At 40.3% G+C, this 142,787-nt stretch overlaps 9 protein-coding genes across 18 annotated transcripts in view; all 9 read left to right on the forward strand.

The window, feature by feature from the left end:
- Nucleotides 1-6,124, forward strand: part of peak1 (pseudopodium-enriched atypical kinase 1) — a 124,964-nt gene extending 118,840 nt beyond the window's left edge. Inside the window, 1 exon segment of the mRNA XM_039807986.1 lies at nucleotides 3,846-6,124. Within this exon segment, the coding sequence (XP_039663920.1) occupies nucleotides 3,846-5,243 (1,398 nt within the window). The 3' untranslated portion in view covers nucleotides 5,244-6,124.
- A 5,118-nt stretch (nucleotides 6,125-11,242) lies between these two features.
- On the forward strand, nucleotides 11,243-35,251 carry syt12 (synaptotagmin XII). The gene is made up of 8 exons (XM_039807987.1): nucleotides 11,243-11,716; nucleotides 22,407-22,467; nucleotides 23,228-23,421; nucleotides 24,970-25,374; nucleotides 30,004-30,219; nucleotides 31,055-31,175; nucleotides 31,640-31,773; nucleotides 33,153-35,251. Exons 2-8 carry the CDS (start codon nucleotides 22,422-22,424, stop codon nucleotides 33,324-33,326), a joined length of 1,290 nt encoding a protein of 429 aa, XP_039663921.1. The 5' UTR covers nucleotides 11,243-11,716; nucleotides 22,407-22,421; the 3' UTR covers nucleotides 33,327-35,251.
- An 881-nt stretch (nucleotides 35,252-36,132) lies between these two features.
- On the forward strand, nucleotides 36,133-53,254 carry cat (catalase). Its single transcript, XM_039807658.1, has 13 exons — nucleotides 36,133-36,303; nucleotides 37,587-37,758; nucleotides 38,827-38,937; nucleotides 40,085-40,215; nucleotides 40,507-40,611; nucleotides 40,839-40,964; nucleotides 41,087-41,278; nucleotides 41,797-41,949; nucleotides 43,033-43,171; nucleotides 43,970-44,100; nucleotides 49,405-49,512; nucleotides 50,768-50,851; nucleotides 51,833-53,254. The coding sequence occupies exons 1-13, from the start codon at nucleotides 36,238-36,240 to the stop codon at nucleotides 51,890-51,892; spliced, it is 1,578 nt and encodes a 525-aa protein (XP_039663592.1). The 5' UTR covers nucleotides 36,133-36,237; the 3' UTR covers nucleotides 51,893-53,254.
- Nucleotides 53,255-53,835: 581 nt separating this feature from the next.
- Nucleotides 53,836-64,180, forward strand: LOC120563485 (dispanin subfamily A member 2b-like). Of its 3 annotated transcripts, none has more exons than XM_039807663.1 (3): nucleotides 53,836-54,396; nucleotides 54,975-55,058; nucleotides 63,827-64,180. In XM_039807663.1, exons 1-3 carry the CDS (start codon nucleotides 54,184-54,186, stop codon nucleotides 63,926-63,928), a joined length of 399 nt encoding a protein of 132 aa, XP_039663597.1. In that variant the 5' UTR covers nucleotides 53,836-54,183; the 3' UTR covers nucleotides 63,929-64,180. The 3 variants fall into 3 exon arrangements, with proteins under 3 accessions (XP_039663597.1, XP_039663596.1, XP_039663595.1); XM_039807662.1 differs by lacking the exon at nucleotides 63,827-64,180 and adding an exon at nucleotides 63,150-63,230 and having other exon boundaries at nucleotides 53,841-54,396; nucleotides 54,975-55,155; XM_039807661.1 differs by lacking the exon at nucleotides 63,827-64,180 and having other exon boundaries at nucleotides 53,843-54,396; nucleotides 54,975-55,478.
- Nucleotides 55,612-66,128, forward strand: LOC120563483 (dispanin subfamily A member 2b-like). Of its 2 annotated transcripts, XM_039807660.1 has the most exons (3): nucleotides 55,612-56,358; nucleotides 65,171-65,275; nucleotides 65,871-66,115. In XM_039807660.1, the coding sequence occupies exons 1-3, from the start codon at nucleotides 56,251-56,253 to the stop codon at nucleotides 66,075-66,077; spliced, it is 420 nt and encodes a 139-aa protein (XP_039663594.1). In that variant the 5' UTR covers nucleotides 55,612-56,250; the 3' UTR covers nucleotides 66,078-66,115. The 2 variants fall into 2 exon arrangements, with proteins under 2 accessions (XP_039663594.1, XP_039663593.1); XM_039807659.1 differs by lacking the exon at nucleotides 55,612-56,358 and having other exon boundaries at nucleotides 64,951-65,275; nucleotides 65,871-66,128.
- Nucleotides 66,129-67,187: 1,059 nt separating this feature from the next.
- LOC120563486 (pulmonary surfactant-associated protein D-like) lies at nucleotides 67,188-93,906 on the forward strand. 2 transcript variants are annotated; one of them, XM_039807665.1, is made up of 5 exons: nucleotides 67,188-68,346; nucleotides 68,913-69,060; nucleotides 90,783-90,869; nucleotides 92,873-92,929; nucleotides 93,255-93,906. In XM_039807665.1, the coding sequence occupies exons 2-5, from the start codon at nucleotides 68,913-68,915 to the stop codon at nucleotides 93,635-93,637; spliced, it is 675 nt and encodes a 224-aa protein (XP_039663599.1). In that variant the 5' UTR covers nucleotides 67,188-68,346; the 3' UTR covers nucleotides 93,638-93,906. The 2 variants fall into 2 exon arrangements, with proteins under 2 accessions (XP_039663599.1, XP_039663600.1); XM_039807666.1 differs by lacking the exons at nucleotides 67,188-68,346; nucleotides 68,913-69,060 and adding exons at nucleotides 88,172-88,293; nucleotides 88,948-89,059.
- Nucleotides 93,907-106,935: 13,029 nt separating this feature from the next.
- Nucleotides 106,936-113,079, forward strand: LOC120563489 (mannose-binding protein C-like). Of its 3 annotated transcripts, none has more exons than XM_039807671.1 (5): nucleotides 106,936-107,065; nucleotides 107,634-107,842; nucleotides 109,990-110,058; nucleotides 112,046-112,102; nucleotides 112,428-113,079. In XM_039807671.1, exons 2-5 carry the CDS (start codon nucleotides 107,680-107,682, stop codon nucleotides 112,808-112,810), a joined length of 672 nt encoding a protein of 223 aa, XP_039663605.1. In that variant the 5' UTR covers nucleotides 106,936-107,065; nucleotides 107,634-107,679; the 3' UTR covers nucleotides 112,811-113,079. The 3 variants fall into 3 exon arrangements, with proteins under 3 accessions (XP_039663605.1, XP_039663606.1, XP_039663604.1); XM_039807672.1 differs by having other exon boundaries at nucleotides 107,722-107,842; XM_039807670.1 differs by lacking the exon at nucleotides 106,936-107,065 and having other exon boundaries at nucleotides 107,594-107,842.
- Nucleotides 113,080-114,627: 1,548 nt separating this feature from the next.
- Nucleotides 114,628-130,268, forward strand: LOC120563487 (mannose-binding protein C-like). 3 transcript variants are annotated; one of them, XM_039807667.1, is made up of 5 exons: nucleotides 126,495-126,637; nucleotides 127,051-127,266; nucleotides 127,547-127,660; nucleotides 129,010-129,075; nucleotides 129,474-130,268. In XM_039807667.1, exons 2-5 carry the CDS (start codon nucleotides 127,101-127,103, stop codon nucleotides 129,854-129,856), a joined length of 729 nt encoding a protein of 242 aa, XP_039663601.1. In that variant the 5' UTR covers nucleotides 126,495-126,637; nucleotides 127,051-127,100; the 3' UTR covers nucleotides 129,857-130,268. The 3 variants fall into 3 exon arrangements, with proteins under 3 accessions (XP_039663603.1, XP_039663601.1, XP_039663602.1); XM_039807668.1 differs by having other exon boundaries at nucleotides 127,100-127,266; XM_039807669.1 differs by lacking the exons at nucleotides 126,495-126,637; nucleotides 127,051-127,266; nucleotides 127,547-127,660 and adding an exon at nucleotides 114,628-114,753.
- A 3,864-nt stretch (nucleotides 130,269-134,132) lies between these two features.
- Nucleotides 134,133-142,787, forward strand: part of fbxo31 (F-box protein 31) — an 11,575-nt gene continuing 2,920 nt past the window's right edge. The window contains exons 1-8 of one of the 2 annotated variants that reach the window (XM_039808776.1): nucleotides 134,133-134,654; nucleotides 137,043-137,114; nucleotides 137,586-137,672; nucleotides 138,065-138,141; nucleotides 139,332-139,499; nucleotides 139,665-139,739; nucleotides 139,964-140,073; nucleotides 142,391-142,544. In XM_039808776.1, the coding sequence (XP_039664710.1) occupies nucleotides 134,234-134,654; nucleotides 137,043-137,114; nucleotides 137,586-137,672; nucleotides 138,065-138,141; nucleotides 139,332-139,499; nucleotides 139,665-139,739; nucleotides 139,964-140,073; nucleotides 142,391-142,544 (1,164 nt within the window). In that variant the 5' untranslated portion in view covers nucleotides 134,133-134,233. The remainder of the gene's footprint in view (nucleotides 134,655-137,042; nucleotides 137,115-137,585; nucleotides 137,673-138,064; nucleotides 138,142-139,331; nucleotides 139,500-139,664; nucleotides 139,740-139,963; nucleotides 140,074-142,390; nucleotides 142,545-142,787) is intronic. The other variant, XM_039808777.1, reaches the window with a different exon arrangement.

Genomic DNA, 142,787 nt, shown 5'->3' on the forward strand with positions numbered 1-142,787 from the left:
TGTAGTTGATCCTCCTGCAAATGAGTTGTTACACGCTGTGATATTTTTAATGCGGTGCTAATTATTCATATTCCACCTTTAGCATGTCTGTGTGAATTTGTGACTCTCAGAGGAATTCAGCGAGTGAGTCGGTGCACTTTGAAGCCTTGAAGTATCTCTGAAATGGCAGCATTAAAGAAACAAGAGGAAACACTAAATTAAACTGATTGCCTGTTAACTCGGAACTTTGTTACGGAAATACGGCCTGCAAAATTTGGCATCAAAATACTACCCAAAAATGCCCTCAAAGAATGATCCGTAGGCAGCTGCAGTCCCAGCCAACATGTTTAAACAAATATCCAGTGAACATTCCTAAAGAGTTACACAGTGTGGTTGAAAGGAAGAGTTCTTCATCCCTCATTACAATCTAATAAACTGTACATAAATGATGCCAAAGAGACCACCAAGGTGCAAGTCACCTTAAATAGAAGTAATAAAGTTAAATGATTGAGGTGGCAGCAATAAAAGTACACACACAGTTTTATTGCAGCCTTATTACTTAAAGACAGGTTTTACTTACTGTTGTACACGTGAAGAGTTTTGTCTGATATAATACAGAACAGTTGAATGTGGTTCATTACATAAACGTGATCATTTAGTGTCCGTTTTATGTCATTTTTCATACATGTTCCATGTCTTGATTTTTATCAAGAGTGGCTGCAGCTCCATTGAAAGAGTGGGTCAGTCAGTAATCATAGGGTTAGTGGTTTGATCCCCCTCTTCTGTCCACATGTCGAAGTGTCCTTGAGCAAATATTATTGTGTATAAAACTAAATATTGCTCCAAATGTGGGGGTATGTAGGGGAAAAATGTAAGTCAGTTGAACAAAAGCTTTTAAATAAGTTTAGACAAAATTTATTGGACATTGTAAAAAAGAAAAATATTCTTGATACTTATACTATACTTCCTGAAAAAGTGCTGTTTAGTATGAAAGAGCATTTAGTGATTTATTTAGAATTTTTATTACCAACGAATAAACAATTATTCTACACAAAACTTAACCTCAGGCACCTGATGAAGGACTAGGACCAAGGACCTTGTTGCATTTTTTTTTGCATGTAGTGCTGGCGGGGTGCAGGAATTCTCCACTTTCTTTTGCGTGATTAGTTGTGCATTAAACAAGACTCAATTTGAAAAAGAAACAAATAAAAATGCAATGCACCCTCAAGGAATACTGATCAAATTAGACAAAGTATGCTATCCTTAACAATACATGAGATCAGAAATCATAACAAGATTTACTTGTTAATATAACACCCACTGTCATAATATTAATTTTGGTTTGTCTCGTCACAGATTCTTTCTCTTAATCTTAACAACTAATATTTTAGTTATTGAAATGTTTTGTTGGTGGTGACGGCAAATCTGTACATACTGTAGGTTAATGTGTCTGAGATAATTATGAATAAACACCATTATTAGTTTGAAGAAAAAGGGAAACCATTGTTCAACCAAACATGTCTCAGTGATATGTTGTGACTTCATCCCTTTGCTGGTATTTTAGTGAATGTTGTGATGTCTGTAGAGATCCTATCCTTGACTTGGCTTTTCTTCTCTGCGCTCTGATCAAAGTGTAGAAAGCTGCAGAGGCTGTCACTGTGGTTTAGGAGACAGAGACGAGCTCTAGCTGCAGTCGGTGACAGCCTGAAGTCTGCTCGCTGCTTCTCTTTGCTCTAAATATCATTAACGCAAATGATCTAGAGAAACAGAGTGGGACGGAGAGTTTTGAAAGAGAAAACATCTTTGATCTTGGAGTTCTGATGTTGCAGAAGACTGCTTTGTTAAAAAAAAAAGTCTCCCATGGCGGTCAAGAGGCAAATTCTGTTTATTTTATTTAATCAAAATTAGGGCTGCAACGATTCTTCGAATAACTCGAATAATTCGATTACAAAAAATCCTCGAAGCAAAATTCTTTGCCTCGAAGCTTCGTTAAATCAATGTAATTAAGGTTGTACGGCTCACTGTGTTTCCGACCGGAGGATTATTACTAGCGCACAAGAGGTTTGCGCTTCTGCGGACACAAGACTGACGGCCCATATTACAAATGAAGGAAGACGAAAATAGCGAGGGTCTAAAAGGGAGAGACAGGCAAGAGAAAACGACAGAAAGTTTGGGATCATTTTAAGCTGCAAACATGCTGCTACATCACCTCTGTAACAAACCTCCAGTGTACTCATCCATTCCACGGAGCGAACCCGACACAAGGTAGCTAACGTCTGCTGCTCTCGTCCACCGCGCTGTTTACACAACTAGCCTGCAGCATGCTATTTTACTAATAGCGATGTTTTACACAACTAGCCTACAACATGCTACTCTGCTAATAGCGATGTTTTACCAAGCTAAAACGAAAGCTGTCGGTTTGTAGTGTAACTTTTTATTAGTTTGCTTCTAATCTTTGGAAATGTAGCTGCTGCCGGAGACAAACCGGCTCCTCCCCCCAGCATGGCTACTTAATATGCACGTGAATGACGTCATCATGCATTCTTTATTCTTTCTCCTCACCATAGATATAGCTATGCTCCTCACTGTGTATTAGGCTTCTGAAAATGTGTCCCCCAGAACAGTGTAGTTGAGTAGCCCTGCTGTAAACCCTCTGGTCAGTGAACAGCTCTTTTGCATATCCAGTGCAAAGAGCCAGAGGCAAGAAGGGGAATTGGGTGAAAAATATTAACATTTGGGCCACCAAAAATGTACTATTGTAATGTATTTCTTTTTAAAGGTCTTGGAATTTGACAATACAATTTTTTGCTTTTTCTAAAAAAGGAAACCAGTCTTTTGTGTATATATACAAGCGACAGGTTTCCTTTTTTTAAGTAAACAGCAATAATAAATATTTACTATTGCTGTTTACTAAGTATTTCTTACTAAGTATTTCTTATCCGATTACTTGATTAATCGATGGAATAATCGGTAGAATATTCGATTACTAAAATAATCGATAGCTGCAGCCCTAATCAAAATGAATAGCAGGCTCTTAATATCAGTTTTTACAATTGCTCAGGTACATTTAAATGGACAAATGTAGAAACATCAGCTTTCATCATTTAAAAGTTAAGGATAAGGCTAGCGTTATTGCATATTTTGTCTTTTGGTCCATGAGAAAAACAAAAACAACAATGTCTTAAGGGGGCAGCTAGCTCTCTTTTTTATCATTCTTTACACAACCATTTCTGTCAGTTTTCATGGAAACAACCGAGTGCAACACTATGAATGTCTTCCAGGAGAGGCATTCAAAATGTGCCTCCCCCTCCCTCCTTCATCTTAAGAACAAGTATAAAATATATAGTTTAAGAAGAAAAAGTTTTTAGTTTGAATAACTTTCTGAAGAAGCTGGGCAGTGTTGTTTTTAGCAAACGTTGCTCAGAGAGGGGACTATTTCTTTGCTGCAGATTAATGCACATTTGGTGACGATTCTCCGACAGCAGGACGTGTACGTATATGAGACTGACTCAAATTAAAGCACCGTTCCCATGGAAAATGACACCCAGTGCAACAGAGTGGCTCATTAGTGCATTTTTTGTAATAGTTATTGGACAACAATGGAGCTCTATGGCACAGAGGAATAAGATACTGTATATCATTTGAATACACTGACAATATTTGTTAGTAGAGTCTATTCGTTGTCTTTTTATGGGATTTGTGTATAACAAAAAACATAAAGAATTTCCTTTATAGCAAAATCTTTATCATGAGAGGTTTGAGCTCTCAAACCTCTCATGATAAAGCTATTTGCGAATTAACAATTTGCCAAATTATCGATTCTTACAGTGATGAAAACATTCTCTTTCTTATCTTTACTTCTCCAGATCTGTCGGAGCAAAGTGAAGGAGACCCAGCAGCAATTTTTCCACAGCCTTGCAGTGAGACAGAGCCTGGCTGTGCACTTCAACATCCAGCAAGACTGTGGACACTTCCTGGCTGATGTCCCCGCCCGCCTGCTGCCCTGGGAAGAGGAAGAAGCTGAGGAGGAGGAGGAAGATGATGGTGAGGAGGAGGAAGATGCAAACAGGCTGAAGGAGAAAGAAAAAGCGATTAAGACTGAAGCCAAGGTGACGGACTCCAAAGCTCCAAACAGTAAATTAGATGAAACCCCGACAGCAGGTCACATGAACACCGTTGGCCGCCTGAGGAGCCGAGTGGTGGTCATCACACGCGAGGTGCCCTTCCAGACGGTGGCTGACTTTGTCCGAGAAGGCGTGGCACGGCATACTCACAACCCGGAGCTGTACGAGCGGCAGGTCTGTCTCCTGCTGCTGCAGCTGTGCTCCGGCCTGGAGCACATGAAACCTTATCACGTGACCCACTGTGACCTGCGACTGGAAAACCTGCTGCTGGTCCACTGCCAACCTGGCAACCCCTGGAACCTGGACGTTCTTGAGCCCAACAACAACAGCAGCAGCAGCAGTGGCGGCTGTTCTGGTGCAACCTCTGCCGGTGCTGCCACTGCTGCCGCCAATGCCACCTGCCCCGCCCGCCTCATCATCAGTAACTTCTCTCAAGCCAAACAGAAAAGCGCTCTCATTGCCTCCGACCCCGGTACGTTACGCGACCAGTCGCGCCTCGCACCCGAGATTGTCACGGCGACTCAGTACCGCAAGTGTGACGAGTTCCAGACTGGGATTCTCATCTATGAGATGCTGCACCGGCCCAACCCCTTCGAGGAGGCGCCGGAGCTGAAGGAGCGGGAGTACACCTGGGCCGACCTGCCGCCGCTGCCGGTCAGATCGCTCTATTCGCAGGGTCTGCAGCAGCTGGCCAGGTTACTGCTCACCGTCAACCCCTCTGAAAGGATCCGCATGTCCGAGGCCCGCGCCTGCCTGCAGTGCCTGCTCTGGGGCCCTCGGGAGGACTTGTTTCAGGCACTGGGCTGCAGCAGCACGGGTCCCATGTCTGGGGCCACTTCCAGCCAGCGCGAGGCCACCCTCCAGAACTGGCTGGATCTGAAGCGGACTCTAATGATGATCAAGTTTGCAGAGCGCTCGCTGGACGCGGCTTGCGGCGTGAGCCTGGAGGACTGGCTGTGCTGCCAGTATCTGGCGTTTGCCACCACGGACACCCTGAGCCGGGTGGTGCACATCCTGCAGCAGCCGCAGCCACACCTTCAGGCCCAGAACCAGGGCCAGAACCAGGGCCAGCCAGCGCCGGGCCAAACTCAAACGCATCAAACACACACCCTCCGCCTGACTCAGTCACAGCCACTGTGAGTTTCTTCCAGCCAGCTGTTACTATGGCAACAGATCCAAATTCGCCCGTGTGGTCCCTCTGCTGACGCTAATGAGTGATGCAAGCTAATAGTCAGCTTTTGTTGTTGCAGCAGCCACAGGGCTCACCTAAAACTGAACAGCTGGTTGTGCAATGTCTGTGTTTTCTTCACGGACAAGTCACTCCATAGAGTGAGAGGCTGTGTTCCCATCAAACAGGCTAGGCTTCATGATCAGCGTTATTCTTAGCACTCATTAACCACAGCGGGATGGTTAAGAGTCCAGCAAATGAAGTGGCTATCCACCATTCTTCTCTGAACCAGTCCAAGGCAAACTGAAACATTGCAGTGACGTTCCAGACATCTCATCATTCACTTTAGCTGGTCACATCTCGTGTGAATTAAAACACTCCACCAGTTCCAGATTGAAGATATTTACCAGTTGTGTGTGAGGGATTTCTCGATTTCTATGGGGGTTTTTTTTATTTTATTTTTATCCAAATTCTGCAAGACTACAGACTTGTCATGGCTGCATGTAAGATATTGTTTGCATGGCAGCTGTCTCCAGGATTTATTTGAGGCACTGTCAAATGGAAAACATTTGAGATTTTACAATATTCTATAGAAAAGATTCATCAGAAATTTAAAGATGCACCAGAGTTAGTTTCCTTCAAAGTACTCCGTTTCTGTAGAGAAAACTTGAGAAAGCATCAGAAATGGAGATTTAACTCACAGTGTTGTATTTCAGTTGTTTTAACAGTTCATTCTGGAAAAGACGCAGATTTGAAATCTGTAAAGATGAAGGTAGGAAATTTGGAATGAAGGGAATATAAAAAAAAAAAATGTAAGAGAAAATTCTAAACAGATTTTCCTAACCATGAAGAGGACAAAGCCTGTTGGCTGTCTTCAAAAGCAAATCTAATCAGAGTGCAATCTTTTGTTTGAATCTAAACTGATGCAAAAGTGAAATATGTTTGACCACTGAAGCCAAAGATCTGCAACAAATTGTCCACTTAGACAGTTTGGAGATGTTTTTACGAGAGATGTTTATTTCACTTTATTACAGAATGCAGTCAGACATGATTACAGTATCTCGTTTTGTTGTCAGTCCCAAAGTTCGCACAGCTCAGAGACTCAGTGAATTGTCACTCTTTATGGTTTAAACATTCAAAAGTTACCCCCTTAAATGCTGTTGTTTCATACCATGCTCTACACTTTTGAACGAGGTAGGTGATGAACACTGAGCTAATTTGGGCTTTGCAGTTTTCAGAGAATATGTGCAATTAATATCTTTGTTTATTATTTCCTTTGGAGGTAACAGCGTATGAACATTTGTATGCAGTCTTTTACTAATCGTCTCTTCCATTAGTTTTGTGGCACATAAACTGATTGTTTTCAGTTAAAATCCTGCAAATTTAAAAAAAAAACCAGTTCAGTGTAAAGAACTTCTTACAGTGGATGGGAGACAGGGATGTTTCCGGGACTGCAAAAAGCTCTCCTTTGTCCATTTTATTGTTTTTGTCAAGTTGTTTTCGAACGGTTCTGCGTTATGGGTGACATTTGCACATTCGGTCTGAACGTTGGCGCTCCTCGATGGAGACGGAGGACGTGATGATGCAGGAGAGACTGAGAAAAGTTCCCCCGTGAATTTTAGGAACTGGATTTGATTTGTTTTGCAGTGTGCGGAATGTAAAGGCTTTCCTGGATTGAAACGGACATTTTGGACCTGGTCTCATCCACTTAGTTTCACACATAAACTCTTTGGGTAACAAGCAACCACAGCTTTGAAGAGGAACTCAGCCAATGAGTTGAGACTTGCTTCCATTCCCCCGCCTTGTTACCCTTCCGCTTCGTCGTTATCCGGCCAATGGGACGGCAGATCCTGCTCACTGCTTGTCACACAACAGAGTCATTCTGCTTTAATGAAATTAGCGCTGTGTTATTGATCAGCACCTTTCAGCATGGAGTCACTGTAAGTAATACAATGAAAACGCTAAGAAACTGTTAACATTTTTAGTTGTGTACACATGGGTTTATTTGTGGTTATGTTGATCCAACACCCTGAAGCATCTTTATAGAAACTCCAAATTGAACAGTACTTCTGTGCAGAATGTTCCCTTGATATGCATCCGGGTGGACGATGCTTTCAAACTGACACTGCAAAAAGGCTCTGCATCCACCGGTTTACTTTATTTCCTCTGGTTAACTGCAGCAGTTCAGCTTGTCACTGGTGGGAAAATGTACTTTTGGGATCGGGATCCTGTGATCCTTTTTACTGCAGTATGTACAGTACGTGACGTAATGGTCCAGGGAGAGAAAATGAGACAAAGCAGGTTAGTAAGTGAGTTTGTTGCTGCATTAAAGAGTTTTGTGTACTAAGGAATGTGTGTGGACAGCACTGGTGGCTGTCCTTGTATCTAGAGATTTAAGCCTTTATATATAGTATAAATATATATATATAACCTTTATCTATTTTAATCCACACACTATTTTGTCAAGTACGGAGCACCTCTATTTCTGTCTAAATATCATTCATTCATTTTTAAAGCTTTGCTTGACTTTCTTCAGCCTTGCTCGTTTTTGGGGAGGGGGAGAATAAGGTGAGTAGTTATCACTGTCCTAAACAAAGGATACATGAAAAAGAAACTTGTTCTTCAAGCCACATGGTAAGGAGCATTAATATGCAGAACAATGTACAGTATTTTACCCCTCTTGGAAAGGTATCTGCTTAGGAGATGAACCACTTTGAAAAGAGGCTGAAGGATGTCTTTTGAACGCACCATTAAAACATTCATCAACTGTACGGCCTGTAGCGAAAATTGTTTTTCTCTCTTTGCATTGTTAATTGCCACTGAACAGAAAAATACCGAATAGCTCTCTAAGGCTTTCTATTAATATGTGTACAGTTTATCTCCTGGCCTGCCACCATTTATTGTTGATCAAGTTAACCAACAGTAACAGAACAATAAATATATGTTTTTATATACACTTTGTACCATTGTGTTATTGCTGTGGTGGTACGCTTGATTTTACCCTCCAGTAGAGAATAATGACTTTATAGGAACTGGACAGGTTGTAAAAGGAAGGAGTTTCAACTAGTGGTTCTGTACTTGAGTAGATAAAAACTGAATTTATGGTGATGGTTTTTATTTTAGTCATTTTTAAAAGTCTTTTTCACTCCCACTCAAGTATTTTATTAAAATTATTACGAGGTTTGTGTAGTGAAACACTTTTATTTTAAGTCAATTTGGACCTGGACTGATGCTACAGATTTCATCAGTAAAATAAGAACCATCCTGAAGCCCTGGGCTGATAATGAGCCTTTAAATGATTTACAGTTGCCATACTAAAACTGGAAACATTCGTCTTCTCAAAGGTTTGCAACATCAACCAATGCCCTGTGATTATTTTTTTTTAATTCAAGAGAAACCTGCAATGAATTGGATTGTTTTTCTTTGAATTTTCAGAACTTGCATGTCTTGTGTTCCTTTGCTGGCATATCTCAAAGTAGCTAAAGATTAAGAGCCCAGAGAGTGATTTAGTTTTTCAGAATATTAGATTCAGGATTTAAAGATACTTTATAATTTAGTTATATTGCCCAACAGCTACCCTTAAGCACCACATTTCTTACCAGCTCACTATTTGCCAGTGAAATTAGGGGACTGTTATTGAGCATCTATAAGATACAAGAAATGTCAATAACATTTCTTGTATATTTTTTTAATACAAACTCAAGTGGCTAGAAGTTACTGTTTAAGCCACCTGATGACACAGAATTTTGCAACCCATGTATGAGTCACTCAGACTCAGTAAAGGGTGTTATGTATTGGAACGTAAGATATTTCTGTGCCAACACCACTACAGTAGCTCCACCACCAGATGGAGACATTCAAAAGGCAAAGAAAAAAGCAGAATGCGCTGAGCCTCTTATAAACTATTCCACTGTTTACTTTCACTTTAATTTATGCCACATTTGACTCAGTGTGGATGACACCTGTGAAAACATGCTTGAAATTCATGCATGAATTTGGCAGGACAAAAAAGCGATAATGTTGACGAGCTTTTACAGCGCCTCAGAAGGACAAAGCTGAATCAAAAAGATGGGAAGATGCTGTCGAGACTGAGATTATACTCTTATTTTATAAAGTGTGTCTTACTCATTTTCATCATTGGAAAAAGGGGAAAGGAAGAGGATCACAGATGTGTGCTTTACAGAAAATGTGGATTATTAGGATGCTTTATTTCTGTCTTTTCAGATTTAGTGTTTATTTCACGTAGGCACGTCTGGCAAATTACTGCAAGTAGAGTTCCGGTTCACAGGTGAGAGAGGTTTGTTTGATCAGACAGCACTGCTGTTGGCAAACAAAGTTGATATTAAATCTCCTTATTCCTGTTCGTCATGCTCCGTTTGTTTTTCTGTCTTCATCCGCCATCCAATGTCACAGCTGCAGCTGAGAGCATGGCCAGAGCACAGTATATCTGCTATAACTGCATCCTGTGCTACATTTGATCTAAGTGTTTACATCATTTACCTGACCCTTGCAGACCCTGACCCTGCAGAAGTAGGAAAAATAATAAGGAATAAAATGTGTTGTTCACTGCTCCTCACGATGTTTACTATAACCATATACGGTGTTGGTGTTGTGCATCTCTTCCTGGACCCCCTGGAAATGCCTTAATTTGAAATCCACTTCCTTAAGCTGTGGTGAGTATTTCCTTTTGTTGTTGTTGTTGTTGTTGTTGTTGTTGTTGTTGTCCTCATATTCATCAGTCTGGATCCAGAGTGATGCTCCAGTTGGTTTATTTCCTGTATCGTGATGCCATTTACTTAATAATCTAGTTGAAAAAGGTCAAAGCAGGCCAAACTGGAGGCCAGGGTCCCTGCACGAGGCTGTAGGAGATTCTCAGCAGGTAACAGTGAAATAACTATTACCATCTGTTACGTATCAGTAACTTAGTGATATTGTCCTTGGGTAGGAAAGTAAAGTATACATCAAAATATAATTGTTTCAATTTTGATTTCAATGTCTGTGTTTTTAAATGTGTGTTAAAGATGCAATAAATGCTTGTCATACTGTAGATGGAATAATAACAACAGGTCGAGGATGATAGGAAAGTGGAGTGGAGTCATTCCTTGTGACTTGTACAACTGCTTACCAGTCGCAAGAACTTCATCATATCATATTTTATCAACTAATCAAACATTTAACATGCAAAACTGTCTTTTTCCAAGCAGCGTAATAAGATGGCAGACAAATAAAAATAGAAATATGTCCTTGAAGTGTAAAACGAAAACGAGTCTCATAAATTACTCAAGTAAGATGAAGAGATTTCCTAATTGGATTATAAAGACAAATGTAACTAATGGCTTTATGAAAAGCTAATAAATAATGTATAGTGCTTCAAATATCTGTAATAATTAACACTTTTGTTTGGTGTTTATCCTCCTACAACTAACTTGCTTTGACTACTGAGCAATAAAGCAATAATACATTATTCATTAACATATATAAATGTTAACAAACCCTTATTAGAAAGCAGCACCTCCAATTTTGAAAACTAAAACTTGAATTTACTAGCTTTGCACTGCATGACAGCAGGGCGAGGAGTAGTAGTTTGATTTACTGGGAATTGATGATGAGCTGATGAATAAAGATGAGTGTTTTGCTATCGGGGGTGTCATCACTGCACCCTGCCCACCTCCACACTGAATCATCCCTGACAGCTGAAATGATGAAGGAGAAGAAGAGAGAAGGAGGTCTTTTCTTGGGACCCCAGGAAGGTATTGTGGGAGTCAGTTTGAGGAGGCATGATGAGAAAGAGTATTGGGGGCGCGCTGAATTACACTTACACACCTCCCATCCCAGCCTCTCCCTAGTGCAACCGTTGCATAACACCTCTGTGTGTGTGTGTGTGTGTGTGTGTGTGTGTGTGTGTGTGTGTGTGTGTGTGTGTGTGTGTGTGTGTGTGTGTGTGTGTGTGTGTGTGTGTGTGTGTGTGAGAGAGAGTGTGTGGAGGAGGAGGAGGCGGTGGTCTTGTTATTGAGTGGCCCGGCGGTGTAAGTTGCGCTGCAGGGGTGGGACTTTCTCTCTGCAGTCGGTCGGTCAGGGGTTAGATGCTGCTCATACAGAAAATGCCTCTGGCAGCAGCTTTTTATACTCTAGCGGACAGCAGCACAAACAGACGGACACCTCCGAGTGGAAGATAGACCCTCCTCCTCTTCTTCATCACCCTTTGGCTCATCTTCCTCCTCCGGTTGGCCGCGTCTGAAAGCTTCTGGATGCGCTGAGACGGGAGGAGTGTGAACGCCGTTTCCCTCCCCTACACCACCACCGGGATACATAGACCGGACCGGCACCGGTGTCATTGGATGGAGAGAGGCGCCTGAAGAAGGGAGAGCGGTGGAGTTGCTCTACCCCCCTCCTCCTCCTCCTCCTCCTCCTCCTTCTTCCCTACTGCACCAAAAGAAAACTCCGGGTAAGAAATGCGTGCTAACTCAGGCCATTTGGCCCTATCAATCACCTGCCATTTGCCGCTGCGCTCCTGCACTCCTCATGGCAAAATTTGGGACTTGCATGCGTCTTTTTTTCCCCTCTCTTCCCTGCTTCTTTGTTGACAGTAAATGGATTAACGTTCATTAAAAAAGCGTGTGAGGCATTAGCTGCGCGTGTGAATGCATCTCAGCAGACGGGATGGCAGGCATTACTGGCTCGGCGTTTCCGCGACTCCAAAGCATTTCTCTCAGTCCAAGCCAATTTTGATTTGCATCGCAAGTCCACCTGAACTAGGAGCAGGTTGTTGGCTGTGGGAGTGAACAGCGGCCACAGGGGTTAAAGGGATGATAACAAATGCCTCCCCCACCCCTCCGAGCAGCAGGAGCTGTCCATTCAGCACCACTCTGCTGAACTGTAACTGTAGCCTTTCAAAACTTCGTGCAGGTTTGATGAGCAGTTTGAGATCCGTGAAAAGTCAGGTTCCGCCAGTCTTTTGTTTGCAGAATATACTTTAGTCCGCTTTCAGAGCTGCTGTTAATATTAATGCATTGAATACTTTGGAAACCCATTGTAAGACTGGGTATGCGTTTGAGGGTCTATACCAGGGGCGTCAAACTCATTTTCACTAAGGGCCACACTGGAAAATAAGAATTACATCAAGGGCCAGACATGTACATTTATTGACATGCTTTTATTTAATCGAACAAGATCAAACATCTGTATTATTGCATGTCTCATATAGTCTTCTCACTTACAGCTTGGTCGACATAAATTCCCCAAAAATTTAACTTAGCCATCAAAGAAAAAAGCGCCACAAAAATATCGGGAAAAAAACGTCAAAAAATGCGACAAAAACGTCTGAAAAAGTGGCAAAAATGCTGAAAAAAGTGAAAAAAACTTAAGATAAAGCAACAAAAACTAGTTGGGCCAAAATGTATTATGAACCTAAATTAATATGCGGGCCGGATCAAAATGTGCGACGGGCCAGATTTGGCCCGCGGGCCTTGAGTTTGACACATGTGGTCTATACGGATAGAGAGCGTAGCATGCTGCACAGTGTGATTTGGGGCTCAATAAATAAAATTGACTTGACTGTATGCTTCAATTTCAATTCCTGAGTTACCTAATTTTTCTGAATATGAATACATTTAGCCAAAAACCTTTAGTGTTAGATATGAGCCTAACACAGGCAGCTGTGTGAGAACTTTGCCCCAATGAACTGCAGTCCAAAATGAACAAAGTTAAGTCTATGTGTTCAGAGAATAACGGAGATTGAGAATCTACTGTAAAAGCATTCAGTCATTAGACATCTTTCTTTCAGTGCTTAGAGAGTCCTGATTGTAAGTACTCTCAAATCAAACCGTGTTTGCTTGTGTGTCACTTGATGTTGTATTCAGGGGTTCACAACGTAGGGGATCACAGCAACCAAAACAATATATTTCAAAGTTTTGCTCTTTAAGAGCATTTTTTGCATTATTATTATTATTAGGAAGTCCACAGTATGACAGGAAATGAGGGTAGAGAAAGATGCAACTAAGACCCCTGTCCTTGTCAAACTGTTTGGGGTTCATTGTTGGTGCTTTGACGCTCTAGACCACCAGGACGTCCCGTATTATGAAATATTGGATAGTTTTATCATTTCAGGCCTCTAAAAACTATTCAAATGAAACTATTTAAAAAGATCACATCACTATTTGGTTAAATTGCTCGTGACATAATGCCACCTGTGCAACAAGGGTTTGTGAGTGGACTTTTTGTTATAAAGTGTCCCAAGCCATAACAGGTTTGGAATCTGTGTCTCAATGAGAGAATAAAGATGCTACATGGGTTTTGAATGTTGCTTTTGACCCATGTTAATCCTATAAAATGGTGCTGATAATGGCACCTGGAAATAACAATGTATACTGGTTGGTGTCATGTCTTTCAGGCTTTCAGAGGTTTTAGATTGTGTGGATTGTCTGTGACTTTTGGAGCTAGTCCTATTAGTTAGTCCTATTTACTGGAAATAAAGTTGGCTGGTTGTTCCTCCAACAATTTCTTGGCTTTGTAGACGTCCAGTTTCCTCTAAAGCCGCCTGTACTGATTATTTTTTTACCTCTTAGCTTCCTTTCTGTGTTCCATCTCAAAAATGAAATGTGTACTGATTACAAGGAAAGCTTTCTTAAATAAATTCACAGTATATAGATGTGTGGGAGTAGACTCTCTCTGCCTATCAAAGCTGTGATTTTATGATGATGAAGCACATTCAAAGTCCAAAAGAGGAACATCCCCCCCACCACCCCCTTCCCTTCTCCAGCTCTTACAGTGTGTATGCTTTCTAATGATGCTGGAGGTCTGTGTGAAGTGGCTTGGCAGTAGAGCTACAATACCGTGTGTGTGTGTGTGTGTGTGTGTGTGCGTGCGTGCGTGCGTGTGTGGGACTCTCGCTGGGCTGAAATACGACCTACTCAGAATTCAATTCCTCCACCAGCACTCGCAATCATCTCAGCCATTCGTTTAACACCAACTCTCTTTTTTGCTCTCTGTCATGGGCTTTCCCTGCTTCTATACCACACACACACACACACACACACACACACACACACACACACACAGCCCTAACACCAACTTCCCCTTCCTGTGTCACTGCTGAACCCCTCAGAAGAAAAGTGTTATTACATTAAGGAAACTGAGAGCACTTAGATGAACCCTGGAGTAATGTGGCTCTGTGAGTCTACTCTGCCATTATCAAAAGACTGAGTGGTGCTTACACCTAATATATCACCCCTAATATTTCCAGAATAGATCATGTAATAGATTGCCTCACTTTTTGGTGAATGCATGTGGTCAAATGGAGCTACAGCTCACTTCTCCTGGAGATACCTGGAAACGCGGCAGAGAGAATCTTAAAATAAAGTATCGCAAGATTGATTCCATTTATGAGATTGAGACTGCTAGAAGTTCAGAATCAGGCAATAAGCAGTGCTGTCTATACCAGTCACACATCTGTATTGTAAATATGTACAGTAGCTAGATCTGGTTAGCTTAGCTTAAGACTGGAAGCAGAGGGAAACAACTAGCCTGGCTCTAAAGAAAAAGACCACTAATTAACAATTAACAATAAAAAAAAAATGTAACTTACTAAATTATAAGTGTAAAAATGACAATTTGCAGTTTTACAGGGGGGTTATGTACAAGACAATGGCTGAAAGTAGTTCCAGCCAAAGTACGTCACCCAGATCGTCGTCTGATTGGTTGAAGGACTATCCAATTGAGTCATTTGAACTATGCCCGTCGATCACGCCTCAAGTGCAGTAGAAAATACAGAGCAGACTCCCCAGACTAATGTTCAATCTTAAAAGATTGAGCTTGGTCTGGTGATAGCCAGACTAAGGACGAAGTATAAGAGTGCCAAATTTCAGATAAGAAGGCAAGTTGAGGTGGTGGATGGGTCAAACAAGCAAAGGACTTACTGGGGATTTTGTCCCGTTTGGGAAAAAAAACATAAAAAATACAGATTTTAACCTAAACCCCGATCTTTTTCTAAACATAACCAAGTAGTTTTTGTCGCTAAACATAACCAAAGTGCGACCGTTTCACAACGTTACTGTAGATATATGGGTCGTATTTCCTGCCACCGCTAGGGGCGTTAATTTATGAAATGCTCTTATGGGTCGTTTTTAGAGGCTAGGAATAAACGACCAATATCTTCATATGGTTTAACTTATTCTAATTTTCCAAAACATGTTTTAGGTTTTTACCTGCTCATCTCATATTGATAAAAATACACTAAAATGAAAGTTGAACTGAAAAAGAAAATGCATTTTTTTTCTTAAGAAATCAGTTTATTTATTCTTGGTGTTAGTTTTGACTTCTAATTAGACAAAATTCATCCAAAAAAAGAAGACATAAAAAATGCACTGACAGCACACATTCAGTGATACATTAGTGTTGGATTTTTACCAAGTGACATTGTCTGTTCCAGTAATTTGATTGGTGCAATATCTGTGTGGACAGGCATAAAAAATTGTTTGTAATATCACTTCAGTTCCGACGGCCACGTCACAGCAGTTTACAAGCTGGGGCGCTAACATTGTAGCTGATATAAATCCCTTCTGTCCCATCTGTGATTTGAGCATTTCAAAGTAACATCTAACCTAGGATGCAAAGTGGAAGCATAAAAACTGTCTTACTGTCCAAATACCTTTGGATCTGACTGCAGTTACTTAATAGCGGATCAATAAAACTGTGGCTTGGCTTCAAATCACTGTTCTTCCCTACTTTGGAGAATTTAAGCTTCCACCCACCCTCACATTACCGAGAGGGAATGAACCTTTTTCCAAAACATTAAGTCAGGTCTGACAGATGTTTTAATGGCACTAAGTGCTTTCCCTGTCCTGTGTTAGCCTGATTGTCAGGTACTTAATCTAATAAGTAGTAAGTATAATGGTAGCATGGTCTTGACACCAGGGCTCCAGACTTCAAGATTGCAAAAGTGATGACAAATCAGTGGCATGGGAAATGTCCATCCAGGTGTGGAAATAAATGGGAAACACTCAGCAACTTCTTTAATTACCCTGCTGACTGTGGTTGTATTGGGATGCATCCACATATGTGAAACCATGATCAACCTAATTCTGAAAAATAGCATGTGCTCTGTCATTATTTGTCAGGATAAAATAAGTTAAAAAAAAACCCAAACATTATTTTTACATAATTATTCAGCAGTTAATTCAACCAAGCAAGCATTCTCTCTCCATTTGTCTGGTTTGATTATGTTTGCCCAGTTGTATCCCCTCTGTACGTTAGCCTTTTCAGCATTCTGATGTTTAATGTGGTTCCGAGTGAAGTCAGCAGGCTTTTTTTCTCATAAGCTCATCACAAACTGCACAGAGAGCTGTTCTCTGTCTCTGGCAAAGAAAAAGAGAAAATATTTAAACGACAGATTTTTGGAGACAAATCAAATTCCAGTGACAGTTGTTTAAGTAGCTCTTGACTGAATAATCACAGTAGACAGAGCGCAAACAATTCTCCGCTTGCTGGTACACTCAAAGGCGCCATTTCCATTGAATCCATTTTGAGTTAAACTGATTTGCAAGCATCTGTTGCAAACTAGAGTCAGGTATCGCTGTTAAGTTTTATAATGGCTTAAAGATTGATTGAAACTAATTATAAAATTAAAATGACTAATCGAGAACGAATCATTGGTTTTGGAGACATCCTGCAGATCAAGTACGGGTTAAAACATAACCTCCTTAGCTCAAGTTAACACTTTATTGTTAGCTACGTTAGTGCTGTGGTTTGAGTGATGGCAGTGTCAAAAACTTTCTACAGACATTCATGATCCCCAGTGGATGAATCCTACTGACTTTGGTTATCCCCATGACTTTTCCTCTAGGCCACCGTAAGGTTGACATTTTTGGTTTTGTGTGTAATGTCTCGACCACTGTTGGATGGATTGCTGTCACATTTGATATATGCATTCATTTCTGTTGACTGTGTCTTGTTTTAACATCCATTGGAGACTTCAGCATTAATGTTGTGGTTTAGGTACTTTTAACACACTCAGCTTACCTAGCACGGCAACTGGATTCTCGCGATATCAGATACCAGATCACGTGAGAATCGCAGGATCGCATACACGAAAATCCATCCATTCAGGCTTGAGGCAACGCATTTGTGTCTTAATTACAAGCTAACCGAACCAATCAGCGTCCAGTGAGGAGCTACTAGCAGCTACGGGCGTGGTTTAGGTGTGTGTGACAGCCGCGACTGTTCGCTCAAATCAACAACGGCGGACGTAATAGATGGACGGTTAACCCAAACTATCTGGCATGTCAGGTTAACACTTAGCAGCCTTTAGAAGTGAAGTAGCCTTGCCAAAACAAAGTTTGAGTTCAGGGTTTGTTGTTTTAACTCCGAGTGATTGAGCTGACTGGCTGCAGCGTGCAGGTTCTTCCTGTCTCAGCTGGCACCGCCGCTGACATTTGAAAGCCGGCGCCAGCCGGTGCATTGATCCTTTTTTTTAAACCATGCACCAATTGAGCAGTCCAAACCAGAAAGTCAGAGTGTAGGTGGCATGGAAACAGATAAATGAGGAGGTAGGACGTTTCAGTGCGGCAGTGAGGGAGTTAATTTGATTGTGTGAGATTAAAAGTAAAGTTGATTGATCACTTGTTGGGAGAGCGAGCTGACAGGCCTGTGATCCCTTTTGCCTCCTCCTTCTTCTCCTCCCAGCTGCTCTCTGTTTCTCATTTCTTTTTCAACACAGACACTTATCTTTTCTTTATTTTCCCATACCACTCATTTCTATTATCTCATCCTTGTCTCAGGTTTCACCTTATCTAACCACTCCTTTCTTCTTTATTTGTTCTCCTTTTTTATTTCTCTCTGTGTGTGCGGGTGTGTGTTTGGACATAAATCAGTGTGTCTTTTCTTATTGATTAGACCTATTTTAACATGCAGCTCCAATAGAGGGGATTGCTTGTTTTCTTTCTTCCTGGCTGTTTGCAGCAGACAGTGGCAGCTATGGCATATTTACACCCAGTGTGTAGAATCTGCTGCTGTCTGAGCAGGCGTGTTGGGTTTGCTGTTTGTGTCTGAGCTGCTTTAGGTTCAGTTGGAGACACAGAGGAGGCTGACTGGTAGTGCCTGTTTCCTCCCTAGTCACAGTGATTTGTGTTGGCGACCCTTGCACCAGAACACAAAGAAACCAAAGAAACGTTTTACACTGAGAACCATGAGTCTAAAATACACACTCAGTCTTAGAACTATGACTATGATTATGATATGATTACTGGACAAAAGGAAAACAAGTGAAAGATATGCAAGCATGAGGAAGTACTGCTACTGAAGTTAAAGAACCACTAAGAAATCACCAAATCCAACACTGCGTCACCGGTAGACTTTACAAAAAGATGGTCTAACTAATGATAATTAAGAGAGGATGGTTATTGCTGCAACTGTATCATGCGCAGTATTGAATGAAATTAAGCCATTTGACAAAATATTAAATCAAGGTCCACTTACGACTTTTTCTTGAGTTTTTGGAGCTTTCATTCTGAACCTTCCTGAACGGATGGAGCTTGCTCAGTTGTCGTAGATGACAAACAAATAAAGTTTCAGCTTAAATGGCAAATGGCTGCATTTTTAAAGCGATTTTATCAAAGTGGTTAACAATTTGCCTCTCATTCACCCAATCACACAATCACACACTGATGGCAGTGAGTTACAGCACAAGACACTGCATGGCCTTAATCATCGGGAGCAATTTGAGGTTCAGTGTCCTCCCCAAGGACACTTCGACATGTGGACAGTCTTCTTCACTGCCTTTTATTGGTGCATTGCTGCGTATCTTGGCACATTACCTCCACCTTAGTCTCGCTTTGCCAGACCTTCCTCCACAGTGCTGTCTGCTGGAGTCATATTATATAGTCATTGTCACATAGCATTGATGGGATGGGAGAAAAACGTGCTCTGGTTTATTGGCATTTCTTTAAACCAATCACAATCGGCATGCGCGGCGCTTAAAATAGCCTCGTGAAGGAACTTGTTTTGGTGGAACATGTGTACATTCAAAAGTTGTTTTAGCTGTGCAACAAAAAACTCAGTTTGGACAGATAGTGTAGCTAGCTGTCTGGGAGCAGTTAACCATAGTCCCCATAAATCCACCGGAGTTTAAAATTCCAACACAAAGAAAGTGAAAGCAAACGGACATCGTCGAAAATACAAGCATCTGGCGGAATTTCCTGCGTCACCGGAGCAATCACAGAAGTGGAACGTCGTGGATATAGACTACCTCCACCTGTAGATCAGAATGTGTATATCCGACTGTTTCTAAGTAGATTATAACATTCAAATTATTGTTGTGATTATACTGTATTTTGGACCCCAGGAAGAGCACTTGATGTCAATGCAATAAATAATGGGGATCCAAATAAACAATAAAAAATTAAAAGTCCCATTAGTTGTTAGAATGACAAGGCAATAAAGTCAGTTCGGAGGAGCAGTATAACTTACTTCTTGTAGCGTGTGTGTTAGCGCCATCCTGTGGTGTTAAGAGGACGAGGCATTGAAGCACAAAAACAGTGTTGGAAATTCACATTTCCTTTTTGTTTTAATGTAGCGCATTCATTTAGAACAGTAAACAGTCACATTCACTGGAACTCCTTTAGTAGGTGGCCAATCAGAATCGAGTATTCACCCAGACCATGGTATAACAAGCAGCAAAGGTCACATACTACATTACGTTCTTCTCTGTTCGAAGGCAGTGTGCCGGGGATCTACCTTAAGGCTGGAAACTAGCAATATCTGCTTTTGATAACCAAATTGTGAGCTACTGTTTTAGCCAATAATTGCACTTGTTTGACTAGTCAAATGACATCCAATTCCTCAAATCCACTGGCACAAATTAACAGACTTTGTTTTCAAATGTATTTCTATTTGAGGAAAGTTGTTAGTATTCTGCCACTTTAAAGCCACTGAGGAACCAGGGCATCCACGCTACGTCACAGATTATTCACTTAATCTGAACATTATATTGCTCTCTCCCTCTTCTTCCTTCTCATATGTTACCTTTACCTTGTACAAAGCTGATTTTAATGTTATTTTTGTTTGGGGGGGGGGTCGCACTTCCCTCTCTGCAAGAGATTCTCAATGCTTTGCAAATGGCATATCAGCAGCTGTCAGTGGGCCCTGCACTGCGTCAGCCACTTTAATTGGCCTGCATGGCTGTGGTCTGCATAGAGCTCATCAGAATTGAGTAGACACCCCCAGCCTTTTTCTATATCATTAGCGTAATGCTCCCATTTCTCCCGAGCAACTGACATATGGGGAGATTCCAACAAGCGGGGGAGCAGGAGGGGAGGTTGGGTGGAGGAATGAGTCACACGGCAGCGCCCATCGCTTCTTTTATTTTTGTTTTGCGGAGGAAGAGAGAGGGGGAGAAGGAAAATACTGTTCTCTTTTCTCTCTTGAAAAACAGAACCTGCTGCTATTTTTTTTTAAAGAAAGAACCATGAAACCTGAGCCCCCAAATCAACAGTTTCATCTTTCACAGTCCTTGTAGTTTCAGTCAAATTAATGTATATGCTCACGCAGGGACAATGCTAATGTCTGAAAAACAATGCGTGTCTGGAGCTCAACATACTGTATAATTATTTAAGATATTTACAGATGGGCGCCCGGATAGCTCAGTTGGTCGAGCGGATGCCCATATATAGAGGTTTACTCCTCGAAGCAGTGGGCCCGGGTTCGACTTCGACCTGCGGCCCTTTGCTGCATGTCATTCCCCCTCTCTCTCCCCTTTCATGTCTTCTGCTGTCCTATCAAAGTAAAGGCTGAAAATGCCCCAAAAAAAAAAGATATTTATAAATGTATTGTATTGCTGTGTAAAATATGCCCTCAATCTTTCCCAAGTCTTTCAATATGAACTAGAGTAAACACGGCCAGACGTGAGTGTGTTCTCATTGGAAAAAACGGCAGCATTAGTAATTTGTCAAAGACTTAAAACGACCTAGGTTTAGGTTTTTATTGACATGCAAAGTCTTGAACAATGACTGTGGTGGTGTGGTCTCGTCTCTAACCAACAGTCACATTAGGACGAACAGAAACGGGGGGTGTGGCGTTAGAAAAAAGTGAGCTTTCCAGAACCCTGTAGCCCGCTCCTCATTTCTGATTGAGGCTTGCAGCTCAAGGCTACATTAGCCACTACTAGCCTAACACAACTGAATCTCTGACCAAACTGTCAGCAGTCGAGTTGCATTGTGGGTAGTCTTGCATTGCCAGACCTTCCTCCACAGCGCTGCGGAGGTGGAACGTGAAAGGTCATGGATTTAGGCTACATTGTGGATAATGTAGGCGCCATGTTTTAACAAGCTAAGTATCCGTGGAATTAAAATGACAATATCTCTGCTTCTGCTTTTAAACTGTGAATTGAACTACAGTGTGAGTTTTAAACCAGGGCCACAATCTTTCCTTAACCTTAACCAAGTAGTTGTAATTGACTAAACCTAACCAAACCTTAACCAGAAAACACTTATTTGTGTAATTATGTGATATCAACCTGTTCGAGCCAAAAGTCTGCAGTTTTTCATTTGAACCGATCGCCTCGGCAGGTGATGGGTTTTCCCCTTTACTTGAAGGAGTGTTTTTCAGCTTGTGGAGTCTTTAGTTGGTACGAAAACCAAGTCCTGTGAAGAGGACCCAGAGCAAAAATGTACCAAGAGCCCTGACATATCTTGTTGTGCATACATGTTATTGTGCAGCTACCCCTTCCTGTTCATGTATCCGAAGCAGCAGTAGATGTCAGGAGTCGTTAGGTCCCCACAGTACATTTTGCCCTGTGGCCCAAAAGCAGCTTAATTCAGCCATGTTCACTCTGATTCATGTTGAAGGTAAAATATTGAGATTGAGAGGTTATAAGGATGACTATATTTTCAAAATGTTGTTACTTGCAAAGGTTGAAAACTTAATTTAATTTGGCAAAACGGTATCAGTATATTTCAGAGGAAAAATAACCCAATTGTATTCTGGATGATGAACCAAAATGCCATTTTGAATTAATTCTGTGATTTTTCTTTGTGTAGTTTGTTCTAAGATGAAATCTGGCAACAGTTGTCAGACTTAACTCTGTTATGGCCTCTAACATCAAAAGCCACTTGAACAGATTTTATGTTTGGATGTTGTTTTTTCAGGCTGGCTGCAGCACCATGTCCTCCGCTCAAAGTGGGGATATATCAGGCTACCATCTGAGTGGTGAGTGGACAGTTCCTGCATATTCCTTTACTATGTTTTTTCTGCATGATAATGAAGAATGCTTTAATGGATTAATGCTTGTGATTTTATCCAGACTGTTGTTAATGTATGTGAGTGTGTGTATCAGACTATGAGAGAGCTGTTTGTATTTTTATTTTTGTATGGTCTATTATATGACAGCTTTTGTCACCTTTTTACACAAGATTTAAACTCCTCCGGCCTCGTCTCCAGTTGAAGGCCTTCAATGTTACAGCACATTTTGACCTGCCCTATAAGTGGCTTATCTCTTGTGTTAAAAAGAGCTGTCAAAATCCCCCCACGGAAGCAATTCATCTTGAGAAAGCCAGCTTGGCACGGTCTCACAATCCCTCTCTGAATGCAACCTGAGATGCTCTGACGTTTAATTTAGCGTGGCAATTTAATTTGTCTGTCATATTGTCCCAAACTATTATCTGATTTACATAAAACTTTATGCATCCCAAATGCTCCTAAAGTCATCTCAATTTCCAGTGCTACTGTAAATAACAAGGCCCGAAACAGTGGCTGACTGTGCTGAATGATTGTGAGCTTGTCCGACTCATACTGGTCTTAAAATAAAAAACCTTTCTCTCTGTTTCTCCTAAACTGTGCACTTCCACCAGTGATCAAACTCCCCCATCAAATATAAAATACGGACAGTTATGAGGCCAAATATTATGATACCATTGCAGAAATGGAAGTAAAGATAGCTTGAAGCACTTGATTTGTGTGTCTGTTTCAGTGGTGCGTAACCCGCCCGGCTGGGAGGTGGGGATCTACCTGGCGGGCTTCTTCGTGCTGCTGGCCGTGGCCGGGCTTAACATCTGGAAGTTGTGGAAATCTGGAACCTTCCCCGCACCGTCTCCGTTCCCCAACTTTGACTATCGATATCTGCAAGAAAAATATGGAACCTCCTTCTCAGAAGTCAGACAAAAGGTACATTTTCAGTGTTGTGCAAAAAATTGCATTTTTAAAAGACAGGGAGGTGAGAAGTTTTGTGAGGTTGCAGTTAGGCGTCTTTCACACTGCCTGCGTGGCGTGAGCGTGGCGTGAGCGAGGCGGCGAGGCGTGAGCGTGACGTTTCTGTTGCGTGTCAGTTGCGTGACGGCTGCGTGGCGTTCTCTATGTCTTTTCACACCAGAAAGGTGTCTGACGCGGCGCTGCTGCTGCTAGCCTTGTCTGTACACATAGCATGTTCTTCAACCCTATATACTGATTTGATTACAGCAAAGACAACGTCGGCAGTATTGACGGCAAAACAGGCTACAGAATATTTCGTTCTGTATTGACAGGTGCAATATTTGAAAATCAATAATTTTTTTTTTTTTATTACATAATTATTATATCTGCATTTATGTCAAAACCTAGAGACTTTCAAACATCAAGATAGACAGCTTTTAGTGTGACTTTCAGTGTCTTGGGCCTCAATGGCACATGATTGGCTATCTCTATCTTAGAAGATCATTTTGGTTTATTACAATTTCGGTCTTATTTTTGTAAATGTGACCATTATATCTATCGGTTATGATAACATGCACTAACCAAAGTCATTTCTGAGATCTGGGAAGACGGCAACATTACCAAAACAAAGATTAACAGGGCAGGAAACACTGAGAAAGGATTTCATCGATCACCTTTGTTTTCTCCTCCAAATAACTAACCTGATCACCTGACATGTTTCTTGCCCATTCCGACCTCTTGTTAGCCACGCCACTGTGTTTTTCAGAACAATTTTATTGACAGCAATAATGGTAAAAACTAGAGAGAGTTGATATGAGTTAAGTAAAAGCAACTTATGTAAAAATGATGTGAAAGGCGTTGCTCGTAGTGATGAACCTACAGGGAGTTATCACCTGAATCTGCAGCTCCGCTCACAGAGCTTTATAGTGAGGTTTTTAGTTGTTGGATGTCCATGTCCAATCGCAACATTACTGTTCTAGTATAGATATTCTGTATGAATACTATATGCTAGAGTAGATTTAAAAAAAGAAACCTTAAAGACTACAAGACACTAGTGAATACATCCATGTGAACTATTTTTGGTTGTATGTTCTGACAGAAGTAACAACATCAAGTTCTTCCTGTAGTTCCAAACAGTTCACTAGGGCTGGGTATCGAATTCAATACTTGATCAATACTGATGTAATTGCCTGCTTAGTTTCGAGTATAGAAGTCATTCAATACCCAAAATTTCAAAGATAAATATGCTGGTGATTGGCTGTCTAACATTACACGTTGTAAAGGCATGCAGGAAGCTGAAAAAAAAAGAAAAGAAGATTTATGTAGTAAATTTTTTTAAATTTTTTTTTTGTTAAAATGGATTTCATAAAATTGGTATCGTCCAGGAACCGGTATCAAAGTCACGGTATGACTCGGTATGGATACAGGTATCGAAACTTTTTGAACGATACCCAGCTCACTGTGAGTTTTCTATCTCAGTACCTTTAAAATGTTCTTCGTCCCTTACTTAATTACTCCCTGAAGCGAGTCGCTGCCAACAACCACCGGCGGACCTCCGCCACTTCCAGCCGCAAACCCAGCCTGGCCCTCTGCGACACCGCGGACGCTTTCAGGGACCTGGGCCACCTGGAGCTGATGAGCCGGGAGCTGGACCCGACCGGCATGGCCCAGCTCCACCGGTCCATCTCCACCGACTCGCTCAGCTCCATCTCCTCCATCGCCAACAACTTCGGCCACGACTTCACTGTCGGCCAGCTGGAGGTGACGCTCGAGTTTGAGCAGTCCAGGCATCCAGGTCAAGGGGCGGGCGTGCTCCACATCGCTCTGCACCAGGGCAAAGACCTGCTGGAGAGGGAGGAGGGAGACTTCCCCAGCTGCTTCATCAGAGTCTCCCTGGGGCCAGATGAGCTTAATGTGGGAGTCACAAGGGTAAGGAAGCCATTGTCTTTTTGTGCTTATATGAATATGTTTGTCTTGAAATGATTAAAAGGAAAAACCACTGAAGTGATATGAAGTGGTTCTCCTCAGTATGTGGAGCTACGTGGAATTGAGTGTGAAAGCTTGACATTGAAAATAGTAGTTGTGTCTCTCTGAATATTAAAATCAAAAAGGAGTTGGAGGTTAGTTATGCTGAGCAGGGAATGAATTAACAGGGTACCCTGTAGAGTTTTTGAATACTAGTAGCGCTATTGAGCAGTGTGTTCAAGAGTGGGTTCCCGAGGACATGTGTATGTGCATGCAGCTGACGCAGTACGCATTCCTGCCAATGGTGTTACACTATTCCACTATCCACAGGTGGTGGTTACGCACCAAGAAACACAGCAATGCGCCAGGAAAAAGGCAGTAAAGAGGAATACTGCTAGCAAGTTAACATTGCAGTAAAAAAAGAAAATCAGGTTTCAAATAATCAGCTTTGCGAATGATTAGTTACTGATTGAGTGATTCAAGCACTAATGATTAGTTACAGGTAAACAGACTGGCAGCTACTGTTAAATGAATGAGTAACGTATGTTAGCTAATGATTAGTTACTCATTCATTTATCAGTAGCTACCATTCTGATTACCAGTAACTAATCATTAGTGCTTGAATCACTCAATCAGTAACTAATCATTAGCTAACCATTCTCATTTCATAGACAGTATGATTCATTTACCATTTAGCATGGCTAAAAATGGCCATTGCAAGGCCACATTGATTGTTTTGTCCCATCAACAGTCCAAAACTCTAAGGTTGATGATGAAAACAAAATTATAGAGCAAATACTTACACTACAGAGTGTGTTTGTAAGTGTGAATACATGTGCAACAAATGGCTATTATGTCAATATTAACCAAAGACAGTGCTAGTTTTTTGTGTTTCAAACATTCTTTAACAATTAAAGAATTATTTAATTTCATCGTTAGAGACTTTCAGCATAACTGCCACCAGACTACTAATGGGGCTGAGATTCAGGACTGAGGGTGGGGGGGGGGGGAAGCTTCTCAGATGGTTAATTAGCTGTTAAGCCGTTACGATAAACTCAGGCAAAGGACTGAGGATAAAAGTGGCTCCTGACGTTGAGGGAAAGCAGTGAGGCTGTCGCGTCTGAAGCAGTCGCGCTCAGGGGGCAGCTTTGGCTCGCTTGAACTGTGTTGAAGATTCTAGCCTTGGCTGAATTTTACAGAGACAGTGATACATCCCACAGGATGAGAGGCGCTTGATCCTGCTGCTTGACAAGCCAATTCCTTTCTGTCTGACGGAAGAGCCCTTTTCATTTACTTGAGTGGCGAGCCCCCTGGGAGCTGGACGTAGTCAGGAAAGCCGATTTCACATCCTTTGCCTTCATCAGGAGTAGATGTGATTGACTTTCAGTTCCCTCACTGTGAAATGTAACCTGTAACTTTTGTTTACCTGCAATTGAGGTTATAATGGTGATGATATGTATTTTACGATGACATTTATAACAATCCTTACAATGAGACGTGATTCATTTTCAGTTCACTCAGTTTAAAATATTAATGATGATGATGATGCAAGTCACAATATAATGTAGGTGAGTGGCGATTAGATAAAAAGGTTGTTTGATATGACAATATATAGGGCTGCCACGAGACAGTATAAACCATATTATCCTGTTACTGGGTGTAAAAGGCCTTCGGGGACAGCAAATCAATGAGCAAGACAATGTGATGAAGTACAGAAGAAGAAGAGAAAAAAGAGAACATTATCAAAATAAAAATACTCATGGTAACTCTATTAATTTTTAGTTTTAGTTTTTTTATTCTGTGCTTTTACTGCATTTGTTCTTTTAATTACAGCCATTGATTTTCTCTCTTTACAATCATAAGTATTTTTTTTTCATTGTATTATAAATCTGTTCGTTTTGTGTCTTTTGTGACGCATTTTGTAACTTAAAATCTTATGAATAAAGTTATTAGTATTACTTACCATTACGTACTACCACCATATTTTGAGTTACTGAGTCAACATTTTTAAGTTAGTATACGTAACTACCTAATAATTGTAACTATCATTATCTGAAAAAAATAGGATATATTAAGTTGAATTATGTTTTAGTTTAGTCTTAATGTCTCATCATTTTGATTTGCTCGTATTCTTGTCATGCATATTTTTTTATTTTATTTTCCTGGCCGAAATGTGTTTTTCTTTTTCTTTTCTTTTTTGGAATTCTCAACTAAAACAACGAAAGCAAAGCTTGAATCTAACATGAAGTGACAGGAAGAGAACAAGGCGACATTCCTCCATCTGCTACACCTGCTACTCGCCTTCTGCTCTTAGCGAGACGCTGCCAGTGAGTCGACGGCATCTTGCCTCGTGTCAATGTGGTCTTGTACAGTTTGTGCAGGCTGACAGAGACGGCACACAGACTCACCAGGGCTCCTCTTAGCTACTTGAGCATGTTGTTTTGTTGTATTAATGCGTTCAGGCTGGGTGTAATAATAATGCAAGCAGCGCCTTTAGTGGTTCCCTCTTTAATGTCGAGGAGTGGTGAAGACCATAGAAATGCTGACAACAGCTTCTCTCGCCCTAATGGTCAAGCCAGCCTCTCTCTCTCTCTCTCTCTCTCTCTCTCTCTCTCTCTCTCTGCTTTTTCTTCCTCTTTTTGTTCTTGTCACTGTTTTTCTGTCACTCCCTCTTTCATCCCATTTTCCCCCTAATCTCCTTTTTTCCCCATTAATTTGCCGTCTCTGCTCTTTGCTTTTGTTTTGCCTGTAATAATGTGCATGCCACTCTTCTTCCTTTTTTCTGTCTACTGTAGCTCACACACACATGCCTCCCGCTGAGCTTTTATTGCCTCATTTTCACCGCACACATCGCCATTGTTATCCCCCTAAGCCATAAGCCTAACAGTGCAGACAGACATATTGTGTGGCTGGAGTGCAGGTCTGTGTGCAGGGCTGGCAGAGAGATACTCCTTGCTTTGGATGCTTTCTATCTTTATGTACATATTTGCACAGCAGCAGTCGCAGCCACAGGATGGGCCTTTTCTGTATTCTGTAGGCGTTGGATGTATGATTATAATGCTGTTCATCTGTTTGAAATTAGGTAGAATCTAAGGTCGGCCTCACAGGCTGATCTGCAGACCCAGTGCTTTGAATTCCCAATTCTTTTGTACAGTGAGTTGTTGTTTATTTATATTGTGTAGCAGTAATATTCCTCATTGTATTTCACACACATTTTAAACAACAGCCACTGGTGTGAAAAGGAGCTATTATTAAATCCCCTCTCCTCTGCACATGTATTAGTTGCCTGGTAACTTCCGTCCGCTTTGTAAAGCTTTGTTTCAGCACGTACTTTAGCATCTGATGGCCTGAAATCAGCATTAGCCACACAGCCAATGCTGGTCACTGTGGCTGTGGCAGCTGAGTCTCTCACTTCAATCTGAAGCAGTTATGGTGCGCTCTACTGGCCAGGCTAAGCTGCCTTCAGTCTTTTTTTAAAGCTGTTTTGGCTGCCAAAAAAATTTATTGAATAGTGACAAGCAATAATATCACTTGGTTATGAGTCTGGATGACAAAAACCCACAAAAAATGTTGTTTTCATGCTGTGCAAATGGGTTTGCAAGTGTAAAGGAAAGTACCGGCTATGACTTTATGCTCTTAATGTACTTCATGTTCTCAACAATGCAGACACCATTACCAGTTTATCAGGGAACTTGGAAAAGCAATAATGTTACTTTTTCTCTGCAGTGTCTTCTCCATTATGTCAGACATTCTTCTGATGAACCTACACTGTTGTTCCTGGTTTTGAGCTCAGTTCAGTTTTATGGCTTCTATTTTGACTGTCGCTGCCTCATTTACTCATATAACTTTATTGTATTTGCACACAGTAAGCACCGGTACAACAAAATGCAGTTTGGCATCTAACCAGAAACTGCAAACCGTAGCAAAGTGCATATTGATACATAGAAAAATAAATAAGGGCTGTACGCAGAACAAGCTAATGTGGAGTATGGCCGTAACTTAAATGTAAAGTGAATAGATTGTGATGCTGATAATATTGAAAAAATTGCATTTAAGAAACAGCAGTGTCTTTTCAGAAACAATGTCCCCGTTACTATGGATAGTCCACAGCACAGCCTGCCAGGAGCCAGGGGTACTATTTCTTTCTTTTTACCACCCAAAAAGTTTACCTCCTTTGTTGGCAGTGGGAGTAGAAATTTCAGTCTGTTGTATTTTTTTTAGTTTTGGTGAATTGACCCTTAAACAAAAGTTCTAATAAATAGAAAGTGTTTGGCTGTTCATCCTTTACAGCCTGACTCTGAAGTCGAGCGAGTCAGGTAGAAGATAAAGAGACTAAGAGATGTTACAGCCTACACTACATCTTTTCTTGCAAAGTTAGAATTTTGCCAACAGCGACTTTTGTGAAGGTGTTTTTATTGGCTACCTGTAAGTCGGAATCAACTTAATTAAACTATCTGAGTTTAATTAAGTTGATCATTCTCTTGTCCGGTGATGCCTTTCAAACACAAAGTTAAATTATCTGGCAAGTGACTGTTTCAATTTAAAAAAAAATATATAAATTCCTACATGTCAACCATCTTCTGCCTCTCACAGGTCCAGACGAATGCATTCACCGTGATTTTTGATGAGCACTTCTCCATCCCCATGGACTCGTCCTTGTTGGAGGAGTACAGCCTGCGTTGTGCCGCTTTTGGTATCGATGCTGACGAGAGAAACATCAGCGCGGGAGTGGCAGATCTCAAGCTGTCAGACCTGGACCTGACCATCAGACCATTCAACGCCTGGCTCTACCTTCAAGATGTCAATAAGGTGAGTTACAATACACTAATGTGGCATAGGATAGAATTTGACATGATGCAATGCAACACAGAAAAATAATGCTATAATAAAATGTACAGTTTTAGGTAGATTTTGGGCACATTTCCAGTATGACAGGTACTACCTTCTGTAAACTGATGTATCCAAATACTCTATTCACTGTAATGTTTAAGAAAGCATGGTGGTGTCTGAGAACCCCTGCTGGACGTTTAGCAAAACTACATGTCATTTTCTATAAATAAGAATCAAAGCTGAGTTTAGTTGAGTGGATTCCTTCCTAAATGTAATGCATAACAGATTATTATAATCCGATAAAAAAAACACTAAATGGGGATTCAACTGTCACAACCATTCTGATGGTTTGTTCTACTTTCCCAGTTAACTCTAAATGGTGAAAATATTCCAACCATGAGAAAAAGTGACCACAAACTACAGTAGCATGAATGATCATTCTATGAAGACTCCATTCTCATCAACCTCATTGACAAAATGACTCCTGTAGTCTTACTCACATTATTTATATCAGCAACAGTATCCATGGCTGTGAAGCCTAGAGTGTGCCAATGAAATATTAATTTAATTATTGTTTATGATCAGTTAATACATTTAGCTATTTTTAAAATCTGTTACAACTTGATGCATTACATTCGCGGTTAGATTATGCACAATAAAATAAGCAATACATAATATAAAGATCATAAAAAATTAGGCAATTTTAATTAAATTTACATTTCCGTTACATTCACTAATACGTGTGCTTTCTGTCACATCTTCACCCAGACTGGCACATGTAATGTTATATTTAATGTCTGCCATGACTCCACAGGCTGTGGATGCAGTTGGGGAGATCCTGTTGTCTCTCAGCTATTTGCCGACAGCAGAGCGCCTCACAGTGGTTGTGGCCAAGTGCAAGAACCTTTTGTGGACCAACAGCAAGAACACTGCAGGTCAGGGACATTTGTTTGTTTTCTGACTCTTTGTATAATTACCTATACATCTGTGTGTCTCTGTACGCCTTTGAATTTATCCAAACTTTTCAAAATCACTCCTATCCCTTGACTGAACACAATACTTGCTGAGTCAGTAATAACAGACTCTTAATGTCAGCTCCCAGAGGATACATTTATTCATATACAGACAGATGGGACTTAAATGACTTGTTCATCACATGAAATGACCAGATAAGTACCACGCCAACATTGTACCAATAAAGGTCACCCACTGAAACACTGTCATTATCATCCACAGAGCTAATAGTGTGTACAGGCCTGTGCTTCTAATTGATTGCTCTTTAATGAGGAGTTTATTACATGCTCTACAAGCTGTGTGCGTGGGTGTTTATGTATGTATAGCTTGGGTTCTAGAAGCTTTAAATGGGGTCGTAATCTCATTCGGTCATTGTCGTTATCAGATCCGTTTGTCAAAGTTTATCTCCTGCAAGATGGCAGGAAGATCAGCAAGAAGAAGACTTCCACCAAAAGGGACGACACAAACCCCATCTTCAATGAAGCTATGATCTTCTCTGTGCCGTCCATCGTCCTGCAGGTGAGACTTTAGACTGTGGCACCACACTAGGCCTGAATGAAGAAATGATAAGATAAAACTTATTAATCCACATGTGGAATTTAGGTCAAGGGAAAAGATGAGAAAGATACAAACACTAATAGAATAATAAACCAGCATTGCCAATAGTAGCAACACAACAGTATTTAAATAATTACAGCAACAATATGAACGTTGTGTAGTTCAACATGCACATACAGCTAACAGCTAATTTACATGTTCAGTGGACTGTATGGAATTCACAATAATTTTTTCATAATGATTACTGACAATGTGTTTGCAATGAACAGGGTCTTAAAATAGTTAAGCATTTCTCCTTCATGACTCTCTCTTCATGATTCTTCTGCTTGATGATGATCCTGGTTAAGTAATGGTTTAAATAAGTTAATATTAATATAATATAATAATACAATAACACAAAATGAGTATGGATACAGAAGGATCAACAATACTGAGAGTCTATATCCACATTAATGGCTCTGTGAGGCTGTACTGAGATACAGTGGTGCCTTGAGCAAAATGCTAATGTCAGCATGCTAACATGCTCACAATGAAAATGCTAACATGCTGATATTGAGCAGGCAAACTACTTGTTTTTGATGTTCACCATCTAGGTTTAGTGTGTTACTATGCTAATATTTGCTAATTAGCACTAAATACAAAGTAGTCTATAACCGAGGTCATAGCTTTGCAGGTATTGGGTAATAAACCAAAGTATTGGACATGTCTGACTTATCCTTAGGCTGGGGGACATGAGTGTACCAAATGTCATTGCAATTTATCCAATAGTTATTAAAACATTTCACTCAAAACCACAAATGTAGACCTCAAGGTGACTCTAAAGCAATAGTCAGGGAATCACTAATGACTTTAGGATTCCTCCTCTGGGGTCCATGAATAACTGTACAAAATGTCATGGCAATCCATCCAGTAGTTGTTTATATATTTCAGCCTTCAGGACCAAAGTGGTGGACCGACTGACAGACCATTCCCAATAGCCACATGTTTAACCATAAATACTAATATAAAAATAACTATGACAACATCATTAAAATCTTCCTGCAGTATAAATGTGCCTATGAAATGGATCTGCCTATAAAAATTTTAAAGCCCAAAGATGCAACTGTTACACTTCTGGTTATTTACAAAATGAGCCAAACAGTAATACAATTAAATGCGAGTAAAAAGTGATGAGGTTAAAATGCCAAAAAAAAACAATAAAACACATAGCAAATATTGTTATTACACATGTCAGTTTAACTGATTTTTAAATAATTAATATTTGGATTAACCACGCTGTAAAGAAGATGCCGAGTCATGCTTGCTCAGCAGGTTGTGTAATCATGTTATGCCGTCTGCAGGAACTCTCCCTGAGGGTGACAGTGGCAGAAGCCACTGATGACGGCCGGGGCGAGAACCTGGGCCACGTGATCATTGGCCCAGAGGCCAGCGGGATGGGGATCACCCACTGGAACCAGATGCTGGCCACTCTGAGGAAGCCTGTGTCCATGTGGCACCCTCTGCGCAGGATCTAGCCCTCTTTGCTCTCACACACACGACCTGTTTCAAGTAAAACACTCGATTCTTCACGTTCCTTTCACCTCTCCCAGTATTTGGTGCCATGTTCAAATCTGTTTTGAGTAAGATAAGAGTTTTTGGCCCACAGATGGATATTGCGTGGGGTATGTGTCACTCTGCTGGTGAATAACAAATTGAAGTAAACACCTTATCTTCATGTACGGGGGAGGAATCTGAAATGCCAGTGTTTGACTCCGAACAGGGTGTTTTTATTGATCCCTGGATCAAATATATGCTTAAATCCTTTCTCTAGTATTTGGCTTCATTCTGGCTCGGGTGCATTATAGGTGAGGGTGGCATTTAGAAAGGAGCAGTGCATATCCCAAACTTCACACTAAAAGTAATTGATGAGTTTTCAAATGGTGTGCATTCTATATCTTTACCTTGTGCTGTTGGCTCGAGAATCTGGCTGAATCACAATTCTCCACCACAGTAACAGCAGAGGAGACATGAATATGTGGATACTTTTTCCCTTCTCAAAAGTCTTGTTCAGAAATTTCATTTTGGACTTTGATGTGAATTTTAATTAACAAAAGCAACCGAGCCTAGGTAGGCGGAGCCCCCTCTCTGCATGGCGCCTACTCTGGTTGTAGCCTGTTATAGCTGTCTCGAGAATGACCGACTGGATGGCTGGGTAAAATTGCCTCTTTTTCAGGAAAATACTAATTTGTCTTTTCAAACCAGTCATTGATTGCGCCTTCTTCATTGATTTTGTAGCGGTTTTAGAGCTGAATTGAGTTAACTCTAATGGATTTGCTTGTGTAATTTGTTAACAGTGAGATTGACAAATAATAGAGGTTTTAGTACGTTCAGTATTTATTATGCTTTTGAAGAAAATCCAGGTACTCTTATCCAGGTGAAATAATTGTAATTTGTAGCAGTTGTTACAGGGTGGCCAAATCAGATGTAATCAGCATATTAATGTCAAGTTTTATTGTTCTATTTTTACCATGATTAATGCAATACAAGTTGCATAAGCATATTCAACAGAGTAAATGTTGTTTTCTTCTAACTTCACACTCATGTTTTTCATAGTATTACAACTTAAATAGACATCAGACTCCAAATTAATTTACACAACACTATATTTAACACCAATACCGTTGCTGATCAATTAATTATAATTAAAACACCTCTGGGAATTTAACTTGTGATGTAAAGTATACTAACCCCTTTAAATGGGTTTAAAGTTCATTTTGCTTAGAGGAATCACCTTGATATTCTGAATTAATCTGTAGTTGTTTTTCACCAGGCACTTGTCGCACTCATTTTAGCTTTTCTCATTACTGCAGGATACCTGCAAACTTCTCGTTAGCAGTGAGGGCGTTCCTGGTTGAAACCAATAGGAGCCACTTTTACAGCTTGAATGGTTATATTGCTAAAAAGTTTTACAGTTAAAATGAAGATTATGTGTCATGGGTCTTGTAAAAGTCAGAATGTCAAGGTGGCTTTTTATCTGTCTGAGATATTCTCTACAACATTGTGCAATAGTCCTGTTTTGTTGTAACTTTTGAATGTGAATTATCAAGTGAAATAACTGCTATCTCTAAAAGCATCATCAGCCTTATGCATTGTTGTGATTTTTATTTATTCAAGCAGAACCTAGTCTACATTTTTGTTCAAGTTCTGATTGCATTCCTCGCCTCACGTTGAAAATCAATCCAAAAAGAACACACCTGTGGTCATATAATAGACAATATTTCCTACTGTGCCAAATAATAAAGCAATATTTTCATTTACAATCAGCATTTGCATTCAATTTAACAAAGCTGTAGCCTACATTCAACAATGCATGAAGTTATTTAGCACTTGATGTGAATGTGCCTCAAGAATACAGTGTAATGTGTGAATGCTGTTTGAAATAAAAACAATTCAACAGTAACAGTCTGACCATGTGTTTATCTTGTTGGAATAACCTTGAATTGCTGGAATCAGAGAGAGGGAAAAATGTCTCACTCTGCCCTTATTTCTGGATACCATGGCAGCAAGGATGGTAACTTTCAACTGTATGTCTTATGAAAACAGACATTACAGTGAGCTATGGTGTACTCCAGAAGTAAAACATAAAATAGAGTGTGGGAATGGCAGATATGTGTTGTTCAGGGAGGTAGGAACTCCAGAGACCCCATTTGGTTTGTGCTAATTTAATTGAATATTTGTTTGGGGACATGTAGCCCTAAAGTATAGGAATATTCAGATCTTTTACTTAAACATAGTACTTCAGTGTAACAATACTTTGTTACAATTAAAAGTACTTATGCAGAATTGCCCGCATCACTTTAATGTTGGCCCAACCTATAATACCATCATTTATTAGTTGATTTTTATTTTGTGTTAATAATCTAAATCTGCAAAGTAACTACACGCTATCAAATAAATGTAATGGAGAAGAAAGTACAATATTTCCTTTCGAAATGTAGCAGAGTAAAAGTAGCATAAAATAATGATATTCAAAGTACAATTACCTTAACATTATACAAAGGTACAGTACTTGAGTACATGTACTTAGTTACATTCCACCATTAAGGTGGGTCCTGCTTTATTAACTGATCTTGAAGGGAGTGCCTTTCAAGACTTTTGCACATTGAAACTCTGTTGTGAAAACTGCACCAAAGGATAACATACTGTATTATTAAAAGACAATAGACACCCTCTGGTTTGGTGCTTTCTCCTCTTGTTTCAAAAGTGGGTCAGTTTCCTGCTTTCAGCCAATCAGAAAGGAGGGGCGTAAGATGGGGAGGAGCCACATTGAGCAAAGTCCAGGAAGAATTTTTCAGACATCGGGATAAATAGATCACGTTTTGGTCCACAACATCTAGCTACCGAACAGTGTGTGGTCTAAACGTCGAGTGGCGCTGACCTGTCGAGATGGCAGACGATAGAGATAAAGCTACCGATCAAATGAAGACGTGGAAGCAGAACAGGAGCTTTCAGGTCTGTATAACGAAAACGTTACCCAGCACTTGATCGAGTGTTTTTGCTGCAGCCTGACTTGGGATAAAATGGGTGAGAGGTCGTTTAGGGTTAATCAGCTAACGTTAACAGCTAAAACCTAAAGCTAGCTAGCTTTTCATTCAACTCCAAAGCCTGACTTTGCAGACATTTCCAAGGTGTAAAGTATGTTAACTGTTTGTTTTTGGGTTATTTTATAATCGTTGTTATTGTAAATCGTTCACTAGAAAACCTTCCACCAGTCGTTTGCCAACGTTATGCTAAACTAACGTTAGCCCCATGTCTAAAAGAATTCAAATAACGTTAACCGTTTCTCAGACCTTTTCAGTCACAGAATAAACACGCAAACAGCTGTAATGTCCTTAGAAGTAACTGGGTCATTGTGCAGAGGCATGTTTGCGGTTGAACTTCACCCCTGTGGGTTAAATAACCAGAGCATATCCGAGTAGCTTAATAACTAACGTTACTTTAACCTTAAATAACCCTTATTGTAGTCCACCTTCCTCCAGCCCCTTCATGTTAAGCTAGTTTGTATTTTGTATTTGTCTCAGTATTTTTATAATTTATGCTAGTGTGCAGCTGTGCAAGTTTCCAGGGCAGTCTGAATGTTGTGATAATACTCAGGCTAAGCAGAGTGCTTTTTTTTTTAAATTTTTTAATTTTTTTTTATATAATTTACAACCGTGTAAATATAACTAGATCCATTTCTGGTGCATCACTGCAAGCATCCGTGGCATGTCAGTTGCAGAAATGTGCATGCCATTGCTTCCAAGTTAACAAGTTTTCTGCCAGCTGACTCATCTGTTATGGAAACTAATTGTCCCAACACGATAGGAAGTAATTCTAAACATTATAGATGGAAAAAAATATTTTAAATGAAGCTGAAATTGTGCATATTAGCTAGTTCTAACTTTCTAAATTGCTTCTTTTGTATTTTGAATTGAATATCTTTGGGTTTTGTTTCCAACAAAACATTATATTTGAAGATATCTTCTAATGATGGCTGCCTGACCTTCTAACTGTCAACAATCAATAAAAAATGAAATTATTTATTAACAATAAAATAATTGTCAGTAGCAGTCTTTCTAAACCTATAGTATAATTTGTTTGCAACAGGATTTCAAATTTACATTGTAATAAACGCCCTTTGTAATTGGCAACATGCGTGTCTTGTGTATGAGTAAATTTCCCAGTGTGGGATCAGTAAAGTCTGTCTTATCTTAAGTTAATGTGTTTTTTGTTTTTTTGCATTCTGTGTGCAACAGAGGCCAGACACACTGACCACAGGGGCTGGCCATCCAGTTGGAGACAAAATGAACCTGCAGACAGCAGGACCGAGGGGCCCCCTGCTTGTCCAAGATGTGGTCTTCACAGATGAGATGGCCCACTTTGACCGGGAACGAATCCCAGAGAGAGTGGTGCATGCCAAAGGGGCAGGTGAGTCTTGGATCAGTCTCGTCTGTGTCCCCTGTGTGTGGGCTATATCAGGCTGGCATTACACATTTAGGGCGAAGTTTGTATCCTAATTGTTTCTTATTTCAAAAAGAATGTTGTAGCTTGTTTTACCTTTTAACCGTCAACCCACTAAACCTGTATGGAAATTAACACCCCTGCTGAAGTGTTAAATTGGTTAACAATCATACGACACAAGACACCGTCTTTTTTTTTTTTTTTTTTTTTTTTTTTTTTTTTTTTTTTCTCTCTCTCTCTCTCTCTGTCTCTCTCTCTCTCTCTCTCTCTCTGGCTCTCTCTCTCTCTGGCTCTCTCACTGCACACACACACAAACGGTCTGCTTCTGGTGGTTGATGAACGCGTCCATGAGGCTAATGTCTGATTACTCCACATTGTCATTATATTTTGTGATTACATTCTGAATCTGCCCCGTTCTCTGTCAGGTAAATACAGTAGTACAATGTCTACCTCTGATGTAGACGTAGCCTACACTGTAAGTCAGTTGTAGGCTTACAGTAGAGTTGCATGTTAAGTGGTTTGGGGTCCTTATGTAAGTAATTTTGGGGTACAATTTGGTTTTGAAGAATTCTACAAGCAGCAATACCACAGGCCAAGCAATCGGCCGTTCCAAACAGGCACATTTTCAATGGGCTCTGTATTAGTTATCCATAAATTCAATGACACAAATTAAAGACCAGGACTTGTCAGACTGAACAAAGTTTTTGAGAAACACCACTTTTGCAAATCTAGCTTCATTATCCTGCCAAAGTCAACAGAACTAACTGATAAAAAAAGTAGGCAAAAGGTAAATGAGGGGCATTTTTGTTTGTTTATTAGCTCCGGACAAATGCTAATCTTTGCAAGCTTTTCAGATCATGGCCAAAGACTTTGGGCAGATATTGAGCAAATTGCGTTCTCCGGAGTGAACTGCTTTTCTTTCCAGTGCATGGTGACCTAACACACAGCTAGTCTCTGAGCAGTCGACTACAAATATGTTTCAGCTGATATTAATATGTGAACCAACAATGACATTATTTTCCCTCCATGATGCAGGAGCGTTTGGCTACTTTGAGGTGACTCATGACATTACTCGCTACTGCAAGGCTAAGGTGTTTGAGCATGTTGGCAAGACTACACCTATCGCTGTGCGCTTCTCCACTGTGGGTAAGAATAACTGTTTTACGTTTGAGTCATACCTTATGATTGTTTACAGATTTTCCCCTGCTATTTTTATTTTTTATTTTTTAAGGACAGGTACAAAAAAATCCATTTTGTATGTCCTCATACATTGTCATGCTGCAACAACAAAAGAACAACAAACAAAGAATAAGCCCATAGAAACACAAATTAACAGATGATTTACACAAGTCCCTAAATGTAATAACGAGACAATACATTTTTATTTTATAGTGTTTTTTGTTTATTACATTTGTATTATTAATTTGACTATTTGTTTCAAACCTATATCATATTTTTTCCTTTTAAAATAAGTGGGTTGGAAAATGCTTTCTGTTATTCTTTGTATCAGTTCTAAATTTTATATACACTACCGGTCAAAAGTTTGGGGTCACTTAGAACCCCAAACTCATTAACTGTCAAGTATAGGCTACAATTTTAGTGGTTGTTTGTTTAAAACTGGCACCACACTGGTTATCTCTCTTCAACAGGTGGGTTGTGCCCCGAGTATTTTAGTTTGGCACACTCATTGGCTCCAATGTTTAATAAGATTACAGTAGTATGAGTGGCATCAGAAGGTGCATGGTGCCACTCACACTTACAGCTACACGTGCAAGGGTGTTTTGGAAAATTGCACTCATTTTATCACCACCCCCCTCTCCTCTAACTCAGAGTTTGCTTTAGCTGATCTGACGAATGAGCCCTCAAAATTTATTTCAGAGTTGTGACTAACAATTATTTTCATTATTGATTGATCTGATTATTGTCTGGAATAATTGTCTGATCTATAAAACATCAGAAAACAGTGGTCCTTTTGAATGTTGATGTCTTCAAATGTCTTGTTTTATCTCACCAACAGTCAGTTATAGTTACATATTCTGTTTAATGTACAATAGCACAAGGAAAAGCAGCAGATCCTTACATTTGAGAAGCTGTTTCCACAAAATGCACTTCTTCTTTAAAATAATTATAAAAAAATATTTTTCTGTGGATAGACTAATCAACTAATGGTTTAAGCCCTGCTTTACTTTGACACTGTTAGAGCCATTGCTCTTTTTCAGTATGTGGACTTGTGACATATTATTTTACAAATTTATAAACAAATGTCATCTCTTATTTGCTTTTTTCATTTCAGCTGGCGAATCAGGATCAGCAGACACAGTGCGAGACCCCAGAGGCTTTGCAGTCAAGTTTTACTCTGAGGAGGGCAACTGGGACCTGACGGGCAACAACACCCCTATTTTCTTCATCAGGGACGCCCTGCTGGTGAGTGGGTGTAGGGTGGTGTATTAGCCAGAATTTGCTTTGCATTTGTTTTTATGAGTGGAGGGCCACAATGTTATTGAATAACAGTCTGAAGTTTTCTCACAAACAAATAAATATTGGAAGATATTTTAAAAGGAGATCCATTTGTCTTGGAACATATATTTAATGTATTCCAAAAACAAACACACCTGTAAATCCTACTGCAGCACAAAGATGATCAGATACCAATTTCTTAGTTGCACAACATTTATCAAGTGTAAAACATTGACTTGCCCCCTTTACCCTATGCAGTTCCCGTCCTTCATCCACTCCCAGAAGCGCAATCCCCAAACCCACATGAAAGACCCCGACATGGTGTGGGACTTCTGGAGCCTGAGGCCTGAGAGTCTGCATCAGGTAGCTGCCGCCGAGCCTGATGCTGTTGTTGAAGGCAGATTCTAGTCGAGTGTACAGAGGAAGATTTCAAACAGGAAGATTACTTGGTTGATAGCTTATTGTACCCATTGTTTGTCTCATTGTATTTATACCTGTAGTAACTGGTTGATAGTTTAAGTAGTTGGCACAGAAAAACTTTGCAGGACGCGTCATTCTCTTGTGTCTTCTGTCCCGTATGCCCTGTGCAGGTGTCTTTCTTGTTCAGCGATCGAGGTTTGCCCGATGGCTTCCGTCACATGAACGGCTACGGCTCGCACACCTTCAAACTGGTCAATGCTGATGGTGAGCGTTTCTACTGCAAGTTCCACTACAAGGTCTGTTTAAGCCCAGATTTAACTCCATTTATCTTTTATAGAGCCACCTCCTAGGATTTTGGCATTGCTTAGTTACGGTATGTCATACATCGTGTGTTTTTTAATTTTTTTTTTTTTTAAAGACTGATCAAGGAATAAAGAATCTGTCAGTAGAGGAGGCAGAGTGCCTGGCTGCCACCAACCCAGATTATGCCATCGGAGACCTGTTCAACGCCATTGCCAATGGCAACTACCCGTCCTGGACCTTCTATATCCAGGTCATGACCTATGAGAATGCTGAGAAGTCCCAGTTCAATCCCTTCGACCTTACCAAGGTACAGCCGCAGAACAAACTGGGTCATAAGGTTGACTAAGTTTGAGAAGCCCTACAAATTAATTCCAACTTGGAGAAATGTTTAATCCCTATTGCAGCAACCTAGTAAAGAAAACTATTTAAAAAAAATTAAAGCCGTGACCACATACAGGCATTCAGTGTAGTATGGTTGAGCTCCGTAGTTTATGAATTTATAGAATAGCTGTTTATTGATTAATTGCACATCCTGTAGCAGATGCAAAATGTGCATTAGGAGTATGTGATCCTGGCAGCCTTGTTTTGTATGATTATGATTTTAACTGTTCAGTTAATGAAAGCAGTAAGTATTTACACACCCATTTTAGTGGCCAAAATCAGATGTCTAGATTTGAATGGAAAAATAGAAATTATAGAAATATGAAATGAGGTGACGTTACCAAAAACCTTGCGTACATGTCAAATACTACCCTGGGTGTGTTGTTGTGCCCATCCAGCAGTTGTGTACAGTATTTTTCAGCTAATGGAGTTTTCTCCTTTCAGGTTTGGTCACATAAAGAATACCCTTTGATCCCTGTGGGCAAAATGGTACTCAACAGGAACCCAGTCAACTACTTTGCAGAGGTGGAGCAGCTGGCCTTTGACCCCAGCAACATGCCACCAGGCATCGAGCCAAGCCCCGACAAGATGCTGCAGGTAACGCACAAACACGTTTTCTTTTGACGTGGTTTTCAGTCAGACTGAATTGGAGGGAAAAAAAGTAAATAAATTATTAAATTGTAAATGAAAAGGAACATCGCCAGTGAATGCAGGAAATTTAAGTTTTTGACGCGCAAAATTTCCCAGGGGAGCATCACCAGACGTTTCCCCAATTACTTTGTTTGTACTTTATATTTATTTATTTATTTATTTATTTATTTGGTGATACCCACATTTTTATATTTTTACTCCCTCACAGCAGAACTGAAGCTGGACTAAATGCTTGTGAATAAACTAGTGCTACACGTTATTAACGGTGTTAACGCAAACCCATTTTAACGGCGTAAATCTTTTTCACGCAACATTGATGTTCTTTTTGGCCTAGCAAACTTTGTAGTTTTTACATGCTATTGCAACAACTAGTAACGTTAGAAAAACTACAACACCACACCGGATCTAGCTAGACTGGAAACAAAACAACAGGCACGCCACACACAATTATTTGGGCTTGCGAGCCGGCCAAAGAGTAGTAGGCTAACGTTACGTTTTGAGTGGATGGCGAGCGCGAGACGCCGAGATGGATGCCAATAAGATTCTGAATGGAAAGTTTACTTTTAAAAAGTTGCCAGATGGTTCCATTGACGAGACCAAAGTGATCTGTGTGTTTTGTCATTGTGAACTGAGCTATCATCGCAGCACCTCCAATCTGAAATGCCACTTGATGGCCAAGCTGTGGCCAAGCACACAGCTGATGCGAATTCTCCGCCCTCTCATCAAAGCCAGGCGACAAAAGCACAAAGCAAGCCGATCCACTTTTCCATGTTGATAAGAGCATTGAAATGAGAAAAAAATAATGGGACAAAAAGAAATCAAGGGACATTTAGAATAGATAAAAATGTGCGATTAATTGCGAGTTAACTATGACAATGTGATTTAATCGCGATTTTAAATATTTGAATCGTTTGACAGCACTAGAATAAACTGCTCAAAACATTCTTAGTATCAACTCTTTCTTTGGCAGTAGAGAGGCCTACAGTGTAACAATGCTCTGTCTCATGTATCTGCCATGTCTCTGTCTAGGGTCGTCTGTTCTCCTACCCAGACACACACAGACACCGGCTGGGAGCCAACTACCTGCAGATCCCCGTCAACTGCCCTTATAAGGCCCGTGTGAGCAACTACCAGCGTGATGGTCCGATGTGCATGTATGACAACCAAGGTTAGTCCTAGTCCAGTCTGTGTGTCTGTTTTTGTGCCTGTGTTTCTTTGTGCATACGATAACAAGGACAGAGACTCTTAACTGTGCAGAGTTGGGTCACCACGGTGCATACAAAGCACACCTCCACCACCAAATGCAATACCAGGGGTTGCCCAACAGATGTCTCCATTTGGACTGTATCACATGCTTTGACACAATACCATATTCAGCACAATTGCTTCATAGTGGTTCAGTAATTCAGAAAGCCTCCCCTATTACTGATACGCAGGTGTGAAATTTTTTTCTCTCTAAGCCATAAACTTAAAAAAAAAAATTTAAACCAACACTGTTTGTAAAATTCAATCACATGTTTTACCATAATTTATACAGTTGTGTTTTATTTATTTGCAGCTCTGTTCTGGTTTCCACATTTTGAGTCTTGTATCCTGTCCATTTTTACCATTTTTCTTGCAGTTGTGCTTCTTGTAGTCTCTAGATATGTGCATTTTTCCGTTAAGAAAAATTCTTCAATGGCTATTAGCCATTGGTCCTTTCCAAATGACTATACAGAGACTAACCACTCTACACTATAACGAACAGCTGAAAAACTGTGATAACTTACATAATATACATTCACAGCATGCCATAGCGTTTTAGCATCATGTTGTCTATTTGCTGATCAGATTAACTCCCTATACTCACTGTAAGTGACGCTTTTCTTTTTTTATTCCAGTTAGTTCAGTTTTGCAGAATTCAACCCTCAACAGCATTTTTTTCTTCCTACCTGACTCACCAGTGTTTGGTCTGTCCGGCCTCTAGGGGGAGCTCCAAACTACTATCCCAACAGCTTCAGTGCCCCAGAGACACAGCCTCAGTTTGTGGAGTCCAAGTTCAATGTGTCTCCAGATGTGGCACGCTACAACAGTGCAGATGACGATAATGTCACACAGGTAAAGATAACCTCACACTTTTGTATGCCCGTTTTTGTATGCCCACAAAACACTTAAGTGTTTTTGATTTCTGTAATACAAATATTCATTCACACACTTCACAACTGTACTCTGTTGTGCCAGATTATTAAGGTCACCAAAAGGGCCAGTACGTATTATTCCTTCTTGTTTACTTCCTTGCTGACCTACTTGAACAGCCTTCCTATAAATTAAAACACTAAATCACTAAATTGTTAACAACAGCCTTGTCCATTTTCAAACAATATACAGTGTGTGTGTGTATACTGTTGTGTTTTTGTTTGGAATTTTTCCCGTCTTTTAGTGTGTTGTATAGTTCTTTGTTTGTGTAATAGATATATAAAGTATAAAAAACACATTTCACTCCAAATGGAGCTCTCTCAGACAGACTTTTTTCATAAGTGCTGCCCGTAGGTGCTGCCTGAGCAAGCACAGCCCGCCCAGTGGCTTGTTTGAATTTGGTTGACCCCTCACAACAGAGTGGGCCAGCTAACAAATCCGAGCATACTGGGCTTTTTGGTAAGGCGGGCCAAGAGTGTTTCAGATGAAGGCACTACAGCAAAAGGCAGTATGAGAAACCAAATGTTTTTTTGAATATCAAAACTTGTAAACCTAGGAGATCCCGAGAGTACAAATATGACTCTGAAAAGGAGTATAATAGGGGCTCTTTTAAATATGAGAGTGATTTTCCTGATCACCATTTAAAACCTTTGGAAAACTATGAAGGCCCATCACTTTGATTTAATCAAAAACCATCAAACTAATTAAATCCTTCAATTGTTCTCTAGTTAAGAGAAGCAGATTGTGCTTATTTTATATTATTAATGTTTAAAAACACATTTTCAACAGAAATGAGTGCTTTATCCCCAAGCCTGTTATGTAATTTTCAACGAATGATCAAAAGCCAACATAAAATAAAACAAAACTATTTTTTATTTTTATATTTTTAAAAGGTTTTACGAACTGGAAAATCACCAAGAAGTTAGCATAATGATCCAGTCGTATCCAACATTGTCTGGACTGTTTAGCTTGCTATAAATGTTTTATTGTGAGAAGGGTTGGCGTAAAAAGTCATTTTTTTCATATGAAAGCAGGTATGTCTCTGTTTTCAGTTCGATCACATGACTACTTGTATGTGAGAGGTGTTCCTCATAGTGCCAAACCTACATAATTATCACCAAAGTCTGCTTGTTTTGGTTTTTTGGGCCACACCTTTACTGTTTTGGTTCCCTCTAATTGCAAACATCAGGGCAGCTCTGTTAAAACCCACTATGCTTCCTGCCCAATAAAGCAGACTGAAAAAGTTATAGGAAGCTGGTGAACATAGTAGAGCATTTAGCTGCTAAAAAGCCAGATATAGTATTCTCAACAGGCAGAAACCAAAACAGGACTGAAAGGAGAGTGAATCAGAATCATAATTTCAAATAAATGCCAGTGTTGCTCCGTTTTTGCTTGATGTATAAATAAGCAACTGTTTAACAGGTTTGCCATAACGGCTATATATGGTGATACTATGCTAATGCTGTGTTGTTTAAACTTTACAGGTTGTTTTGCTGCCCGAAGTGGCCATTAACCTTTGTAATACTGCTTTGAGATAATGACGCCCAAAATAAACAGGGCAGGCGATTGCTATAGGCGACCTAGGCGATTGCCTAGGGCGTCAAATGTGTTCGGGGCGCCGTGTCGCCCTTAGGTCTACTTCCCATTAATAATAGAATTAGAACGACTATAGGTTGGACTTAGACACACGGAGCTCTGAAGCAGATCTGTGCGTCGCTTAGTGTCCACTCTCACTGTAAAAACAGAGACGAGCCCCGGCACAGACCACGGAGCTGCTGCAGCGCGCCTTCTGTGGTCTGTGCAGCTTCAGGTTTATAATGGACGCGCTCTGCTGTGGTCATGCTGCGGCAGATGTGTTGCTATTTCTGCGTAGTTTTGTGTTTCCACATCTGATGTTGAGCAGCGTACAGTAGGGCTTTGACTTTTGCTCAAAAATCATATTCGAAGTTCGATTGTTTATTAATATTAATATTCAAATATTTATTAATAATATTTTGACCATTATATGCCTTCAGTTTTAAAAAATAATTAAAAGTCAGACCCTGGATTAAACACAAACGGTATGCTTTCGACAGGAAGTTCGGAGCTTTCACCGTAGCCTACGTAAGTGGTCTGATGTTTATACTCGTGTGCTGGTGTGTGCGTCGAGCCAGTGTGTGTGGGCAGTGTTGCCAATTTAGCGACTTTTTTTTTTCTTCACAAAAGCGACTAGCGACAAATCTGGCGACTTTCTGTAGAAAAGACAGCGACTTTCCGTAAAATAAAAAAGAGTCGCCAGTATTGTCCAGCGAGCACGCCATGTATTTCTCTCCTGTGGCTGCCGAAACAGTCACCTCTCTCTTCTGTTGTGTGACTGAGGAGCAGCCCCCTCTGTGCTCTCTCCTCATGTGCAGCAGCACTGAGCAGGCAGGTAGGAAGGGGAGAAGGGACAGGGTGCGGCGCCGGTGTAGGTAGGAGAGACAGCGGAACGTGACGGGAGAAAGACGCCGCTGAGCTGGCCTGGCCCTGGGCCAGCCTGCCTTCTTTGAGAATTAGGGGGGAATGCACCGCTACCGAGCCACGGCCGAGAGCGTGCGTTGCCGCGACGTGTAGTTACATTTTGAAATTCGTGAAAAAGCCTCGGAATCTGAACTGAAAACAACGTTTACAAGCAAACGCATTTACAAAAAATAATGCCCATAACAGGTTCGAATATTAAGGGCTAGCTAATATTCGTTCGAATATCATTATTTTTTTTAATATTCGAATGATATTCGAATAACGAAGTTCGGAGTCAAAACCCTAGTGTGCAGCCACTTCCCTAAACTGTCTCATTCAGAGACCAGCGTCTCAAACGGAGCTCTGTGTCTGTCAGGAGGTCTGAGATCTACCTTATCAACAGAGTAATCACGTAATGCACAGCAGATTATGGTGCAGGTAGATTATTTTCTGAAATATAGTGACTTTATTCTTGTAATAGCCAATTGTATTATCACTTTATTTTTCTCAAAATATCACGACTCCTCCAAACCTCAGAGAACACAGATGAGATATAGTTTGAATGTGCACAAAGTTTTGAACTAGAGGTTGACCGATAGTGGATTTTACTGATACCGACAGCTAGGTTGGGCCGTATTTGCCAATAACCGATTAATCGACCGATAGTATTTAGAATTGATACACCCACAGCAATGCTACACAAGCATGTGTGTTGTCTAAAACAGTTCTCCTACATATTTGGAGTCATCCAGTGCAAAAATAAACACAATGAGCATTATAATTCATATAAAGGACAAACTATTTACATTTCTTCATAAAAGGCCCAAATGTATGCCAAATCTCAAAACAGTGACACCATTCTTCTCTGTAGAACGGTTTAGAACAGTAAAAGACGATCTCTGACCTGGAGGGATCTATCTTTCCCACTTTTTACTCTCTGTTCTCGCTTGGATGCCCATATAAGGCGTAATGTGTGACGGACCTGCCTTCCCATTGGTTGAAAACATAAACAAAGGCATCATGGGAGATTCCCTTGTTGGTAGCACGGAGTTAGCGGCAGAAATGACCGAAAACGTGATGAATTATGGACATCAAGTGGATAAATCTTGGATGTAACAGTTTGGATTTAATGCTCAACAACCCCGAAAAAAGGCACAAGTTCGAGGCTGGATAGAAAATCACCTGTAAAGGCTAGAAAGACACCAAAGACAACCCCGTGACGGCTAATTCGTTAGCTTTTAGCTGCAGCAATCAGTAAGTCTCTACGTTTAACTGTTATTAAATTATCTAAATATGAATCAGAGGTGCCGTTTGGGATCGTGGACGATCCGTTTGGGTCAGACTTGCATTTATTTTTGTCAGTGTTTTAACCGCTTGAGGTAAGTTAGCCTACTACTAATGTTTAGCGTCATCTCAGCCTCGAAAGCAAACAAACATACTGTGCTGTTCTTTCTCTACTAATGCAGCATCTATTCAACAAATTAATAACTTTATAATGATATGACAAAATGTACTGTATACATACCTTTTTGCTGTCGATGCTTCAACGCGCATCAGATGTCAGCCTTCTCCGCACAGCATGTGCTCTCCGTGCAGCACACAGTAACACGTGTCGAAAATAAACAACACGAGTCATCACTGATGGTTTTTATTTCGCCTCATGATGCCAGCAGACCCTTCTCAGCTCTCGCGTACTGTGTAATGAATGAGCAACGGACGCAACCAGAAAAAACTATCTGTATGGATTTTTGCCGATAACGATATTTCCACCAATCAACTATCGGTGCCGATTAATCGTCAAAACCGATGAATCGGTCAACCTCTATTTTGAGCACTGAAATATTACAGTCCAGGGGTTTATTAATTAATTAAAATTAATTAATGTATCATTCAGGTGAATGATTGTCATATGCACATTTAAGGAGGTTACTTCCTCAACAAAAGAAGCAAGAGGGAAGAGTAAATGATGCCTACAGGCTACATGTGTGCTGACTCAGATATAATTAGAAAAGTCGATATACAGGAGAATAAATAGATGAAAGCAATACAGAATGCCTGAGAGCCTTACTGCAATATATTCCATTATGTTTTCATATTTGGATTGTAATCTACTGTATGTTTCCCTTTACATAAAGATAATTCCAGCATAAATTGATTCAGAAAAAGGTAAAAATTCACCAGAATGCAGGAAATGGAAGTATTTAATGCTCAAAATTTTAATTTTAATGCTCAAAATCATAAGTCACCATGCACACAAATCTGGAAACAAAACACTAGCCTTTGGGTTGCTAGACCAGTTATGATTAGACCAAATGTTGGTGTCATCTAACTTGCATGGAAGCTAGAAACTAAAATGAACATACATACATGCTACTCTATCGCTGACACAGCGCTGTGGAGATCTGGCAATGCAAGACTGGCGGGGGGAGGTGCAAAACTCAATCTCGCCTAGGTTAACCAAAGGGCTAGAATCGGCCCTGAAAATAAATATCTATCAATTACTTTGTCACAATTAAAATACAGTAATGTAAACAAGCAAATGCATCATTCACTTGTCTGGTAAAGGGTCAGTAAAGATTTCTACTGCTTCTTTTCGTTTATTGGCAGTTTACCCTTTGGTTTGTTAAAATAGTCTCAGATTACATAATATCTTTTTAAACCACAATTTCTGTATACAATTCACCTAAATGAATCTCATGTTTTGATTCCCTTGCCCTGGTTGTCAACTTTTTGTGTGTTTTATTGCAGGTGCGTACCTTCTACACACAGGTCCTGAACGAAGAGGAGCGTCAGAGACTTTGCCAGAACATGGCAGGAGCCTTGAAGGGAGCCCAGCTCTTCATCCAGAAACGCATGGTGAGTCCACATCACCTTACAGTATCCACACAGTCTGCATCACCTGGAATATTCAGTAGACATTTACTTTTACATCTTTTTAAAGGGATAGTTTTCTGTTGGGTTAGTGGCACGGTTGCATTTGTTCAGATATTCTTCACCACAGGATGTAGACTTTTGAAAACCAAATGTACTAGTGAGTCTGTGCTCAGGAAGCCTGTGGTTATGTCTGTGTAAAACAACAAGGCACATGTATTTGTGTTGCACAATTCATTGCGGCACACCTTAAAAGGAAAGTTTGCCCAATTCCTGGCACCTGGAGCTCCCCCTGCTCACAAGCTGTTCATCTGTATAATAACTGTATAAATGTAATTATTTTTATTTTTTTTTTTAAAAGAAGTGAACTAAATGTAAATAAATAGCAACTAAATCTGGTCAAGATTAATTGTTTTGGTCCACCATACTAGCATAAAGAGAACTACTGGAGATGTTTAAACTAATAACTAACATTTACATTGATGTTTGTCTTCAGACATTAAGTTATTTTTTTCTTTTTTTTTTTTCTTTTTTCTATGCCTCCCTCACCCACCCTAACCATCAACAAACCACAGCAATTGAAACCCACTGTTCTCTTAAGAGTTTATGCATCATTTTCCACTGTGGTCATGTTAGTTTTTCACTTTGCAAAAAAGGATCCACCACATGTTAGAAACTGTGTCAACCTATAATAAAAACTTAAAGTGATGGTTCGGAGTAATTCACCCTAGGGTCCTTTGCACCATGACCTCGAGCCAAACACCCCCCCAGAAGCTTTTTTCACCTGGGTCTAACATTGGGAGAGTTAGCTAGAGTAGCGTTATCAGCTGAATAGCTTAGCGCAGGGGCTAACGGACCCACGTTTGTATCTCGTAAGTTACCCCACTAATAATGCCCGAAATGATACCAAACGTCTACAAGTAGTACAAATAGGTTATGCTCTCATAAAACGATGGATTGGAAAGTTTGTAAGTACACCAGAAGTTTATGAACACTTGCCTGCTCTCTTCAGCTCTCTGTTGCTGCTGCTGCTACTTGCAGTTAGACGAGTGCTTAGGGCTTTTAAAATTAAATAAAAAAATATTTTTGTTTCATCTCTTTTCGTCTCCCTACATACAGACCTATGTGAAGTATCAAAAATGCCTCTGTAATATGGCAGATAATACTTTAGTTATGGTAAGGAGCAAAATAAAAAATGTTTTCAGGGTTTTTAGGTCTCATGGTCTGATTCTTCATGCAGGTTGAGAACTTGAAGGCTGTCGATCCAGACTATGGAAATCGGGTTCAGAGCCTTCTCAACAAGTCCAATGCGGAGGCCCAGAAGGTAAACACAGTCCCATTCCAGTCTAATAAAATGTCTCGTCCAGTTTTAAGTGATATGCCATTGTGGTCTATCCATCCACCCACCACCTTGGTTCAGAGTTGTACAAAAAAAAAAAAAAACGCCATCATGACTTTGACATTTTGGATTTTGAGTGTAATGTCCTCACAACTGTTGGACAGTCATGTTCCCCGGTGGATGGACCTTCAAAACTAATGTCTTTACCATCGACCTCAGCAGTATTTTGTGTGTAGTGCTAAATTGCATATGTCAGCATGCTAACCTGCTATTCTAAGATTACAAAAATGGTATGCATTAACTGCTAAACATTAGCATTTTAGTATTGTCATTGTGAACGTGTTAGCATTTAGCTCAAACATGCTTAAGTACTGGGTCAATGAGCCACAAGCCTGGGTGTAAACTCTCTAGAAACGTAACATACAGAGGTTTGTCGTTGCATCCATTGGATCCAAACATAAATCAAAATACAGGTTTCATCATTATTTTCCAATTTGTAAAACATTCCAAATATGTGGTCTGTACTACTCAGTGTTTAATTTTCAAATGGACTAACAAAACCCTTTTACAAGCGTAAACAAAGGTTAAGTGATGCCACTGTGTATTTTTAAATGAAGCCATTTGAAATGCATAAGACACTACTTTGATCACTGGGGAGAAGTTTACAATAATTTATGCATGCAACTAGGACTACAGTTGAAAATTAGCCGACTGGCTAACACTGGCGCATTTACAGAAATGTTGATTAATGTGCATTGTCCTAATCAAAATAAATAAAATCTATAGGATAATGTAAGGATATGTAAAGTTCCATTACACCAGACACGTTGCTCAGAGGATCAGTTTAAAACTTGTTTGGTTTAAGCATGTCATAATGCCACCAGTTAATTGTTGACTACGCAGTCTAGATTTCAGTATCCTAATTACCACCATTTTTTTCTCTTCCTTCAACTTTGTGTTTTTCAGGACACAAGTCAGCACGTTTACAGCCGTCCAGGAGCCATCGCTGCGTCCTCCAAGATGTGATGCCTTATTTCCCCCCCGGGGGCAGCCCCCGCATTTAATACTTTCATTATTACCAACTGCTAATACCAGTGTCATGATTGGACTTAACTCTCCAATTACTTACTGTCAGTGACAAGACTGAAATACTAACCTTGTAGTGTCACAATTGGGCTTAATTAATTTCTAATACAGCCGATTGATTTTCTTCAAAATCCTCAAAGCTAGTTGTGTTCAAGAGATTCTTGATCTCCGATATTCTGTGAGATTAATTTGTGATTGAACAGCTATTTTGAAAAAATCACCAGTTTTGTTTTTTACAAATTAAAACCGATTTTGTCCGTTGACTGTTTATACCTGGTTATACCAAAAACATGCCTATTTTGAGTGCTTAAGATTAACCACATAAAGGCCTTGAAACTCATTTTGCAATTTGATTTGATTGCATTAAATTAATTACTAGTACTACGTAGAGACACAGATACACCATTGCTCTTTCACACACTGAATTATGCATATGCTCATGGTGTTCAATCGGGGCTGTGGAGAGACTGAGATTGATGCTAGAGAGACAGGAAGTAAAGAATCGGGGGCGAGCCATGGCAGAAATCGTGCGTGAGCGTGTGTGCGTGTACTGTGGTGATACTATCTGGCCTCGTCCATATGCTGTGTCATTGTATTTCTTGACACTTTCCTGTATCTTTGTGGTTGTTCAGCGTTGTGTAGCTATGTCATTCAACAGACTGAAATCCGCTACTTTTATCTTAAATTCCTGACCAAAGTGCGCCACACTTTTCAGTTTTTTTATTTGTAAAATAATTTGAAAACCATGTATCATTTTCCTTCCACTTCACAATTATGTGCCGCTTTGTGTCAGTCTATCACATAAAATCCTAATGAAATGCATTTACATTTGTGGTTGTAACGTGACAAAATGTGGAAAAGTTCAAGGGGTATGAATACTTCTGCAAGCCTCTGTGTATGCAATGATCAGTTTTGATTAGTTTTCAGACAATAATTAGGAAAAAATATATTTTATTTGAAATGAGTAGAAATAGCAATAAGAAACACTGTCAGTCTTATCATTGCTGTAGTTGTTTCATGTGGGCGTCTGCACATGTCGTCAGATGCATGATTCATGAAGAACAAGTTTGGAGAGGAGTAATCATTTCCGCTACTGTAAACAACAGTGCCTTTTGTTTACTAAAACTACCAAATACAGATTAGTCGAACCTTTAAACTGCAAGAATCCGTTATGAATTGCTCTCAGTTCAAGGTTGTTGTTTTCACCTGTAGACTGCTCATCAGTAACCTCATGGTTAAAGATGTAAATTTACATTAACTAATTAAAGTGAAATGGTATTAAAATTAATAACTGCCCAAAAATCTTGTAATTTTCTGCTATTGGTCCTTATTTCACACTGATTTTAGCTCATTTGTGTTTTAGACTCTTTAATCCAGAGGTATCCCATCCTACATCATCAGAAATTAATTACTCCTAATTTTTACATTAAAACAGGTCAAAAGTGGTGCACATCCTTAGATGGGTCTTTAAAATTCATAAAACTCAACAACAAATACATAAAAGACAGTACAAAACACAAACTCAACAATGGATACATACATTAAAATGCAAAACTCAGAACTCAACAAGAAAATACGGACAAAACATTAGCAGTCCGACTAAAATGGGTTTCATGCTTCTTGTGGTCGGGACGATGTGGACGGCGCGCATGGTCTCCTTTAATCCTCCGAGCTAGCTTCACTCTAGTCTCACATTGCCAGACCTTCCTCCAAAGTGCTACGGTGGAGGGTCTGGTGAGTCCACACAGCATTCTGGGATGGGAGAAAAACGTGCTCTGGTTTATTGGCGTTTCATTAAACTAATCACAATCGTCTTGGGTGGCGCTAAGCTCCACACGGAGCAACGGTGCTGCTGCAAAATAGATAAAAATGTGCGATTAATTGAGAGTTAACTATGACATTAATGCGATTAAATATTTTAATCGTTTGACAATTGTGAATTCTTTTAAAGCTGGCAGTTGAGGGAAATGTCAATTTTAATTGAATGTGCAAACTCTTTAGGGCATTTTTTTAAGGACTCAAAGGTCATGTACTGTATGTTCTTTGCCATAACAACAGCCAACAAGTGTGTTTGCATTTACCTCATTGGCTTTTTGTTTAAAAAAAAGAAAAAAACATGCATGTGTCAACCCTCCAAAAAACCTCATAAGGAAATCAACACCTACATTGACAGTTGAGTTGTTGCACAACTTCAGCAGCCCGCACTCCAAACTACAGTTGAGCTGACAGCCATGAATCCTCTAGGTCACCCGGCTGAAAATGTTCCACTGCAGGGGAGGTATGATGGGCTCCCTGGTCTGCCTGGAGGATCTACAGTGATTCAGTACACCACTGTGAACATGCCCCCCGAGCCCCCCAAGGACCACATCATCTGGTCCCTCTGCTGCTTTCTCTACTCAAACCCCTGCTGCCTCGGGCTGGCGGCTCTCATCTTCTCCATCAAGGTGAGTTTCATTCATCCAGAATCTTCTGCTTATTGTGTATCAAAGAAATTTTTTTTTTAGCAATATCTTGCAATCTCAAATAGCAGTTCTTACAAAGGAGAGATATGGTTAGTGGAAAACAAAGAAGTTTTTTTACGTTTTTTTTTAAGTAACACAGCCCTCACTTATTGGTGACCATGTCAAGAATAATTATCATTCAGAGGACGACAGCTGGCAGACAAGGAATAATCCTCTAAGATTTTAGATATATTAAGTTTAAAAATTACAAATTCACTACTAGATGTTATGAAAAAGAAGGAAAAAAAACATGAATACAAAAGAACAATTACAACCGAGACTTTAAATGTGATACAACCTTTGCTGGACATTGTTAAAGATAATAATTAATGATGAGATTTATGCAAAAAATATATATGTTGGGAAAATGAAAAAGCAATCTCATTTGCAGCATGAAAATACAGCAAACATGATTCTAAAGCATTTGCAGGAGATTATGAGATTGAGCCTAGGCTCAACATTAGCAATTTCTCCTGAGGTATCAATCCACTTTTAAAATGAATATGCTTTGGTCCTTCCAGGCCAGAGACCAGAAGGTGGCTGGAGATCTGGAGGGTGCCCGACACTACGGCTCCACTGCCCGCTGCCTCAACATCTGGGCCACAGTCCTGTTTTCCATCAGTGTCCTTATTACCATTATTATAGTGACTGTCATAATTGTACAGTTGTCCAATTACAGCAGTTACCCATACAATTACAGAGGCTAAATTTGAAATGCAGTAGTATTAAAGTTGCTGCTGCTGTGGCTTGGTGATACTTGTGTTTCACTGCTTTCTGCTCATGGCACAATTTCTAACATTTTATACCTTTTTACTTACTGCACATCCTGGAGCAAAAGATATACTATATTTCTATTTGTGTTACAAAGGCTAAAATGGAACTCATCCATGTTTCATTAACTGCTGTCTGCAGTCAAGTTTCAATGCCAGACTTTTTTTTATTAAATTGAGATTTCCTGTCTGTCTGGTCTTTGTCTCAGCAATTGTTTTAAGTTTCGTTTTCCAATAAACGAAAGTTTCATAGTATTTCATAACTCTTTGAATTGTGCTTGTGAAATTTTTAGGGTTAAAAAAAAAAAAAAAGTTACTGTTGTATACACACTGGCATTAGTTTCCACAACTGTAGTGCAACTGTAGCCAACCGCAGGGAAGGGAAGAGGAACACAAATACTCTGCCATGTGTATGATCAACAACACATGAGTTGTTAGATGAGGGAGTTTCCTGCTGCAGGGCTTCATCCCTTCAGTGCTGGAATTTGCCAAGAAGGAGAATGAATGACCGTATAATCTTACAAGCTTCTATTTTGAAATCCACTAGCAAGTACTGGCATGCAGGCTTTGGGATCTGCCATCCTGTCATTTTCTAAAGTTCACTGACAGGAATTAGCTTTTGGTCTAGTTTCCACACTTATGTCCATCTGTGTTTTAGACTTGTATCTCTTTTAAACGTATCTTTTATCTTCTATCCCTCACCCCCCTCACACACTCACACACACACACACATACACATTATCACCCCAAGAGAAAACTTAGACCTAATTTCTACATACCCTTTTAAAACAGATCAAAAGTGACTTCCTATCCGGCAGCTCATCTTCTTTTTCAGGTCTTTTTTTTTTTTTTTTTAAAGGTGGTTAAAGCAAAAGGTCATGTAGTGTAATGTGTTATGCTTTTGCCTCATAGGCTTTTGGTTAGCATGTTAGCACATGTCCAAAATGAAATCAACACCTACATTGACAGTTGAGTTGTTGCACAACTTCAGCAGCCCGCACTCCAAACTACAGTTGAGCTGACAGCCATGAATCCTCTAGGTCACCCGGCTGAAAATGTTCCACTGCAGGGGAGGTATGATGGGCTCTCTGGTCTGCCTGGAGGATCTACAGCGATTCCGTACACCACTGTGAACATGCCCCCCGAGCAATAAACGAAAGTTAATACACACAAATACTCTGCTGTGTGTATGATCAACAACACAACAGTTGTTAGATGAGGGAGTTTCCTGCTGCAGGGCTTCATCCCTTCAGTGCTGGAATTTGCCAAGAAGGAGAATGAATGACCGTATAATCTTACAAGCTTCTATTTTGAAATCCACTGGCAAGTAGGCCTACTGGCATGCAGGCTTTTGGATTTGCCATCCTGTCATTTTCTAAAGTTCACTGACAGGAATTAGCTTTTGGTCTAGTGTCCACACTTATGTCCATCTGTGTTTTAGACTTGTATCTCTTTTAAACATATCTTCTATCATACGTCTACATATCCTTTTAAAACAGATCAAAAGTGCCTTCCTATCTGGCTGCTCATTTTTTTTTTTTTAAAGGTGGTTAAAGCAAAAGGTCATGTAGAGTAATGTGTTATGCTTTTGCCTCATAGGCTTTTGATTAGCATGTTAGCACATGCCTGCTTTTTTTTTTTTTTTTTAATCCAAAGTCCAAAATGAAATCAACGCCTACGTTGACAGTTGACTTGTTGTACAACTTCAGCAGCCTGCACTCCAAACTACAGTTGAGCTGACAGCCATGAATCCTCTAGGTCACCCGGCTGAGATTGTTGCACTGCAGGGGAGGTATGATGGGCTCCCTGGTCTGCCTGGTTCTGTCTTTTGTTTACTAAAACTACCAAATACAGATTAGTCAAACCTTTAAACTGCAAGAATCAGTTATGAATTGCTTTCAGTTCAAGGTTGTAGTTTTCACCTGTAGACTGCTCATCAGTAACCTCATGGTTAAAGATGTAAATTTACATTAACTAATTAAAGTGAAATGGTATTAAAATTAATAACTGCCCAAAAATCTTGTAATGTTCTACACCTGTCGTCTGTCAAATACAGTTGCATTTTCAGCTTTCAACAAAACCGTTCAGTAATTATTACAGCAAAAATGGGGCGTGTGTAATGTTTCATTCGTCCCTCCTGGTCGGGACGATTGAAATAGCATAGGGGGACAGATGAAACATACAGTTTAACCCATATAAACTTCCCACAACTTAAATATTTTACTACATATCATGAATGATACTCCCAAAAGGTATTATTTTAGATAGATTGTTGCTGGGCTATATGTCTTGGTGAATATCTGTTAACCACTAATTGCCGTCACCTTCAAGCGTGTATGAAGCGGTTTTTGAAATATCATGCACTGTGGATGATTCTGCCATTTCTATAGCTAGAACAGTACGTTTTCCCATTTATATCATGTTTCTATTGTGGAAAATGTTGTTTCACTAGGTTTTTACGTGGGTCAGACCACTGCACATCCAAATAAGTGCCCTTAACGACCCACAGCCCATCAGTCTCCATAGGATAACATGGGAAAACTTGAACCCCTACCTGGTGGGGCCCAAATATATTTTCATCTTTCTAAAACTGCTTTTCCATGTCTCCGCTCCATAAATTATTGTATAAACACAGATATTTGTGCATTTACTTAAAATACATGGAGTTACAGCCAGGTCGGGGACAGTTGAAACAGCTGTTTCAACCGTCCCGACATAGACATATGCCATTATAACCTGTTTTGCTTTCCATGTAAACAAGCATGCAATATGAAAGTCTGGGATTGTGGAGAACACTAAATGGTCTACTGAATAAGCACGTAGTCGAACCTTTAAATTAAAAACACTCATTAATAATCGAAAAAATGTAACCGCTAATGAAGTTTACTTTCGACCATCAAAACTCGTTTATCGCCTGTTCCGCTGTCTCTCCTACCTACACCGGCGCCGCACCCTGTCCCTTCTCCCCTTCCTACCTGCCTGCTCAGTGCTGCTGCACAAGAGGAGAGAGCACAGGGCTGCTCCTCAGTCACACAACAGAAGAAAGAGGTGACTGTTATTGCGCCACAGGAGAGAAATACATCGCGAGCTCGCTGGACAATTACTGGCGACTTTTTTTTGATTTTTTTTTGCAGAAAGTCGCTGTCTTTTCTACAGAAAGTCCCCAGATTTGTCGCTAGTCGCTTTTGTGAAAAAAAAGTCGCTAAGGGGGTCTGAAAAGTCGCAAAGTTAGCAACAGTAGGCCTACTGCCCATGCACACACCAGCACACAAGACATCAGACCACCTACGGTCAAAGCTCCAAACTTCCTCTTGAAAGCATAGGCCTACTGTTTGTGTTTAAAGGGGTGATATAATGATTATATTAGGGTTGTGCATCGTGATGCAGAGGCGCGGGAAGTCATTTCCAGCAGGGGGTGCGGGGTGCGGGGGGGATGCGCAGAACAACTCTACCTCTGCCTCCCCACCCCACCACCCCCCTCCATGAAGTAGGCTACATACCGCTATATACTGCACAGCGAAATAGGCACTAAATCACATGCCAATCACTACTGGTCAAAAGATTCCTCCTTGCAGCGCCCCGGTTTGTCCGTTTGAATCCGACCTGCGGCCCTTTGCGGCGTGTCATTCCCTCTCTCTCTCCCCCGTTCCTGTCTATCCACTGTCACTATCGTATAAAAATAATAAAAGATGAATGACTAGTCCAGCTGAGCAGGCGTCAAGTATGCCTTTCCAGTTCAATAAAACAAGTACTGCCATCTGACTCACACATCACAAGACAGTGTTACAATTAATTAAATCATACCAAAGCGTTGTATGGTTCAAGACTATGGCGATATAGTATTCACTATAAATCACCCAAGCAGAAAGCACAATAGTAATTCTGAAACGTGATTGACTGAAGATACAACAATGCCATCACACAACACAGCTGAGTGAAGGTTGTTAAATAACAGTCACTTAGTCAGCTGCTACTTCACAAACTGCAAAAGCCAACATATACTGCACTGACAACTAAGTCTCACACAGGCCTATAGCAGCATCACAAAATTATGATGCAATACGTCTGATATGCATGGCTTTTCAATAAACTAAACTAAATGTGTACATTATCTGGTCACACGGTCACAACAGATTATATTAACCTACTCAATTTACAGATAGCATAATAGCTCTTACCTTTAGAAGTTCTAATTTCTTGTCTTTTTCTTTGCAAAGTCGCAGATCAAATCCTCTAAGTCCAGCTCCCTCAGCAGCTCGCTAAACCCTACTACAGATGCGCTGCTGTGTGTTGGTAGAACTTTACAGGCAACGCAACAAATGTCTCCGGTGGACAGTGATATAGAATCCACTCCCGTGGTACCGTTTCACCGTTGTGAAGGTGTCGGGTCAGTGCCTCGTTAGTGAGAGAGCGGGTCTTTCTACCGCCCGCCCTGTCCCCCTCCGAGATGCTGGACATTTAGCGCCCGATTCTTGAAGGCTGATATCCCTCTGGGTATAACTTCCTCCCGGACGGTCTCTGTAATCGGTCCCCGTAGTGCAGGGTCTTCAGAGATGATGGTACCTGAGGGGCCATTACCTTATTCTGTAATGCTGATGATCGGCCATCTCTGTCTTTTTCCACAACAACTTTGCTAAAATTAACGTTAGCCACCGTTAGCTGTGGCAGATTGTAGCTAGCTGGTAGAAGGCAGCGATTCTTCCAAGCTAACATTAGCTAGCTCCTCGACATCCTCCTCTTCGCCATCCCAGCTCTTTTTAAAAGCTATTTATTCGCGGTACATTTTTTTACACCACGCGTCTTCTTTCTCTCCCTTTTCCACACTTTCACTCGCTGATACAACCCAATCTGACCGGGGATCAGTTACAAATTAATTCCACTCTTTCAATCTCAACTCGTTCTTAGAAAACTGATCTTGATTCAGTGCGATGTAAACAACCTGCTCTATGCCCACCCACCTTTATCTTTAGCCAATCTACACAGTGCATGCAGCCTTCTCCCAATCATTACGTTAAACAACTTTTATTTTATTCTGATTGGATAATTATCACCATAATGATTAATGCCCATTCGGTAATACGGGCTTGATCGCAGTTTGCCAACAAGGGGTGCTGCCGCCAACAAGGGGTGCTGCCGCACCCCCAGCACCCCTACTTCCCGCGCCTATGTCGTGATGTGTCTTCCGGTCAAACACACTAATCCTAGTTGCGGGCGCTGGACGGGAAATTGACAAGTGCGTCGGTCTAAACTAACAAAGACACAAAGACAAGATTGGCTGTAGTGATACATTCTCTGTCTCTCCCTGTCAGCTGTAGCTCGCTCTACCTTCTAACGTTGGACACAGCGGTCTCGAGTGAGAGAGAAAAAAGCGTTAAAAGTGGAGCGCTATCACACTTTCCTTTCTCCCCTCATTGGACTAAGTTTGTCGACACTACTCTGTGCGTGCATCAATACGTAAGTCTGAGGTCCTGTAGGTACGGGACGATGTTATGCAGGATTTATGAATGTACCTTAGCAACAGGCTAATTCTCGAGGGTGCTATTTTATGTGTGAGCTAATATTGCGCATCTGTTCATGTGCGCTGCAAGAGTTCTGTTTCTGTTTATTGAATGCGTTATTCAGTGCAAACATAACCGTGAATGTAGTTTAAACTCAGTAATGATGGTATGTTAGGTTATTACTGTCGCTCTGTTGAAGGCAGACGTCCCACTGTACTGTCGTTACGCACATCACGGACATCTGATTGATTTTACTGCACCGTAGTTAAGTGAAAGTAGGTCATGTTGTAAAACCTACCAGCAGGGCACGATTTACAGAGGGCATTATAATGTATCTCTAATCGTTTCTATGTTAACTGTTGGCCCATAGTAGTAGGAAAAAATATTTATGTGAAGCTACCGCTACCCCCCCCCGGGCCCAACGACGATATCATCGTACCTCACGATGTTTTACTGTAACCATCGTCAACTGCCAATTTAGGGGACATCGCCCACTGTTACTTAAGGTCTCCTAAGGTATTGTAGAGAAATCTCTAAAAGACGTGTCCGTTTCTTTTCTCAGGAGGAAGGAATGGCTGGGGTCGAATTGAAAGTTAAGCAAAAGGTTTAATAAAACACGATGAAAACGACAGTCAAAACACAATCAAACATAAAACATAAAACATGAAACACTGCCAGCAGCAGATAGCAAACATGCTTCCCCTGTCGGGTCACAGTTAGCAGCCATGCGACATGACAAAACAATACACTGTAAACAGCGGTCTTCAAAATGCTTCCCCTTGCGGGGTCACAGATTGAAGCCCTGGGATCATCTCAGGATCCAAATTATATTCCTGTCTCTCAGGATAAGGACACACCTCTGAATTTCAGGTCACAGACTAAGGTTGTTTATCATGGTAGTGTTGATTCTACAGAGATATGCATTTCCTTTGTTCTAACCCAGTCTGGCCCAACAGGGGGTGGCTCCCCCAAAACAGATACAATAGATCTCCATGTGTGGAGACAAGGAGCTTTCTCCTGTATGCTAAATGACTGATATGACCTGATGATTCTCTAGAAGCTAGAGGTGTGAGCCAGACAAATGCTGATTAGTGTAGTTACTTGATTAGATTTAGCTGCAGGCACATTAAACATTGTTTTCAAAACATAAGTATGGTTTTTACTTTTTACAACCTAACAGTATGTAACATTGGTTGGGCTGAAAATTGCCCAAATGCTATTTTATTAGGCCCTTAACTACCCTGTGAATATGGCTCTATTTGGAACAAGAGCTTTTCTTCCAAATATGTTATGCTCATGAATATTCAGAATGAGCTATGTGCTGATTGGTTTGAGCAAACTACATAGAAACACATGGGAGTCTCCACAGCAGGTCTCATATTTCAGACACTGCAAAGTTATACATTGTTTATCGGGCTATTTCATTATTAAATTCACTTCTGAGACTTTGTTTTAGTGAGAAATCAACTATATAAAGTTCAAATATGGGCCGTTTTACGAAAATTTATGGCCAATTGCAAATTTGGTAAGACTGTGTGTCGGAGTTCAGCGGCCGGTGCTGCCTGTGTTGCTGCCTCGCCACCCGGCCTGCCTTCCTTCACAGACCCCAGCCTGCTATGAGGTACTTGGAGCTCCGTCACGGCAGCCCACAACACTCCATACCCGCGCAAAGTCACTGTTTTTTGCGCTAAGCAATCTCTTACCACAGGTTCCAGTTACTCTTTTAATGTGTGTAATTATAATGTTTTAAGTTATTTAAACAAACGATTGGGGAAATAAACGCCGCTTGTCTGCGAGTCTCATTGATAGAGCCTGCGGACAAAATTTGCAATTAGCCATCCATTTTCGTAAAGCGGCCCATATTTGAGCTTTACATAGTTGATTTCTCGCATAAAAAAGTTTCAGAAGTGAATTTTGTAATGGAATAGCAGAGATCTGCGTGACCTAGATTCAGAAGACTACCTGATCTCAGGTCAGTTGTGTAGCCTATGTAAATGTTGGGGCGTGACCGTTCTCTTAATACACCCATGGGCGTGACAAAGTTACAGGTCTTGGGAAGTTGACGTCAACTTCCAGCTTTGTTGAGATTCGCCCGTTTTCAGCAGCAGTTTCAAAATATGAGATTTTCATAGTAAAGGTCTGTCAATGGGATTTTGAGCTTCTATGTATGTCCTATTTACCCACCGAACTGTCGTTATTCAACTATGACAGGGTAAAATCAGTTTTGCATTCTATCACCCCTTTAATCCAGGGTCTGACTTTTTTTTAAACTTAAGTTTGATACCAATATAGGTCTTACTGAAGGCATTTAATGGTCAAAATATGAATAAACAAACGAACTTCGAATATGATTTTTGGGCAAAAGTCAAAGCCTAGTCCAGAAGTTACAGCAGCTACCGCCCATACAATTACAATAACAATTAAAGAGGCTAAATTTGAAATGCAGTAGTATTAAAGTTGCTGCTGCTGTGGCTTGGTGATACTTGTGTTTCACTGCTTTCCGCTCATGGCACAATTTCTAACATTTTATATCTTTTTACTTACTGTACATCCTGGAGCAAAAGAGATACTATATTTCTGTTTGTGTTACAAAGGCTAAAATGGAACTCATCCATGTTTCATGCTGTCTGCAGTCAAGTTTATTAAATTGAGATTTCCTGTCTACCTGGTCTTTGTCTCAGCAATTGTTTAAAGTGCCCATATTATGAAAAAAACACTTTTTCTGGGATTTGGGGTGTTCTTTTGTGTCTCTGGTGCTTCCACACACATACAAACTTTGAAAAAAATCCATCCATGCTGTTTTGAGTGAGATACGGTTTCTGAATGTGTCCTGCTTTCAGTCTCCTAGTGAGCTGTTCAAAATCGGCCTCGGACTGTGACGTCACAGTCCGAAATGAGCTGGCTAACCACAACCGTTAGCTCGTAGCGTTAGCCAGCTAACGCTAACGCTAGCATGCTACGTCGTTCTCAATAGCAAAGCACTGCTACAACACACACAAGTTCACCATAATCTACAAAAGAACTACTTACATGTGCGCCCTCATTTAGAAGTCTCCTTAAAATACAGTTATGAACCTGAAATTGAGCATAATATGGGCGCTTTAAGTCCTGTTTTCCATCAGTGTCCTTATTACCATTATTATAGTGACTGTCATACTTGTACAGTTGTCCAATTACAGCAGTTACCCATACAATTACAGAGGCTAAATTTGAAATGCAGTAGTATTAAAGTTGCTGCTGCTGTGGCTTGGTGATACTTGTGTTTCACTGCTTTCTGCTCATGGCACAATTTCTAACATTTTATACCTTTTTACTTACTGCACATCCTGGAGCAAAAGAGATACTATATTTCTATTTGTGTTACAAAGGCTAAAATGGAACTCATCCATGTTTCATTAACTGCTGTCTGCAGTCAAGTTTGACTGCCAGACTTTTTTTTATTAAATTGAGATTTCCTGTCTGTCTGGTCTTTGTCTCAGCAATTGTTTTAAATTTCGTTTTCCAATAAACGAAAGTTTCATAGTATTTCACAACTCTTTGAATTGTGCTTGTGAAATTTTTAGGGTTAAAAAAAAAAAAAAAGTTACTGTTGTATACACACTGGCATTAGTTTCCACAACTGTAGTGCAACTGTAGCCAACCACAGGGAAGGGAAGAGGAACACAAATACTCTGCCATGTGTATGATCAACAACACATGAGTTGTTAGATGAGGGAGTTTCCTGCTGCAGGGCTTCATCCCTTCAGTGCTGGAATTTGCCAAGAAGGAGAATGAATGACCGTATAATCTTACAAGCTTCTATTTTGAAATCCACTGGCAAGTACTGGCATGCAGGCTTTGGGATCTGCCATCCTGTCATTTTCTAAAGTTCACTGACAGGAATTAGCTTTTGGTCTAGTTTCCACACTTATGTCCATCTGTGTTTTAGACTTGTATCTCTTTTAAACGTATCTTTTATCTTCTATCCCTCACCCCCCTCACACACACACACACACACACACACACACACACACACACACACACACACACACACACACACACACACACACACACACACACAATCACCCCAAGAGAAAACTTAGACCTAATTTCTACATACCCTTTTAAAACAGATCAAAAGTGACTTCCTATCTGGCTGCTCATCTTCTTTTTCAGGTCTTTTTTTTTTTAAAGGTGGTTAAAGCAAAAGCTCATGTAGTGTAATGTGTTATGCTTTTGCCTCATAGGCTTTTGGTTAGCATGTTAGCACATGTCCAAAATGAAATCAACGCCTACATTGACAGTTGAGTTGTTGCACAACTTCAGCAGCCCGCACTCCAAACTACAGTTGAGCTGACAGCCATGAATCCTCTAGGTCACCCGGCTGAAAATGTTCCACTGCAGGGGAGGTATGATGGGCTCCCTGGTCTGCCTGGAGGATCTACAGCGATTCCGTACACCACTCTGAACATGCCCCCCGAGCCCCCCAAGGACCACATCATCTGGTCCCTCTGCTGCTTTCTCTACTCAAACCCCTGCTGCCTCGGGCTGGCGGCTCTCATCTTTTCTATCAAGGTGAGTTTCATTCATCCAAAATCTTCTGTTAATGTCAATCAAAGAATATTGAAAAAAAAAGACTTTAAGCAATATCTTGCCATCTTTAATAGTAGTTCTTAGAAATTAGAGATGCGGTTAGTGGAAAACAAAGAAGATCTACTAAGTTTTTGCAGACAAGTCTGACACACAGCCCTCAGTTGGACAATGTTAAGAATCATTCAGAGGATGTGGAGTTGAGGAAGAAGCAATATCCATCTAAGATTTTGGACTAAAAATTACAATTGATCAATTTGAAATAACAAAATATAAAGATGTTATGAAAAAAAACATGAATAAAAAGAACAGAGATTTCAAATGTGTTACAGACTTTGCTGGACATTGTTGGAGATGAAGATGTATGATGAGACTTATGCAAAGAAAACTATATATGAGAAAAGGGAGAATGGATGGAAAAGGTAGAAAGCAATCTCATTTGCAGCATGAAAATACAACAAACACGAATCTAAAGCTTTTGCAGGATGTTATCAGATTGAGCCTAGGCTCAATGTTGGCAGTTCAATTTCTCCTGAGGAATCAATCCACTTTTAAAATGAATATGCTTTGGTCCTTCCAGGCCAGAGACCAGAAGGTGGCTGGAGATCTGGAAGGTGCCCGACACTACGGCTCCACTGCCCGCTGCCTCAACATCTGGGCCACAGTCCTGTTTTCCATCAGTGTCCTTATTATCATTATTACAACTATCATTGTGCTCATACAGGCAAATAAGGTGATCAGAGATCACAGCGGATACAGCCCTATCGATTTCAATTACAGAGGCTAAATTTCAAATAAAGTCGTATTAGACTTGCCTTTTTTCTATGGCTTGGTCATACTTGTGTTTCTCTGCTTTACGCCCAAGGCACAATTTGAAACTTTTTATACCTCTTTAGTTATATCCTAAAGCAAAACAGATACCCATTTCTATTTGTGTTTCAAAAGTCTTAGATGGAACTCATCCATGTTTCCATAATGACAATCTGTAGTGGTTTACATTTATGCCAGATGTCTGTTATTAAATTCTGATTTCCTGTCGGCAAGGTCTGTGTCTTAGCAAAAAAAAAGCTGAGAAATAGAGAACAGTTTCATCCGTCAACAAAAGTGTCTGTTTCATAACTCAGAAATGTGCTTGTGATCACCGTGTTAATCAAACAGGGGTGATTTCAAGCCAAAGAACATCTCCGTCCAAAACATACTGACTAAACTCATTGCGAGGAAAGCATTTCCGATGGTTCTGATTCAAAGAGAGCAGTAAGACAATATAACGTAACGAAAAATGACAGTGGGAAAGTCTACAGCGTTTCTTTTTAGTTAGTGGTTTAGGTGGGAACTTCTGCGGTACCTGGGGTTGTTTTATACAGTACAGCACGTGTCAAACTCAAGGCCCGTGGGCCAAATCCGGCCCGTTGCAGATTTAGATCCGGCCCGTATATCAATTTCGGTTCACAATAAAATTTGGCCCACCTAGTTGTGCGCCAAACCAAAAACACAGGAAAGTGTTTTTTAAACAGCAATTACCTGACATTCAAAGCAGAATATGGCAGATTTGCCGACTCTGAGACTCAGAAATTCCCCCAGCAGAGAGTTTTCATATTCAGGCTGTGAAACAGGTTGTTGTTAAAGCAACACTATGTAACTTTTAGCGCGAGCTGTAGTTCCAATGAGACAACCTGTAGGGGGACCGAAGCGGGAAAAGTTACATAGTGTTGCTTTGAAAAACAAAAGGTATCATTGTTTTGCTTGATTTGCTGGCTTCATGTCAACAAAAATGTGACAAAAAGCGTACAAAAATGTCTGAAAAAGCAACAAATTTACAAAGTGGTGACAAACGTCTGAGAAAGCCACAAAAAAGTCGGAACAAAAACTACCAAAATGGTTTAAAAAAAGTGACATGAAGTAACAAAAGCATGTCAATAAACTCTACATGTCTGACCCTTGGTGTGATTCTCTTTTTCCAGTGTGGCCCTTAGTGAAAATGAGTTTGACACCCCTGGTGTCCAGGAGCAATAAGTCTGCTGCATTTGTAAAAAGGAAACTTGTGTTGATACAGAACATGTGTCTGTGTATGTGTTGTTTTAAATGCTTCTTGATTATTCAAGGTATGAATCTGGTGATTTTTAATGAAATTCTGTAACATCACTGCACAATACAATAAATGTGCCAACAATTAGGGACACCTTTCTTAAAGCACACCAATGTGCTAACTCTAGATATAAGCCATTATAAAATACAAACTTTATTAAATACAACAGAAAGATGTAGTAATATGGAGGGATTAAAAAGGTAAACGATTTTGAAGATAACTAAGGTGTGAGTAATACAATAAGCTTTAGTCAATAACAGGAAAATATTGTTTACAATTATCAAAACAATGTTTTACAAATGAGTCAGCTGCGGATGTTTTTTGTTGCTTTCTTATCATGAAAGAAATCTAAAAGCTGTGCTAGCTCCTATTTTCTTTATGGAATACAAATCTAAAAAGGTAAAAAACTAAAACTGCTTTGCATATGTTTCATGTGGATTGAAAATGCACTCAACAAATTTGTTACAACATGTTTGTTTCCAGACTTTGGAATGCCCTTTCTGAGTAGAACAGACATGTCAAAGCGCTGCTTCATTTTAAATCACTCCTCAAAACACACTTGTATGAAGTGGCTTTTGATTCCGACGCTTTTTATGTTTGTTTATTTTGGCATTTTACTTTTTTATGTTTGATTCATTCAATTGATTTTATATTCATATTTGTAATTTGTAATTCATAGCTTTGCCTCTTTTTCATGTATGCGCAGCACTTTGTAAATCTGTTTTTGAAAAATGATACATAAAGTTATTATTATTATAGTTCTGCAGTCTTCAGACGGAGGCTCTTAGACTCTGATTTCCTCCTATTGTCAGTTTCATATACCAAATGACATCACCAACATAAATGACAACAGATGTTGTTTACGCTGAACTGAATTTCTTATTCATGCACTCTCACTATGTTCTCGATCACTTTTCTTTGGAAGTAGCGAAGAAGTAGCACATCCTGCAGATCACTTTTCATTTATTCAGTGAGTACCTTTCTGTTTATCATTATATGGTGCTAAATTTAGTGTAATTTAAACTTTTTAAATTACTTCACAACAGCATACTTGGTGCTGCACTGAATACAGGCTGTAATAGAATTCTAATTTGCATTTGGAAATTTAAATTTAGCTGCAGCACATCTGTATATATTGCAATGAAAATCTGTGTTACAAAAAACTACCGGAGACACATCATTTGTAATGAGTAGTCATTCTTTGGTGGTCATTATTTACCTAAGACTGAGTTCTGAAATGACCACCTTTGATTTCATATGACTGACTTTGAATCAATTGTTGTAAACTATGATAAAACAATATTTCTGATGTATGAAAAAGGGCAAATTCTTAACTATAATTCTAACACTGTAGATTTCAAAGGACTTAAAGAGATTTAGATTTCAGAATGTTTGATCCCAGTGACAAACAGGGTTATGTTTAAATAAAGTTTACCTCTCTGTTCCAGAAAATCTCACTTGCTCTAGTGATCTAATTTACTGAAACAATAAAAAATGATAGCTCCAATAACTGTTATGATGCTCTGCATTCTGAAGATGAGGATGTTTCTCCTGTTCTGCGTCCTCTGCCTGATGTCTTCTACTGGCTACAGTCAGCTTCCAGGACCTCCTGGTCCTAAAGGTGACCCAGGATTTCCTGGGCCATCTGGGCCATCTGGGCCACGTGGGCCATCCGGGCAACCTGGTGGGTAATATTGACTTCCAGAATCACACTCCTAGGAACACTCGTTCTGACCAGACTCTAGGCATTATTTGTCTGAATTCTGGCACCCCTCTGTTGGACAGGCAGATCAGTTTGTTTTTAGCAACTACAAGCTCTCTCCAATCTCCCAAGAGCTTTCTGAGGTCACTTATACATTTTCTTCATTTTACTTGACGTGTCAGCTGCAACAAGTCCTCCAAACCATACAAAAACATAGGTTGTTTATTCCTACCCTCTAATACGACCCTCGCGAGCATTTTCTGTCCTCATATCTAAACCAAAAAATGAAACTGTCAGGGTTTCAAAACACATTAACGTTGTGAAACGCTCACGTTAGGTTCATGCACAAAAATGAACTTACTTGGTTATGTCTAGGTAAAAAAACTACTTAGTTAAGTTTAGAAAAAGATTGTGGTTTGAGTTACTGCACTGCTCGCTATGCACATGTTGCAGAAAGTGACGTAACTCTGTTTAGTCCGTAAAGAACAGAACAAATTCACCAGTTACTTTAATTTTGTAATGGGACATGAACCCCAGTCTCCTAGGTGAAAAGCCTGTGTTTGTTTGACCAATCCACACCTCAACTTGTCTCCATATGTAGTACTTGGCACTCTTACATTAACTACTACAGCCACTAGAGGGTGCCGCCACTATAAACGTAAATATGAGTTGTCATTGCTGCATGAACAAACGACTTATGTTGGAATTTTCGGAGGACAGTCTGGTCAGCTGTGATGGCTCATGAGACCACCCTAAGGTTGGACAGTCAACTTTGTACACAACATATCTTCAAAATATACAGGAAGGATTGACATGACATTTGCTAAGAAAATTCATGAAAAAATGACAATGATGGGCCCAATGTATGTTAGCTTGAATGCTCACCAGATAATTAACCTTTTGACTCAGACTTCTATGAATACTGTAGCAAAAATCTGTCTCTGAATGTTCTATCCATACAACATTTTGTTGTTCAAATAGACATAAAACATAACAGCCTCAAGGGGCTTTGGATTTTTAATCATCTTGTATGTCTCTTTCCCTGCTCTTATACACATGATTTGCTGGCACAAAAGGACTGCCTGGACCGCCTGCACCGCAAGGAGCGCGTGGACCGCCTGGACAGCCTGGATCTGCTGTATTCTGTGGACGAGGTTATATATTTTCTAGATTTTAAAGAGCATATATATTTTATGAAATTACTTTCACTAGCTGAGTAACTGCTGTTTATCATTTACTAACATGCAAAATGCACCAGTACTACAGTACAACCTGAGTAAATGTCAGTGTCTTTATTGTCTTGTACAAAGAACTCTTCGCACACATAGACTTATAGTTGTTAGAGATGTAGATAGATACACAAGAGGTGGACACTTACAGAACATTCTAGTTCCGTAACAATAGCAATACTATCTTTTTAAAGGTCCTAGTGTTTGACTGTTGTTGAGGCTGTGTCCGAGAGATATTCATTCCACTCTTACTAGTAAATCTTACAATACAATACAATGCATGGAGGCATGTTGTCAATGTCCCTCATTAAGATAAGTGTACTTATTAGGAGAAGTACAACACAGCCGGTGAAACAAAGGAGCTTTGTCTGAGAAAATAACTGGTAATGTCTTCAGGGTAATCTGGGCCTGAGATTTTAGATGTTTACCAGAAAGCCTGTAGTACAAACGGGGGCGTCGGACTGGGGGGAAAAAGGGGAATGAGTACCCAGTTCCCTCATGTAAGGAGGGCCCAAAAAGATGCTAGAATGAAAGCTGTGGATGCGGGGAGGGGCCCATAGAAAATGCCTTTCTACAGGGCCCCTGGGTACAAATGGAGGGAATTCAATTTGAAAGATGTGTGTGTTGACTAGGCACAGAGGGTCATATAGTGGTAAGAGTTGTATTAGGTTTAGATCCAGTATTTTTGTAGTTTCCATTTTGAACTTGTGCTGTAAAATAAATTCAGGATATCACGGCTTTGGTTGTGTTTATTTAGTCTAGGTCTGCACAATATATTGTTTTTATCGTCATTGCAATATACTTAACTGGCGCAATACACATCACGCTAAAGGCGGAATCGCAGCCACTCAGAGAATTTCATTTGTTTTAATTCCAACAAGCAATTTGTTGTATTTTAGCAGAATACTGAAGGCAGCAGAAATGCAGAACTGAGTACACTTCAATATCTGTTTATTTATTGCAAGTAATATCGTTATCGCGATAGTCAACAATGTTATTGCATGCTGTATTGCATATTTTCCTCATATCGTGCAGCCCTACTTGTAAGTACTGTTAAATATGTGCTGTGTTTATGACGCATAATTCATGCAAAATTCATAGTAAATTTATAGTTTATATTCAGTCTCATAAAGTAAATAAATAGGAAATGTGTTTAATGTAAAGGTTAAAATGAATGTGATGTAATAGTTAGATTTTAGTCCGTTGTTTTTTGTTTCTCTCGAACTAAAGTTCTCTGTTGTGGTTTTACGCTGCTGCGGAATTCGTTAATGGACAAAAGGAAACCTAAGGTGTGCACATGTTACGGTGCTCTGCTAATTAAGTTGGAGTTTCACTGTTGTTGGAGGTCAAAGCGAACTGTGAAGGATTTTCCGAGGATTTAAGAACCTCTTTTCAGAACAAGCAGCCAACGAGGTATTTTGTCTTATATGTGAAACTTTGTTTATATTCGCGCCAAGCGGAATTTGTACTTTATTTTCTTCGGTAATGTATAATTAATTCGCGTGCTTACTGTGTTCATTCATGTAGTTCTCGACCGCGTGATGTGGATGCATTAAGGACAGAAGAGCAAAGCAATAAAGCTGCCGTTCAAAGAACCAACCTGTGTCTGTGTTGTCGCGGAAGAGAGCTACACTACTTAAGACCCATGTTTTTGTTGGTCCAAAGTTCTGTATAAAGCACCCATTTAAAACCAAACTCAAATAAACTGTCAATCTCAGTCTGAGACACATACATCAAAGTACATAAATGTCAGAAAAGAGTGAAAATGTAATAAATTCTGGTTTACTCATCATTCAGAGTGTTCAGGGATAGAACAAAAGAAAAGAACATAAGCTTTTCATTAGTAGACGGTGGATATTGCCGCCAAAATGGGGACTCAGGTCCAATATACAGCCAGTTTGGTAACTGAACTTGATCTGTTTGATCCAGGTGTCCCTCGACAGGAACTTGAAACCTTAAAGAACAAGCCTCGCTAAGTTAGAGCTGGGTAAGTATCCTGTTCTGCTTTTACTATTGCATCAGTATGTTTGATGTAAATTGATCCTCTCTTTGGGCGGGATGTTGTCTGAGAAAGGAGCAATGAGAAATAATTTTAATGCATGGTTTAATTAATCTTAATGTATTTATGTCTAGACTGCAACATTATTTTTGTGTAAAAACTGCAAATGTTCCAACATACTTTTACTAAAGGCTTCTGAACAGAGCTCGAGGGGGCCGGAGGACCAAGATGACAATACAGTTTGGAAGTTGTTGAACAATTGTTTTCACTTTATTAATTTCTGATTTGTTGCATGTTGTTCTCTTTACATTACAGCCATGAACTATGACTTTGTCCGAAGAGTTGGTCAGAAATACTTTGTGTCCTACAAGAAGAGAGACTCTTTCTCTAAGGCCGTCGAGTTCTGCTCCCAACGAGGCTTAGAGCTGGCTTTGCCCCAGAACGAGGACGAGAACAACATACTCACTCAAGTGTTTGGGGATGATAACAAAACAGCCTGGATCAACGTCAACACTAACAAAGCTGAGGGGAATTTTGAGGCCGATATGAAAAACCGACCTCTGACCTTTACCAAATGGGGAGAAAGGCAGCCAGACAAATCCATCCAGGATCCAGGCTGCACCATGCTGTCAGAAAACGCAGTCTGGAGAGTGACACACGATTGTTCTCTGAATGCTTACATCATTTGTCAGATGTAGAAAGGTCTTGTGTTCCAGATTTGGAACCATTGCTCTCAGAAATATTTTCTTTCAGATGTTACAGTTACCCAAAACCACTGTCTTAGATCTTAGTCCTAACTACGGAAACATTTGCAACAATTGCATCATCAGCATGGCATTAAAACGGTTTCACAGACATATTACATTATGAAAAGTTTACAATTAAAGGAACAATATGATAGATGTATAGAAACAACGGTGAACTCTAAAAGCATATAGTACGTCACAATAAAGTTTACAGCAGTGAACAAGTCTCATTTAATTTATTCAAAACTCCAGGCAACCTTATTTACCTAATCGGTCGCCATAATACAGGAATCAAATAAAATGTCTGTGCAACATGAACAGGGCACTTATGTGACAACAAGATGCGTTTTCAACTCAGACATTGTTTAAATTCAACTACCCTGGTCCCTGTCTCCCGATCCTGCCGGTAGCTAGCTTCTAGCTGCCGTGTGTTCAGTCAGGCTTCTGTGATAATCATCACACAGCAGTTCTGTGTAAAATTGTGAGCTCATCCATTTTGTGTGGGCCGGATACCGGTCGGGCCTGCTAGCCCGGCTAAAGGGAACTACCACACAGATCACCACTGCCAAGCCTCCTACTCACCAACACCAGATTGATCGCACACAAAAATGGATGAGCTAGCAACAAATACACACAGAATCTGCGCGTGATGATTATCACAGAAGCCTGACACATTAGCCTTATACATTTTTCATCCGCTTTTAAATACTAAATTCACTTCTGAGACTTTTTATGTGAGAAATCAACTATGTAGAGGTCAAATATGGGCTGTTTTACGAAAATATATGGCTAATTGCAAATTTTGTCCGACTGTGTGTAGCAGTTCAGCAGGAGCTCAGCAGGCTAACGCATAGCGCCAGGGAGTGGCTAGGGGGTGCTGTAGCTACCCCTAGGATTGCCATAGCACCCCCTTAGCACCCCCAAGAAATTGCTGTTGTTGATTTATAAATAAATAAAAAATCATTAATATGTAAATAGTATAATTTATATGTAAAAAATGAATAAATACATTAATAAAACAAACCGATTATTTTTAGGCTAAAAAACACAGGTGATCGTATTCGGCCAAAGGGTGCAGCACACATTGACTTACTTCCGCAGTAACGTTTTCACACAGAAGAAGAAGAGCTCAATATTTGGAGCCGTTAGGATTAGAAAACAGTCTAATGCTAGCAATGGATAGTTTTTACTCCCTAAACGTCAAGGTGTGGAGACTTTATCAAAACCTGTAAATGAGACTGAGAGATATGGTGAACTTGTCACCAACTGGAACCAAGCGGCCGGAGGAAGATGACCTGACCACATTGCTGCTGAGGATGCTTAACATCACCCTGCTGTACATGCCATTAGACCAGGGGATCGCACAGCCAGGCCACAGTGGGTGAGTCAGCTGATAGGGGTCCATGCTGTTGTGTTCTATCAAAGCCGGTCTATATTAGAAATTCTTTGGTTCTATCTTTGTTTGTCTGCTGCATTCTACCACTAGGCGGCACTGTTGTAAAGCAGCTATAAGTTGAGACCCTGAGTACAGAGAGTGAGAGAAGAAGATGGCGACTACTGAATGTGCCGTGCTTTGCTAGCATTCTTGCTATTAAGAACTGTTGTAATAATATAATGCTTCCTGTTGAAATAAACGGCACTTGTTGAAGATTACGGCGTTCCTCTTTTCACCAATGTTAAGAAAATCTAAAAGACGTGATCGTTTGATTTCTGAGGAGGAAGGAGAGGCTTGGATCCAATTGAAAGATAAGCAAAAGGTTTAATGAACAACACAATGAAAACAACATGACAAAACAAATGTTACACTGCAGCTGACAGCGGACTGAATCCATGCTTCTCCTTGTGGAGTCACATAAAAACAGCCATGCGACATGACAAAACAATACACTGTAAACAGCGGACTACAACATGCTTCCCCTTGCGGGGTCACAGTTGAAGCCCCGAATCTTTCTCAGGATCCGAATTATATTCCCTACACCTGGGTATTTCCTCAAATGAAATCTTCCCCTTTTGGTCAGATGTCTCTCAAAAGAAAAGGTGTAAATTCTGTGTCTTGAGGCCACACCCGGTCACAGGATCTTACCGAGGCGATGTCAATTGTTTCCAAACTACAAGAGTACACATTCTTTGTCCTAAACTAGTCTGGCCTAGCAGGGGGTGGCTCCCCAAAAATAGACAACAGTTACCTTTCCTGTGGGGACAATGAGTCTCCTACAGTATGCTAAATGACAGATATGAGCTAATTAATTCTTTAGAAGCTTGAGTTTGGGGTGAGGCAGTCAAATGCTGATTAGGCTTAATCAGTATTGAAACTCAGTTTCAGTGTCACTCAGTCTTACAACAGTTTACATTTTTAAGTTACATTTTCTACCTAAAAGTATATTTTTTAATCAGACATCACCAATGGTTTAACTTTTTACAACCTAACACCAGCTTACACTACACATGCAAGAACTTTACTCTTATCTCTGTCTCGTAGAAGAACTAGGCCTGGGCGAAAAATCGATTAAATGAATTAATTCAAATTTTTGTTGCGGGCGATTTAAAAAATAAGTAAATCGAGTTTTTGTGTAATGGCGCATTTTTGGCTCCCCGAAGCTTCCGTAGCATTAGTTTCACATAGCAGTATGGCAAGCGACAACAACAACATCATAGCACACACGAAACAGCAACAGCAAGTGACAACATGGCTACCGGTGAGAGTGGGAAGTTTGTTCCCAAGAAAGGAATAATATCATCTGTTGTGAGACACAAACAACATGGCAGCGACAGGGACTAACATTAATTATTTTCTTAACCCGTCGTTTCATTACTTACTTATCCGTAATCTCCGCTGAAATGACCGGCAGCTCGCGGTGCACTGTCCCGGCTGACAGTCACCTATTCTGGGATACCTGAACAACCAGCTACAGCTGACCTGAAGGAGCACCATGCGGGGCACCAAAGCCGGTGTTGAAGAACTCTGTTGCGGCTCAACACATCTACTAAATGCCGCTGATACAACCGAGCTGTGACGGAGGTCTGTAGCGGCTTAAACAACTTGCAATCGCCGCTTTGTAGCACGGAGCTCCGCTTCGACGTTTGTTTTTATCGCTACGAAGGAGCTTGCTACAGGTATGCTACATTCAAGAGACCACGGGATGTTAACGTACGTTACTCAGCAACAGGTGAAAATAGGGGCAAGGCTGCGCAATAACGTTGAAATGATTTGAACTTTTAGCGAGGAACGAGAAGTGAATTACCTGTAGGCCTATGTGTGAAAACAGCTTTATCTCACGCATCCGTTTTGTTGTTGTTGAATATATAGCCCCCCCACCCCAAAAAAAATAAAATAAAAACTGGTAGGGAAAACACTCAAACCAATTTATATTTCCACAAAATTGGCATGAATAAACATAATGGTATACATGCCCCATGTGTGTGTGTGTGTGTATGAGTCAAAACAAAATAAAACTTGTTTTGAACAATTTCTTTGTCATCTGCAGATTGATTTTAAGTAGAGGGAGAAAAAAATCGGATTTAAGTCTTAAATCGAATTTGTTTTGAAAAAATCGGGGATTTTATTTTTAGGCCATATCGCCCAGCCCTAAGAAGAACATTACAGTGAACATGTGTTTTACAGAAATGTGAATAAACATTGGTTTATTTTTAGCCCAGAAAACATGTTCGCCCTCAGTGGCTTAAGATATATTAAGTCACTACAGATATGACTACATTATTTTGACCATATGTGCAAGTGTGAAAACTGTGTGAAGATAAATGCACGTGTGTTTTTAGGTGTGTGCTTGGCTATGTGTGGTGTATTTGGCCTGCTGCATTACTCTTCTGAGCCAATGTATGAGAGCTGCAGTAATGATTGTTTGAACCCGGCTTGTTGGCTGGTATTTGAAATATGTTTGGTGGGCTAATCAGAGTTCTATGGTGCTGTTATATTGGCAACTTTGAGGGGCCGTCCACACGGAAAGTTTTTTTGTGCAAACGCACGTTTTGCATCGTTTGGGCCAGACGAATCCTGTAAACACACTGCCTGAAAACGCACTTTTTTGAAACCTGGTCTCAGGGTGCAAAAATTTGAAAACGGCTCTCGTTTGGCTTCGTATGGATGGTGAATACGAATACGACCCCGTATCAATGATGTCATCGCCACACCCCTCGACCTCTTACCGCACTAGTGCTATTGCACGCCGGTCACACACGACTGCGGTGAAGCTAAGCAAGCATATCCCATCTCCATGGTCAAACCAGCTCACTTCATATACTACTATTCAATACTTTGTCTCTGCTCCCTGACACTTCCCTCTGCCCTGCCGGTCTTGGATTCTTCACAAGATATATTGCTAATGTTATGTAGCCAACGTTAAACATCGCTAAAGTAGCTGACCGCTACAGCTGTTGCTATGGTTGTTTATAAAGTGGAAGTAGACAACTTATCAACTAGCTAGCTAGCTAATCTGTCTGCATATCAACTCCTTGAACAGATTATAGTAACTTTTACTACGTTTATTGTAGAAAGGTGTTGAAGATAAAAAAGTTAAAACCATGCTTATGTTTTGAAAACTACGTACTTTTGGTTTTATGTAGCCTGCAGCTAAATCTAATCAAATAACAATACTGAATAAGCCTAATCAGCATTTGACTGCCTCACTCCAAACCTAGCTTCTAAAGAATTAATTAGGTAATATCTGTCATTTAGCATACTGGAGGAGACTCATTGTCCCCTCAGGAAAGGTAACTGTTGTCTCTGCTTTTTGGGGAGCCACTCCCTGCTGGGCCAGACTTGATTAGAACAAAGGAAATGCATATCTCTGTAAACTTGAATAGAATTGGCACTACCATGATAAATGACCTTTGTCTGTGACCTGGAGTAAACCTGAAATCAGGGGTGTGTCCTTAATCCAAGACCTGTTAGAAAATCTCTAAAAGACGTGATCATTTGATTTCTGTGGAGAAAGAGAGGCTGGGGTCGAATTGAAAGTTAAGCAAGAGGTTTAATGAAACAACACGATGAAAACGACAGTCAAAACACAATCAAACATAAAACATATAACATAAAACACTGACAGCAGCAGACTGCAAAACATGCTTCCCCTGTCGGGTCACAGTTAGCAGCCATGCAACATGACAAAACAATACACTGTAAACATCGGTCTTCAAAATGCTTCCCCTTGCGGGGTCACAGATTGAAGCCCTGCGACATGACAAAACAATACACTGTAAACAGCGGACTGCAGAACCTTGTTCCCTTGTCGGGTCCCAGGTCCGCAGTCCTGGGATCATCTCAGGATCCGAATTATATTCCTGTCCCTCAGGATAAGGACACACCTCTGATTTCCAGTTTGCTCCAGTTCACAGACAAAGGTCATTTATCATGGTAGTGCTGATTATATTCAAGTTTACAGAGTTTGCATTTCCTTTGTTCTAACCCAGACTTGGCACCAGGAGGTTGGAGACTCAAAGAGACGTTTATAGTTGGTTTTAACCTAATCTATCTGCAAGAAACAGGAAGAGAGGGGGAGAGAAATAACCAGCTGTTTTTACCTTAGTAGTTATTCTAGATTCCATTCCTATTTTCATAACTTGACTGCAGCATACAATTTATTATTTAAAACATAAAACATAAGCATGGTTTTAACTTTTTACAACCTAACAGTCCACCCCTTCACACCTTAAAAAGGTGTGAATATCACTATAAACGTTACTGAACAAAAATGTAGACATTAGCAAAGTTGTAAGAACTAAATCATAATTTATAAAAAAATTCATGTCCTTCTCTGACCTCATCATCTGACTCCTCATCTTGTATCAAGAAGGTTATTTCTCTAAAAAATGTTTAGCTGGTTTTACTCACAGAGATTAGTGACTAGCATTCCATTTGAAACAAAAAGCAGATACACTTAATTAAATCAGAAGCTGTTAGAAGTTGTTGACCAGGTAAAAACAATGGAAAGGAAAACATGTTAGAAATCAAAGAAAACCAAATTCAACTTTCCATACTGCACAAGTAATAACTGGTCTCAAATCTGTAATGCAATCAGATGGGTTGAAATCTATTCAATGGCAAATCTGGGGAAATGGTGTAAGCTATGTGAAAGCACAGAGAGCAGCTGACAGCAATGTCCATTGTTGCAAAAGCTGCAGTATGGGGAATCTGAAGTCCAGATTTTTGAAAGTTTCATGTTCAATTTTGTCCAATGACAAAATCTCAGATTGCTGCTGGTTCATTCTCATGCACCCAGCACCAGGCGGCAACGTCACCAAAAACCTTAGATGGCTATGGCACACTCTTGACGTCACATTTGCGCGCCTAGCTTGGCTGCAGCTGCTGTAAAAAATGCCCTCATCCTTTCTGTCTGAAGAATTGGCTGAAATTCTGTCCCTTTAACAGTTGACTGGAAAGTGACAGATCAGAGGGGAGCCCAGGGTCTCCTTGTGGATTTACCACTGACCCAATTCTCCTCGCTCCCCTTGTTGCCGTTGGTAAACCATGTCTTAACAACTGTGGATGTCATAACTGGTCTCTCCCTCTTTTTCAGAAACAGGACAGCTCCTGTTTTCTGAAACATCAAGATTGACCGGCTGGGTGTGCTGCTCGCCCCAGCACCTGTAGGAAAAAGCCATCCTTAGCTTTTTTGGTGTGTCAGCAGGCCCAGGGTCAGGAAACCACCGCAGGAAGTCAGCAGAAGTCAGCTTCGCTGGTTCTCTCCGTCGGCGTCTGAACCCGGACTCCCCTTGACACTCTGCTGGACTGTTGTTGGAGTGTGAACATGGTTCCTTGTGATGCGTCTCCACTGCAGCGCTGGTGTCCAGCAGCACCTTGCATGAATCTGTCCCGGATTCCCCGATCTCCTTGATCAGATTCATCAGGCTGAATGACTTCATCAGCAGGAATCTGGAGGCTGCTTTCACCTGTGAATAAAATGGCTGTGACATGCCAACACACTGCCTTGCAAAAAGTCATATTGGTGTTTTCATTTCAGGCAATGTCTAGGTGTGAAAACAAGGAAGAAGAAAAAATGCCACAGTTTGTCCTTGATTTGTCCATTAATTTCTCATGGAGGAGAAATGTCTCCCTTGTCATCTGTGTTTTCCAAAAGTCCTTAAGACAATGGGCAAAAAGCTTCAGTGCAAAAACAAAATAAATGATCCCCAAAAGTCATGAGTCCATTGAAAACATACATATCATCAATTACAAAAACATATTCAAATAAAAACACCACAATTTTCTTTCTCAAGGGGGTAAATGGGCTGCGTGATTCATCTTTTACTATTACTTCAAACATTTTTGACAAACTTGGTCAGCAAATTGCTATTTTTTGAGCAAATCAATGTCAGTCACGTGTCATTCTTTGTGCTCCATTCCATACCCTGAGAAGAAGATTTGCATAGCACTTCTGTGTGGCCAGCACAGAAGCCCTATAAATCCTCCAATCTCCCCCCATTTTTCTTTCTTTTTTTTTTTTTTTGAAAGTTAACAAAATATTTACAAACTAGGGAATAAAAAAAATAAAAAAATCAACAAACCATAAAGAAATATCAATGGAAAAGCTACTACCTTGACTCTATCAACCCAATGATTTTTTTTTCAGAGACATCATCAGCAACATGAAAGAATAAAAACCAACAAAACAAAAAATAGTGGAAGAAGATTAGCTACAGTAAGATCAGAATGCTTAAAAATATAATGAATTTATCTTCATGTGCCTGTTATTTATCATTTTTAGTAAAAAACAAACCAATTTTGAATCAAGATGCACAAAAATGCCAAATATGCATTTACTAAATTATCCATTGAAAACCCCCTAAGAATCTTAAATTATTTTTGTTACAATTGTAGCTAATGTTAAATTGCTTAAAGCACCTCAATTTATTTCTCCATACTGCTAAACTTATCTCCACCCCCCATTGGACTGTCTTCCCAGGTAGAATGGGGGAGTCACATCGGTGAGAGTGTAAATTCAAACAAAGGCACCTTTTGTCTTTGTTTCGTGTGACTTAAAAGAATATGTGTGAAAAAATTCTAACAGCTGCTGTTTTGACTTGCAATGGGCTTATCAATCACTCAGACAGAATCCTACTTACTGCAAAAACCAAAAATAAAATAAAAAATAACAGATGAAAAATAAAATGCACTTATCTTCAAAAAATAAATGCACTTATCTCAACTACCTGTAACATTGAGCAACAAACATTAATTCACAAAGACTGCTATTTACAGTTTACACACACACTGCCGAGTCGCTGCCAACACAAGTCTATTTCAAAAATATTTACAGTAGCCTATATGCAACCCTATATTTAATTGTTTCCTATCTTTAACCTCACATAGAACTATTTCTCTATCGCCGTCTACCTAACACACTACCATGATAAATGACCTTTGTCTGTGACCTGGAGTAAACCTGAAATCAGGGGTGTGTCCTTAATCCAAGACCCACAATTCCACAGGAATATAATTCGGAATCAGAGGTGATTTCGGGACTGATTGATGTAATTCCTGAAGAGGAGGCATGTCATTTCAGTCGCTGTCAGCTGCAGTGTATCATTTGTTTTTGTCATGTCATTTTCATCATGCTGTTTTATTAAACCTTTTGCTTAATCTTTCAATTCGACCCAAGCCTCTCCTTCCTCCTCAGAAATCAAACGAGCACGTCTTTTTAGATTTCTTAACAAAGGCTACCGCCAGAAAACCGTAGATTATCAAAAAGACATCATTCATGGATCATTGATGTTTGTTTGACTGCCGATGTTAGCTAGCAGAGCTAACGTTAGTGCGCTAACGTTAGCTCTGCTAGCTAGCGCGCTGCAATCATGTCCGATGGCAGACAGAATTGCAAAATAAAAAGCAATCCAACAGCACATTATACAATGTAAACAAAGACACGTTTTCTTGCGGCAGCCCTTATAAAATGAGCAGTGGTGAAAGTTATTATAGTCCATGGATGTATTAAGAGAACGTTAGTCTAGCTAGCCATGTTATGATGGGAAGTGACAATGCTCTTCTTCTCCGTTTTTTTGGTGAATTTCTGTAGCAGAAACAGCGCTGCCTATAGGCCTGGAATATGAAGTAGCGTATTAAGTCATTTAAGAGTGGATTCGTTTGGACGCAACTATTCTTGAAACGAATCCAGGGAAGACGGGTAAAAAAAAAATCGTTTTGGTACGTGTGGACGTGGCCTAAATCAATCTCTCTCGTTCGCTCTCTTAGTAAACCACGGCGGAGGTGGGTGGGCAATATGCGTGAGTGTGTGTAATGTTAGGCTATTTGTGTCAAGGGAAACTGAAAATTTCAGAGCAAAAAAGGCATTAAATTGTATTGGGCACAAGCGTTAGCTTTGTAAGACCTTAGGGGTAGCAGTTATATAAGTGGCGTTGTCACAAAGTGGAGCCAGTCAGCTAGAGTTTTCTTATGTTATTGTATACAGTGTGTTGTTTTGGTTTGCCTGGCACAGAGCTGAGGACTCCTCCCAGTGCACCTGAGGCAGATCTCCTCATCAGGAGAGATGCTGGAGGAACACGGGAATGCGCTCAGACACACCGGGAGTGCATTTTATAATGAATGGTTGAGACACAAGGGGAGCGGAAAAAGGATCGGAGTGAGAGCGGTGGAGGATGTTGGTGGAGCAGAGCAGAAATATGCTCCAGGAGTGCAGGACGGAGCACAGACAGACGGGCAGGACAGCGGGGGATGTCTGGCGGATCGGCGCGCCGGCATTGTGCGAGTGCCGCGAATGGGAAAAGCAGAGTGGACATTGCGTGCTGCTGGCCCTCTTCTCCCCTCCCTCAAACAGAAAAGGGTAAAGACTGTAGTCCCTTTCTCTATAGACTTGTTGAAATCGGATTTTCTATTTTTGCCCACTAGAAATGTACATTTGCTGATTGAAATGAAAAGAAGCATATAAAGATCATTTTGACTAAATCCAACGTCTCTGTGTGATTCAAGCCTGAGAATTGTAAAAGACCTTTGTGACAGCGTGACGAAAATCAAACTGTAAATATATTATAGTTATGCCGAAAGTGTAGCTAGCTTGATAGCTGCGATCTTTAGCTACCCATAGCATTGAATGGACACTAGCAGCTAACGAAACCCCTCATACGAAAATGCATTAAATTGAAATCTGACACAAGCGTTAGCTTCGTAAGACCTTAGGAGTAGCTGTAATATAAGTGGGGTGATGAAATTCAAACCATAAATGTACTATAGTTATTCCGGCAGCCGGCCAGCTCCGGAGCCCCGAGCCCCGGTTGTCCAGTAACCCAGTAACGGTGACTTTCTCCTGGGCATGGAGCCCAGCAGGCTGCCGCTTTCTCGTCAGAAATGCTGCGTTCATGCACCGACGCCCCTGGTTACGTTGTTTTTCCGACTGGCAGCGTTCACATGGTCGGGATCTGGTCGGGATGCGTGTTCTTCTTCTTCTGTTATATTGGCATAACAACTTTTTGCATGACTGCCACCAACGGTTGGCCGTAGCCTAGAGCATCAGGTGTGTGAAAACACGGAGGCCACAAGGGCCCATAAAATAGCAACCGGGCAATTTTCAGCCCAATCAATGTTACATATCCTACTAGGAGAATTTCCACTATGGAACCGGTTCCTACACAAACGGTAGTATTCGGACCGGATTAGAACGCAAATTTCGGTTCCTCATTTTGGTTCCCACTGAAATATTTTCCCTCTGTCGCTCCGGACAGCGGCAGACTTTTTTTCTTTCTCCCTTTTCTGCCAAGTGGCGCACGTGCCCGCTCGCGGTGTGAAGCACGTGTCCGCGCTATTCTCAGACATGCACTCTACAATCACTGCTGATAGACGGCTTTTTGTACATGCTCCGAAACGGACGTAAAAATTCCCAAATTGTCTGCCCTTTCAAACTCATACCTGTGTGTACAGGCCTCTTGGACACCATCTGAGAGAGTTTTCTCCTGTACAGGACATGCCATAAGTCAGGAGAGGTGTAGTATATTACCAGAGAAGGCAAATATGGTCATTTTTCTGCAAAAGAACCGCTAAAGTTTGAAGCTGGTTGGCATACCAACTCAACAGCATTTATTTTGTTGTTACTTGTTAATAGTGTTACTGTTATTTGTTAAATTATTGTAGTTGTGTGTTAGGTGACTTAGGTTTACTTATGATATACACTCACCTTAAAGATTATTAGGAACACCTGTAAGATTTCTCGTTAATGCGATTATCTAATCAACCAATCACATGGCAGCTGCTTCAATGCATTTAGGGGTGTGGTCCAGGTCTAGACAATCTCCTGAACTCCAAACTGAATGTCAGAATGGGAACGAAAGGTCATCTAAGCAACTTTGAGCGTGGCATGGTTGTTGGTGCCAGATGGGCTGGTTTGAGTATTTCCCAATCTGCTCAGTTACTGGGATTTTCACGCACAACCATTTCTAGGGTTTACAAAGAATGGTCTGAAAAAGTAAAAACATGCAGTATGCTGCAGGCCTGGGGGGCCAAACTGCCTTGTTGATCCTAGAGGTCAGAGGAGAATGGGCCAACTGATTCCAGCTGATAGATCAACTTTGACTCAAATAACCACTCGTTACAACTGAGGTACGCAGCAAAGCATTTGTGAAGCCACAACACGCACAACCTTGAGGCGGATGGGCTACACCAGCAGAAGACCCCACCGGGTACCGCTCATCTCCACTAAAAATAGGAAAATGAAGCTACAATTTGCACGAGCTCACCAAAATTGGACAGTTGAAGACTGTAAAAATGTTGTCTGGTCTGATGAGTCTCGATTTCTGTTGAGACATTCAGATAGTAGAGTCAGAATTTGGTGTAAAAAGAATTAGAACATGGATCCCTCATGCCTTGTTACCACTGTGCAGGCTGGTGGTGGTGGTGTAATGATGTGGGGGATGTTTTCTTGGCATACTTTAGGCCCCTTAGTACCAATTGGGCATCGTTTAAATGCCACAGCCTACCTGAGCATTGTTTCTGACCATGTCCATCCCTTTATGACCACCATGTACCCATCCTCTGATGGCTACTTCCAGCAGGATAATGCACCATGTCACAAAGCTCAAATCATTTAAAATTGTTTCTTGAACATGACAATGAGTTCACTGTACTAAAATGGCCACCACAGTCACCAGATCTCAACCCAATAGAACATCTTTGGGATGTGGTGGAACGGGAGCTTCATGCCCTGGATGTGCATCCCACAAATCTCCATCAACTGCAAGATGCTATCCTCTCAATATGGGCCAACATTTCTAAAGAATGCTTCCAGCACCTTGTTGAATCAATGCCACAAAGAATTAAGGCAGTTCTGAAGGCAAAAGGGGGTCAAACACGGCATTAGTAGGGTGTTCCTAATAATCCTTTAGGTGAGTGTATTTAAGTACTTAAATGTTAATATATTATTAAATTTAAATAATTTGCGATTTAAAAAAAAACAAAAGCCTTTTTGTCATTTTTCAAGAATTGGTTTAGGAATCATTTAAAAGTACCGCTTCAGAATCGTAAAAATCCAAACTGTACTCAGCCCTATCACCCCTTTAAACAATGTCTGAGTTTAAAACGCATCTTGTTGTCACATAAGGGCCCTGTTCATGTTGCACAGACATTTTAATTGCATTTTGTGTCTGTTAAGAGAAACAAAAGCACCCTAAAACTTGCCCTGACAACTGCCGTTTTAGGTAAGTGGAAGCTCTTAGACGTAGCTGCAGCTACTCCGTGTTGACCGCACTGATTCGGGTCTTTTTTTTTCTCTATCTATTTTACCCTTTTTGAAAAGGTAGTTACCCTTTTTCAGAAGGGTAGTTACCCTTCCGAAAAAGGGTAACTACCCTTTCAAAAACAGTAACTAATCATTAACTATTTTTTTGTGTACCTTATTGTAAAGTGTTACCCCATCCAGAATAAGCTCTGCAGTCTCACAACCCTGTTGGTTAAACACGAGTTTTCCTCCCATTTTCAGGGTTATATGCCAAATGACATCACCAACATAAACAACAAAATCTGTTATTTCTGCTGAACTCAATTTCTTATATATGCACTCTAGCTACGTTCTATTATTCAATGAGTTACTTTCTGTTTCACTATTTGGTGCTAGTGTTTTTTAATTTTTAATTACTTGACAGCAGCTCTCTTGGTGCTAGTGTGGCAATGCGAGTGGCCTATGACACTCGAGAAACTAAACAAAATGTCCGACAACACCACTTGGGATAGGCCCAAGACCTTTAAAAAGCACACAGATCCGTTCTCAAAATCAGGGGTCAGACACACTAAATTATAAAAATATACAATTTTATTTAGTTAAATATTCTATTAAAAATAGCAATATGTTTTCTGTTAGAAATGAATAAGTAAGTAATGATATTAGAAAAATAAAACAATTCAAATCAATAAACCATCATGCATAATGAAAAGAGAGAAAAATCTAACAAAATAACAAGAACAAAAACCCACGTGCAATATGTACAACATTTAATACAATATACAGAGCCAATTTTGTACCAGTTTCCAGACTGCTTTTGTACTAGTATCCAGAACAGTTTTACCGGAATCCAGAACAGTTTTGGCGGAATCCAGAACAGTATCAGTGGGTGGAAGAACGCGCCGGGGAGTAGGCTACTGGCCTTTAGTTGTGGCACCACGATAGCCCCACAGCAGCATGTATGAGGCTGCAGCCCGGTCCTGCTGTGTTGTAAAACACACCATTAAAACAGGACCGCAATGATTTTAAAGCAAACAGGCAAACACAGCAACTTACCAATATACAGGACACGCCGCCCTCAGACCCCGGCGGAGGCACCCAGTCCGCGCACACAGGCAGCGGCCCACACTATAACAAATAAGACCTATGTCAGATCTTGATAACGCCAAATGGGTCGAAACAAGGAGGCATGCAGCTTACCGAGACACCCGACGCCAGCAGCTCAGGTAGGCTATACATCTACCCACACGGGGACATCCCCAGCCAAGACAGGGTCGGCTCACACCGCAGCAAACGGACGACCTAGGGCAGCTGCAAAAAGTGTGCAGCACGCCAGCCCCGACACGCCTCCACACTGTTGTGTTTTGTGTAGCGATGCTGTGATGCTGTGTGGAGAGGAAATCCGCTTGACACTGTACTTGATCATAAAGGTTTTATTACATCAAGTTTCCAGCATCAATGACGAGTCCTGCAGAACCCGGAGAGACAAAGCCATTATGCACTCTCTCTTGCTGCAGCAAGAACATGGTTTATAATAGGGTACATTTAGGTAACATGTTAGATAAAGTAAACAGTTGTAAGTTGGCAAGTGAAGGTCTGAGTCCCTTTGAGGTTGAGTGTCTACTCATAAAATCATTGATTTCACTCAGCCACCTAATCACAGAATCAAATAGGACATCCTCTTCAACACATCACTCTGCTGAGAGGAAAATCATTGAACTTACATCTCTAACACAGTGCTCATGATTTCTCAGCATATTTGAGCTTTATACAGACTTTAACCTTATAGGGCCAGATACCACAACACCCAACAGGAGAAGACAGAAAAAGAACGAGTCTACACACAGGCTTAAATAGAGCCCCCACCTGCTCCCAATCAAAGGGGGTGAGCCCGAGATGTGCTGGTGCGCACTCCCGTGCACAGGTAAGAGGGAGGGGCAAACCTCATCCTGTCACACTAGTTTTAAATATGTCGTTAACGTTGTGAAATGGTCATAGTTTTGGTTAAGTTTAGGCAGTAAAACTACTTAGTTAAATTAGGAAAAAGATTGTGGTTTGGGTTACTTCACTGTGATGCAGAAAGTGACGTAGCTCTGTTTGTTCCGTAAAGTATAAAACAAAATTGTTACTTTTATTTTCAAATGAGACATGATTTTGAGTATCATGGTAGAATGTCCTGTGTTTGTTTGATCCATCCACACCCCAACTTTCCTCCTACTTGGCGCTCTATTCTTTTCTATTCTATTCACCTTTGTTTCTTTCTCTTGTCATAATTACAATGGCCATATTTGTACATTTTTGTAATGTCATATGAACATGGTATGTGTCTTTGTTTTAAGGACAGTATAGAAAAGCCATCCACAATAAGCTCTGCAGTCTCATGAGGGAGGCTCTTCAACTTTGTTTTCCTCCTAGGTTCAGGGTTGTGCTAAATGACATCACCAACATAACCATCTGTTGTTTACGCTGAACTGAATTTCTTACATATGCACTCACTACGTTCTCGATCACTTTTCTTTGGAAGAAGAGAAAAGTAGCACATCCTGCAGATACCGTCTCGTTAATCAGTGAGTTCCTTTCTGTTTATCACTATTTGGTGCTAGATTTAGTGTTATTAAAACCTTTTAAATTACTTCACAACAGCATACTTGGTGCTGGTGTTAAACACGTTAACATTGTGAAATGGTCACAGTTTGGTTAAGTTTAGGCACAAAAACTAACTTACAACAGCATACTTGGTGCTGCACTGAAGACAGGCTGTAATATAATTCTAATTTGCATTTTGGAAATTAAATTTAGCTGCAGCACATCTGTATATATTGCAATGAAAATATCATCAGTTTTTCTAAGTGTTACAATGAACTGGGAACTACCGGAGACATATCATTTTTAATAATTGGTCTTTCTTATTTGAGTTCTGAAACAACCACCTTTGATTTCATGTGACTTATTTTGAATTAATGGTTGTTCATTATGATAAAACAATATTCCCGATGTAGCCTGAAAATAGGCAAATTCTTGTATATTTTTAATACTGTATATTTCAAAGGACTAAAAGAAATTTTGTTTCAGAATGTTTGATCCCAGTGACAAACAGGGTTATGTTTAAATAAAGTTCACCTCTCTGTTCCAGAAAATCTCACTTGCTCTAGTGATCTAATTTACTGAAACAATAAAAAATGATAGCTCCAATAACTGTTATGATGCTCTGCATTCTGAAGATGAGGATGTTTCTCCTATTCTGCATCCTCTGCCTGATGTCTTCTACTGGCTACAGTCAGCTTCCAGGACTTCCTGGGCCATCTGGGCCACGTGGGCCAGTCGGGCCACCTGGTGGGTAATATTGACTTCCAGAATCACGCTCCTAGAAACACTCGTTCTGACCAGACTCTAGTCATTATTTGTCTGAATTCTGGCACCCCTCTGTTGGACAGGCAGATCAGTTTGTTTTTAACAACTACAAGCTCTCTCCAATTTCCCAAGAGCTTTCTGAGGTCACTTATACATTTCCTTAATTTGACTTGCTGCGTCAGCTGCAACAAGTCCTCCAAACCATACAAAAAACATAGGTTGTTTATTCCTACCCTCTAATACGACCCTCACAAGCATTTTCTGTCCTCATATCTAAACCAAAAAACGAAACTGTCAGGGTTTTAAACACATTGTTAACGTTGTGAAACACTCACAGTTTGGTTAGTTACTTGGTTATGTCTAGGTAACAAAACTACTTAGTTAAGTTTAGAAAAATATTGTGGTTTGAGTTACTGCACTGCTCGCTATGCACGTGTTGCAGAAAGTGACGTAACTCTGTTTAGTCTGTAAAGAACAGAACAAATTCACCAGTTACTTTAATTTTCAAATGGGACATGAACAAGGGGGTAAGCTTCGCTTCAGAACTTGACCCTCGTATGGCACCATTTTGACGCTACAAAGAGATCACCTCCCGTTAGCATTCCACTGACTAGCATACATTTTGGCGCCACTTTGACAGCGAATAACTTTACATCTGAAATGTTTAAAGACTCTATTTGTCCATTGTTTAGTTCTAAAGAAACACAACAATGTATAAAAGGCTCCATTACCTTGTACCTCACGTTATGGCTCCGTAGCAGACGTTTTTGTAAAAATAGGCTAACGATTGTGTCATAACCAAGTGACTTACTGTTGCACAGTAGAGGAATTACCGTATAGTACAGGAGAAGCTCGCAGGCAGTTTCGACTTACGTTAGCTGTTTAGGTTTAATTACTAATGTTAACTAGCATGTTAGTTAGCAATAATTATCCTGTGCTTATGTTATCTCCTAACATATACCTACACTCTCCGTCTCTTTAAGATTGGGAATGATTGAGATTTCTCTTGGCACAGCTACTAGAAGACTTATAACTTTCAGACACGTTGCTCACGTCACATTTACATTGTCTCTGTCAGTTGGAGGCTGCGTAGTAAAGCAAGAGATCACCAGAAAAGTGCTTCTAATAGCCTACACTGGTCTCCGTCCAGAGCAACGGGGTCTATTGGTCCATTATATATATGTCAATGGACATGTCTCCTAGGTGAAACGTCTGTGCTTGTTTGACAATCCACACCCCAACTTGTCTACTTATGTAGTACTTGGCTTTTTTAAAAAAAAAAAAACCCCCCCCAAAAGGGCCCCCCCTTAAAATATTTTTTTTTTTTTTTTTTTGTGTCCGGGTTGGTTTTGGGTGGGGGGCCCCCCCCCCCCCCCCCCCCCTATGGTTGGACAGTCAACTTTGTACACATCATATCTTCAAAATATACAGGAAGGATTGATATGACATTTGCTAAGAAAATTCATGAAGAATTGACAATGATGGGCCAAATGTATGTTATCTTTAATGCTCACCAGATAATGAACCTTTTGACTCAGACTTCTATGAATACTGTAGCAAAAATCTGTCTCTGAATGTTCTATCCATACAACATTTTGTTTTTCAAATAGACATCAAACATAGCAGCCTCAAGGGGCTTTGGATTTTTAATCATCTTGTATGTCTCTTTCCCTGCTCTTATACACATGATTTGCTGGCACAAAAGGACTGCCTGGACCGCGTGGACCGCCTGGACCGCGTGGACCGCCTGGACCGCCTGGACCGCCTGGATCTGCTGTATTCTGTGGACGAGGTTATATATTTTCTAGATTTTAAAGAGCATATATATTTTATGAAATTACTTTCACTAGCTGAGTAACTGCTGTTTATCATTTACTAACATGCAAAATGCACCAGTACTACAGTACAACCTGAGTAAATGTCAGTGTCTTTATTGTCTTGCACAAAGAACTCTTCGCACACATAGACTTATAGTTGTTAGAGATGTAGATAGATACAAAAGAGGTGGAAACTTACAGAACATTCTAGTTCCGTAACAATAGCAATACTATCTTTTTAAAGGTCCTAGTGTTTGATTCTTGTTGAGGCTGTGTCCGAGAGATATTCATTCCACTCTTACTTGTAAATCTTACGATACAATGCAATGCATGGAGGCATGTTGTCAATGTCCCTCATTAAGATAAGTGTACTTATTAGGAGAAGTACAACACAGCCGGTGAAACAAAGGAGCTTTGTCTGAGAAAATAACTGGTAATGTCTTCAGGGTAATCTGGGCCTGAGATTTTAGATGTTTACCAGAAAGCCTGTAGTACAAACGGGGGCGTCGGACTGGGGGGAAAAAGGGGAATGAGTACCCAGTTCCCTCATGTAAGGAGGGCCCAAAAAGATGCTAGAATGAAAGCTGTGGATGCGGGGAGGGGCCCATAGAAAATGCCTTTCTACAGGGCCCCTGGGTACAAATGGAGGGAATTCAATTTGAAAGATGTGTGTGTTGACTAGGCACAGAGGGTCATATGAAAGATGCTACAGAGTTGTACTTTAGGATCCAGTATTTTTGGAGTTTGATCCGTGCTATGTACTAAAATTCAGGATATCACGGCTTTGGCTGTGTTTATTTAGTCTAGGTCTGCACAATATATCATTTTTTTATCGTCATTGCAATATTAACTGGCGCAATACACATCGCGAAAGGCTGGGACATATCGCGAAAGCCACTCAGAGAATTTCATTTGTTTTAATTCCAACAAGCAATTTGTTGTATTTTAGCAGAATACTGAAGGCAGCAGAAATGCAGAACTGAGGACACTTCAATATCTGTTTATTTATTGCAAGTAATATCGTTATCGCGATAGTCAACAATGTTATTGCATGCTGTATTGCATATTTTCCTCATATCGTGCAGCCCTACTTGTAAGTACTGTTAAATATGTGCTGTGTTTATGACGCATAATTCATGCAAAATTCATAGTAAATTTATAGTTTATATTCAGTCTCATAAAGTAAATAAATAGGAAATGTGTTTAATGTAAAGGTTAAAATGAATGTGATGTAATAGTTAGATTTTAGTCCGTTGTGTTTTTGTTTCTCTCGGAACTAAAGTTCTCTGTTGTGGTTTTCGCTGCTGCGGAATTCGTTAATGGACAAAAGGAAACCTAAGGTGTGCACATGTTACGGTGCTCTGCTAATTAAGTTGGAGTTTCACTGTTGTTGGAGGTCAAAGCGAACTGTGAAGGATTTTCCGAGGATTTAAGAACCTCTTTTCAGAACAAGCAGCCAACGAGGTATTTTGTCTTATATGTGAAACTTTGTTTATATTCGCGCCAAGCGGAATTTGTACTTTATTTTCTTCGGTAATGTATAATTAATTCGACGTGCTTACTGTGTTCATTCATGTAGTTCTCACGGCATGATGTGGATGCATTAAGGACAGAAGAGCAAAGCAATAAACGCCCGTTCCAAAGAACCAACCTGTGTCTGTGTTGTCGTGAAGAGAGCTACACTACTCAAGACCCATGTTTTTTGTTGGTCCAAAGTTCTGTATAAAGCACCCATTTAAAACCAAACTCAAATAAACTGTCAATCTCAGTCTGAGACACATACATCAAAGTACATAAATGTCAGAAAAGAGTGAAAATGTAATAAATTCTGGTTTACTCATCATTCAGAGTGTTCAGAGATAGAAAAAAAGAAGAGAACATAAGCTTTTCATTAGTAGACGGTGGATATCTGCCAAAATGGGGACTCAGGTCCAATATACAGCCAGTTTGGTAACTGAACTTGATCTGTTTGATCCAGGTGTCCCTCGACAGGAACTTGAAACCTTAAAGAACAGCCTCGCTAAGTTAGAGCTGGGTAAGTATCCTGTTCTGCTTTTACTATTGCATCAGTATGTTTGATGTAAATTGATCCTCTCTTTGGGCAGGATGTTGTCTGAGAAAGGAGCAATGAGAAATAATTTTAATGCATGGTTTAATTAATCTTAATGTATTTATGTCTAGACTGCAACATTATTTTTGTGTAAAAACTGCAAATGTTCCAACATACTTTTACTAAAGGCTTCTGAACAGAGCTCGAGGGCCGGAGGACCAAGATGACAATACAGTTTGGAAGTTGTTGAACAATTGTTTTCACTTTATTAATTTCTGATTTGTTGCATGTTGTTCTCTTTACATTACAGCCATGAACTATGATTTTGTCCGAAGAGTTGGTCAGAAATACTTTGTGTCCTACAAGAAGAGAGACTCTTTCTCTAAGGCCGTCGAGTTCTGCTCCCAACGAGGCTTAGAGCTGGCTTTGCCCCAGAACGAGGACGAGAACAACATACTCACTCAAGTGTTTGGGGATGATAACAAAACAGCCTGGATCAACGTCAACACTAACAAAGCTGAGGGGAATTTTGAGGCCGATATGAAAAACCGACCTCTGACCTTTACCAAATGGGGAGAAGGGCAGCCAGACAAATCCATCCAGGATCCAGGCTGCACCATGCTGTCAGAAAACGCAGTCTGGAGAGTGACACACGATTGTTCTCTGAATGCTTACATCATTTGTCAGATGTAGAAAGGTCTTGTGTTCCAGATTTGGAACCATTGCTCTCAGAAATATTTTCTTTCAGATGTTACAGTTACCCAAAACCACTGTCTTAGATCTTAGTCCTAACTACGGAAACATTTGCAACAATTGCATCATCAGCATGGCATTAAAACGGTTTCACAGACATATTACATTATGAAATGTTTACAATTAAAGGAACAATATGATAGATGTATAGAAACAACGGTGAACTCTAAAAGCATATAGTACGTCACAATAAAGTTTACAGCAGTGAACAAGTCTCATTTAATTTATTCAAAACTCCAGGCAACCTTATTTACCGAATCGGTGCGGTCAATACGGTGTACGTCTACGAGCTTCCACTTAGCTGAAACAGCATTTGTCGGGGCAAGTATTAGAGTGCCTTTCTGCCTCTTAAAACACACAAAATTCAATTAAAATGTCTGTGCAACATGAACAGGGCACTTATGTGACAACAAGATGCGTTTTCAACTCAGACATTGTTTAAATTCAACTACCCTGGTCCCTGTCTCGATCCTGCCGGTAGCTAGCTTCTAGCTGCCGTGTGTTCAGTCAGGCTTCTGTGATAATCATCACACAGCAGTTCTGTGTGTAAATTTGTAGCTCATCCATTTTGTGTGCGACCGGATACCGGTCGGGCCTGCTAGCCCGGCTAAGGGAACTACCACACAGATCACCACTGCCAAGCCTCCTACTCACCAACACCAGATTGATCGCACACAAAATGGATGAGCTAGCAACAAATACACACAGAACTGCTGCGTGATGATTATCACAGAAGCCTGACACATTAGCCTTATACATTTTTCATCCGCTTTTTAAATACTAAATTCACTTCTGAGACTTTTTTATGTGAGAAATCAACTATGTAGAGGTCAAATGTGGGCTGTTTTACGAAAATATATGGCTAATTGCAAATTTTGTCCGACTGTGTGTAGCAGTTCAGCAGGAGCTCAGCAGGCTAACGCATAGCGCCAGGGAGTGGCTAGGGGGTGCTGTAGCTACCCCTAGGATTGCCATAGCACCCCCTTAGCACCCCCAAGAAATTGCTGTTGTTGATTTATAAATAAATAAAAAATCATTAATATGTAAATAGTATAATTTATATGTAAAAAATGAATAAATACATTAATAAAACAAACCGATTATTTTTAGGCTAAAAAACACAGGTGATCGTATTCGGCCAAAGGGTGCAGCACACATTGACTTACTTCCGCAGTAACGTTTTCACACAGAAGAAGAAGAGCTCAATATTTGGAGCCGTTAGGATTAGAGAAGTCAGTCTAACGCTAGCAATGGATAGTTTTTTTACTCCCTAAACGTCAAGGTGTGGAGACTTTATCAAAACCTGTAAATGAGACTGAGAGATATGGTGAACTTGTCACCAACTGGGACGAAGAAAAGCGGCCGGAGGAAGATGACCTGACCACATTGCTGCTGAGGATGCTTAACATCACCCTGCTGTACATGCCATTAGACCAGGGGATCGCACAGCCAGGCCACAGTGGGTGAGTCAGCTGATAGGGGTCCATGCTGTTGTGTTCTATCAAAGCCGGTCTATATTAGAAATTCTTTGGTTCTATCTTTGTTTGTCTGCTGCATTCTACCACTAGGCGGGGCTGTTGTAAAGCAGCTATAAGTTGAGACCCTGAGTACAGAGAGTGAGAGAAGAAGATGGCGACTACTGAATGTGCCGTACTTTGCTAGCATTCTTGCTATTAAGAACTGTTGTAATAATATAATGCTTCCTGTTGAAATAAACGGCACTTGTTGAAGATTACGGCGTTCCTCTTTTCACCAGTGTTAAGAAAATCTAAAAGACGTGATCGTTTGATTTCTGAGGAGGAAGGAGAGGCTTGGATCCAATTGAAAGATAAGCAAAAGGTTTAATGAACAACACAATGAAAACAACATGACAAAACAAATGTTACACTGCAGCTGACAGCGGACTGAATCCATGCTTCTCCTTGTGGAGTCACATAAAAACAGCCATGCGACATGACAAAACAATACACTGTAAACAGCGGACTACAACATGCTTCCCCTTGCGGGGTCACAGTTGAAGCCCTGAATCTTTCTCAGGATCCGAATTATATTCCCTACACCTGGGTGTTTCCTCAAATGAAATCTTCCCCTTTTGGTCAGATGTCTCTCAAAAGAAAAGGTGTAAATTCTGTGTCTTGAGGCCACACCCGGTCACAGGATCTTACCGAGGCGATGTCAATTGTTTCCAAACTACAAGAGTACACATTCTTTGTCCTAAACTAGTCTGGCCTAGCAGGGGGTGGCTCCCCAAAAATAGACAACAGTTACCTTTCCTGTGGGGACAATGAGTCTCCTACAGTATGCTAAATGACAGATATGAGCTAATTAATTCTTTAGAAGCTTGAGTTTGGGGTGAGGCAGTCAAATACTGATTAGGCTTAATCAGTATTGAAACTCAGTTTCAGTGTCACTCAGTCTTACAACAGTTTACATTTTTAAGTTACATTTTCTACCTAAAAGTATATTTTTTAATCAGACATCACCAATGGTTTAACTTTTTACAACCTAACACCAGCTTACACTACACATGCAAGAACTTTACTCTTATCTCTGTCTCGTAGAAGAACTAGGCCTGGGCGAAAAATCGATTAAATTAATTAATTCAAATTTTTGTTGGCGGGCGTTTAAAAATAAGTAAATCGGAGTTTTGGGTGTAATGGCGCATTTTTGGCTCCCCGGCTTCTGTAGCGTTAGTTTCACATAGCAGTATGGCGACGCAACAACAACATGCATAGCACACGAAACAGCAACAGCAAGTGACAACATGGCTACCGTACCGTGAGTGGGAAGTTTGTTCCCAAGAAAGGAATAATATCATCTGTTGTGAGACACAAACAACATGGCAGCCGCAGGGACTAACATTAATTATTTTCTTAACCCCGCGTTTCATTACTTACTTATCCGTAATCTCCGCTGAAATGACCGGGCAGCTCGCGGTGCACTGTCCCGGCTGACAGTCACCTATTCTGGGATACCTGAACAACCAGCTACAGCTGACCTGAAGGAGCACCATGCGGGGCACCAAAGCCGTGTTGAAGAACTCTGTTGCGGCTCAACACATCTACTAAAATGCCTTCCGGATACAACGGAAGCTGTAGCGGGAGGTCTGTAGCGGCTTAAACAACTTGCAATCGCCGCTTTGAGCACGGAGCTCCGCCGAACGTTTTTTTTTTATCGCTACGAAGGAGCTTGCTACAGGTATGCTACATTCAAGAGACCACGGGATGTTAACGTACGTTACTCAGCAACAGGTGAAAATAGGGGCAAGGCTGCGCAATAACATTGAAATGATTTGAACTTTTAGCGAGGAACGAGAAGTGAATTACCTGTAGGCCTATGTGTGAAAACAGCTTTATCTCACGCATCCGTTTTGTTGTTGTTGAATATATAGCCCCCCCCACCCCAAAAAAAATAAATAAAAACTGGTAGGGAAAACACTCAAACCAATTTATATTTCCACAAAATTGGCATGAATAAACATAATGGTATACATGCCCCATGTGTGTGTGTGTGTGTATGAGTCAAAACAAAATAAAACTTGTTTTGAACAATTTCTTTGTCATCTGCAGATTGATTTTAAGTAGAGGGAGAAAAAAATCGGATTTAAATCTTAAATCGAATTCTTTTTGAAATTATCGGGGATTTTATTTTTAGGCCATATCGCCCAGCCCTAAGAAGAACATTACAGTGAACATGTGTTTTACAGAAATATGAATAAATGGATCACCGAATCTAAAGTTATACAGGACATTGGTTTATTTTTAGCCCAGAAAACATGTTCGCCCTCAGTGGCTTAAGATATATTAAGTCACTACAGATATGACTACATTATTTTGACCATATGTGCAAGTGTGAAAACTGTGTGAAGATAAATGCACGTGTGTTTTTAGGTGTGTGCTTGGCTATGTGTGGTGTATTTGGCCTGCTGCATTACTCTTCTGAGCCAATGTATGAGAGCTGCGGTAATGCTTGTTTGAACCCGGCTTGTTGGCTGGTATTTGAAATATGTTTGGTGGGCTAATCAGAGTTCTATGGTGCTGTTATATTGGCAACTTTGAGGGGCCGTCCACACGGAAATGTTTTTTTGTGCAAACGCACGTTTTGCATCGTTTGGGCCAGACGAATCCTGTAAACACACTGCCTGAAAACGCACTTTTTTGAAACCTGGTCTCAGGGTGCAAAAATTTGAAAACGGCTCGTTTGCTTCGATGGATGGTAAATACAAATACAACTCGGATCAATGATGTCATCGCCACACCCCTCGACCTCTTACCGACTAGTGCTATTGCCCGGTCACACACACGACTGCGGGTGAAGCTAGCGTAGCATATCCCATCTCCATGGTCAAACCAGCCCACTTCATATACTACTATTCAATACTTTGTCTCTGCTCCCTGACACTTCCCTCTGCCCTGCCGGTCCTGGATTCTTCACAAGATATATTGCTAATGTTATGTAGCCAACGTTAAACATCGCTAAAGTAGCTGACCGCTACAGCTGTTGCTATGGTTGTTTATAAAGTGGAAGTAGACAACTTATCAACTAGCTAGCTAGCTAATCTGTCTGCATATCAACTCCTTGAACAGATTATAGTAACTTTTACTACGTTTATTGTAGAAAGGTGTTGAAGATAAAAAAGTTAAAACCATGCTTATGTTTTGAAAACTACGTACTTTTGGTTTTATGTAGCCTGCAGCTAAATCTAATCAAATAACAATACTGAATAAGCCTAATCAGCATTTGACTGCCTCACTCCAAACCTAGCTTCTAAAGAATTAATTAGGTAATATCTGTCATTTAGCATACTGGAGGAGACTCATTGTCCCCTCAGGAAAGGTAACTGTTGTCTCTGCTTTTTGGGGAGCCACTCCCTGCTGGGCCAGACTTGATTAGAACAAAGGAAATGCATATCTCTGTAAACTTGAATAGAATTGGCACTACCATGATAAATGACCTTTGTCTGTGACCTGGAGTAAACCTGAAATCAGGGGTGTGTCCTTAATCCAAGACCTGTTAGAAAATCTCTAAAAGACGTGATCATTTGATTTCTGTGGAGAAAGAGAGGCTGGGGTCGAATTGAAAGTTAAGCAAGAGGTTTAATGAAACAACACGATGAAAACGACAGTCAAAACCACAATCAAACATAAAACATATAACATAAAACACTGCCGCCGCAGGCGCGCAAAACATGCTTCCCCTGTCGGGTCACAGTTAGCAGCCATGCAACATGACAAAACAATACACTGTAAACATCGGTCTTCAAAATGCTTCCCCTTGCGGGGTCACAGATTGAAGCCCTGCGACATGACAAAACAATACACTGTAAACAGCGGACTGCAGAACCTTGTTCCCTTGTCGGGTCCCAGGTCCGCAGTCCTGGGATCATCTCAGGATCCGAATTATATTCCTGTCCCTCAGGATAAGGACACACCTCTGATTTCCAGTTTGCTCCAGTTCACAGACAAAGGTCATTTATCATGGTAGTGCTGATTATATTCAAGTTTACAGAGTTTGCATTTCCTTTGTTCTAACCCAGACTTGGCACCAGGAGGTTGGAGACTCAAAGAGACGTTTCTCTTCATATGTTAATAGTTGGTTTTAACCTAATCTATCTGCAAGAAACAGGAAGAGAGGGGAGAGAAATAACCAGCTGTTTTTACCTTAGTAGTTATTCTAGATTCCATTCCTATTTTCATAACTTGACTGCAGCATACAATTTATTATTTAAAACATAAAACATAAGCATGGTTTTAACTTTTTACAACCTAACAGTCCACCCCTTCACACCTTAAAAAGGTGTGAATATCACTATAAACGTTACTGAACAAAAAATGTAGACATTAGCAAAGTTGTAAGAACTAAATCATAATTTATAAAAAAATTCATGTCCTTCTCTGACCTCATCATCTGACTCCTCATCTTGTATCAAGAAGGTTATTTCTCTAAAAAATGTTTAGCTGGTTTTACTCACAGAGATTAGTGACTAGCATTCCATTTGAAACAAAAAGCAGATACACTTAATTAAATCAGAAGCTGTTAGAAGTTGTTGACCAGGTAAAAACAATGGAAAGGAAAACGTGTTAGAAATCAAAGAAAACCAAATTCAACTTTCCATACTGCACAAGTAATAACTGGTCTCAAATCTGTAATGCAATCAGATGGGTTGAAATCTATTCAATGGCAAATCTGGGGAAATGGTGTAAGCTATGTGAAAGCACAGAGAGCAGCTGACAGCAATGTCCATTGTTGCAAAAGCTGCAGTATGGGGAATCTGAAGTCCAGATTTTTGAAAGTTTCATGTTCAATTTTGTCCAATGTGGAAAGAAAGTCTCTGGGGACAAAATCTCAGATTGATGCTGGTTCATTCTCATGCACCCAGCACCAGGCGGCAACGTCACCAAAAACCTTAGCAGGCTATGGCACACTCTTGACGTCACATTTGCGCGCCTAGCTTGGCTGCAGCTGCTGTAAAAAATGCCCTCATCCTTTCTGTCTGAAGAATTGGCTGAAATTCTGTCCCTTTAACAGTTGACTGGAAAGTGACAGATCAGAGGGGAGCCCAGGGTCTCCTTGTGGATTTACCACTGACCCAATTCTCCTCGCTCCCCTTGTTGCCGTTGGTAAACCATGTCTTAACACATGTGGATGTCATAACTGGTCTCTCCCTCTTTTTCAGAAACAGGACAGCTCCTTTTTTCTGAAACATCAAGATTGACCGGCTGGGTGTGCTGCTCGCCCCAGCACCTGTAGGAAAAAGCCATCCTTAGCTTTTTTGGTGTGTCAGCAGGCCCAGGGTCAGGAAACCACCGCAGGAAGTCAGCAGAAGTCAGCATCGCTGGTTCTCTCCGTCGGCGTCTGAACCCGGACTCCCCTTGACACTCTGCTGGACTGTTGTTGGAGTGTGAACATGGTTCCTTGTGATGCGTCTCCACTGCAGCGCTGGTGTCCAGCAGCACCTTGCATGAATCTGTCCCGGATTCCCCGATCTCCTTGATCAGATTCATCAGGCTGAATGACTTCATCAGCAGGAATCTGGAGGCTGCTTTCACCTGTGAATAAAATGGCTGTGACATGCCAACACACTGCCTTGCAAAAAGTCATATTGGTGTTTTCATTTCAGGCAATGTCTAGTTGTGAAAACAAGGAAGAAGAAAAAATGCCACAGTTTGTCCTTGATTTGTCCATTAATTTCTCATGGAGGAGAAATGTCTCCCTTGTCATCTGTGTTTTCCAAAAGTCCTTAAGACAATGGGCAAAAAGCTTCAGTCCAAAAACAAAATAAATGATCCCCAAAAGTCATGAGTCCATTGAAAACATACATATCATCAATTACAAAAACATATTCAAATAAAAACACCACAATTTTCTTTCTTAAGGGGGTAAATGGGCTGCGTGATTCATCTTTTACTATTACTTCAAACATTTTTGACAAACTTGGTCAGCAAATTGCTATTTTTTGAGCAAATCAATGTCAGTCACGTGTCATTCTTTGTGCTCCATTCCATACCCTGAGAAGAAGATTTGCATAGCACTTCTGTGTGGCCAGCACAGAAGCCCTATAAATCCTCCAATCTCCCCCCATTTTTCTTTCTTTTTTTTTTTTTTGAAAGTTAACAAAATATTTACAAACTAGGGAATAAAAATAATAAAAAAATCAACAAACCATAAAGAAATATCAATGGAAAAGCTACTACCTTGACTCTATCAACCCAATGATTTTTTTTTCAGAGACATCATCAGCAACATGAAAGAATAAAAACCAACAAAACAAAAAATAGTGGAAGAAGATTAGCTACAGTAAGATCAGAATGCTTAAAAATATAATGAATGTATCTTCATGTGCCTGTTATTTATCATTTTTAGTAAAAAACAAACCAATTTTGAATCAAGATGCACAAAAATGCCAAATATGCATTTACTAAATTATCCATTGAAAACCCCCTAAGAATCTTAAATTATTTTTGTTACAATTGTAGCTAATGTTAAATTGCTTAAAGCACCTCAATTTATTTCTCCATACTGCTAAACTTATCTCCACCCCCCATTGGACTGTCTTCCCAGGTAGAATGGGGGAGTCACATCGGTGAGAGTGTAAATTCAAACAAAGGCACCTTTTGTCTTTGTTTCGTGTGACTTAAAAGAATGTGTGAAAAAATTCTAACAGCTGCTGTTTTGACTTGCAATGGGCTTATCAATCACTCAGACAGAATCCTACTTACTGCAAAAACCAAAAATAAAATAAAAAATAACAGATGAAAAATAAAATGCACTTATCTTAAAAAAATAAATGCACTTATCTCAACTACCTGTAACATTGAGCAACAAACATTAATTCACAAAGACTGCTATTTACAGTTTATCACAAAGCACACACACTCCCGAGTTGCTGCCAACACAAGTCTATTTCAAAAATATTTACAGTAGCCTATATGCAACCCTATATTTCATTGTTTCATATCTTTAACCTCACAGAGAACTATTTCTCTATCTACCTAACACACTACCATGATAAATGACCTTTGTCTGTGACCTGGAGTAAACCTGAAATCAGGGGTGTGTCCTTAATCCAAGACCCACAATTCCACAGGAATATAATTCGGAATCAGAGGTGATTTCGGGACTGATTGATGTAATTCCTGAAGAGGAGGCATGTCATTTCAGTCGCTGTCAGCTGCAGTGTATCATTTGTTTTTATCATGTCATTTTCATCATGCTGTTTTATTAAACCTTTTGCTTAATCTTTCAATTCGACCCAAGCCTCTCCTTCCTCCTCAGAAATCAAACGAGCACGTCTTTTTAGATTTCTTAACAAAGGCTACCGCCAGAAAACCGTAGATTATCAAAAAGACATCATTCATGGATCATTGATGTTTGTTTGACTGCCGATGTTAGCTAGCAGAGCTAACGTTAGAATGGAATCCCCCCTGGCAACAGGAAATCTGCTTTATATGACAAACATCATCCGATTTGCATGAAACTCAGAATGTGTGGTCTACGTGTGATACTGAGCCGCCCCCTATAATATGACCACGCCCACTTACTCAGGCCACGCCCCTTTTTTTTTTTTTTTGCCGCCCCAAAAACCCTTTCATAACATTTGAACCGTTTAAGGTAGGACCCTTGTGTGAGGTATCATTGAACTCAGCAGAGATTTCCTTCTTCATTGGTGATGGTTTGGCCCGCCCCCTATGTTAAAGCCACGCCCCCTTTTATTACTAATGGCCCGATTGATGTAAACACTTGTGTGAGGTATCATTGAACTCAGCAGAGACTTCCTTCTTCATTGGTGATGGTTTGGCCCGCCCCCTATGTTTAAGCCACGCCCCCTTTCATACATGCTGACCCATTTAAGGTAGAGTCTGGTGTGAGGTATCATTCATCTCAGCAGAGGCTTCATTTTTAATTGGTGATGGTTGGACCCGCCACCTATGCTTTAGCCACGCCCCCTTTCACAGCTAATGAACCGTATGACGTAGAGTCTTGTGTGAGCTATCGTTGAACTCTGCGGGGAGTTCCCTTTTCATCGGTTACGGTTTGCGGCGTCTGAGTGCCGCGCAAATGCACGGTCGCCAGGAGCGGCGTCCGCCGGTAACCCCGACGCGCACAGAGGCGCGAGGGCCCGTCCATCGCTGCTCGCAACTTTAATTGCATTTTGTGTCTGTTAAGAGAAACAAAAGCACCCTAAAACTTGCCCTGACAACTGCCGTTTTAGCTAAGTGGAAGCTCTTAGACGTAGCTGCAGCTACTCCGTGTTGACCGCACCGATTCGGGTCTTTTTTTATTTCTCTATCGACTGTAGTACTCGCATATTTATAGTGATCAAGATTAACGTAAAAATTGGCCGGAATTCTTCTTTAAGGAAAATACAGAAAATCCATCCAGGGTAACGAATGGTTAGTTACCCTTTTTCAGAAGGGTAGTTACCCTTTTTGAAAAGGTAGTTACCCTTTTTCAGAAGGGTAGTTACCCTTCCGAAAAAGGGTAACTACCCTTTCAAAAACAGTAACTAATCATTAACTAACTATTTTTTTGTGTACCTTATTGTAAAGTGTTACCCCATCCAGAATAAGCTCTGCAGTCTCACAACCCTGTTGGTTAAACACAAGTTTTCCTCCCATTTTCAGGGTTATATGCCAAATGACATCACCAACATAAACAAAATCTGTTATTTCTGCTGAACTCAATTTCTTATATATGCACTCTAGCTACGTTCTATTATTCAATGAGTTACTTTCTGTTTCACTATTTGGTGCTAGATTTAGTGTTTTTTAATTTTTAATTACTTGACAGCAGCTCTCTTGGTGCTAGTGTGGCAATGCGAGTGGCCTATGATACTCGAGAAACTAAACAAAATGTCCGACAACACCACTTGGGATAGGCCCAAGACCTTTAAAAAGCACACAGATCCGTTCTCAAAATCAGGGGTCAGACACCCTAAATTATAAAAATATACAATTTTATTTAGTTAAATATTCTATTAAAAATAGCAATATGTTTTCTGTTAGAAATGAATAAGTAAGTAATGATATTAGAAAAATAAAACACAATTCAAATCAATAAACCATCATGCATAATGAAAAGAGAGAAAAATCTAACAAAATAACAAGAACAAAAACCCACGTGCAATATGTACAACATTTAATACAATATACAGAGCCAATTTTGTACCAGTTTCCAGACTGCTTTTGTACTAGTATCCAGAACAGTTTTACCAGAATCCAGAACAGTTTTGGCGGAATCCAGAACAGTATCAGTGGGTGGAAGAACGCGCCAGGGAGTAGGCTACTGGCCCTTTAGTTTTGGCACCACGATAGCCCCACAGCAGCATGTATGAGGCTGCAGCCCAGTCCAGCTGTGTTGTAAAACACACCATTAAAACAGGACCGCAATGATTTTAAAGCAAACAGGCAAACACAGCAACTTACCAATATACAGGACACGCCGCCCTCAGACCCCGGCGGAGGCACCCAGTCCGCGCACACACGCAGCGGCCCACACTATAACAAATAAGACCTATGTCCAGTGTTGGGAAGGATACTTTCAAAACGTATTTCGTTACAGAATACAGAATACATGCCCACAAATGTAATTTGTAACGTATTCCGTTACGTTACTCAGTCTGAGTAACGTATTCTGAATACTTGGATTACTTCAGGATTACTTCCACATTGAATTGCGTTTTATAAGTGTAGGAATGCAGCTATCACATCCAGCTTACTAAACAGGCCTATAATGGTGTGTTCTTTTTATTCCAACTAGCTGAATGTGTACCTGAACAAGCAGATAGATTATTGTATTGGTAGTCCCGAACTGCATACTACAAAAATCTAACCGCAGTCTTGCTACCACAAGCTAATTTTAGCTAACGTTAGCTAGCATGTAAAACGGGGCTAGTCAGTCTTTAAACGGCTCTGGAGCTAGTAAATCAGCACCTAGGAGAATGTAAAGTCGCACGTCAATGTTAAAATAGCAAGGTGACCAGTAAAACTACAGCAGACGACTACTCTTGGCTAATTAAAAAAATAGCTTACTTTAAGATGCTTCTTCAGGTTGGAGGTGGAGTAATTTGGACGCTGAAAGCAGGTTGGTTGCTGGCAAGCAGAGGCTGCACTGCACAGTTATATTTCATTCTCCCTGTTCGTTCTTTAATGTGAAATGCTGTTTGAATTTCCAAGATAGAAACTTATTCCTGTCCTGGCTCTGTCGTGCCGGTTCCGACTCCATTGTGACTGATCACGCAAATAGCTATTTTTTTCGATTTCATATCGGGGCTTCTGGAAAATGCATAGAGTTGCCTTAATTTAGTCAGAGTGAATAAACTCGTGAAACAGAGAAGTATCATCATGTAATCCATTGATTTCAACAATGTAACTGTATTCTAAATACCAACGATTTAAATTGTAACTGTAACGGTTACATGTATTCCGTTACTCCCCAACACTGCCTATGTCAGATCTTGATAACGCCAAATGGGTCGAAATAAGGAGGCATGCAGCTTACCGAGACACCCGACACCAGCAGCTCAGGTAGGCTATACATCTACCCACACGGGGACATCCCCAGCCAAGACAGGGTCGGCTCACACCGCAGCAAACGGACGACCTAGGGCAGCTGCAAAAAGTGTGCAGCACGCCAGCCCCGACACGCCTCCACACTGTTGTGTTTTGTGTAGCGATGCTGTGATGCTGTGTGGAGAGGAAATCCGCTTGACACTGTACTTGATCATAAAGGTTTTATTACATCAAGTTTCCAGCATCAATGACGAGTCCTGCAGAACCCGGAGAGACAAAGCCATTATGCACTCTCTCTTGCTGCAGCAAGAACATGGTTTATAATAGGGTACATTTAGGTAACATGTTAGATAAAGTAAACAGTTGTAAGTTGACAAGTGAAGGTCTGAGTCACTTTGAGGTTGAGTGTCTACTCATAAAATCATTGATTTCACTCAGCCACCTAATCACAGAATCAAATAGGACATCCTCTTCAACACATCACTCTGCTGAGAGGAAAATCATTGAACTTACATCTCTAACACAGTGCTCATGATTTCTCAGCATATTTGAGCTTTATACAGACTTTAACCTTATAGGGCCAGATACCACAACACCCAACAGGAGAAGACAGAAAAAGAACGAGTCTACACACAGGCTTAAATAGAGCCCCCACCTGCTCCCAATCAAAGGGGGTGAGCCCGAGATGTGCTGGTGCGCACTCCCGTGCACAGGTAAGAGGGAGGGGCAAACCTCATCCTGTCACACTAGTTTTAAACATGTCGTTAACGTTGTGAAATGGTCATAGTTTTGGTGAAGTTTAGGCAGTAAAACTACTTAGTTAAATTAGGAAAAAGATTGTGGTTTAGGTTACTTCACTGTGATGCAGAAAGTGACGTAGCTCTGTTTGTTCCGTAAAGTATAAAACAAAATTCGCTGTTACTTTTATTTTCAAATGAGACATGATTTTGAGTATCATGGTTGAATGTCCTGTGTTTGTTTGATCCATCCACACCCCAACTTTGCTCCTTGGCGCTCTATTCTTTTCTATTCTATTCACCTTTGCTTCTTTCTCTTGTCATAATTACAATGGCCATATTTGTACATTTTTGTAATGTCATATGAACATGGTATGTGTCTTTGTTTTAAGGACAGTATAGAAAAGCCATCCACAATAAGCTCTGCAGTCTCATGAGGGAGGCTCTTCAACTTTGTTTTCCTCCTAGGTTCAGGGTTGTGCTAAATGACATCACCAACATAACCATCTGTTGTTTACGCTGAACTGAATTTCTTACATATGCACTCACTACGTTCTCGATCACTTTTCTTTGGAAGAAGAGAAAAGTAGCACATCCTGCAGATACCGTCTTGTTAATCAGTGAGTTCCTTTCTGTTTATCACTATTTGGTGCTAGATTTAGTGTTATTAAAACCTTTTAAATTACTTCACAACAGCATGCTTGGTGCGGTTAAGTGTTAAACACGATTTGTGAAATGGTCACAGTTTGGTTAAGTTTAGGCACAAAAACTAACTTACAACAGCATACTTGGTGCTGCACTGAAGACAGGCTGTAATATAATTCTAATTTGCATTTTGGAAATTAAATTTAGCTGCAGCACATCTGTATATATTGCAATGAAAATATCATCAGTTTTTCTAAGTGTTACAATGAACTGGGAACTACCGGAGACATATCATTTTTAATAAGTGATCTTTCTTATTTGAGTTCTGAAACGACCACCTTTGATTTCATGTGACTTATTTTGAATTAATGGTTGTTCATTATGATAAAACAATATTCCTGATGTAGCCTGAAAATAGGCAAATTCTTAACTATATTTTTAATACTGTATATTTCAAAGGACTAAAAGAAATTTTGTTTCAGAATGTTTGATCCCAGTGACAAACAGGGTTATGTTTAAATAAAGTTTACCTCTCTGTTCCAGAAAATCTCACTTGCTCTAGTGATCTAATTTACTGAAACAATAAAAAATGATAGCTCCAATAACTGTTATGATGCTCTGCATTCTGAAGATGAGGATGTTTCTCCTGTTCTGCGTCCTCTGCCTGATGTCTTCTACTGGCTACAGTCAGCTTCCAGGACCTCGTGGTCCTAAAGGTGACCCAGGATTTCCTGGGCCATATGGGAGACCTGGTGGGTAATATTGACTTCCAGAATCACGCTCCTAGGAACACTCGTTCTGACCAGACTCTAGTCATTATTTGTCTGAATTCTGGCACCCCTCTGTTGTATTTGACAGGCAGATCAGTTTGTTTTTAACCACAAGCTCTCTCCAATTTCCCAAGAGCTTTCTGAGGTCACTTATACATTTCCTTAATTTGACTTGCTGCGTCAGCTGCAACAAGTCCTCCAAACCATACAAAAAACATAGGTTGTTTATTCCTACCCTCTAATACGACCCTCGCGAGCATTTTCTGTCCTCATATCTAAACCAAAAAACGAAACTGTTAACGTTGTGAAACGCTCACAGTTTGGTTAGTTACTTGGTTATGTCTAGGTAACAAAACTACTTAGTTAAGTTTAGAAAAAGATTGTTACTGCACTGCTCGCTATGCACGTGTTGCAGAAAGTGACGTAACTCTGTTTAGTCCGTAAAGAACAAATTCACCAGTTACTTTAATTTTCAAATGGGACATGAACCCCAGTCTCCTAGGTGAAAAGCCTGTGCGTGTTTGACCAATCCACACCTCAACTTGTCTCCTTATGTAGTACTTGGCACTCTTACATTAACTACTACATAGGCCTGTCGCGATAGTCAATAAATCGAGTTATCGCACGATAAAAAAAAATGAGCTCGATAATTTTTCCGGCCGCGATAATTTCCATTTGCATGCTTGTTTGTTTTCCTCGTCTCTCTCTACCAAAGAGACTGGAGGACCACTCTCGGTTCCTTAGCGTAACGAGGAGTGAACCCTCTTGTCAGTCGCATGGTCTTTGTGGGGGCGGGACTGCGGACAGAGAGACAGAGACAGACAAACGCTAGTTGAGAGTTGGAGCAGGGTTTCCCGCAGCACTTTGCAGTTAAGGCGCCGTCAAAAAGAAAGTAGGCCTATATGAGCGATATCCACCGTGTTATTTGGCGTCTCGTTTCTCCCTTTCAATCCAAACCACACAGCTGACAACCTGCAGGTGGAGACTGTGGAGACGGGCTCGGACATACACGCCGCTGTGGACTCGTCAGTCTCGCAAGCGGTTTCAGGAAAGTGGCTGCATGTTTCCGACAATGCACAGAACATTAACGGTACAAGCCTACAGCTGTCCGCGGACACGGAGTGTGGAAAGTATGTCAGAGTTGCACCTGTGTGTGTGTGTGTGTGTGTGTGTGTGTGTGTGTGTGTGTGTGTGTGTGTGTGTGTGTGTGTGTCCGCCCGCCCCCACGAAGCTCCGACCTGAAGAGGAGCAGAAGCCGCACCTTCGCCAAAATGAAGACTGAAAAACAGAACTATTTTGGTACATTTACTCGCCATGTGGCAGATAGCCATACAGATAGATTTAATTTATTAATTATATATTATTTAAATTTAATATTTAGAGTTAAATAATTGTAAAATGTAGTACAGAGTCTGTAGTCTGAGAACTTACGTGTCACAAACGGCAATTCCACAACTGTACATCAGCGTGAAAGACGACATACTAAAGGAGATCAAAGACATGTTCTGGATATTTAAAATGTCTTCCAGTTCCAGTGTTAAATATTATTTAGAAATAAAAGTGTATTGATCTTTGAAAAGGTGTACCTGTATTATTATGCCATTATCATTATATTAGATGCAAATGGTCTCTCGATGACAATATTATCGTTTATCGCAATAATTTCTGGGACAATTTATCGTCCAGCAAAGTTTGTTATCGTGACAGGCCTACTACTACAGCCACTAAAGGGTGCCACAACTATAAACGTACTGATATTGGAATTTTCGGAGGACAGTCTGGTCAGCTGTGATGGCTCACGAGACCACCCTATGGTTGGACAGTCAACTTTGTACACATCATATCTTAAAAATATACAGGAAGGATTTGACATTTGCTAAGAAAATTCATGAAGAAATGACAATGATGGGCCCAATGTATGTTAGCTTTAATGCTCACCAGATAATGAACCTTTTGACTCAGACTTCTATGAATACTGTAGCAAAAATCTGTCTCTGAATGTTCTATCCATACAACATTTTGTTTTTCAAATAGACATCAAACATAGCAGCCTCAAGGGGCTTTGGATTTTTAATCATCTTGTATGTCTCTTTCCCTGCTCTTATACACATTATTTGCTGGCACAAAAGGAGTGCCTGGACTGCCTGGACCGCGTGGACCGCCTGGACCGCCTGGATCTGCTGTATTCTGTGGACGAGGTTATATATTTTCTAGATTTTAAAGAGCATATATATTTTATGAAATTACTTTCACTAGCTGAGTAACTGCTGTTTATCATTTACTAACATGCAAAATGCACCAGTACTACAGTACAACCTGAGTAAATGTTAGTGTCTTTATTGTCTTGCACAAAGAACTCTTCGCACACATAGACTTATAGTTGTTAGAGATGTAGATAGATACACAAGAGGTGGACACTTACAGAACATTCTAGTTCCGTAACAATAGCAATACTATCTTTTTAAAGGTCCTAGTGTTTGATTCTTGTTGAGGCTGTGTCCGAGAGATATTCATTCCACTCTTACTTGTAAATCTTACAATACAATGCAATGCATGTTGTCAATGTCCCTCATTAAGATAAGTGTACTTATTAGGAGAAGTACAACACAGCCGGTGAAACAAAGGAGCTTTGTCTGAGAAAATAACTGGTAATGTCTTCAGGGTAATCTGGGCCTGAGATTTTAGATGTTTACCAGAAAGCCTGTAGTACAAACGGGGGCGTCGGACTGGGGGGAAAAAGGGGAATGAGTACCCAGTTCCCTCATGTAAGGAGGGCCCAAAAAGATGCTAGAATGAAAGCTGTGGATGCGGGGAGGGGCCCATAGAAAATGCCTTTCTACAGGGCCCCTGGGTACAAATGGAGGGAATTCAATTTGAAAGATGTGTGTGTTGACTAGGCACAGAGGGTCATATGAAAGATGCTACAGAGTTGTACTTTAGGATCCAGTATTTTTGGAGTTTGATCCGTGCTATGTACTAAAATTCAGGATATCACGGCTTTGGCTGTGTTTATTTAGTCTAGGTCTGCACAATATATAGTTTTTTTATCGTCATTGCAATATTAACTGGCGCAATACACATCGCGAAAGGCTGGGACATATCGCGAAAGCCACTCAGAGAATTTCATTTGTTTTAATTCCAACAAGCAATTTGTTGTATTTTAGCAAATACTGAAGGCAGCAGAAATGCAGAACTGAGTACACTTCAATATCTGTTTATTTATCGCAAGTAATATCGTTATCGTGATAGTCAACAATGTTATTGCATGCTGTATTGCATATTTTCCTCATATCGTGCAGCCCTACTTGTAAGTGCTGTTAAATATGTGCTGTGTTTATGACGCATAATTAATGCAAAATTCATAGTACATTTATAGTTTATATTCAGTCTCATAAAGTAAATAAATAGGAAATGTGTTTAATGTAAAGGTTAAAATGAATGTTATGTAATAGTTAGATTTTAGTGTTTTTGTTTCTCTCGGAACTAAAGTTCTCTGTTGTGGTTTTCACTGCTGCGGAATTCGTTAATGGACAAAAGGAAACCTAAGGTGTGCACATGTTACGGTGCTCTGCTAATTAAGTTGGAGTTTCACTGTTGTCGGAGGTCAAAGCGAACTGTGAAGGATTTTCCGAGGATTTAAGAACCTCTTTTCAGAACAAGCAGCCAACGAGGTATTTTGTCTTATATGTGAAACTTTGTTTATATTCGCGCCAAGCAGAATTTGTACTTTATTTTCTTCGGTAATGTATAATTAATTTGACGTGCTTACTGTGTTCATTCATGTAGTTCTCACGGCGTGATGTGGATGCATTAAGGACAGAAGAGCAAAGCAATAAACGCCCGTTCCAAAGAACCAACCTGTGTCTGTGTTGTCGTGAAGAGAGCTACACTACTTAAGACCCATGTTTTTTGTTGGTCCAAAGTTCTGTATAAAGCACCCATTTAAAACCAAACTCAAATAAACTGTCAATCTCAGTCTGAGACACATACATCAAAGTACATAAATGTCAGAAAAGAGTGAAAATGTAATAAATTCTGGTTTACTCATCATTCAGAGTGTTCAGAGATAGAACAAAAGAAGAGAACATAAGCTTTTCATTAGTAGACGGTGGATATCTGCCAAAATGGGGACTCAGGTCCAATATACAGCCAGTTTGGTAACTGAACTTGATCTGTTTGATCCAGGTGTCCCTGGACAGGAACTTGAAACCTTAAAGAACAGCCTCGCTAAGTTAGAGCTGGGTAAGTATCCTGTTCTGCTTTTACTATTGCATCAGTATGTTTGATGTAAATTGATCCTCTCTTTGGGCAGGATGTTGTCTGAGAAAGGAGCAATGAGAAATTATTTTAATGCATGGTTTAATTAATCTTAATGTATTTACGTCTAGACTGCAACATTATTTTTGTGTAAAAACTGCAAATGTTCCAACATGCTTTTACTAAAGGCTTCTGAACAGAGCTCGAGGGCCGGAGGACCAAGATGACAATACAGTTTGGACGTTGTTAAACAATTGTTTTCACTTTATTAATTTCTGATTCGTTGCATGTGGTTCTCTTTACATTACAGCCATGAACTATGACTTTGTCCGAAGAGTTGGTCAGAAATACTTTGTGTCCTACAAGAAGAGACACTCTTTCTCTACGGCCGTCGAGTTCTGCTCCCAACGAGGCTTAGAGCTGGCTTTGCCCCAGAACGAGGACGAGAACAACATACTCACTCAAGTGTTTGGGGATGATAACAAAACGGCCTGGATCAACGTCAACACTAACAAAGCTGAGGGGAATTTTGAGGCCGATATGAAAAACCGACCTCTGACCTTTACCAAATGGGGAGAAGGGCAGCCAGACAAATCCATCCAGGATCCAGGCTGCACCATGCTGTCAGAAAACGCAGTCTGGAGAGTGACACACGATTGTTCTCTGAATGCTTACATCATTTGTCAGATGTAGAAAGGTCTTGTGTTCCAGATTTGGAACCATTGTTCTCAGAAATATTTTCTTCCAGATGTTACAGTTATCCAAAACCACTGTCTTAGATCTTAGTCCTAACTACGGAAACATTTGCAACAATTGCATCATCATAATGGCATTAAAACGGTTTCACAGACATATTACATTATGAAAAGTTTACAATTAAAGGAACAATATGATAGATGTATAGAAACAACGGTGAACTCTAAAAGCATATAGTACGTCACAATAAAGTTTACAGCAGTGAACAATTCTCATTTAATTTATTCAAAACTCCAGGCAACCTTATTTACATTTTGGCTGCCTAGCCAACTTATTTATTGAAAATGTGAAATAGAAAGCTTACAGGATTGGTAAAATGACAACCTGAATGTTAACTATGACAAAAGTGGCAGAAAATATACAACACTAACAATAACTGACCTGACATCTACTGTACTTAAAAAAAGACAGAAAACTTTTATCACAACATTAGAGAGGCACACTGACAAGGCAGTGAAGAAGACTGCTAGCTAGAAAACATGTATGTAAACATTGCCAAATTTAAAATATTTTAAAAGTCTGCTACGTTCTATTATTCAGTGAGTTCTTTTTTTTTATCACTATTTTGTGCTAGATTTAGTGTTAGTAAAACTTTTTAAATTACTTAACAACAGCTTGCTTGGTGCTAGTTTTAAAACATGTCGTTAACGTTGTGAAATGGTGATTTTGGTTAAGTTTAGGCACAAAAAGTAACTTAATTGGTTATGTTTAGGCAGTAAAACTACTTAGTTAAATTTGGAAAAAGATTGTGGTTTGGGTTACTTTACTGCTGGTTACACATGTGACGCAGGAGTGACGTAGCTCTGTTTGTTCCGTAAAGTATAAAAAAGAATGTTGGTTACTTTTATTTTCAAATGAGACATGATTTCAAGTCTCGTGGTGGAATGTCCTGTTTGTTTGATCCATCCACAGCCCAACTTTCCTCCTACTTGGCGCTCTATTCTTCTTCACCTTTGCTTCTTTCTCTTGTCATAAGAACAATGGCCATATTTGTACATTTTTGTAATGTCATATGAACATGGTATGTGTCTTTGTTTTAAGGACAGTATAGAAAAGCCATCCACAATACGCTCTGCAGTCTCATGAGGGAGGCTCTTCGACTTTGTTTTCCTCCTAGGTTCAGGGTTGTGCCGAATGACATCACCAACATAACCATCTGTTGTTTACGCTGAACTGAATTTCTTACATATGCACTCACTACGTTCTCGATCACTTTTCTTTGGAAGAAGAGAAAAGTAGCACATCCTGCAGATACCGTCTCATTAATCAGTGAGTTCCTTTCTGTTTATCACTATTTAGCATATCTGTATATATTGCAATAAAAATCTCATCAGTTTTTCTGAAGTGTTACAATGAACTGGGAACTATCGGAGAGACATCATTTTTAATAAGTGGTCTTTCTTATTTGCCAAAGACTGATTTCTGAAATGACCACCTTTGATTTCATGTGACTGACTTTGGATTAATGGTTGTTAATTATGATAAAACAATATTCCTGATGTATGAAAAAGGGCAAATTCTTAACTATAATTCTAACACTGTAGATTTCAAAGGACTTAAAGAGATTTAGATTTCAGAATGTTTGATCCCAGTGACAAACAGGGTTATCAGTAATGTTTAAGTAAAGTTTACCTCTCTGTTCCAGAAAATCTCACTTGCTCTAGTGATCTAATTTACTGAAACAATAAAAAATGATAGCTCCAATAACTGTTATGATGCTCTGCATTCTGAAGATGAGGATGTTTCGATGTTTCTCCTGTTCTGCGTCCTCTGCCTGATGTCTTCTACTGGCTACAGTCAGCTTCCAGGACCTCCTGGTCCTAAAGGTGACATAGGATATCCTGGGCCACGTGGGCTAGCTGGGCCAGCCGGGCCACCTGGTGGGTAATATTGACTTCCACAATCACACTCCTAGGAACACTCGTTCTGCCCAGACTCTAGGCATTATTTGTCTGAATTCTGGCACCCCTCTGTTGTATTTGACAGGCAGATCAGTTTGTTTTTAACCACAAGCTCTCTCAAATCTCCCAAGAGCTTTCTGAGGTCACCTTACTTAAACAATTTCATCATTTGACTCGCTGTGTCAGCTGCAACAAGTCCTCCAAACTTGATGATGCTATATGACAATATACAGTCCTTCCAGAAATGCGGAGTTTTTTTGTGATTGTTGCAGGCGCAAATCCTTGATTATGCGGAACGTTTTCTTAAAAAATGCAATGGAATATGCAGGATATTTATGCAATTTTATGCGATGAAATTGCAGGAACTTGCAAAAACTGCGGTTTGATGAAAAAGAGAAAAAAACGTGATTCCCCCAACACCCTGCTTTTCGATGATGTTCATGTTGCGTAATTACGTCACTTCATAACGTTCCCATGGTAACAGGGGAAAGTAGCTGCTCTTGTGTGAAGTAAACGCAACATTTTTCAACTTTCTGCTAAGACACATGTGACATTTTTTGCAACGAAAATGCGGGGATTATGAAATCATGCAAGCCCTGCATATTTTGCGCAGAAATCGGCAATTTATGCAAAAAGTATGCAAAGTGCGGCGTATTTGAAAAAATAAATAGGCTATGTGGACTTTGGCTGATTATGCATTGAATTATGCGATCGCATAATCGCATTTTTCTGGAGGGACTGAATATAGGTTTATTCCTACCCTCTAACATGACCGACAGGAGCGTTTTCCATCCTCATATCTAAACCAGAAAATGTAGCAACACGGTTTTAAACGTGGTTGACATTTGAAAAGCTATGAAAAGTTAAGCACTATAATTTGTAAGTTTTCTACGGTTTTTTTTTCGCTGTATGCACCACATTGACGACTGCTGCTGTACAAGAACGCAGCTGACTGTATAAGTCGGGATTGATGGGTGGGCGTTAACACACAAGACATTCATGCCTTGGAGTGGAGTTCGTTTCCCGGGGTAAATGTGTTTTTCTTTTGAGTGTTTTTTAAAGATTATTTTTGGGGGGCTTGTTCCCTTTAATATACGGTGACAGTAGCCTGGAAATCTAGAGGCACCCTAGCGGCAGCAAATGTAATTTGCAGCCAGGGTCAGCAACTCTCCGTTGGCTTGTGTTAAGAAATACTAAAAGACGTGTTCGTTTGATTTCTGAGGAGGAAGGAGAGACTGGGTCGAATTGAAAGATTAAGCAAAAGGTTTAATGAACAACACGATGAAAACGACATGACAAAAACAATCAAACATAGAACATGAAACACTGCCAGCAGTGGACTACAAGACATGCTTCCCCTTGCGGGGTCACAGTTGCAGCCATGCGACATGACAAAACAATACACTGTAAACAGCGGACCTCAGAACCTTGTTCCCTTGTCGGGTCCCAGGCTTGCAGTCCTGAAATCATCTCCGTTTCCGAATTATATTCCTGTCTCTCAGGTTAAGGACACACCTCTGAATCTCAGATTTACTCCAGGTCACAGACAAAGGTTGTTTATCATGGTAGTGTCAATTCTGTTCAAGTTTACAGAGATACGCATTTCCTTTGTTCTAATCAAGTCTGGCCTAGCAGGGAGTGGCTCCCCAAGTTGTTTAAACAATAAGTCTTCAATAAGCTTGAGTTTGGGGTGAGGCAGACAAATGCTAATTAGTGTGGTGTGATGCAATCGGTTGATTCAGTGTTTTTTCTAGCTACAGTGTTCATTTAACTAAAAGTATATTTTTTATCAGACATCACCAATGGTTTAACTTTTTACAACCCAACACTTGCAAGCTGGAAAAACCAAATTCTGGTCAGGCCAATCACATTGGCCCTCATTTATCAACCTAACGTAGAAACCAGCGCAGATATGAGCGCAGAAATCGTCTTACGACAGGCTTCACGTGTGATTCATGAAACGTTCGTATCACACCAATCATAGCGTAAGAATGGTCGTACATTGATAAATGCAGCGGCTGGAAACGATCACTCATCGTTCATTTGCACTAACGTGTGTATTATTTGGCCGCCTGAAAACTGGTATTAAAGGCTGTAGAAAGAATGCGGGAGATCACTGATGCAAGAGATCACTGATGCAGTCAACAGTGTTGCCGTAGTAAATCGGACTCCAGCTGAAGTTTAGCCTATTTAATTTATACATCCTTGACACATTCTCTATAGTCCTAATAGTAATATACAGGCTTCTATTGCAATCTCTTAGGCCTACATGGTGTACCTATATTTAAATAAACACACGGTAGCTGAGTTTATGCAGTGTCTTTTATTTTACTCGTGTTTTTTTTTCATGAGTCAGCCCCCCGTGCTGGACCACCACCTCGACCCTGTCTCCTGACAGCAGAGGGGCTGGAAAAACAAGCCGAAATAACTCGGTCAATGGCAGAAATAAATCGTTCACGACATAGAAATGAAAACCTGAATAATAAATATAAATGTTGTGCATCGTCATGTTTCCTGTATTGAATATCATTGCCAAACATAACACTATATTAACAGGATATTATTACTCCCCACTTTTAAAAGGTAGCTATAGGCTATTTATTTATGGCACCGTGTTTTCCTGCGAGATGTTGTGCAGAACACCACAGGCTAAAACAATGTTGCAGACTTTTTCTGCCATGTATAGGGTCCCCTCCCCCCAGCTGATGCAAGCCATCTGCCCTTAAACAAGCCAATGGAGCGTTCCACCATGGCACGTGCGCGTACGTGTGCACTGTTGTACCGGCTCATAAAGGTCTTCTAAAAGAGCCAGATCTGCCATTGCTGATAAGTGATCAACTGATGACTTCTCCTTCTCCTGTTAAACTGAGTATATGCTGCACCGCAAGGCCACACTGACTCGGAATCTTGCGTACACGAGGTCAGACCAGACGTGAGATTTTATCGCAGCCTACGCTCACGTTCAAATTGATAAATGCCAAGCTTTGCGTAGGAATCGGCGTACGCCCGTCCTACGCCTGTTTTAGGTCATACGCACGTTTCATAAATGAGGGCCATTGTGTATAGAGTCGGTGGGCGGGCTTAACATAAGGACGGCAGAGTTGCAACGGTTCCGCATGAATTCCCTGCTACTTGAAAACAAAGACGATGGCTGCTGCTGCTGGCGAACAGCGGCCTTTCAAATTGGCTTTGGCCGCGACTCTGGAAGACTTGGAGTTAAGTACTGAAGTCATTCTTAAAAAAGGAAGATCTGTTCGGATTTTTGCCGACCGCTAAAGATTAATCTATCAACTAGCGTTGCTCTGGTTGGCTATGAGTGCAGAGGGAATTTGAAAGACAACTGTTTATCCTGCCCCTCGGATTGAGCCCTGCCAGTGGTGAGTTCCCAGACCCAACATCTTGATGTGGGTCTGGCTTGTCAGGCTACAGTGACAGTGGATAGACTGGAAAGGGGGAGAGAGATGGGGGATGCCACGCAGAAAAGGGCAGCAGGTCGGATTCAAACCCACGCTGCTGCAGGACTCAGCCAACATGGGGTGAACACTCTTACTGGGTGAGCTAGAGGCCACCCCTCTTTGGAGTGTTTTAATCCAAACCACTTCTTCCTAAACTTAACTAGTCGTTCTGGTGCCTAAACTTAACTTTCGTAGCCGCGTAACGCTCACTTTTTGTGGCCTAAACTTAACCATATTGGCTGACAAAACGACCGGCAGCTTGCGATGCTCTGTATAGCCGGCTCAACGTCACCAATTCTCGGGTAACTGAACCACCAACTACTGCTGATACAACGGAGCACCATGCAGAGCACCATGCGGAGCACTCTGTAGCGGCTAAACATATCTACTAACAGTGTTGGGAGTAACGCGTTATAAAAGTAATGCAATTACAGTAATGTATTCCTTTTTCCTCTAACGCAGTCATATAATGCATTACTAATAAAATTTCAGTAATACCCGTTACAATCTCAGTAACGTGAGTTACAACGACATTTAGTGCTGTTTTTTTTTTTAACTTCACTAACACCGCAAAACATTTCGGCACAGAAAAAAAGCCTGAGTGTTATTTCCTGTTGCTGGAATTCAATGGTTGAAATAACTGCAGAGACAGATACATTTGCGAGATGGACATTATTTTCAGGAGGTTTTTACGCTGAGTTGAAACAAGCTGTCCCGTCACTGTTCCCGTGGTCAGAGCCAGAACGAGAGACTGTAGGCTAACGGATAACATCTGTGTCCCAATAGGTACGTCAGCACAGACAGCAGCTTACAGATATACAGGTGAAACTCAGAAAATTAGAATATCGCACAAAAGTTCATTTATTTCAGTAATTCAACTTAAAAAGTGAAACTAAGATATTATTATAGACTCATTACATGCAAAGCGAGAAATTTCAAGCCTTTATTTGTTATAATTGTGCTGATTATGGCTTACAATTTATGAAAACCCAAAATTAAAAATTTCAGAAAATTAGAATATTGTGAAAAGGTTCAATATGGTAGGGTCAAAGTGTCCCACTATAATCAGCTAAATAATCCAAAAGCCCTGCAAAGGGTTCCTGGGCCTTTAAATGGTCTCTCAGTCTGGTTCAGTAGAATTCACAATCATGGGGAAGACTGCTGACCTGCCAGTTGTGCAGAAAACCATCATTGACACCATCCACAAGGAGGGAAAGCCTCAAAAAGGTAACTGCAAAAGAAGTTGGATGTTCTCAAAGTGTTGTATCAAAGCACATTAATAGAAAACCACCACACACAGACAGATCCTGGACATGGGCTTGTCAAGCCGCTCCTGAACAACAAACAACTTCAGAAGCGTCTTAACTGGGCTAAACTGGTCTGTTGCTCAGTGGTCCAAAGTCCCCTTTTCTGATGAGAGCAAATTTTGCATCTGATTCGGAAACCAAGGTCCCAGAGTCTGGAGGAAGAATGGAGATGCTTGAATCCAAGATGCTTGAAGTCCAGTGTGACGTTTCCATAGTCTGTGTTGATTTGGGGAGCCATGTCATCTGCTGGTGTTGGTCCACTGTGCTTTATTAAGTCCAGAGTCAACGTGGCCGTCTAACAGTACATTTTAGAGCACTTCATGTTTCCTTCAGCAGACAAGCTTTATGGAGATGCTGACTTCATTTTCCAGCAGGACTTGGCACCTGCCCACACTGCCAAAAGTACCAAAACCTGGTTCAGTGACCATGGGATTACTGTGCTCGATTGGCCAGCAAACTCGCCTGACCTGAACCACACACAGAATCTATGGGGCAGTGCCAAGAGAAAGATGAGAGACATGAGACCGAACAATGCCGAAGAGCTGAAGGCCGCTACTGAAGCATCCTGGTCTTCTATATAACACGTCAGCACTGCCACAGGCTGATAGCATCCATGCCATGCCGCATTGAGGCAGTAATTCATGCAAAAGGGGCCCAAACCAAGTACTGAGTACATATGCATGATTATACTTTTCAGATGGCCGACATTTCTGAATTTAAAAAATGTTTTTTTTATTGATTTCATGTAATATTCAAAGTTTCGGAGATTTAAAATTTGGGGTTTTCATAAGCTGTAAGCCATAATCATCAAAATTATAACAAATAAAGGCTTGAAATATCTCGCTTTGCATGTAATGAGTCTATAATAATATATTAGTTTCACCTTTTAGGTTGAATTACTGAAATGAATGAACTTTTGCACGATATTCTAATTTTCCGAGTTTCACCTGTAATCATGTTGGGAATTAATGTTTAGGCTTGCTACATGTAAATACTAGCATTACATTTTATCAGCGGTGGAAAGTAACTATACCGTACAAGGTAGGCCTACTTTGAGTATAGAGTATTTTCATTTTCTCCTACTTTATACTTTTACTCCTATTATATGTTTTGCTTGACTATTTATTTTAAAGCTTTAGTTACTTTGCAGATTCAGATTAATAATACAAAATATTATGAATAAATTGTGATTAACTATAGTGGATAAAGATGAGTATTTGTTGATCCCATGGTGAAATTTACAAGCTACCTGCCAATTCATACTTCCGCTTTTATTTAGGTTTAGGCAATTCAACTTTTTAAACTTTTTAACACTTCATCTCTGATTGTGAGATAAGACTCATATACATCACAACTGCACTAAATGCACCTTGCACAATAGTTTTATCTACATCTTTATCAATACTAGTGAAACAGTTGTACATTGTTTTATTGTTGTATTGTATTGTATATATATTTTTTTTATTCTATTCTATTATTATTTCATTTATATTGTATCCTATTATTTAAGGTATATTCTGTATGAGTGCTCTGTTTCTGATATTTTGCTGCTCCAACACCGTAATTTCCCTTTTTTTGGGGGGGGGAAATAAAAATCTATCTATCTATCTATCTATCTATCTATCTATCTAGGTTAAATTAACTCAAAAGTAATGCAAAAGTGAACAGGTGCATGGGTTTTGGAATAAAACAACATCAATAATATCTGATGCGATAGGATGTCGAATTCCTACTGACCTGATTGTTTTGTTACTTAATGACAACTCTAAATTACATCGGCTTGGGAGAAAGAAGAAAGTTTGGCTAGCCGGCTCAACCGCGACCAAGAAAATGATAGCTCAACGCTGGCTTCCCCCCCCCCCCCACTCGCTTTGTATAAAACAGTGGTTGGCGTATTTTCTAGACATAGTTATGCTTGAGCTCTCTACAGCAAGGATTAACAAAGCCAAATCATCGACTATATATCTATGGAAAAACGCAAAAGCACAAGTATCAGTCCTAATGACCTCAGAATCACAAAAATCAGAGGAGAGTGACTAGACAAGGTGTGGTGGGTGAGAGCGGGTGGATGTTCTTGTTCAAGTGTGTTTGTCTGTTCTGTTGTTATTGTTTAAAATGAAATACTAAATAAAAAATGTATCTTAAAAAAAAAAAAGTAATGCAAAAGTAGTGTAAAGCAGTACAAGACAATATTGTAATATAACTTACTCTTAAATGACAGTAACTTGTAATCAATAATGTATTACATTTTGGAAGTAACTTGCCCAACACTGTCTACCAATTGCCGCTGATACAGCCGAGCTGTGACGGAGGTCTGTAGCGGCTTAAAACAACTAGCAACTGCCGCTCCTAGTTTACGATATATACGATATCTTACATTTTGGTGAGCATACATTTTCGTACGATATCATACGAACCCGTTCATGAGAATGCCTTTCATTGTGAAACGATCACATTTTGGTTAGGTTTAGGCTCCAAAACTACTTTTATGCTCACATAATGCTAATTTTCAAGTTCATAGTTGTATTTAGAGCATGTACCAGAATAGGTTTACATGGTTTATTTTCAAAAAACACCATATTTTTTATTGTTGTACTGCACATTGCTGCAGCTCCTCTTTTCACCCTGTGTGTTGAGCTCTCTGTTTTAGCTGCAGAGTGAGGCATCTCACTTCTGTTCCATCTTTGTTGGGAGTCGCACATGCGCAGTAGCTAGGTAAGGACTACTAGCCAGTCAGTTACAGAGTATGAGAGCGTGCCACTCTAGCAGCTAGGCGAGCATTACAGTCCCTCCAGAAAAATGTGATTATGCGATCGCATAATTCAATGCATAATCAGCCAAAGTCCGCATATTCATGTGGGGGCCGCATTTTTTCAAATATGCCGCACTTTCGCCGCATAAATTGTCGATTTCAGCGCAAAATATGCGGTGCTTGCATGATTTCATAATCCCCGCATTTTCGTTGCAAAAAAGTCAGAAAACGCAGTCTGGAGAGTGACACACGAATGTTCTCTGAATGCTTACATCATTTGTCAGATATAGAAAGGTCTTGTATGATCCTTGCAAGTCTTGCTTTAATTGAACTTTTTTCATGTGTCCTATGTTTGTCTTATGCTGGGAGAAAGTACATGTAAGTGGGTAGCGGGACAGTGAAACTGTAGAAAAAAACTCATCCTTATGCATTCTCACGTTATTATCTGTTAATGAATTAAAGATCGAGTTTAGAAAAAATTGCTTTTAGACCTTTTCGCTTTCAAGTGTAAGTTTTCCCAAAACTATTTTCCCTGTTATTTAAATATAAAAAAAAACTGCTTCAGCACCATGGCGTTATTATTGTTCATATCATTCTTATATGAAAAAGAATTAAAGTAATCAACAAATGAAATACTGTGCACAAGTAAATAGAAACAAGAAAGTGTATTCTTCTTAAAGTGTATGTCTCAATAATGTACAGAAGCGAGGTACTTTCATTCGTTTATGTAACTGTCAGGATGAACTGACATGTTTGTTAGTTTGGCTGCCTCTAAAGGGCAGGGATCTTTGGGAATCTCACCATTTGATTCAGAATCAATTTCTGATTCAAAATTACTTGAATTAAAGCTATAATGTGTAGTTTATGTCGCCCCCATTCGAAATTCTAAGTAATGACATCACCACTGTTGGAATTCCATACAGTTGCATCCACATGATAGCCTGACATGGTCCTACTCAGATTTCCCGACCTCGAATTTTGTGGGCGGGGCTAAGTTCGGCTGGCATCCAGGCTATCCACATGACACAAGCCTTCCATAATCCCACGCCTCCTCCATGCAGTTGCTAGTAGCTGAGGATGGGTTAAAAAAACATGATGGACTCTTCAGAGGAGGTCATTATCTTCACTGGAATTTCTGCACGCGACGGTAGCTGGAGGACACCATTTTCTAAACATTGCTATAGGCTACTGAGAAATACAGTGTTTTGTGAATTAACTTAATTAACTTTGTATCAACTCAGTTGGCAATGAATTAAATGTAACGGATGTTCATTCATTTATAAAAAGTTATGCACTAAAGCTTCAAGAAATAGAAATGTAGGAAAGCTTTTTGCACAATTCTTTTGTCAGGCATGTGCGTAGGATGTGACCAAAAGTCGCAGGTCAGGAGCTTAGAAAATACAACATTTCGGAAGGTCTAAGACCAAAACGTATTTTCTAAATAACTAATTGCTTGCTTAATGGTCAGTGTTCGGGATTCTTTCTAAGCTCCTGATGTGCTAAAGCTTTAAAAAATAGAAATGGGACACTTTTTCAAATACTTCCTCTACTGCACTGTATCCCAAACTATGGTGTCAACCTTTGTCCCTCCTGTAGCTAATTTGTACAATATTTCAGCAGATCAGTTGTCCAATGAATTGCAAATGAAAACATAACTGGCATTCAAGCTTACTGATATTAAGAAAGGTCACTTTCTGACCGAACAAATAAAGGAGAGAAAAGTGTGTGCAGCTGTTTTTATTTGAAAAAGCTAACTGCAACCATTTGGAAACGTGTTACAGTCTTCTTCCTTTTACTGAAATAATGAATAATGAAAGAAAGCTTACTTTACTGACCACCACCACTGGCTGTAATGTATTGGCTCTTTTGTAGAAGAGGACATTGGTCTACATGTTCCACAGTTCACAAATGTTATATCCCAAGCAGTGGTGAATATATAATCTTTCGCACCCCTACCAGGAAAAAACCTTTTTATTCACAAGGCTGTACGGGTGCAGGTCCTCTGAAAAAGAAGAAGCTATGGACAGAGTTATTTTCTTCTCTGAGCTGGCTAGAAGTTTTGTTAAGTGATTGAGTGTGTGGTGAATGACAGCCTCGTTTACTTGTGCAAGGGTTCGATGTGCCACTTCAATAACTTTAGTCTCCATGTCACACACTGTTTTCCCAAACTACTTTATACTTATTAAATCCAAATTGTGTCCAAACACCTGCCTTTACTGAAGATAGAAGACTCTTCTGTGGGCATAAATTACTAGTGTGTGCACTGTGTACTCGCAAGGCTTTGGTCTTGAACAGGCTTCATTTCACTGTCGAGAAGAAAGCAAATAACTTACAAATAGAAGCTGCAAAGAGAGAACATTTCTGTCAACATATGGTGTTTCTGTGACATTAGGCCTAGATGTTCTACCACAGATAGTGAGAGTACTGCTCTGGAGTGCCTTCCAGCCATAGTATCAAACTGCCAAGCAGGATGCAGTGCCAGTGACAATCCAAGAAATAAAATGGAGTTAAAATATAGGGGCACAATGTATTGTATAAAATATATGACTTGAAACTAGGCAATATATATAACTTAAAACTAAGCAACTTACAACTGTCACAGAATAATGAGGGTGTATGAATCATGACATGTTTGTTATTTTATATATAGAATTTCAAAGGTATGGTAATACATTTTGAAAATATATTTGTAATTTAAAGGTCCAATATGTAATATATTTACTGTAATAAATCCAAAAATGACCCCAATGCGTCATCAAATGTTAAAGAAACATGCTAAGTTGAAATACTATCTTTTCTGACAACAATGCTAACGCCAGCACTTTTGAAATTTCCGTTCCGTGACGGAATTTCTGTTTATGTTTTGATCTGTGTGTTGTCAACTGCCCAGTTTGACAGCCAGGCCGGGTTGCCAGACATACCTGTAAAAACGTAAACCCAGCGCGCTACAGCTGTAAGGTTAGTACAGCCATGAAAGCAGCAAACAAACGAACGAACGGGATAAACGGAGAAAGATTCTACCTGCCCTAAAAAAAAACGTTGTATTTCTAACAGTTGTGTGACCAGAGATGTAACAAACCCCTGGTAAATATTGGAGGTGTATTTGAAAGATGGAGACAGCTTAGAGCCCAAAAGGATGCAGAGTTGGCTTATTTCCTCCTGAACAGGTAAACATTAGCTTCAGGCTAATTTATCACAGCCACTAGGGACGGGCATTTTATGTCATTTCAACATTTGTGTATTTACATTGAATTATATAGCTAGAGTACCCGAGTTGGTTTCTCGCAAAAACAATTGGGGACACAGCCAGTAAAGTGATCCCGACTGGTCCTGGCTAGTCCTGGCTAACACTGCCATGCTAACCCTGCTAACTGCTAACGTTACCGGAAGACCAGGCAAGCGGGCCATGGCTGTTTACAAAGTGTAGTTCAGCGGCCGGAGCCGACAATGGTGAGTTATTTTAAGCCAGGAGAGGGGGTCTGTAAATTGGGAAGAGAGGACTGTGAGTTTGCAGTGTGTTTAGCGATTGTTGCCGTAATTCTAAGCCAGTGAAGTGTGTTCAGTCGGCAATGTAGTGGTATTTTTAGCGGTTCCTATTGTAATTCTCAGCCGAGGAAGTGTGCCTGCCTGGCATGTGGAGAGGACGGCGAGGTTGTGGGGTTTTCGGTGGTTCCTACTGTAATTCTAAGCCGAAAAAGTGTGTCTGTCAGTTGGGTACAGAGCTCCTCGTGAGCACGGGCTTTTATGACTGTCAATCATGGATGTATTAAGAGAACTGTCAATATAGCCAGCAATGTCTGGCTATGTGAGACTCGTCTAGCAACATTGTTGTGGATGCTGTGGTCTCAGCCTGGCAACCTCCGTGAACTTCGAGTCTGGGGAGGAGGGGGCGGGGGAGACGACTCTCTCCAGTATTTTGAATTTTTACTGCAGTAACTTTTTTAAACACTAGCTGTCAATATTACATATTGGACCTTTAATATGCTCTGCTATTGTTGGCCTCAAAAAAAGATTATAATTTTTCAATTCAATTTAATTCAATTCAATTTTATTTATAGTATCAAATCATAACAAGAGTTATCTCAAGACACTTTACAGATAGAGTAGGTCTAGACCATACTCTATAATTTACAAAGACCCAACAATTCCAGTAATTCCCCAAGAGCAAGGATTTAGTGTGACAGTGGTGAGGAAAAACCTCCTTTTAGGGAGAAACCTCGGACAGACCCAGGCTCTTGGTAGGAGGTGTCAGAATCTCTTGTCCATGAGTTCTACCTAATATCTCAGTCATTTTTCTTTGGAAGCAGCGAAGAAGCAGGACACCCAGCAGATCACTCCTCATTTATAAAGTGAGTTCTTTTCTGTTTATTTTTACTCTTTGGTACTAAATGTAGTGTAAGACCTTTTTAATAATTTTATAGCAGCATAACGACTGTTTATAGTGCTGTGAAATACATCAACTAGAAGTATAACTTATATATATTTTTTTTTTCATATTTGGAAATGAAATTAAGCTGCAAATTGTTTTATGCGTTTAGCTGGTAACAGTTGTTTGGAATATCTCCAAAGTCCATATCCATAAATATGTGCATGGAACATATCATTAGTTTACAACAAGCTAGGAACTACTTGAGACATGTAGCTTGCAATAAGTGGTACTTATTATAGTCTCTGTTGTGAATGAATACATTTGATTTCATCTTATACACTTTGAAGAACCGATTATGGTTGTAAATTATGATGAAAAATATTTCTGATGTAGCCCTATATAGGAAAGTTCTCAACTTTATTTCATATATCTGCACTGAGAAGATGAGGATGCATCTCCTGTTCTGCATCCTCTGTGTGATGGCTCCTCTTGGCAACAGTCAGTGTCCATGTCTTCCTGGTCCCAAAGGTGAGAGAGGGCTCCCTGGGCTCCATGGGCTAGATGGGCCAGTTGGGCGACCAGGGAGAGATGGTTTGCCTGGACTACAAGGTGTGTATTATCAACTTCACCATAATAGTGTTCCAAAGATTATTATTAATGTTATTTCTGACCAAACTTGGGCCATCTCTTGTGTGAATTCTGGCACCTTTTAGTTGGACAGGCAAATTAGTTTGTTTTGTAGACACAATCCAATCTGCCTCCAACCTCCCATGTTCCTTCCATGTCACATTCCTTATATTTTTTTTCTTCAATTGGCTCTTTGTGTCAGCTGAGCTTGCATGACATTTACTATAGTCTTGTTTATTTCCCTGCTCTGCCGGGATTTCAGGAAGTCCTGGAAGTCCTGGAAGACCTGGAACTCCTGGAAGTCCTGGAACTCCTGGAAGTCCTGGAAAGCCAGGAAGGCCAGGATATCCTGGACCTCATGTATTGTGTGATCAAGGTAATACACTTGATGAATTTTGTGTTTAGCTTGAGCAAATTTTTGTTCCTTGATCATGTTGCAAAGACATTTCAGCACACATGGACACACTAGTTGTTGGACAAGGGGGCAGACACAAAAAGATGAACACCCGTACATTGCATTCCATTCCACCGCAACACCGTTGTAGACGTTCACTGTGCAGCAACTGAGTGAAACGAGTTTGACCCTAGACATCACTGGGTAATAAACAACCTATATCCTTGTATGGTTTGGAGGACTTGTTGCATTTTAAGACATTTTAACAATGTAATTTAAACGTTTTTTTTTTTTGGATAGAGCATATCAGAAACAAATTATTATTACAAGCGTAGTATTTTATGATTTATCATATCTGGATTGGATCTTTTAAGAAAAGCAATAAATACTTAAATTTGAGAAGCTACATTTTAGGCGATTTTGTCTGTTGTCTGTTTCCTTCCGTTTAAATTTTAAACTCCAGTTGATTTATGAGTACTATGGTTAAAGCAACACTATGTAACTTTTCCCGCTTCGGTCCCCCTACAGGTTGTCTCATTGGAACTAGAGCTGCAGCTGAGAGTCAGAACTAAACAGGGGGAAGCAGCGTTCAGTTTTTGTGCTCCACATATTTGGAAGAAACTCCCAGAAACCTGTAGGTCCGCTGCAACTCTCAGTTCTTTTAAATCTAAGCTAAAGACCTATCTTTTTGATGTTGCTTTTCTTTAAATAATCTATTTTATTAACTTTAATTTGTTATACTGCACTGTAACTTTTATTCTTATACTGCCCTATCAATTGTATTCTTGTCTTTTAATGTTTTTAATTTGTTTATTAATGTTTTTAAATTGTTTTAAATTGTTTTCTAACTGCTCTTTAATGTTTTATGTAAAGCACTTTGAATTGCCCTGTTGCTGAAATGTGCTATACAAATAAAGCTGCCTTGCCTTGCCTTGCCTTGCCTTGCCTTGCCTTGCCTTGCCTTGCCTTGCCTTGCCTTGCCTTGCCTAAAAGTTACATAGTGTTGCTTTAACTGCTCCTCAAATCTCTGCAGGGTAAATCGAGACAGCTAGCTAGACTATCTGTCAATCTGACAATCTGAGTTTTCTGTTGCACGACTAAAACAACTTTTAAACGTACAAGTTCCTTCCTGAGGCTATTTTGCAGCGGCTCCGTCCGGCGCTTAGCACCACCCGTGACGAATGTGATTGGTTTAAAGAAATGCCAATAAAACAGGGCACATTTCTCTCCCATCCTGAAATGCTGTGTGGACTAGCCAGACCCTCCTCCACAGCGCTGAGGAAGAAGGTCTGGCAATGCGAGATTAGGTTAACCTGATCTGTTTGATCCAGATGCTGCTGGTTCCAGTTGCCTGGACCTCAAACCGGTAAAGGAGAGCCTTGCTAAAGTAGAGCTTGGTAAGTATTATAATCAAGGACTACAAGGGAGTGTTCCATGAAGTAAGCACATGTTGATGGTGATTAATTACAACTGTTCAAGAGACAGTGCTTTGATACATGTTTCCATATTCATGCTGCTGAACAACACCATTAGCAAGTGGTCAACATATTTACAGTTTTTAGTGTTTCCCCTGGAAATGTCCATTATGTTATGTTGAACTTGCAATTTATTTTTATTTTTTTATGCATGACATTTTCATTCCCATGCTTTGTCAAATTGGTGAATGTGTTTCGTAATTTGCCCCACCCCATTTGCATGTGTTTTCTTAAGTTTCAGTGCATCTGGCTCTCACATCCACTCAGAGTTTATATAAATGTGTCAACATATTCCTGATAATACTCTTTTCTTTCTTCAGCCATGAACTATGACTTTGTCCGAAGAGTTGGTCAGAAATACTTTGTGTCCTACAAGAAGAGAGACTCTTTCTCTACGGCCGTCGAGTTCTGCTCCCAACGAGGCTTAGAGCTGGCTTTGCCCCAGAACGAGGACGAGAACAACATACTCACTCAGTTCTTTGGGGACGTTTACAAAACGGCCTGGATCAACGTCAACAATAACAAAGCTGAGGGGAATTTTGAGACCGATATGAAAAACCGACCTCTGACCTTTACCAAATGGGGAGAAGGGCAGCCAGACAAATCCATCCAGGATCCAGGCTGCACCATGCTGTCAGAAAACGCAGTCTGGAGAGTGACACACGAATGTTTCCTGAATGCTTACATCATTTGTCAGTTATAGAAAGTTGTTGTATGCTTGCAAGTCATGTTTTAATGTTGCTTTAAAGAAATGTACAGTCTCTTATAATATCCAGAGAATCAAAAATAATGACCTTAACCTTATATTTCTTTCTTTTCTATCTTTACCTTCCTCATTTTGATAAAACTTCTTCAAGGTCAGGTTTAGGAACAATAACTCGATGTAATCATTTCCCACCACCATCCTTGTGATGTATCTTAATCCCTCCTTAAAATAGCCACTTGATTGCATCAGCAATGTGGCATTATTATTCTTATAACATAATAACATATTCCTCTACTAAAACGAATTTAAGCAAATGATTATACTAATACTTTACATGGCTATGTAAAGTGTGTAAGATCTTTTCAAATGGGGTGTTTTAAAAGCGACGTAATAAAGCATACAGCAGTGATGCGGTCTCATTTCATTCATGCATTTATTTTAATTAATCCCATAATTTGTAGTTCAAGTGGTTTGGCTGCCAAAGCTTATCTATGAACTTTCAAACTATTGCTGTTTAAAAAGAAAGAGGCTTTTTTTTTGTGTGTGTTATATAGAGATTTCACATGTTATTAATTTTCTCTTTAATGTAACCTTCATTAACTAAAACAAAATCCAGCCATGTCTAACTATCTAATCTCAACAAGCTCCAAATCGTTCTGCTTTGTTGAACTTTCTCATGTAGCCTATGTCATTTGATAATTATTTGGAACATCTGACCAGCAGTGATCTCAGGCCACAATCAGCAGAGTTTCATTCTGAGTTGCATATTAGCTCTCACAGCAAATGATGACGGAGATAAGGCAATTTTTATTTCATTTATTTTTATTTTATATTTAATCAGTTAGTAGATGTTGATGTGGGAAGAAACCGGAGCACCCGGGGTAAACCCATACTTAGCGCCACAGTAGACACGACACAAACTCAGAAAGGCTCAGGACCAATCACCGACCCCTCGCCTTCCAGCTGTGAGGTCCCACTGTTGACCACTGAGGTGGCCCTGAGAGCTCAAGTCCTGCCCCCCATCTAGGTAACCTCCTGCTCCATTGGTCACCCAGTGGAGGAGACGGTAACCTGGATGTGAGGCAGGACTGGAGCCCTTTGCTGCAAATGTTTTTTTTTTTTTTCAATCATTTCTTGAATGTGGGAGAAACACTCGGAGCACCCGGAGAAAACCCTAACTTAGTAGAAAAAACATTACATCGGCATAACTCCAGCTCTACGTCTGCAGATGTGGGAGATAGCTTTTCCCACAGATAGGAAGAACCCACAGATGGTGCTATGCTTTTTTGGTGGTGTCGTCAGGTAATCTTTGACAGAGGAGGCAATACATTTTTCCAGGGCTGGATCTTCTAGACGCATGGCGATCAGCACCTCGTCTACACAGCCCCACTTCTTACACAAGTCCTGGAAAATGGCCTTGTCAAGGTTTTTAAACGTTTTTTGGGTAGTATCAAAATCTACACCCTTGACTTCGGCCCATGTTCTATTAGACAGATGGGAAACGTTGGCCTCTGGGTTTCCAATAGACCAGTTCACTTTTGCTTTCCTGTATGTTCGCGAAACCAGCTTCTCTGTGAATATCTTGATGATTGCGTTCCTACGTTCTTCCTGTGCTGTTGCATCCTGTGCAGGTACGGGACGTGTCTCCTCACATACTGAGCTGGGAGCTGGAGCAGTCGCCAAAGGCTTCTCGCTGATGGTGACCTTCGGTAGCTGTGGTACTGCCAGTGACTCTTCTTTCAATATTTTGTTAGCCACCCTATTACTGTGGCTGCCGATCTGAGTGTTCAGCCACCACCCTATCAGTCCCATGAAATTCCACACTTTGTTTCGAATTTCAGCATACAGGTCAGCATGTGAATCAGGAACAATCGCATTACTGCATGACTTCCCTCTTATTGGTTCTGGGATCAAATCGGACGCCATTCCATGTGTGATGTCCCCGTAGAGGAGATCAGTAAATTCCTGTGTGAATATTAGGATTTTACCGGGGGTCATATTGTTGAACTTCTGAATCATGTTAACCACATTTTCACCCTGTGGTTTGTTATTATCCTCAGTCTGAAGCAGAGAGTCAAACTTCTCTATGGCTGTCTGTCTTGAGTGCTCGCTTTCAACGTTTGACTCTTTGTGGAATTTTGCCTTGAGATCCTCCAATACACGATAATACCAAGCTTTGGCCAAGCGCATTGTTAAAAAGGACTTGATCTTGCTCACTATTGCTCTTACTAACAGCTTGAGCTTCTGTTGACATATTGGACTTGCAGCTTCTGCCCCGTCCAAACTCTTAATTTGACTTATTGACCGAGCGATGTCTTCTGCAACATCTTCAATCTCCCGAGAGCATTCAGATCGTATCAGCTGATACTTGAAGTCCGGCACTTGATCCAAAAGAGGATCAATTATCGTCATCACCTCCTTCCTGATTATTTCTTCGACAGCCGTCATTGTTGGAATCTCAATCACACTGTCCTCTGATGAGATGTTCTCCGGGATTTCTGGTTCCACAGTTGTAACTGGTGATTGTAGGCAGTCATCTGTGTCTTCCGGGTCCATGCCTTCGGCCTCATGTTCTGTCTGGTCATCAGTGTCTTCCGGCTCCATATCTTCTGTCACTTCTCCCTGGAAGGGCGTCTGTTCTCTTTTCTGCGTAGGACTGGTATGACTCGTTGTCTCCATACAGGTTTGAGCCGAGCACAAAGTTTTTATCTTGGCTGTGAGCGCTTTTACCATTTTGCAGACATGACCAACCATAGCATTAAGCCTGCGAGGGGGAGTGATGTGCTGAATTATCACCGGCTCTGTAGCGCACATAGTAGCGGAGAGAGCAGATTTGACACTTTCTGCAACCTCTGAACCGACCAAACCTGTCAAGCGCTGTGAGCTGACACACTCGACTCGTTCCTCAGCATTCAGAGCCCCGGCAAAACTCCGAAAGAGTATGTCGCCCAGACTGGACATAACGCGCTCCTCAGAAACCACCCACCCCTCAGGCGCCGCAGCATTTTTGCTCCTAAGATTCGTCAACCAGACTTTTGACAACAGCGTTATTATGTCCAAAAGCAGGTCAGCCACCATAATTTTAGTGGCATCATCAGGGGTGCAGGATTTCAACGATTCCCACTGTTCCGGTGTTATCCTTTTAAAAAAGGATTTGATCAGTGGGTGAACACTATCTCCTGTAACCTCAGGCATGTCCTCTGTCTGTGATAGTTCTGGTCCAGACATGATCATTGTTAAAATAGACTGTACTGGTTTTAGTTCAGTGACTTTTTCTGTTCCAGCACTGTGTGAGATTTAAAAAAAAGTCCTGTTTTGTGTTTCAAGGACTCGTTTACTCTTCTTGCAGTGGTATTGAAAGAGGTTTAGCAGCCTACAGATTTTAGATCAGTGTTGTATTGAATTCTAATCTGGTCTCAAAATAATCTTGTTTCAGCTCTACGAACAGAAATAGGAGTGAATGTAATTTCTCTGTAATTTCTCTATATTCTAAAGACAGTTGTATTCACGCATCACATCAGAAAGGATCAAAGCCTTTTTAGAATCTGATGTCAGAGATCAAAACCCAGCACAGCCAACCAATGGCTGCAGCTGAGCACCGTTGCTAGGCAACTGCACCACCCTGTGGCTGGCTTCTCATCTGACAACATAGCTAAACAGTGGGGTCAAAGAAAAGATTCCATTCATTTTCTCCACAAGGATTTTAAAACAAAACAACCTACTACAATTTGGCATTCACAAAAAAGCAACTCTCCTATTTGTATGAGTTATTCATATTTGACGTTTTCTCAACACTTCTTGGTAAGAATATAGGTTAATAGAGACATGTTCCAAGTAAAGTGTCATGTTCAGACTTATTTCTTAAACTAATAGGATGACAACTACGTCACCTAGTGGATGTAAGCAGTTGTACATGCTGGTAGACATGATAGATAGGCTATATTCCCCAACAAGGCAAGGAAATGTGCAACATCCCTAACCCTAACCCTTAATCTCTGGACCTTTTAGGAGCCACTTAATGAGCTCATAGGCCTACGTTAAATAGGCTTGCCAAAACTGGTCAGGTAAGCTGCCAATTAAAGAGACGGCACACACTTTCAGACTTATTTATACGTAGTCCTAATAATAACACTGTACATAACGAATACCTTGGTAGGAAGGAAGTAAAAGCCACGAATGTATTGGAACCATGGATGTAGGCTATTAAGAACGCAAAGGTAAGGAAGTTGCTGCGCTCTTTACGTGCGCTGATTTGACGTCAGAAGAAACGTTGCTGCCTTTCTGCCCATGCTCACAAGGACAGGAGGGGATGAGCCAGACTGCAGCTGATAGATGTGTTGTAGTGATGTAATGTTGCCTGTTTGGTGACTACGGATGGCTGTCTGTGCCAGGCTCTGCGGAGTGGGTCAGTCGCGGAGGTGCCGGAGGCGACAGCGGCATAACCAGCAGGATCAAGCGAGCGATTCCGACATGGATGAGGAGGAAGAGGAGCGGATCGTGGGTCAGAGGCAAGGCGACGTCGGCGGCGGCGGAGGCCCGGAGAGCGGCGTCGCCACTGCAGGGCCGGGTGACGCTTGTGAATACGGCAGCGGTCATGTCAACAGAGGAGGCTTTCCGGATCGCACAAGCACGGGACCTCCACACCCGCAGTCATTAGCGGAGCTACCGCCGGAGCTTTTGGTGGAAATAGTCTCCTTGCTTCCCGGGACAGCACTACCAAATGTTGCCCTCGTCTGCAAGAAATTTAGACAAATACTTAACACTGAAACCATCTGGAGAAGGCGGTGCATGGAAGGTAAATAGGCCTTTAGGCTGCGATTATAACGTGGACATATGGATCATTTAAATGTTAACGTGTAACGTTAGCCTGCTAAATTTAGTCATTTTAATATATCACATGGCTTATTTGTGTCAGTGCCCAGCTCTGATCCCTCGGAAATGTATTCCCCATAAAAGCATTTCTATTGATCTGTACGGGAACCTGACCATGAATACATTACCGTCTTTGGTCACTGCTGTAGACATAGTCTAAGACCTCTTAAGCTGCAGACACACAGACCAGAAGGTAGTTGGACGGATCAGTCTCCCCGAGTTGGTCAAAAAAGTGCCTCGGAACACACCAAAGCGACGAGACATTAGTGTTGTTATAGGCCCACGTTAGCCATTCTGTGTAGCTGATGTTAATGCAGGGGCGGAACTAACCTTTTGGGGGCCATTAGCATTATTTTGATCACACCACCACCACCCTATGTTATGAAGTCAGGGGACTGCATTACTGCAGGTTTTAACAAATGTTTCTTATGACATGTACATTAGACACAAATAGGCTAATGTGCTTAACTTAATGCAATACAAAATAAAATACTATATTATGGCATATATATATATATATATATATATATATATATATATATATATATATATATATATAATGTGTATATGTATATGTGTATGTGTGTAAATGTGTATCATAATACACACTTTAATGTAATAACTTTTCTGGTAAATCTAATTAAAAGTTGTAAATGGATAAAATAACCAAAGATCCAATATCCAGTCCCTCCAGAAAATCGCGATTATGCGATTGCATAATTCAATGCATAATCAGCCAAAGTCTGCATATTTATGCGGGGGCCATATTTTTTCAAATACGCCGCACTTTCGCCGCATAAATTGACGATTTCTGCGCAAAATATGCGGGGCTTGCATGATTTCATAATAATGCGTTTACTTCACACAAGAGTAGCCATTTTCCCATGTTGCCATGGGAATGTTATGAAGTGACGTAATTACGCGACGTGAACATTATCGAAAAGCAGGGTGTTGGGGGAATCACTTTTTTTCACTTTTTCATCAAACCGCAGTTTTTGCAAGTTCCCGCAATTTTTGCAAGTTCCCACAATTTCATCGCATAAATATCCCGCATATTCCATCGCATTTTTTAAGAAAACGTGCCGCATAATCAAGGATTTTTGCTCGCAACAATCACAATAAAATTCCGCATTTTTCTGGAAGTACTGAATATTGCCACAAAGCAGTTCTGCTCATTGATGTGTAACATTGGCCACAATAGCCAACTACACATTTATATAGATACCATGATATAAATGGTATCTTAACTTCTTTTACGGTCGATTGACATTTATATTGTCATATCGCCCAGCATTTCTTGAAGTCTGTCATCCAGAAAAAGACTAAATATTTTCTCACTCCAGCGCCTCCAGTTTGAGAATTTACTGCTTTTATCAGTTTCATAACATTATGAATATAATTTTTTATAGTTTTTTTTTAAATGCCAAAGAAAATAGTCAACTTAAAGACAGGCTACTATTTATGGCTTGTGTAATGGGCATTTCTTGTTTGATTTCATGTCATTATAGATTAAAGGATTAATCTAATAATTGGAAGAATACTCCGTTGATTAATTGATAATAAAAAAAATTTCAAAACATGAGTAGTTGGCTGGGAGGAAATATTAACAACAATAAAGTATGTTTAAAATCACTGAAGTCAATTAATTGAACTAAAGAAAGCAGTTACAGTGAAGACAGCAAGCAGAAGAAAAAAATTAAAGAGACAGCACTTGTCTAATAACAGTACATGGGCAGTTACAGTGGAATAGGGACAACTAATAGCAATTGAATAGATCATACTATGACTACTAAGAAGCATGAACAATTACAGTCAAAAACAGTAAGATGTGTGATTTAGAGCTGAACACATTACAGTGTTACAGGACCACCCAGTTGTAAGATCTTACGATCTGTAAATTCAGTCAAACATATCTCTTCAGTGCATTTTAACCAATGGTGAAAAGCAACGAGTCCAAAAAAAAGGGCTCTTTAACAGACTTAACATAAAAAAATAAAAAAATAAAAGAATTCTTGGGTTTTTATGGTGGCTGCTTAGTTCCCTTATCCCTTAGGTTGGCTGTGTGTGTAAGACATCTTGTGAAACGTTTTGAATCGGACGTCTGTGTCTGCTGACTGGAGTTCAAGCTTGGACCGTCCATCTTGCTCGCCGCTGTGCAAATTTCCTGTTCCGCTGCTCTACACCATTATTCAAAATGAATATTGACTTCTGCCACTGTTTAGGGTTTTGATCTCACTGTAGTTTTGTCACAATGTGTAACGCCTCAATTCACATTATGTGCTTATTATGCATACATGTGTTCTCTCTGCAGAGTTTGGCATGAAGGATGATCTGAGGAAGATGGAAGTGGGAGGAGTGTCTAGCCGGGACCTCTATGTTAAACGTGAGTTTGACTCCTAATTAAACAGTTCACATGTCACCCGTGAATTGATCCAGTATTTGTTGTTAAGTTCTATTCCATTGGGTCATTTAGCATTTGCACCCACGTATATTCTTGTATGTTTGTGGTGTCCAAATAGATCTCTCTAATGACTGTGATTTTAGAAAACAGTCCCAGCAAATGCTTTTCTGATATGAATGTTGTTTCTCCGTTCCACTTGAACTCAGACTGTTAATGTTACAACTATATATTTTTTTTTAATTGTGGTCTCTCCCATCTGTTCCTAATTTATTTATCAGCGGAGATATAGGGCTTATTTTGAAATACCAGTTGACACAAAACATGCCAGGCAGAGTGGGGGTACGTGTTGGCTCTTTGAATAGACACATTACTGTGATCACTAGAAGGCTGCTTTGGGCTGAGCCTGCTTTGGTCCATGGCTGCTCTATACATGCCTGTGTTGTGCCTGTCCAGGTGTCAACCCACGGGTGAAGTCTGGGCGCTTTATGAAGCTCCTCCCGGACTACGAGCACATGGACTATAGAGACGTGTACACACACTGTATGTACATGGGCCTCAGCGTGGTTTGATTGCAGCATGAGGGGTTGTGTGAGTGAGACTCTTATTGATTTAATTTGGAAGCAAACAGCTGCAGCATCCCATGTGAACAGTTAACGTGTTAAAAATTCTCAGTGCTGTTTGCTTTCATATTAAGTGTGAACTAGGAGGCCAGATTATTTGGTGTGCTGTGTGTTGTTTGGACTGGCTGACAGGAGCGTGGTCAGTTTAAACTTTCTGGGTTTCACCGAATCCTGACAGACATTAAACATAAAGTTACATTTTACATCTCCTCTTGTGTTTGTAACCATGCACAGTGTAGTTTGTAGTAAAGCATGGGTGTTGCATTGCAGAAACTGTTAAGTATGGTGTGATGTTGTGCTCTTATGTTGCAGTGCTTCACCCATACAGACATATCTTGGGCTTATGGCAGCCTGACATAGGGCCTTATGGTGGATTGCTCAATGTTGTGGTAAGTAGCTTTCTTAATCAAGACAAGATTTGCATTAAGATAAGGATGACTGACAATGACTACAGTGTACAGTTTGTCGACCTCTTTTGCAAGTCATTTATGATGTGGCAATATGCAGCTGTAAATGCCTTAGCAGGATATCTACCATCATTATGTGGACGACAAATGTACTTAACCATATCACCTGAGTAAGTGCATCAAACAAATCAACAATTAGATGTGCCAGAACATTCTTAAATTGAATGAAGACAAAATAGCTGTTTTTTTGGTGCCAAATAGGAGCGTTTAAAAGTTAGCGCTCAGGCTCAATCGGCAATGTTAAAAACAGGAGAGAAAAGCCAGAAATCTTGGTGTAGTCATGGACTCAGACCTGAATTTTTAACAGCCACATTAAGACAATTACAAAAGTCAACCTACTAGCACCTTAAGAATATATCAAGGGTTAAAGGACTTATGTCGCAGCAGGACTTAGAAAACTGCTTTTATTTTTAGTAGACTCAACTGCTGTAACAGTGTTTTTACAGGTCTCCCTAAAAAATCAATCAGACAGCTGCAGCGGATTCAGAACGCTGCTGCCCGAGTCCTCACTAAGACCAAGAAAGTGGGTCACATCACTCCAGTTCTGAGGTCTTTACACTGGCTTCCTGTGCCTCAAAGAGTTGATTTCAAAATACATCCGTTGGTTTGTAAAGCAGTGAATGGTTTAGGGCCAAAATACATTTCTGATCTTCTGCTATATTATGAACCATCCAGACCTCTCTGGGTCGCCAGGTCTGCTTTATGTCCTTCAGAGTCAGAACTAAACATGGAGAAGCAGCGGCCAGTTTTTATGCTGCACATATCTGGAACAAACACCCAGAAAACTGCAGGTCCGCCACAACTCTCAGTTCTTTTAAACCAAGACTGAAGACTTCTTTTTGATGTTGCCTTTTTTAAGTAATTGTTTATTTCTGTTTCTTATGTAACTTGTATTCTTGTTTTTCATAGATTTTTTTTATTCCATTTTAGCAGTTTTTATATTCCCCGAATAGTTTTAACTGCTTTTTAATGTTTTATGTAAAGCACTTCCAATTGCCTTGTTGCTGAAATGTTCTATATAAATAAAGCTACCTTGCCTTTCCTAACATCATTTTAGGATCATTCCAATGGCTAATAAATTATTATTATTATTATTATTATTTCTTCTTCAGGTGGACGGGCTGTTTATCATCGGCTGGATGTATTTGCCCCCTCACGACCCCCGTGTGGAGGATCCCATGAGACGACGGCCGCTTTTCCGTATCCACTTGTTGGAAAGCAATAAAGCCACTGTAGAGTGTATGTATGGACACAAGGGTCCCCACAAAGGAGACATACAGGTGAGGGCTTACAGCCCAAAGGCTTGGCTGTGCACCAAAAAAATAAACAGCTCGACGTCATCTGGATATTTGTTGACACAGATTAGTGATTTTACTTTAATTTGAGGTTAGAAGCGAATAAAAGTATGTCATCCATTAATATGTGTCATGTTCTGTTATTTTTAGACTGTGAAGAAGGATGAATTTTCAACAAAGTGTAACCAGACTGATTATCACCGAATGCCAGGGGGCAGACAGGAGGTGGGTCAAATCAGGGAACAACCTTCTAACTATTCAATTATCTTGCTTATGTACTTTGATAATGTCAACATTCAAAGTCGTGTGTGTGTGTGTGTGTGTGTGTGTGTGTGTGTGTGTGTTGTGTGTGTGTGTGTGTGTGTGTGTGTGTGTGTGTGTGTGTGTGTGTGTGTGTGTGTGTGTGTGTGTGTGTGTGTGTGTGTGTGTGTGTGTGTGTGTGTGTGCAGGAGTTCAGAACATGGTTGGAGGAAGAATGGGGCCGGACACTGGAAGAAATCTTTCATGAGCACATGCAGGAGCTCATCCTTATGAAGTTTATTTATACCAGTCAATATGAGTACGAGTCTCTTCCTTACTTCACACTTTCTCGATAGAGTGTCAATGAGTGTAAGGCCTTCAGTAGCTCTCGCTGGTTAAAGCGCCCATATTATGCTCATTTTCAGGTTCATAACTGTATTTTAAGGTTGTACCAGAATAGGTTTACATGGTTTAATTTTCAAAAAACACCATATTTTTGTTGTACTGCACAGCTCTCTCTCACTGCTGCAGATCCTCTTTTCACCTGGTTTCTGTTTTAGCTACAGAGTGAGACCTCTTTTCATCTTCTTCTTCTGTACTATCTTTGATTGCACTCGCACATGCGCAGTAGCTCAGATGTAGATCATGTCAGCTAGCTAACTCTAGAGACAGTAAAATGGTGCGTTCTTTTTGTCTTGTAATCGCGACTAGTAGCTCGAGCGTGACGTCACATCCGTGTCGAAAAACGAATAACCGCGGGTTGTTGCATTCTTTTTGTCACACAATACTACGAGTCGGAGAAAAGATGGATTTTTGTAACATTTTTAGTAACATTTAGGATTCTATTCACCCAGTTATTGACATATTACACACATATATTTCACAGTTTGATACATGAAAATTGTACGTTTTGATTAACACACGTTAGGCTACTGCTCTGCTTTCTGCTCAAGACTCGGCTTAAAGCCATTGTTGTCATATAGCAACCGCGTCTCTAGCCAATTTCAGCTGCACAAGCTACAAAATAACTAATTAAGCGGTATTTAACTCCTAATAAGACTGTAGCGACATGCCTATAGGTAGCAGTAAGCGCTATGTGTGTACGACTTCTTCATTTGGTTACAACAAAGACAAAAGTGCTTAAAATTGTAGAAAACCACAATGTTTACTACGTGTGATGCACGGTAGCCATCTTTGAAAGTGAGCTCGGGGTCCTCTGAGTTCAGACGACTTGACGAGTCGTAAATACGACCTCGGGGGCGTTCTTTTTGCAACTTCCTGGTCGTAACTCCGGAAAACAACTCGTAAAACGACTTCGGTGGACAAAAAGAACGCACCAAAAGAAAGCCTGTTTCTCCAACTTCGGTCAGTTACAAGGCAGGATTAGCTGGGAGACTTCTAAATGAGGGCGCACATGTAAGTACCGTAGTTCTTTTGTAGATTATGGTGAACTTGTGTGTGTTGTAGCAGTGCTTTGCTATTGAGAACGATGTAGCATGCTAGCGTGCTAGCATTAGCATGCTAACGCTACGAGCTAACGGTTGTGGTTAGCCAGCTCATTTTGGACTGTGACGTCACAGTCCGAGCCGATTTTGAACAGCTCACTAGGAGACTGAAGGCAGGACACATTCAGAAACCGTATCTCACTCAAAACAGCATGGATGGATTTTTTCAAAGTTTGTATGTGTGTGGAAGCACCAGAGACACAAAAGAACACCCCAAATCCCTGAAAAAGTGTTTTTTTCATAATATGGGCACTTTAAAGGAACACACCGACTTATTGGGACTTTAGCTTATTCACCGTATCCCCCAGAGTTAGATAAGTCCATACATACCCTTCTCGTCTCCGTGCGTGTCGTAACTCTCTGACGCACCCACCGCTAGCCTAGCTTAGCATAGATCCTGGAGGTAACCGGCTCCATCTAGCCTACTGCTCCCAATAACGTGACAAAATAATGCCAACATTTTCCTATTTACATGTTGTGATTTGTATAGTCACTGGGTGTACAAATAACAAGGTCACATGAGACACAGCCATCTTCTAACCATATATAAACTGGGAACTATATTCTCAGAAGGCGAAGCACTGCTACTTCTGCTACTTGGGCGGAGTGATTTGCTCGCAGCACCTGAAGTCCTGTGGTGAGGAGTAGAGAGTAACAACGGTGCTTTTCAGGTGTTGCGCTAATCAACTAGCTGTGCTTCGCCTTCTGAGAATATAGTTCCCAGTATGTATACATTTATCTAACTCTACGGTGAATAAGCTAAAGTCCCAATAAGTCAGTGTGTTCCTTTTTAAGCAATAACTACAAGGATAGCTTGTTATCTTAAGAGAGAGTTCAGATTTTTACTTGGGTCAATGTATAACCCGTTCATGTAGTTCTGATGGCCTTGGAAGAGGCTCAGATTACACTGTCGATAAACATTGTAATCAATCATCTACATATAAAAACACAAATGTCGACAAATCTATCCCGTTTCACCAAAGAATAAAGAAAAAGGTTAAGGATTTCCATAAATTAAGTGATAAGTCAAATGCTATATGTGCTATATGTGATTCACAGTGAAATTAAAACATTAAACAGTGGCAAAAGTCCGATCAACCCTGACTAATGTTGTCTACTGTCTTTTGCCAGTAACTGCTTGACATACCGGAGGATCTACCTGCCTCCTGCAATGCCCTCTGACTTGCTGCCCCCAGGCCTCTTCAAAGGCACCTACGGCAGTCACGGCTTGGAGATTGTCATGCTCAGTTTCATTGGGACTTATGCGAGAGCCACCAAGCTCACTGTAAGTTGGTGGATAATCATTATCAGACAATGTTTGCCTTAAAAAGAAACTGCTTGTTGCAAAGTTATCTAACTAACAGAAATATGCATGTGGATTTCGTACAGGAAGACTGCTTTCTTGTGAATTATTTAATGTCCCTCAAAGCTTTAGTGCGTAACTTTTTTTATATTAATGAACAGTCCGTTACATTCAAGCCATTGTCAAATTAGTTTATACAAAGGTAATTAAGACTATCAGCTCCAC

The sequence above is a fragment of the Perca fluviatilis genome, chromosome 8 (assembly GCF_010015445.1).
Source record: "Perca fluviatilis chromosome 8, GENO_Pfluv_1.0, whole genome shotgun sequence".
NCBI classification, from domain to species: domain Eukaryota; kingdom Metazoa; phylum Chordata; class Actinopteri; order Perciformes; family Percidae; genus Perca; species Perca fluviatilis.

Excerpts from the sequence above, each read along its gene's own strand:
- syt12 (XM_039807987.1), top strand. The coding sequence starts at position 22,422 with ATGTCCTCCGCTCAAAGTGGGGATATATCAGGCTACCATCTGAGTG. Across the intron at positions 22,468-23,227 it reads ATCAGGCTACCATCTGAGTG|TGGTGCGTAACCCGCCCGGC; the intron begins GTGAGTGGACAG and ends TGTCTGTTTCAG. Across the intron at positions 23,422-24,969 it reads TCTCAGAAGTCAGACAAAAG|CGAGTCGCTGCCAACAACCA; the intron begins GTACATTTTCAG and ends TACTCCCTGAAG.
- cat (XM_039807658.1), top strand. The coding sequence starts at position 36,238 with ATGGCAGACGATAGAGATAAAGCTACCGATCAAATGAAGACGTGGAAG. Across the intron at positions 40,216-40,506 it reads TCATCAGGGACGCCCTGCTG|TTCCCGTCCTTCATCCACTC; the intron begins GTGAGTGGGTGT and ends TACCCTATGCAG. Across the intron at positions 44,101-49,404 it reads ATGACGATAATGTCACACAG|GTGCGTACCTTCTACACACA; the intron begins GTAAAGATAACC and ends GTTTTATTGCAG.
- LOC120563485 (XM_039807663.1), top strand. The coding sequence starts at position 54,184 with ATGAATCCTCTAGGTCACCCGGCTGAAAATGTTCCACTGCAGGGGAGG. Across the intron at positions 54,397-54,974 it reads CTCTCATCTTCTCCATCAAG|GCCAGAGACCAGAAGGTGGC; the intron begins GTGAGTTTCATT and ends TGGTCCTTCCAG. Across the intron at positions 55,059-63,826 it reads GCCTCAACATCTGGGCCACA|GTCCTGTTTTCCATCAGTGT; the intron begins GTCCTGTTTTCC and ends TGGGCGCTTTAA.
- LOC120563483 (XM_039807660.1), top strand. The coding sequence starts at position 56,251 with ATGAATCCTCTAGGTCACCCGGCTGAAAATGTTCCACTGCAGGGGAGG. Across the intron at positions 56,359-65,170 it reads TTCCGTACACCACTGTGAAC|ATGCCCCCCGAGCCCCCCAA; the intron begins ATGCCCCCCGAG and ends ACCACTCTGAAC. Across the intron at positions 65,276-65,870 it reads CTCTCATCTTTTCTATCAAG|GCCAGAGACCAGAAGGTGGC; the intron begins GTGAGTTTCATT and ends TGGTCCTTCCAG.
- LOC120563486 (XM_039807665.1), top strand. The coding sequence starts at position 68,913 with ATGAGGATGTTTCTCCTGTTCTGCGTCCTCTGCCTGATGTCTTCTACT. Across the intron at positions 90,870-92,872 it reads TGCTGTATTCTGTGGACGAG|GTGTCCCTCGACAGGAACTT; the intron begins GTTATATATTTT and ends TGTTTGATCCAG. Across the intron at positions 92,930-93,254 it reads CCTCGCTAAGTTAGAGCTGG|CCATGAACTATGATTTTGTC; the intron begins GTAAGTATCCTG and ends TTTACATTACAG.
- LOC120563489 (XM_039807671.1), top strand. The coding sequence starts at position 107,680 with ATGATAGCTCCAATAACTGTTATGATGCTCTGCATTCTGAAGATGAGG. Across the intron at positions 107,843-109,989 it reads TGGGCCATATGGGAGACCTG|GAGTGCCTGGACTGCCTGGA; the intron begins GTGGGTAATATT and ends CTGGCACAAAAG. Across the intron at positions 112,103-112,427 it reads CCTCGCTAAGTTAGAGCTGG|CCATGAACTATGACTTTGTC; the intron begins GTAAGTATCCTG and ends TTTACATTACAG.
- LOC120563487 (XM_039807667.1), top strand. The coding sequence starts at position 127,101 with ATGAGGATGCATCTCCTGTTCTGCATCCTCTGTGTGATGGCTCCTCTT. Across the intron at positions 127,267-127,546 it reads TGGTTTGCCTGGACTACAAG|GAAGTCCTGGAAGTCCTGGA; the intron begins GTGTGTATTATC and ends CCGGGATTTCAG. Across the intron at positions 127,661-129,009 it reads TCATGTATTGTGTGATCAAG|ATGCTGCTGGTTCCAGTTGC; the intron begins GTAATACACTTG and ends TGTTTGATCCAG.